At 32.7% G+C, this 144179-nt stretch overlaps 13 protein-coding genes across 17 annotated transcripts in view; 5 read left to right on the plus strand and 8 right to left on the minus strand.

The window, feature by feature from the left end:
* Positions 1-5184: 5184 nt before the first annotated feature.
* On the plus strand, positions 5185-10329 carry LOC130807741 (probable ATP synthase 24 kDa subunit, mitochondrial). Its single transcript, XM_057673064.1, has 7 exons — positions 5185-5351; positions 6284-6377; positions 6524-6668; positions 7744-7854; positions 8004-8150; positions 8700-8822; positions 9994-10329. Exons 1-7 carry the CDS (start codon positions 5313-5315, stop codon positions 10055-10057), a joined length of 723 nt encoding a protein of 240 aa, XP_057529047.1. The 5' UTR covers positions 5185-5312; the 3' UTR covers positions 10058-10329.
* Positions 10330-11381: 1052 nt separating this feature from the next.
* LOC130807742 (iron-sulfur assembly protein IscA, chloroplastic) lies at positions 11382-16154 on the minus strand. Of its 2 annotated transcripts, none has more exons than XM_057673065.1 (3): positions 15816-16154; positions 11911-12132; positions 11382-11778 (listed from the first exon to the last, which is right to left on the minus strand). In XM_057673065.1, the coding sequence occupies exons 1-3, from the start codon at positions 15967-15969 to the stop codon at positions 11636-11638; spliced, it is 519 nt and encodes a 172-aa protein (XP_057529048.1). In that variant the 5' UTR covers positions 15970-16154; the 3' UTR covers positions 11382-11635. The 2 variants fall into 2 exon arrangements, with proteins under 2 accessions (XP_057529048.1, XP_057529049.1); XM_057673066.1 differs by having other exon boundaries at positions 11911-12126; positions 15816-16112.
* Positions 16155-18986: 2832 nt separating this feature from the next.
* Positions 18987-21897, minus strand: LOC130808487 (LRR receptor-like serine/threonine-protein kinase GSO2). The gene is made up of 4 exons (XM_057673958.1): positions 19860-21897; positions 19693-19765; positions 19267-19343; positions 18987-19051 (listed from the first exon to the last, which is right to left on the minus strand). Exons 1-4 carry the CDS (start codon positions 21895-21897, stop codon positions 18987-18989), a joined length of 2253 nt encoding a protein of 750 aa, XP_057529941.1.
* A 2901-nt stretch (positions 21898-24798) lies between these two features.
* On the minus strand, positions 24799-27062 carry LOC130808630 (LRR receptor-like serine/threonine-protein kinase RGI5). Its single transcript, XM_057674084.1, has one exon. The coding sequence runs from the start codon at positions 27039-27041 to the stop codon at positions 25107-25109; it is 1935 nt and encodes a 644-aa protein (XP_057530067.1). The 5' UTR covers positions 27042-27062; the 3' UTR covers positions 24799-25106.
* A 1080-nt stretch (positions 27063-28142) lies between these two features.
* On the minus strand, positions 28143-64399 carry LOC130808831 (ABC transporter D family member 1-like). The gene is made up of 26 exons (XM_057674345.1): positions 64163-64399; positions 63446-63548; positions 62794-63073; positions 60625-60849; positions 56513-56710; positions 55937-56391; positions 54805-54940; positions 54643-54721; positions 46471-46709; positions 46034-46338; positions 45838-45949; positions 45566-45724; positions 43854-43953; positions 43673-43781; positions 39461-39551; positions 39097-39221; positions 38849-38998; positions 38692-38764; positions 34206-34386; positions 33803-33961; positions 31238-31396; positions 30931-31164; positions 30375-30535; positions 30222-30274; positions 30021-30099; positions 28143-29029 (listed from the first exon to the last, which is right to left on the minus strand). Exons 2-26 carry the CDS (start codon positions 63505-63507, stop codon positions 28943-28945), a joined length of 4011 nt encoding a protein of 1336 aa, XP_057530328.1. The 5' UTR covers positions 63508-63548; positions 64163-64399; the 3' UTR covers positions 28143-28942.
* Positions 64400-70269: 5870 nt separating this feature from the next.
* LOC130808802 (stress enhanced protein 2, chloroplastic) lies at positions 70270-74672 on the minus strand. Its single transcript, XM_057674309.1, has 2 exons — positions 73973-74672; positions 70270-70746 (listed from the first exon to the last, which is right to left on the minus strand). Exons 1-2 carry the CDS (start codon positions 74318-74320, stop codon positions 70471-70473), a joined length of 624 nt encoding a protein of 207 aa, XP_057530292.1. The 5' UTR covers positions 74321-74672; the 3' UTR covers positions 70270-70470.
* Positions 74673-76788: 2116 nt separating this feature from the next.
* LOC130808489 (protein MIZU-KUSSEI 1-like) lies at positions 76789-77151 on the minus strand. Its single transcript, XM_057673959.1, has one exon. It carries the CDS (start codon positions 77149-77151, stop codon positions 76789-76791), a length of 363 nt encoding a protein of 120 aa, XP_057529942.1.
* A 20942-nt stretch (positions 77152-98093) lies between these two features.
* LOC130808490 (B3 domain-containing protein REM16-like) lies at positions 98094-104405 on the plus strand. The gene is made up of 7 exons (XM_057673960.1): positions 98094-98198; positions 100345-100756; positions 100858-100986; positions 101367-101551; positions 101635-102007; positions 103007-103179; positions 104032-104405. The coding sequence occupies exons 1-7, from the start codon at positions 98094-98096 to the stop codon at positions 104284-104286; spliced, it is 1632 nt and encodes a 543-aa protein (XP_057529943.1). The 3' UTR covers positions 104287-104405.
* A 1780-nt stretch (positions 104406-106185) lies between these two features.
* Positions 106186-113680, minus strand: LOC130808219 (RNA demethylase ALKBH9B-like). Of its 2 annotated transcripts, none has more exons than XM_057673696.1 (6): positions 113562-113680; positions 110051-110575; positions 107751-107836; positions 107344-107654; positions 107167-107238; positions 106186-106771 (listed from the first exon to the last, which is right to left on the minus strand). In XM_057673696.1, the coding sequence occupies exons 2-6, from the start codon at positions 110523-110525 to the stop codon at positions 106510-106512; spliced, it is 1206 nt and encodes a 401-aa protein (XP_057529679.1). In that variant the 5' UTR covers positions 110526-110575; positions 113562-113680; the 3' UTR covers positions 106186-106509. The 2 variants fall into 2 exon arrangements, with proteins under 2 accessions (XP_057529679.1, XP_057529678.1); XM_057673695.1 differs by lacking the exon at positions 113562-113680 and adding an exon at positions 111121-111422.
* Positions 113681-121205: 7525 nt separating this feature from the next.
* On the plus strand, positions 121206-131993 carry LOC130808722 (transcription initiation factor TFIID subunit 14b-like). 3 transcript variants are annotated; one of them, XR_009040725.1, is made up of 8 exons: positions 121206-121406; positions 121542-121630; positions 121717-121938; positions 122078-122265; positions 122346-122464; positions 129651-129739; positions 130288-130340; positions 130450-131989. XR_009040725.1 is itself a non-coding variant. In XM_057674192.1 (7 exons), exons 1-6 carry the CDS (start codon positions 121293-121295, stop codon positions 129735-129737), a joined length of 819 nt encoding a protein of 272 aa, XP_057530175.1. In that variant the 5' UTR covers positions 121206-121292; the 3' UTR covers positions 129738-129739; positions 130288-131993. The 3 variants fall into 3 exon arrangements, 2 of the variants coding, with proteins under 2 accessions (XP_057530175.1, XP_057530174.1); XM_057674192.1 differs by having other exon boundaries at positions 130288-131993; XM_057674191.1 differs by lacking the exons at positions 130288-130340; positions 130450-131989 and having other exon boundaries at positions 129651-129994.
* A 1774-nt stretch (positions 131994-133767) lies between these two features.
* On the plus strand, positions 133768-134492 carry LOC130808221 (protein SMALL AUXIN UP-REGULATED RNA 9-like). Its single transcript, XM_057673698.1, has one exon. It carries the CDS (start codon positions 134068-134070, stop codon positions 134359-134361), a length of 294 nt encoding a protein of 97 aa, XP_057529681.1. The 5' UTR covers positions 133768-134067; the 3' UTR covers positions 134362-134492.
* Positions 134493-137572: 3080 nt separating this feature from the next.
* Positions 137573-141913, plus strand: LOC130808755 (peptidyl-prolyl cis-trans isomerase Pin1-like). The gene is made up of 2 exons (XM_057674237.1): positions 137573-138064; positions 141536-141913. The coding sequence occupies exons 1-2, from the start codon at positions 137830-137832 to the stop codon at positions 141658-141660; spliced, it is 360 nt and encodes a 119-aa protein (XP_057530220.1). The 5' UTR covers positions 137573-137829; the 3' UTR covers positions 141661-141913.
* A 1521-nt stretch (positions 141914-143434) lies between these two features.
* LOC130808884 (uncharacterized) overlaps positions 143435-144179 on the minus strand; it is a 3826-nt gene continuing 3081 nt past the window's right edge. The window contains exon 2 of the mRNA XM_057674424.1: positions 143435-143868. Coding sequence (XP_057530407.1) covers positions 143661-143868 — 208 coding nt within the window. The 3' untranslated portion in view covers positions 143435-143660. The remainder of the gene's footprint in view (positions 143869-144179) is intronic.

The raw sequence follows: 144179 nt of genomic DNA on the forward strand, positions 1-144179 counted from the left end.
ACGAAAGATCTGACAGCAAAAGATTCAAAGGAGATGATGGTTGGATAAACATTCACAACATAGATGATGTTAGAGAAAGAGCAGAGAGGTTCACAGCCTCAGAGAATTTTCAGCATATAGCTGCTGGTCTCAGAGGAGAAAGACATGAAAAAAGAAACCACAGCAACAACAACAACAACCACAATAACATAGAGTCCCACCCTGGCCGCCCTTAGAACGATCAAGACAGGAGGAATAGGGCAAAAGGACCTGATTCAGGAAGAAATCACAGAGATGAAGCCAGGAGACCTACACTCCGCACCTTTGCCCAGTTCACACCCCTAAATGCCCCTAGGGCACAAATTTTCCATCTCCACCAGAATTCCAAGTTGTGGGAACGACCCCTTCTATCCCGCAGGTCAGAAAATTACATGAATCAGTTCTGTGACTTCCATGGGAGTCCAGGACATTCCACAGAGTCCTGTAGGACCTTGAAAAACAACTTGGAAGATCTGATCCAAAGTGGTTACTTTTAAAATTATGTGAAATGAACGATGAACAGAAAAACAAGGCAGAAGCTGAGAATAAAAGGAACCCAGGTCCAAGCCAGGAGGAAAGTGAAGCCACGAGGCAAAAGAAAGCTCCTATAAGTCGTGATCTTTAAAAAATCTAGGGGCATAACTGATGGAGAGGCGCATTTGAGAGCTGTTACTCAACCCACAGCCAGAATTTTTGAAGTTCATGAAGAAGTTGAAATACCAGAATGCCCTGATATGACCTTTACTAGGGAAGATTGTAGGGGAATCTCTTTTCCTCATTCTGATCCCCTGGTCATGGTAGTAGAAATTACCGAACGGCCGATCTACAGAGTCCTGATAGACACAGGAGTAGAGGTGAACGTGATATACAAGAACTGTTGGGACATGATCGATGTTGGGAGCCAACATTTGGTAAGAGCAACAACTCCTATAGTCGGTTTCTAAGGAGAGTCAATGAGATCTAAAGGGAAGGTCACCCTACCTTTAACCATCCAGGACAAAAAATGAGTCACCATTACCTGCCCACAAGAGTTTTACATCATTGATGCCCCAACAAGGTATAATTGCATTCTAGGCAGAAAGTTCTTGGGAGATATAACAGGAATTCCTTCTTCTTTCCATCAAACACTCTTATTTATCAGAGAAAACAGGAAGGTAGGCAGAGCTAGAGGCTGTTAGCAAATGGCCAGAGCATGTAACATGATCAAAATCGTCAAGACTCACAAGTAAAGACCCAGACGGGAAGAAGAAGGAAAAGAAGAAAGAAGCAAAAGAATGTGTATAGAAGAAGCAGCGAGAGATTTAGGGACAGTTCTAACTCTCAGGGAAAGAGGAACAGCAAAAGTAGACCCTAAACCCTCTCATAATGAGGAAGCAGGAAATAAAATACCTCCCAGGACCCTCGAGCTTGAGGAGACAAAACTGGAAGAAATACCCCTCATTGAAGGGACATACAAAACAATCAAGATAGGAAAGACCTTATCACCAGCAACCAAAACTGAGTTAGCTCAGTTGATGAAAGAAAATGCCGACCTGTTCGCATGGCTACAGCATATATGCGTGGTATTGACCCTGCCACCATCATGCACAAACTAAAAGTGATTGAGGGTTCTAAGCCAGTAAAATAGAAGAAGAGAAACATGGCCCCTGAGAAGTAAAAAGCGGCTGAAGAAGAAGTCCATAAGCTCTTAGAAGCAAGGTTCATCGAGCCCTGCCAATACCTAGAATGGCTAACGTTGTGCTGGTGTCAAAGACTATAGGAGGGTGGAAGATGTGTATTGACTTCACCAACCTTAACAGGGCATGCCCTAAATATTTTTACCCTTTGCCCATAATCGACCAGCCGGTAGATTTCACAGCAAAACACGCATTGCTCTGTTGCATGGATGCCTTCTCGGGGTACCATCAGATATTCATGGACCCATCTGACAAAGAAAAAATAGCATTCATTTGCTCAGCTGGAGTCTATAATTATAAGATGATGTCATTTGGCTTGAAAAACGTCGGTGCAACGTACCAACGTCTCATGGACCAAATATTTGCCGGCCAAAGAGGGAGAAATTTGAAAGTTTATGTAGACGATTTAATCTTCAAGAGTAAGAAAGAAGAAGATCTCATTCCTGATCTCAAAGAAACTTTTGAGAACGTGAGAAAACATAACATGAGACTGAATCCTAAAACATGTGTGTTTGGAATCAGATCTAGGAAGTTCTTAGGATTCATGGTGTCTAAGAGGGGCATAGACGCAAACCCAGCCAAGGTGTAAGCCGTTCTGGATTTGGCAGAACCAAAGTCTAAGAAAGACGTTATGAGACTCACTGGAAGAATGACGGCTCTGTCTAGGTTCATAGCCAAATCAGCAGAGAAATCTTTGTCGTTTTTCAAAGTGCTCAGAGGGAACAGGAACTTCTTTTGGGAAGATGAGCAAAAAAAGGCCTTCTAGGAATTGAAAAATCATTTACACAGCCTGCCCACCTTAGCAAGGCCTATCACGGGGAAACATTGTACCTATATGCTGCAGCCAGTCAAACAACTACAAGTGTTGCAATAGTCAGAGAAGAAGGAAATGTGCAACAACCAATATATTTCATGAGCAGGATCCTCCTAGATGCTGAAACCCGATATTCCCCGATTGAGAAAACAGCTTATGCTGTTGTGGTGGCCGCTAGGACACTCAAATCTTATTTTGATGCCCACTAGGTGATAGTATTAACCGATTTACACATGGAAAAATCTTTAGACAAGATAGAAAGATCAAGGAGATTAGCTAAATGGGCTATTGAGTTGAACAGGTATAGGATAAAGTATCAAGCAAGGACTGCTATCAAAGGATAAGCTTTAGCAGACATATTTGTAGAGTGCACCCACATTCCTGAATTGAAGAAAAATGCTCCAGTTTGGTAGCTGCTCACAAATGGCTTTTCAAGGAATGTGGGGGTGGGAGCTGGAGTTGTTCTGATCTATCCGGAAGGAAAAATCATAGAGTATGCTCTAAAATTTCAATTTAGAGCTACAAATAACGAAGCTGAGTATGAAGTAGCAATTGCAGGCCTGCAACTCTGTAGAGCCTTAGAGGCAAAGCACGTCAGACTGAGAATGGATTCTCAATTAATCAGATCCCAGGAGAGTACGAGGCTAGAGAACCTCCAATGCAGAAATACCCGGCGAAAGTTAAAAGCCTGATTGCACTCTTTGAAAGCTTTGAGGTGGAGAGACTCCCCATGTCACAAAATGAGCAGGCTGATGCGCTTTCTGAATTAGGAAGCGCCAGCCAGCATGAGATGAAAAGATCAGTCCTGATGGAAATAAAACCCCAGAGTGCAATTCATGAAGATGCAACTTCAGTCTTTGGAATTAACAAAATGAACCTTCCCTCATGGATGGAAGAGATGTTGAAGTATAAGGCGAAGGGTGAACTGCCTGAAGATCCCAACAGGGCCAGAATGAACCCCTTACATTGCTCCTGGTGTTCAGCGACCCTCTTCTCAGCATGGTCAGCTCTGATAAGAGCATCTTTGAATATTGAAGTGGAAGCATGGACACATGCGGGGAATGTAGAGAAAGTCCCGCCCACAGGAGGAGGGGGCCCGACAACCTTCACCAAGTCCTGCACAACCTTCAGTTGATATGCAAGCTAATCCTCAAGCCCAACAATAGTTTTAGCTTTCACTTCAAGCTTTGACTTGAGATCAGCCATTTGGTGTCTTAGCTCATCTGCCTCCTTAGCTTTGGCTGACGGGGAGGAGGAAGACTCCTGAAGCTGCTTCTACAGGGCTGCAAGCTGAGACTCTGCTGCAGCTTGATCGTCCTTTAAGTGTTGCACCTCTGCCTTGACACCCTCCAGCTCTGCCTCATGCTTCTTCCTCAGCTAACTCTCCTCCAGCCTGAGTTAGGAGCAGGTCTCTTCAAATTGACCACACCTGCTCACCTGCTGCTCTTTTACTTTAAGAGCCTCTTCCAAGAGAGCAGCATCCCTGAGATGAGCAGCATGCACAACCCTTTAACTCAGCGCTAAGCTTAGCATAAGCTTCATCCTTAGCAGCACTTTTAGCATCCAGATTAGCAAGAGCTTCGTCTTTGGCAGCAGCCTGAACCTCGAGATCTTTGATCTTCTGCGTAAGCTCAGGAAGGGCTACTGCCTTAGAGAGCTTCGTAAGTGTTGATTATTCTCTCCACAGCCAAAACAATTATCATATAAATTATAAAATATTAAAAAAGTAGAAGTAATAATGAGCATTAGGGGTAATGTGGAACATGGTCGGATCTTAGCAGATCTAACTGGTCGTTGTTTTAAGCTTAGATTTCAATGATTGAGAAACGAAGGAGAAGAAGAGCTACTGAATTCTAAGCTAGTGCTTGAGAGCTAATCAACAAAAGACAACATGTCTTTATTCATTATTATTAACGACGAACAAAAAAAAGCTGGCTTTGTTTGTTCAACTCTCCTTTGTTTGTCACACCGGACAAAGACATGTTTACTTTTGCCGACATTATAAGACCAGCTTCTACCTTGTTCGTTGTTGGTTACATCGAATAAGCTCTCACCTTAGGATCATACAATAGACGCTAATTTTGATATTTACTTAATACAAAAACTTTTTAAATTAATTTTTTTCATTAAAAAATGATTATCAAAAATCCAAATGTTATCCGTTTAATCAAATCGATGAATCAGATCTAGACTTGTCAACATGATCTATTGGACGGGTTTTGGGTCAGGTCATTTTTTATTGAAAATCATTATCAGGTTAGGATGATTTCAAGTCTTATCAGTTTCAAATCAGATCATATCAGGTTTGGGTTAACCAAATAGCTCGCTAACTTTTAATTTTTTTTCCTTATCATAGATTTTTTTCAATATCTATATATAATAATTATAATTATTTTATAAAGAATCCTGATTAAAAATGATGATCTAGAATTAAATATGCTAATGGGGAACTTAATTGTTGACGTGGAATTGAAAACAAATCAAAAGATCAAATTTGAGTTTTATTAGAATTTGACCCAAGCTTTCCGATTTTTTCAAATCAGGCATTTTTCAGTCATCGGTCAAAATTTTTAAATTATAACCCACTAATTATCGTATTTCCGAATCAATTTCAGGTCCGATTAAAATTTCAGGTCTAATCAAATCTAACGAGCAAATAACTTAACTTTATTGGTATTTTGAACATTAATCGCTATTGACGATTTTCTTCTCCATCTCTCATCCGCGATTTGGTCGCAACATCAAACCATCTCAAACAAACCCTAACCTTTTGCAACTCCATACTTACTCACTGCTTCGCGATCATGGCGTTCGCTTCTCGTATCCTTTCCAAATCGAAGCAGGTATCTCCCTCATTTCTCTTCTGAATTCCAATACTCTAAATTTTAAAGACCTCATTTCGATTTGAATATATCTTATTGTTCTTCGATTTTCATTTGATCTTTTAGTCGTTGACTCAGAAGAAATTTTTTCGATTTAGATTTAAGAATATGTTTATACTCTTAATGTTCGAATTGGTGTCTTGAGGATGGTGCTCAATTTTTATTGTTACTGGATTTTATTATTGAATCAACTGGTAGATTGAGTTGTTTTTGTATTCTTGATCCAATGCATTTGGTTCTTTGTTGTGGCAACGTGTTTCATAAGTTTATTGTTCGGTTATTTAGCTCGCATTAAGAAATGTACATTTGTTGTGGGGTTTTCTTACGTATGGTGTAATTAGAAGTTTATTTTGGGAAACTTAGTATCCTTCTCTTTGAGAGGAAAATGCTTTCAAAGTGATGGAAAACTCATTTACATCCATTGGTAAATGGGGAAAATAATTTTAGTTGCTGTCTCCAAAACCAACCATACACTTTTGGTTTTGGTTTTATGCAGAATGGCATTATTATTGATAAGATTTATTATTGAATCTCTAACAGCTCCAGTGTTTCCCTATTTGGTTTTATTAACCAAATAGTAATCAGGACACATCCGCTGAAGTTAAACTGCCAAGTGCCAACAGCTTTTAATATTCTCTGTTCATGTGTCTAGATATTGATCTCAAATGTATATTTGTTATGAACTTTGATTTTGCATCATCCAGTCTAGTTAGCTTGGAGTTACTTGTCTGTTTAATAGCATTTTAAGGTTATGAGATACTTGTTTGCTTGCTTTCTTGCAATTTGTTTGTTTGCTTGCTTGCGTTTTGAGCTTGTTTATATTTATTGTTGTACTCTTCGTATTGTATAATTGGAATCCCTTTTTTGATTAGAAATGATTTTATTTTCTACAGCTGTATACTGCTCAGAGCATTTTACCAAAGGACCATGTGATTCCTGTTCGTTACTTTGCCCAAGAATCAGCTCCGAAGGGTCTCAAGGGAGATGGTCAGTCTTGTGTCTTCTGTTTTTCATGTACTCGTTCATATCCCTTTATGAGTTTGGTAGCTTATGAAATTTAAAGATTCTACTTTCTCTATAATGATGATATACTTGTCTTCTTCTCCATGACATTATGATGGTTGACTGAATAGAGATGCTTAAGGGCATTTTTTTGGAAGTTAAGAAGAAGTTTGAGACAGCTCTTGGCATACTACGCCAGGAGAAGATCACCATAAACCCAGATGATCCTGCTGCTGTTCAACAATATGCTAAGGTCATGAAGACTGTAAGAGAAAAGTATATCTATGTGACTTTGTCCTCTTTATGCTATTCCTTTTTAACATTTCATACTCTACTTAAATTAGGCCCTTTTCATTTCTGTAGTATAAATTCCTTCAAGCTAGGCCTTTTAAAAGTATTTTAACACGTAAATTATGGTAATGGCGTTGGCAATGGCCAATGCAAGGATTTGCATCTTTATACGTGGCATATGCTTTAAGATTTGAGCTGTAGGTGTGTTATTTTAAATACACCTTTTACTAAATTTTTATTTACGAGGTGTCCATTGATAATGACTGCATCTTATGAAACTTCCTATTTTCTATACATGAAAAAAATATGCGACGAGGAGTTTCGGTATGTACAGAAAGATCATTTGAACCGATATGATTTCGAAATTATGGTTTAAGATAGCGTAGGTGCAGAACGAGACTTTTGTAGTTAGAGGCGAATAGCCTATTCTCAACTTGTAGGTCCAAGCTATAGAAAGGGTAATGCCTTGGAGACTTTTGTGATCTTGTTTATGACAGGTGAAAATATATAGTGTATAGATACATTTTTAGAGCACGCCTCTGTAATTCTCAATTGTATGGTTGTGGATGGGTGACCTTTACACATCGTCGTGGGCTGAAGATAGTCCATGACCTCCCAGACAATCAGAAGGGATATCGAACTAAGTTCGCGTACCTGTACAGTTCTAGAGGATGGAATATTAAAACCTCTTTTGATATTAAACCCAACCTTTCGGGTTTCAACAACGGAGTCCTGCAGTGTTCATTCAATGACGCGGTGATAATAGAATACGCAAAAATGGACGTACAATTGGGGAGGAAACCCATGAACGTTCAGCTTAACTGGATACCCGATCCTTGTATTTCTTCTTTTTCAGTATTTTTGTTTCATTGGTAAGGAAAGAATTTCTGTTGATGTTTCTAAATTCTTTATCCTTTTCTTTCATTTCCTCCTACATGTCATGTTGTGTGTCTCTTTGCATAATATTGGAGTTTCATGATGTCATGATGATGTTGCTGTTTTCTGTTTACATAATGGCTAAAGCTTTCATTATTCACTTTTTAGCCATTTTATATCGCAGGGCTGATCTCTTCTCGGAGTCTCAAAGGATTCAATATACTATCCAAACCCGTACTACGGGTATTCTTGATGCTCGTACTTATCTTTTGACTTTGAAGGAGATTCGACTTAAGTATGAAACAATATTTAAGAAATCTTTTTTACTGGAATTACCCTCTTTTCTCTTCAAGTAGTCTTCTTAGTGGTGTGTGCATTCTTGTCCATGCCTAACAACAAACTTCTATATTTGGCACTAATTCCATCTGCCATAATGATGTGCAGGAGAGGCCTTACTGATGAACTTGGTGCTGAGGCCATGATGTTTGAAGCCTTGGATAAAATTGAAGCAGAAATCAAGAAACCTCTATTGAGGAATGATGAGAAAGGAGTGAGTCGTTTGATGGCAGAGTTTGATAAGATCAACAAGAAGTAAGTTGTATTTAAATTATTGTAAGATTTTGATAATTATTGTGACATTTTGATTTGCACTTGCTTTGACCACCTCTAGGTCGTGCCGTCATTATTTAGAAATGTGTTATCAACCCTTTTATCGTTGATGATCTCATCTACCACGGCTGATCTTTCTAATTACACCGAAGTTGAAATTTCATCCTTTACGATTATTCCATGATTTTTCCTCATGGAGGACCACTCATGCACTCTGAAGGATATGATTAATTGTACAAGAAGGGTTTTGAAAGTTGAAACGGAGAACTGTGTTCTTATGAATAACTTTGTGGACCATCTATCATTTAAAAAATGAAATATTTGGATGCATTGATTATATATTTTATTTTGTTCCAAAAAACCAAAATCTCTACTCTTTTGTGTGTATGATAATGGTTTTGAAAAGGATCTGGCAAAACCCTGCATGGTGTTTCTTTATACTTATTTGAGCGATGCATTCTTGGTTCATTTGTGGTCTTTCTTTTAGACATTTTGTCCCTTATATTTATCAAATTTGTATTTTTAAAATAGACTAGGGATAAACAAAAATGATTTGCCCAAATATGAGGAGCAGCTGGAACTTAAAATAGCAAAGGCACAGCTAGAAGAGTTGAAGAAAGAAGCTGTGGAGGCAATGGAAACTCAAGCAAAGAAGTACGTTTCTGTCATTCTTAATCTATGACCTTCTTTAGGAACTCTTTTTTGTTGCTATAATTTGATATATGTTTATTCATATTATTGCATCTTCTGCTTCTTTTTATTTGCTAGGAGAAAATATAAGTAAACCATTATCTGTACATGTATTTGTCCCTTGTGTAAACACAATCATAACTCCTGAGTGAAAAGAGCAAGCTTACTGCTCCCTCAAGTCCATGCTTTTTCCGTTTTATTTTCTGATTCTATTATAGTTATGCCTAACAAAAATGTTATCCTGACCTTAATTTGGAGTTCATTGCCTTAAATCCAGAATCTTTGAACACATCTCATTGATCCGAGATTATTACAATTTAAGTTAAATGTTTTTGAAATTTGAATATGAAAGTATCTACTAGTTTTAACTTCCCTGCTTCACCGGGCTGCAGTTGTGCAGCATTTTCTGTTGACAATTGGTGAAGTTCTGAACTTATATTATGTGCTGGCACATTCATGGCATTGTGTGTGATTCTTATGGAAGGATTTTTTGGATTAATTCTTTTGTTCGCAGTTGGCACAAGACTTTTTAAAAATTTTTATTCAAAATGCTGAATCATTGAGCTGATTGAATTTAGTTTTTCTATCTTTGATACCGTAAAGATATACTCCTGTGTGCCGTGCCCCATTTGGCTGCACGTAAACTAAGAAATTGGGTATATTGGGTTATAGTAGTGGGTTATTTAGAAATATGAGAGAATATAGAGTAGTAGTGGTGGCGTCATATCCAAAAATAGAAATGAGCTAATTTATTATAGCACAGACTACAATGAATAACAGCTCGTCTTGTATGAGACCGTCTCATTATGAGACAAGTCCATTTAATTAGCACATTTTTCTAATTGATCACTTTAAAATTGTAAGTAATCACTTTAACAAATGTACATGGGTCAATCAAATAGAGATAGTCTCACCTTAAGACCGACTCATTTAAGCATTCGTGAATGAAAAATTGGGCGAATTGAGTGGGACTGAGGAGTATACCTGTAATATAAATAGCATTTTTGCCGATTCAAATTGCCAATTGCCAGGCTGATTGGCAATTGCTATGGCTTTGTATATTGTGATGCTTCATTATTACATTTTTGCTGCATCAGTCCATTGTAGTTCACTAAGCTTTATCTTGCATATTCAGGGAGGAATTTAAGGATGAGCAAATGGCTGATGCCAAGTCATTGGACATTCGAAACTTCATCTGATGTAGTTGTTGAACACTTATGGATTTTTGACTATTTACTGGAAGAACACTCGTTGGAGAGAGCTGAAGGCTGTAGTTGTTGAACTCATGGACAGGATTTCATCTTCATTTCTCCTATTTTCTTTTGAAATAAACTGGATTTTGTTAGGCAAGGAAATGCAGCAGTTAATCGAAATATATCTCGACTGAATGCTATTTCATATGATTACATCTGTTGATCATGCTCGCTTTTGAGCATATGAAATGATAAAAAGTACTGATAATTATAACCCATATATGTCCTTTACGCCAAGTGCTGAGTTCTTTAGTATTATCACTTATCACTTAAGGTGGATGCAGAATTTTTCTACTAATTCAGTTGATAATGTACAAACGAAAACCATATGATGCTACGGTGGTTTAATAGCCAAGCCTAAGAGGCATATACTAGAGATGACTGTAGTCTGTAGATATTAATGGTCCAAGCACTCTGCACTCATTGCTGTTTACTCGCAACTCCACAATAAATTCCGGTATGGTTTTGGGTTTACATGCTTGCAATAGTGTTGATTGGATCAGTATTTTTGAGAACATTGTTGATGATTGAGGGTGAGATGACCTTGCTAATTTCCAAGTAGCCTAGCTGTTGAAGACTTACAATGTTGATCCATACTCTTTTGCTTATTTATCATGAAAAGTACTCCATTTAGGGGTAAACACCAACACCAACACCAACATTATCCTTACACCAATATTGTATTGGTTTAGGTCTTATTCTTCTTAAACCTTGATCTTTTTGATTTGAAGTTTTTTCGGTGTCTTGTGAAAAAAACCCGTTCTCAATATTTGCGCATCCATGCGGATTGTCCGAGACTACCATATGGATCGATAAATTTAGCTATCAGCTTTATTTCTCTAGTTCCACCCCTTGGTTTAAGGAAAAATCTACTTGGCTAAGCGAATCACTCTATTTCCTTGAGGGTCCTTGCTAATGTCATGATACTAAGTCTACAATCATGCACTGGATGACATTGATTAATCTTAGCTTCTCCAGTAGACCATACTAATCTCATTTTACAAGCAGGGCATCAATGACCGAGTTGAAATTGTGTGGCTTTCATTAATTGTCGATTCAATGGAGGATCATTTGACAAAGAAAACAAAAATCATTACTCCTTTGATCCTTTTGAATTTGATACAATGATTAGTATTAATTTATTTATTGCAAGAAAAAAAGCTAATAAAATGAAGTGAATGAATGTGGACAGGAGAGCTAATGTGATATGTGAAACTAAGATCAAAATAAAATTATATGGACAAACAAAAAAAAATATAGTAAAATCAAATGGACAGACAAAGTATTATCCTAAAATTCTTTTTGTTCAAAGTGAAAATATTTTAGCTTTATCTAAACTTATATTATTGTTTTAAGGTATATATTGAAACTACAAGTTTGCTTGTACAATTCCGTAAGGGACGTCCTAAAGCAAACGCCTAAGTCCCGAAAATTCCATGTCTGAACATATATATAACTAATGTTCCATGATCCAAAGAATCAGATCCCCACTATCACACCGCTTATAGTTTAGTCCGTACATTATCAAGCCTGTGCAGCAAACGATTTTCCACAGCTACACGTCTTTGATGCATTCGGGTTTTGGAAGGAAAAACCTCCACCAATAAGTGCATCACTGTAGTCAAGCTGCATTCCATATATAAATAGGAGGCTCTTCGGATCACAAACTACAAATGAAGGATAAGTGCACTATTTAGCACCAAATGCATAAACATTAAACGATTATGAGAAACGCTAAAACGTGAAAGAGCAGTATATGGATTGAAGGTCCAAGGCATTTTAGAGTCTAAACCACTCACCAATAGTAAATCCGTTGACCTCGATCACAGAGTCATCTTCCTTTGTGTTCTCTTTGCTTTCAAAATCCATTGTGTAAGACATGCCAGAGCATCCTCCTTGTTTAACGCCAACTCTTAAGCACAGATCCTCATTACGATCAGACCTGATTCTTTTCAAATGCTTCAATGCATTGTCAGTGAGGGATATTGCGGGTGCCAATCCCTCAGCAGCTGGTGCTGTTACTGAACGGAACATTAAAAAAATAAGAAATTTAAAGATGACCCTAAAAAAGGATCAAAATTCAATCACTGAATTCTATTTCCAATGAATATACCATTTACCATGTGAACTATTACGACAATTGTCGGTGAAAAGAACAGAAAACCAGAGTTTTGTTTACCCTTATTTCCTTAGGAAATTCTTTGAGGTACATTTTGTTCCAGGAAAATAAACTAAATCTAGTAAACTTGAGATTTAGACCACGTTAGATAAGACCCTTTGCACTAGCCATCAGCCCTCGTAACTATACACTGAAACATGCTTATACTAGTTATATCAAGTGCATCATTTCAATAATGATGGGGTGAAATCTACCATAGTACTATATTTAGGTACCGAGATCTACTAGATTTGTAGTATAAGTTTGTTTTCACCAATGATTTTCCAATAAAAATATCCAGTAATGCCCAGAGAACTAAGTACTACAATGCCACAAGGAATTAGATTCCAAAAATACAGCCATCAACAACATTCCAATACCCCAATGTCATTAAATGACTCCCACCTAGGGTGGGTATGGAGATTGGATGTATGCAACCTTACCCTTGTAGGCAATAACACTAATAAAAAATTATTTCCAATTGACCCTTGGTAGCAAACATATTGTAAAACTTCACATAAATAAGTGCACATAATTTAATGAGCCATTTTAATATAGTTCATTATAATTCAAAACCAAATAATTATAAATTTTTGGCTCTCTAAACAAGGGGCATTCTAAAAATACAACAATACATATCTTTAACTTTAACCTCCCTTTCTAGATGCTTTTCAGCAACAGGATCTCCATTTGCAATGGCTAATCACTATAACCTTCTACGAGTAGCTTCACGAATTCCCATCAAAGATATTCCTTGATTATGATAATCATAATGTCACCTAAGTAAAGAATTTTTCCGGTCAATCACGGTTAGTCCTCAAACTGCAAAAAAAGGAATTATCACTCAACGCCACAACTCAGTTCGTCGTATGTAGCTCAAGAGCTCAACATATCAACTTAATGAACAGTGAAGTTCAATGATACGAATATTGAGTCCTAGGATAACTCCACAACTATTTGCAGAGGAGAAAACAAAAATGAGATAGTGAACCAAGAAGAAATATACAGAGCTCAGAAGGGGGGGGGGGGGGGGGGGAGGGGGTGTCTAATCATGATCCTATCTCCATCAAAGATGCCCCATTCACTTTATCATGCCTCACTCCTATGGTAATACCTTCAAGCATGTAGAAACAACAATTCAATATACTCTCTTTTCTCAAGATTGAGGTCAACGGCGGTTACGGCAAACACAATTGAGTAGTTAAGACCAAAGAAAACAAATCATGACAGACCAGTGATTAGTAATGAAAGATTGTAACCAAAGAACATTCTCAGTAATGGAAAGATTGCAGCCAAAGAACTTTCTTCCCTCTTTACTATAAAGAGGGTTCTCCATAGACTTAACCACAAATCAAAAATTGAAGAACCCAAAATGCTCTAAACAATACTAATTAGATTTCTTGATATGTACCAAGACCTTGTATAATTCAATTATTCTTTACTTTATTATTTAGTAAAAAAGTTTATTTTTACAAAATAAGTTCACTTCGACAAAAAACTTTACACCATAAAAAAGTCAAGTTATATAAAACCAATAGTTAGAACAAGAAAGAAATAACATAAATAAGTTCAATTCAACAAAAAGGCCAAAGATCTATAGTTATTTGGTTTCGGAGTATAATGGACCACATTAAAATGACTCATTAAATCATGTGAACTTCTTATTTTTGTGATGTTGGAGATGATATTTTCCAGTAACTGTTATATGAAAACAATCGCTTTATTATCATTATTAAAGGTAACATTGTGCACATACGACTCCAAAACTACGCCTAGATGGGAGCCACTAGATAGCGATCCAATCACCCCAACTTCGATTTTGTTCAACTGTTCCAAAGATCGAAGATCCACATTCACATGAGCACCGAGGACGATGTTTTTGACGTTCATTAGATTTTATCTAAGTAGGATCGAAACTAGATGTTTAAAACTTTGTTTTGAGTTTGTTTAATTGCAAATAGAAAGTTGTAGTTTCATTGGGTGTTTTTCATAAGTCATTACTAAAAAAGTCACCTTTACTACTTAGGGTAAGATTGTTATAGTTGTAGTAATTGAAACTTTCTATACTTGGAAAGTACCTTGTCTTGGTGATGGAAAAGGATGGGGTGCAAAGAAAAAGACCTAATAAGACGAAAAACATCAACAAGAGTAAAAGAGTACAAGCTTAAGTTTGAGATCAAGTCTAAAGGCTCGAAGAGAGGAGAAAAACAGTTAGGCCTAAAGAGGATTTTGTCTAGCCCTCAATCCTGAGCCCAGAGGTAATATTTCGTTTTATCCTAGAAAATGATCATTCAATGTACTATAAATATTTATTCGATGAAATAAAGATAGTGAATTTTATGATCAAAACCTTGAGAGCATTTTTAATCTCGTATGACTCTTACTCTTTCCAGGATTGGAGAGTGAAAGTCGTTCATGCTTATCAAACCCTAAGCAAGTTTTATTGTGTTCTCGAGTACCTTGAGTTTAATTTCATACATAGTGTTTCTGTATCGAAACTGAACTTGCATTTATCGTTCTATTCTCAATTCACAAAATCATCATTTTTCAAAGTTACTTCATCTATACGCCATCTTTTGCATGCCACAAATCATCCAAGTCCCCACTTTACCACCATCCTCCATAACATTCAACCCAAATCATCCATGGATTCACAACTTGTTTTTGGATCCTAAACCCACTTTTTACAAAACTCCTTAATTCCTCCAACCTTCGTCCCTCATCTATAAATCACATAAAGGTTCAATCTTGGAACCATTCTTCCATGCCAAAAGCCTCCAAGAAACCCTTAGCCCAATCGCCCTCCATAGCCGATTGCCCAAATCCTCTTCTTTTCCTCTTCCCTTCATCAGTCATCATCCATACACCTTGCTTCATCCATCGCTAACCTTTAAGCCAAAAAAAGCTTCCACCTTTCCCACAAAACGCCTAACTTTAGATTTCTCTTACCTCTCATTCCGCTCCTAAAGTCCTACCCTACTTAGATTAGAATTCCCCTATATATACATACAGCTCCTGGTTTGTACACCGCTTTTATATCACCACTAATTGGCATAATGAAATGTTAAATTCGCCAAAAAAATAAATCTAATTTAGTTAATAGAAGATGGGGTGAACACATGACTTAAGTCTTCAAATTGTTCGGGAACCATAAACCCCCAAACTTAACATCTGTCCAGAATCCTTAACATTACTAATACAAACAAGATCGAATTAGAAGCTTAATCAATATCATGACATCCCAAATCAACCATTAATCATAGTGTGCAAACGATAAAACCTCAAAACTCATCAGTAAAGAAAAAATCCATAAGCAACAAATATGTACTGTTTCTAATCGAAACAAGCTCAAATCAAGTATACAACAAATAAACTTCAAGCAAAGAGAATTCATAAAACAACTAAAAGGTACCAAACATTAACCAATATTACAAACAAATTACTATTTTTTAAGTTGACCGACAAATTGTTTTCGACAAAACAAAATAGATGAAAAACGAACATTTAATCTGGATAAAATCAAAATCAAAAAAGGCAAAAAAATACCAGAAGCAGAAGATGATCGAATTGAGAGACGAGTAAGGCGTTTAAGATTTGATGGAAAAGAAATCGAGAAAGGTGAATAATTGAGATTGAGATTGAATTGGTTGGGAAAATATAAGGGGGTTGAAGAACATCGAAGATTGATCGAAGAAGCCATTTTTGTTTGTTGAGTTTTTCTGGGAGATTTTTGTTTACTGTTTATTTTGTTAACGAAACGAAACAATGAGGACTGAAATTGTAGAAATGTGAAGATACTCGCACCGTTTTACGACGGTCGCACAATCACACTAGACGACGAAGTGGTTTGTGGTTCTTAGTGTTTGCCTCTAAATTTTTTTTTGTGTTCTTTTTATTATTTGTTTTTCTTTTCACATTTCATTTTTCTCTCTATATTTTTTTAAAATTTTGGGTCGCATTTATTATATTGTTGAATATATTAATGTGAAAAATATAATCTCCATATATCAATGTGAAGAAGTTTAAAAGACATAATAGATTAGATATAGTTATTTTGAAAAGCTAGTCTAGATTGTTTAGAAGTTGGACAAATAGTACATATAAAGCTATCTTTTATAATCTTAGGTAATGACTAAGCTAGCTTTAGGTATCATGCATAGGTTCCAAGACACGAGCAACTCTTTTGTTGGAGAAAGCACTATCATCAACTTTGTCCTTGGTGTAATAAAGTCCATGTAAGAGTTTACCAAGGAGATAATATTTCTTGGTTGATTTCTCATGGAATAGGCAAATATTCTTAGAAAACACAATATTAGTATCATTTTCTAAACATAATCTATAAACATATGAGATTAAAAGAAAATTTAGGAACAAATGCATTCTATAAACTTCACTAACATCAGTCATGTCTTTTCTCATAAGGAGATTAGTACTCATTTGGTTATATTGAGGGTCAAGTTTCATAAGGAATATCATTAATCTTTAATCTTGCTGGATTTTAACAAAGTTAGTTGTAGGATGACAATTGCAAAAGGGTAAAGGTCCCAAATCATCAATTTCATCCCTTAAAGATTTTACCTTTGTAAAAAAATCTACTATGGTCGTTCCTGACTCTTGTGTGTTATTGAGAAGCTTTTCTAGAAGCCTGAACATATAAGATGAAGAAGGAGTTTCAAATCTTCCCTCAAGATCCTTCCAAATACATCTTGTTATTTTTAGGTACATAAAAGTCTTTACAATGTATCTTTCAAGAGAGGACATTATCCATCCTATAACCATATTATTTCATCCTTCCATGCCCTTTCAAATGTAGCACCATCTTCGGGTTAGGCAAGAAAACATCCACGAAACATTTCTTATTTTTATCATCTAAACCTATCACCTTTTCTAGTCGCTGTAGCAAGTCTTATTGAACACAACACAATCTAATTTTGTGCTGGTCGAATCAAACGGATACAAATAATATATACAAAATATCTATGTTGATGTGGCAACAATAAGAAGAAATAATATCCATCATTATTCTCAACAAGAATTAATTGGAAAGGTAATTTATATCAAGTTAGTTGAATCGATATGATATTTAACGGACCTCAATGATGACCGAAAAGATTGGTTATATAAATCGAAAGATAATCAGTAATTGTATAATTAAAACCAATATGACTCCAAGTTATAGTAATTTGCGTTTGGCAATATCAAAATAGTTATCTTATTTTGGCTTATAGAGAAAAATCATGCAAGTAAAGACACATCTACATGGAATTAGGGAATTTCGAAAAACCCTATCAACGTGAATAACCTACTAATTTGAAAATTCAAATAAATGTGTTATAGCATCGAGTATAATAAATCAGGTGATACATGATCAACACTTTGAACACACGTTAGGTTGAGGGAGATGAGGGTTTAACCAAGTGTTTAGGGTTTAGAGGGAATAAATGGCGTTGGTTAAGAGATTAATAGAGATTGTGTTTTTTAAAGGATAAAAGACTAGAGGTCTATGTGTTTAGGTCTTGAGTAGGTGCTATGAGTTTTTCTATTTGATGTACTTTTTCATAAGAAATATTAATGAGAATACAAAAAGTTCATTTATTTTAGATATTTATTGATAAATAAAATTAATGGAGGAAACAAAATATTAAAACAAATATAAGTCTATAAAATAAAGTTAGTGGAAAGATATAGAAATCATAAATATTTAAAAATGTTAAAATAAAATTAGTGAAATATATGAGAACCATAATCATTATTAAAAATATTAAAATAAAATTACTGAAAATATATAAGGACCATAAACATTAACAAATACTTCGAGTTAGGGTGACAAAGAAAAGTGGTCTACATAGAAATATTCCGTAGGAAAACAACAAATTGAATTGTTTAAAAAAAAATGACAGCATTATTAATAGGAATGAAGAGAGTATGTACTACTATAGGTGTCCAAACGGGTGTTCGATCAAATTCAGACAAATTAAAATTAGTTTTTTAAGTTGGTTAATATTCTCACTCAGTTCACTTTCGATTCAATTCAGTTCAAGTTATGTTCGGTTTAGATATTATTAACTTACTGATCAAGTCGTGTTGATATCGATTTAGGATCGTGTTGTTGTTGATTTATGGTCGGTTAAGTAGACATCGGTCATGAAACGAGTTCAGTTAAGATTTGAGCGGGTTGATGTTGGGTTGAATCGGGTATTTGACGGGTTAGATGTGTTTTGAGTCAGTTAATCTTCTGTAGCGGATCAATATAAGATAAAATTTAATTACGGGTTAACTTGGATTTGTATTTAATTAGTTAAGACTTAAGATTGAGAAAAATATTGATTTTTCCAAATTTAGAATATAAATGCAATGTTGAGCTTATTTAATGTTTTTAATTTTATCCAAATTTAATTGAAGTAAAAACTTGTTCCAATTCAAAAAAATTGCTAGCAATTAGTGTCTGTCCAATGTTGATTTTAGTATTATTGTTGAACTCGGATCGATAAATATGCAGGTTCAATTTCATCTCAGACGGTTGATAATCGAATTTAATGACCCATATATTGAATCTTAATCGGTTATTTATGGGTAATTGATTGGCTCGATTCATATTCAATTTGACTTGACTTCAGTTACATTTCAGTTGTTGGATTAATTAACATCAATTCGATTCGAGTATGAATATTTGAAAATAATTAATCGGTTCATTTTCATTTTAGATTAACTTACGATTCAGGATGGGTATGAGTTTCTAGGATATTTTCTTAGTTCAAACACGGGCCGAACACAGTTCAATTCTGACGGGCTAACAAGTCGGGGTTAGGTTTTAACACCTATATGTATTAGTATTACATCTAATTTACTATTTTTCCTTTTAATTTCGTTGCTTGATACACCAACTGCCGCCAAACGAAAATGGCTGATGCTATACAATTAGATCTTTTCTTATTGCTGTTCATTTATAGCGCTAGAAATGTACTCCAAATGAACCATAAACTCTTCAATAAATTACCATAGTCCATAGTAAGAAAGAAATATAAAAATGAAACTAATAAGGAACTCTTAGCATTTCCTGAAGGATTTTGTTCACTACAAATAACGAAACGGAACTGAAAACGAAAATGAAAAAAATATACTCCTTCATCTATTTTGAGTTTGCTGCCGAAACTAAAAGTGACATATTTTCAATTGTTATTTTCAATGGCAAGTTCAAAAGAACACATAAGTATTTGTAAATTAGCATACATGTTTTAACGGAAACAAATACAAGAAAAAATAGACGGATTAATTAGAGAAATCACACAAAGATTTAACATAGTTCATTTATAATATGGTAACTACATGTCTACATCCATCGGATGGACAGGGAGAATATATATTATTAATGAGAGGAAAAAAACAGTTACAAAATAACAAAGTAATAGGTTATAAATAATACCCAGAAATAATAGAATTTCCTGATTTGTCTAATTTCAAATCGAGATCTAGAAACAATATCTCATAACATCGCCCTGAACAACTGTAAAGCGAGAGTAAGAAAATTTAGCTCATATCATCCCACTACACATTACAATTTCTACACCTTACAAGGTGGGAGTGGAGTACCACAAAGCCCAGGATTATGCAAAAATGCTGAAGCTGATATATTAGCCTTATGAGCAGGAATTTCCCCACTTAGTTTATTCCTTGATACATCAAAAACAGCAAGATTCTCCAAATTCAACACTTTCTTTGGTATACTCCCACTCAAACTATTCCTTGACAACAAGATCGTATTCAACGATTTAGCATTCCCAAGTTCTTGGGGAATCCTTCCAGTAAGATCATTATCTACCATTTTCAATTCAGTCAATTGGGTCATATTCCCAATTGATTTGGGTATGGACCCTCCTAATGGATTATATGATAAGATTAACGACGACACGAAACTCATGGCAGGCTTATTGCCTATATTATCATCAATTGGACCATTAAAGTTATTGTTAGACACATCAATAAGGTAATATGACCCTCTAATATTATCAAAAACTATACTTAAAGGACCTGATAGATTGTTAGAGTGTAGATCAAGGGTACTTAAACTGCTCATCCTATACCTAAACCATAAGGGTAGTTTCCCAGTTAGGTGATTATTCGATAAATTAAGGTCACGTATTGAAGATTGTGAAGATATTTGTTTTGGTAACTCCCCTTTTATCCTTGTGTTGGCTAAGTTCAAAGATGTGACATTGTCTAATGTAAGAATCCAATTGGGCAGTTTTGCTAATCCAAGAGGATTATAGGACAAATCAAGTGTTTGTAACATGTTTAGATTAGCAAGTTGAGGCGGAAGTGAACCCATGAGCTTATTGTTAGACAAATCTAAAGTCGATAAATGATCAAGATTACCAAAACTCGAGGGGATTCTTCCTAGAAATCGATTATTTCTCGCAAATATTTCGATCAAATTTTTAAGATATCCCATTGTTGGTGGCAAATTCCCGGTAATCTTATTGTTCTCTAGGTTTATGAGTTGAAGTTGTGAAAGATGCCCAATAGATTTGGGTAGGACACCGGTTAATCTATTGTGACTCAAGTTAATATCTATCAAAGAAACTAACCCACCAATGCTAGAAGGAATAGGTCCACTTAGTCTATTGTGATCAAGGTACATGACCTTTAATTGGGAGAGTTGTCCTAGAGAATAAGGTATAGTTCCATTGAGTTTATTATTGTTAAGGTAAAGCTCTTGCAATTTAGTGAGTTTTCCTATGGTTTTTGGGATGTTTCTATTGAATTTATTATGGTCAAGATATAACATTTTCAATTGGGATAGGTTCCCAATTGAATCTGGTATACTTCCTCCAAAACTATTTTCTGATAAATCCAAGTTTGTAAGGTTCTTTAATTTGCCAATACAAGTTGGGACCCCACCCACGAAGAAATTTCCTTGAAGATTAAGCACCTTAAGTGAGATCATATCTGTTATTGAAGATGGGATTCTACCAGAAAACATATTCCATTGTAATTCCAATGTCTTACAAGACAATCTCAATGATTGAAGGAGAGAAATGGGTAAGTTACCAAACAAGGAATTATGGTCAAGGGCTAAATGTTTTAGCTTATGAAGGTTCCCAAATGAAATGGGTATTGACCCATTTAGGCTGTTATAGGTTAGATAAAGGTGGGTCAATTGGGACAATTGTCCTAGTTGAGTTGGGATTGAACCAGATAATTGGTTTAAACTAAGATAAAGTTGAGTCAAATGGGAGAGTTGTCCTAATTGAGATGGGATTGTACCACTTAACCCACCTAGGAATCTAAGGTCAAGGACCTTAAGATAGGTAAGGTTACCTAAAAAAGGGGAGAGTGTACCTGCTATAAAAGGTCCGTCTGAGTCGTCAAATCTTCCGGTTAATATAATGCTAATAACTCTACCAGTAGTAGGATTACACTGCACACCTTGCCAGGCCGTGCAGCAGTTGGTGTTAGGCACCCAACTGCGCGTAAGTTGGGCAGAGTCTTCGGTGATCCTGCCCTTGAAATCGAGCAGTGCCTCTTTATCAATGTCATGGCATGATTGTACTATAATTATCAGAGCGACTATGACTATTATGAAGAAAATGAGAGTAAAAGAAGGGAATTTATAGGGTAGTAGTAGCATGATGGAGATAATTTGGAGAAACAAGAAATGGATGTATGATTGATAATAAGGTGAGTTATATGTAATCTAATCTAATAATAATACTTCCTCCTTCTGAAAAATACTTGCTACTGACAATATTCGTGTTCAAGCTTATTTTATATATTGCGGCTGACGTGTAAAAAAAATGTCAAGTTGGATCTTGTTTAAACCGTGTAATCGCATACTTTCATAATATTAATTTTTTATAATTTATAGATTTACATAATTTAATATATCAATGATTAAAATAATATATTAAATTATCGTAAATAGTCAATAGTGGAGTATAATATTCATGGAGGAGTATAATATTAGAATGAATTGAACTTAATGAGTAAGATTTGGTAATATTTTGCATTAATTGTAGAGTGTAAACGATGAACGTTGACAATTTGAAGTTGGAATATTGAATTGATCAAGTGGATAGCTGTGTTTTTTTCATAATTTATTATTTTATTATAGGGTATGGCGAGGGGCGATAAGGGTCATGTGAAATTTAAATCAAGTGAATAAAATATGATTCTCTCAATAATTTATTTAATTTATTAGGTTGGTTACCCATGTAATGCAGAGTGAAAACTTTTTAGAATAATATCGATAATGTTTTAGTAAATAATCTTTAATATACTTCTATAAATTATAACCAATATAAGTTTTTGTGACAACTCATTTTGTATAAAACCGTCTCACAATAAATTATAATAGCCGAGTTGGTTTTTTCTGGACTTTTAAAAAGGCTGACTCGACTTTCGTTTTGAATTTTAAAAATTTTCAATAAATATTGAAATTCCAAAATATATCTAATTGTTTTTTTTAATTGCAATCCAAACAAAAGTATATATTAAATCAAAATAGCCTAATAGGAGTATATTCTAATTTAAGATAAGTTGAAGACTATTATTGGAAAAAGACGTTGAATTCATAGACCTTTGCTAGAATTTTTTTAATTTAATTTAATCGGATTGTTTGATTTTTTCAATAAAATTAATAATGCACTAGATTTTTTTTTATTGTAAATTTTAATTTATACTACATTGCAAAATCATGTGCTTTGCTTCACAATACGTAATCGAATAAGAATGAATTTTGTTTATATTAGAATAATTAGAGTCTTAATATAAGATTTATTAACATTTAGTTTTTAAAATTTTTAATCATAGACAATTATCGCTATTAAGTATCGAAAATGTGAAAAAAAAAAAACAAATAGCATATTTGAAATGAAACATAGGAAGCATGATTAGAAATGAAATTAAAAGATGGAGAGCACAACCACTGCTCAACAAAATAAATGTAAAATCAATTACTCCCTCATTTCTTTTTATTCTTTTTGTTTGGTTTTTGCAGATTTTCAATGTAAAATTTTAAATCTCAATATATCTAAATACACATAATAAAAAATTATAAAAAATACATAATAATAAAGTATATATTAAAAAAATCTAACGAAATCTCACATAAATATATTTTATCTTCAAAATATATGTTAAAAATATAATTTAAAAATCTTTCTTCCTCCAAATCGAAAGAATATTAGAGAATGCAGTGAATATAAAATAGAAAATAGTCCAAAATGAGTGTTGTAAGTTGTAACTGATCAATCCTTTCTAGAATACTTGATTGATTTTGTAACTGATCAATCCTTTCTAGAATATTCTGTAAATTGTAATGCAAGCAGAGAGCTAGAGAGAGAGTCTTTCATTTTTCCTCTAGGGTTGTAAGAAGGTGGAGCTAAACTTAAAAGTTAAATCAATCCCACTCACATCTAATTTTGATTCTGATACTACAATTGCAATGTGTTGGTGTTGATCTTCAGCATTGTTATCAATTGATAATCTTGGATTATCTTTTTGTATAGCCGACCCTAATCGATCCTAATTAACGCTGATCTGCCATTGTTTTCGATTATCTTGTTGTTGTTGTTGTTGTTGGTTTATTCCAACCATTTCCATGATTATTTTTTGAATTACAAACAGACGATGCAGTTCGTTCAACTGTACCATATTTTTTTTTATTAAAATAAAATAATTATTCATACACAATAAATTAAATTAAATGTGAGAAAATTATTTACCTGTTCTCTGAATGTTGCAGCGTGCCTTAGCATTGTCGTTCGCACCTTCGCTTCCATTTGGTTTAGGAATTAAAAGAAAATTCTTGTCAAGGAAATGTTTTTTGTTCTTGTTCTTGTAAAGGAAATTCCGATCAATTTATTATTACCTAAATGCATATTGTAAAGAATGTAGCCAATTGCGTAAGGAATAGATCCAAGAAGTCTATTATGTTCAAGGTATAAGTATTTCAAAACAAAAATAAGGTGATAATTAAATGAAACAAAGGGAGTATTATGTTGATTGTCTTTTAAGAGTTGTGGGGAAACACATTTCATGGCATAGTGTAAAAATACGATAACAGTCGCGATTGTGGTAACGAGAGTGATAGGTGATACGAATATTGTAACGCATAATATCGATCAAACCATAAGATATCCCTTGATACGACCTAAAATGCGTTCTTTTGACCTTTATAACACAGGGAATATCGATTTGCTTATTTTGAAAACCTTTAAAACGCTGCCGATGCGATGTGAAGCGTTTGTTTTTATTCTAAGCTTCACGGAGAGTCAGAATAGATGTTTGGGTTAAATTATAACTTAAAAGTTATGTTAAATATGTTGATAAGAATTATATCGAAAACGTGGGCTATAGCCAAAAATAGAATATGACATATGATATATATACTAAATAGATGTAACAAATATTTTAAGACATGGGCTTTAGTGGTTCCACTAGTTGATGCAAAAATGGTCTCTAGCTCGGATCATGAAGATTTTTCAAAATGAACAATAAAGTATCACTTATTGTTATTAAAATCACGATGTTATTTTATGATCTTACAATTCTATAATCTAAAAACTTCTTTTCACATATTACATAGATTAGAAAACCGATAAAGAGGATATACATAAAAAACCTAGTTGATAAAACACAAGCTTATAACGATAAAAAACAATACATCATTTTCTAGAAGTCTATTCTCCTTACTGTGTGATACGGTATCACCTTGAGACGTTCTCCGTACATGAATTGAATAGCTCAATTAATACAATTATTAGCATATGGACTCCTTATTTGAGGTCAACTTCCGAGAGACGGTCTCTCACAAGAATAGCTATACACAATTACACATTACAAACGCTTACAAGGACGAAGTGGAGCACCACACAAGCCAAGATTATGTGAAAATGCAGAAGCAGGAATAGGATTCTCATGGGGTGGAATTTCCCCACTTAACTCATTGTATGACACATTAAAATTTTGAAGATATATAGAACTCAACAACTTTCTTGGAATGCTTCCACTCAGCCTATTCCTGGATAGCAAAAGTGTACTGATTTGCTCTGCTTTTGCAAGTTCCTGGGGAATTCTTCCTGAAAGCTTACAACCCTCCATTTCTAAGACCCCAAGTTGGGTCAGGTTCCCAATCGACTGGGGAATGGATCCTCCTAATGGGTTGTTAGACAAGATCAATGAATAAATGTATTGCATACTGGGCTTATAGCCTATATTTTTGTCAATAGGACCCGCGAACTTATTATTAGACACGTCGAGGGTCGTATAGTAGTTAAAACCGTATAATCGATCAAAAAGTATTCCTAAGGAACCCGAAAAGTTGTTTGAGTGAAGATCAAGGTCGGAAAGTTGAGAAAGTTTTTGAATCTCTAGTGGGATTTTCGAGTTAAATCTATTATAAGATATATTAAGTACCCTTAAATTTGTCATGTTCCCTATAGAAGGAGGGACTTTTCCTGAAAGTTGATTCCTAGACAAATCCAAAGTTGAAAGACTGTAAAGATTACCAAAACTTGACGGAATATGCCCTACAAATTTGTTATTTGACAGAAACAAATCGTACAATGCACCAAGTTTTTCTATAGACGGTGGCAATTTTCCTGTAATCTTATTGTTTTCTAAGACAATTGATTGGATTCGAATGAGATCGCCTATCGAAAAGGGTAAAATTCCCGTCAATTTATTGTTACCTAAATGCATATATCTTAATGAAACAAGGTACCTAATTGTGGAAGGAATAGACCCAATAAGTCTATTATGGTCTAAGTATAAATTTTCCAATTGGGAAAGTTCACCTATGGATTTTGGTATGTTTCCATTGAAATCGTTATATGAGAGGTATAAATTCTTTAGTTGAAAGAGTTCACTTATAGAATCTGGTATTTTTCCAGTTAATTGGTTGTACTCTAAGTATAAATCTTGTAATTGGGAGAGTTTACCAATAGACTTGGGTATGGTTCCGGTTAGGTTGTTATAACTTAGAACTAATGCTTGTAAATGGGGCAACTCCCCAATGGACTCGGGAATGTTCCCTACGATAAGATTTCTCGATAAATCGATACGTTCAAGGCGTTTTGATTTACCGATCATAGATGGGATGTTACCCGAAAGAGAATTTTGGTTAAGATTGAGTTCTTCTAGTGATACCAAGTTTAGAATGGAAGATGGGATAGAGCCCATTAAGCTATTCATTTCTAAGTTTAGTACTTTGAGTAATTTTAAGGATCTAAAAATAGTGTAGGGTATATTTCCATAGAGGGTATTATAACCTAAAAAGAGATATTCAAGCTTATGGAGGTTACCAAGTGAATTGGGTATAGAACCATTTAAGGTATTGTGGGATAGTGATAGATAGGTTAAATTTGACAATTGGCCTAATTGAGGTGGAATAGGGCCACTAATCCCTCCAAGGTTACTAATCTCAAGGATTTTAAGAGATGAAAGGTTTCCTAGAAAAGGGGAGAGTGTACCTTCCATATAAATCGTAGGATCGTATGAATATTGATCCATGGAAGGGCCAGAAATAGAGACCTGTACGACTCGTTTAGTGGAAACATCGCATTCGACATGATCCCACGATGTACAACAATCGGTGTTTGGGACCCACGTATTTAGGAGTAGGTTTGAAGGGTCGTATGAAATTTGGCGCTTAAAATCGAGCAATGCATGTTTATCTATGGCATTACAGGATTTTGCTAGGACAGGAAAGGAGGTGTTTGTTAATACCCATATTGTGAAGATAACATAATGTTTGTTTAAGGCTTCTTTCATTGAAAAATACAAGAAAAGTAATCAATTGGTTTGTTTGATAAGGGATACAAGAGCTGGTAGTGTGTTATATAGGCCCAAATAAAATCAGTCTTATGATCTTATTGGAAGTATAATATTATTATTTTTAATAAAACGCTTTGTTAAATACGTTGACAAATAAAAATGGAGTTGACTAAAGACTTGAGGAGTTAACAATTACCATGTTAAATAGAGCGTGGCTGCTGCCTTATAATCTGGTACATTTGACTGCACTGCACAGTTTGATCTGATTCTGTGGGGTCGGGGCGAACAAGGAGTATCTTTAACTAGTGAAGATTGAACTAGTACACTACTTGAACAAGGTACTATTAGGGGCGAAGTCAAGATTTTGAAATAGAGGGGCTAAATAGTCGATATATTAGCAGATTAATAATTATATAATAGCTAGTTAAATTATGAAAATTTAAAGTCATATAGACTGAAATGAACTTGAATAATAGCAAAATTATATTCAACAAATGAAGTTGAAACTTTTCAATAATTATCTCTTTTGAAAAAAAAAAGTGTTTTTTACTCTATTATTCGCCTAAAAAGTCTCTAATAAAAATATATTAAAATTAAGATAACAAAAATATATAACACACACACACTAAAAAAGATGAATATAAAGTTATGATCTCTTAACCTTAGGTTACAAATGTGTTACTCCAACCATTGAGTTATAGTAATTTTTGTTATATTTTTGTATGTCATATATTAGTAAAGGTGTCAAAGCTAAAAATACAAAAAATTATATTTTCGACAAGGAAGGGTTGAGCCTCCCCCGACTCCATATAGCTTCGCTCCCAGGTACTAGTGAATGATATTGAAACTTTTTTTTTATACGGGAGTAAAAGAGAATCCTTAGCAATGATGAAAGAGAACGAATTAATCCTTCTTGCATAAGATGAGAGTAGAACCTATCTCATTAAAAAAAAAATAAATTAATAAAATTTCAAGTATTATGTTAACAAATGATTCTCAATATTAGACATTATTAGTTACCTCAAATAAAAATAATAACAACGTGATCTTATGGCTGTAGCAATGCACGCATAGAATCGCATAATATACTACAAGATCTTATATTGGGGGCTGTGTCCGGGGAGACGTAGATTCCAAACACTAAAGACGGTGATATTTTATGACTTAAACAAATGATATTGGTGCATAATTATGGCTGTCAAGTTTAAATACCTCAACTATTCAAGAGTATTGACTTTTTGCTTGTGCATTACACGGGTTCATACTACTTCAAATAAAAATTAACAAACTATTACATTTGTGCATTACACGGGAACATATACTAGTACATGATAAAATATCGAGGCTATGAAATCTCATAGATTTACGACAATGTCAAAAGTAGTGCAATACAGGAAACAAAACTCCTTGAACTCTATGCAGCATCTGTATGTTCCTAAACGATAATAACGCTGTGTAGACATAATTGGAATAATCTTTAAAAAGTTTTGACTACTGCCGAGCATCGAGCATAACAAGAAGATGCTCCTAGAAAATGCTTTAACAACACTATTACACTACACATGAGTGATCTGTTGGTTGCTTCGACTAAGAACGGGTAGGTAAACTGATTATATAGTTTCGTCATACAAGAAAGAAAAATCAACTTGGATTGTTTCATAGCCTGTACATGAATATAAGCCTATGTATTACATGTGTTTGCATTTCTTTATGTACACAGTCTTATTGATTCTGGTTCCCCACGAGCAGTTTCTACCCTTATGTTTCGAGGGCGAGGTTCACACTTCCGGGCCAAAATAATGCTCAGAGCACAGCTACTCCCTAAAATATGAAATATACCAATTATTTTTCTGTATTATTGATCTGCGTGCATCAACCTTTGTATCTCAACTGCTGCGTCATTGATTAATTTTGCGAAGCTCCCAGCTACCCTCTCCATCTATCAATCGTAATTCCAATGCGTGGAACCGAATCAAAGCAGGACGCTGTAATAATAAAATACAGTCAAATGTAGGTGATTGACAGTAAAACCATACATTCACTAAAGAAATGCACGATTGTGGTCAGACAAAATACAGATTCAAATGCAGCACTTCCAAATTCCAATAACAAGGACTCTCCCCAGACTTAATTGCAGTATGGACTCAAAAGCACTACCCCCTTACGTAAAGATATTATCCCTTAAATACAAAAACACCCAAACACCAACAGCACCCTTCCCAAAAAAAACCAAGAAAATTTAGACAACATCTTCTAAAAGAATATGCATAGTAACAATCATGGTACTGAATCTCCATCACATTCCATCATACAGGTTTTTGAGATAACCACAGCCAAATTAGTAAAGCACAACATCAGGAAACCATCTGCATTGACCACCAGAGTAGTTCTCAAAATTGTCACCATGATTGTGATCAAATCTCAAATTTAATCATGGCAATCCTTACCCATTAAAAAAAAAAGATAAACGTTACGGGTAGTGATAATTTAACTTATGAAACCAAGAAAATTAAGAAAACAAAAGATAAACGTAAATTTGGTCAACGAGTACGAGTAGTGATAAATTAAGAAAACAGAACGGAAATAACCGCATCTTCCAATACCCAGGACCAAGGCCCAGGCAATGGTTTTTTCTTTTAGAAGGGGGTGTGATGTAGGCAGCTTTACCCAGAGAAGCTGAGATAACAAAGAGGTTATTTATGATAACCTTTGGTCAAATTAATTCACAGCTACAGTTAAATACTTCATCAGTAAATTAAGTCTAGCAGCAATTAAAGGAAAAAAAAAAGGGGAACAGTGAGTGTACTGTATTCAGACAGAAAGGTTACAGCACAAGTATAAAACAAAAAATTAGTATCCTCCTTAGACGTTGAAATTCAAAGTAAAATGCTTTCTCAAGCAGCTAAAAATCCAGACCATGTGCAAGAAGAAAATTTTTGATTCATGCCAAACGAAGATAGGAGAAAAGCTGCTTGCCTGGGATGAAGTGATAGCTGTTATGCCTAGTTCATTAGCGACCATATACAGGTGCTCCTCCACATCAATGCTTGTGGCACTGTCAATCAGGAAGCCAATACTTTTTCAGCAACTTAGATATACAATGATACAGTCAACTTTGTGTGTGAAGATGAGGTCAGCAATTATGGGAACAAAAGGATCAAACTCATTATTACGTACTTGGTGCACTCATCAAGGACGGCAAATTTAGGCTTGTGAAAGAATAACCGTGCCTTCATCAGACAAAAAAAATGCCATATAAGCAAAATTGTGAAAAATTAATATTTCATGAAGTGCTAATAGTTCAAACTTGTTTTAAGATGTAGAATTCACCATCCCTATCCTCTGCTGTTCTCCTAGAGAGAGCACATCTTCCCAGTTTAGAGTAGCGCCCAATCCACCTTCCCTCTCTAAGAGATAAACCAGCTTAACATTTTCTAGTATGGTCTTCACTTGCATATCCAATAAATCTGAGGAAGTGCAAGTATGATGACCTGAAATCAACATAGGGTAGCTCCTTAAGCCATTTATAAAGAATGTTGCAAACACAAAGAATGTAAGATGCTAGAACCAAAGAAAGCAACTCTTTAAAATTTGAAGATTTACTAAAAGGCCACATTATTACAAGATTGGAAACATATATTGTTCAGCTCCAAATTTCATTTTTTTTTTCATTAGAATTGACAAATAATTATAATTTGAAGGCTGAAGTTATGCTGCACCAGCAGCACTTCCCAACCAAGATACTGAGCTCAAGGATCGAACCAAATTAACTTATTCAAGCATAGGAAGGGATAAAAAATGTTGCCCCAAAATTAAGTAGCAAAAGCAACAAAAAAAGGGATCAAGATCATCAAACATCTGTCTAGCAAACAAAAAAAGAGCATACCTCCATCTCTTCGTATTACACTTAACTGCGCTTCCTCAAGTGACAAAGGATATATAACCTGATCCCTCAGGGTTCCCAGACATGTATATGGTCGTTGTGGAACAACAAAAATACCACAATCGTATTCAGTTCTTTTTTCATAATGTTGCCTTGGTTTGATAAGTCTTCCACTAACAATAGGCCAAATACCCCGAAGGACTCTGAACACCGAACTTTTTCCACTTCCATTTGGACCTAAAAAAGGAAAATTATGAAATATTAACAAGAATTAGATAAGTGGTGAGAAAGTACAACTTGATCAACTAACCAGTAACAAGAAGACTTTTTCCTGGTACAATTTCACATGTCAATCGTCTTGCCAACAATTTCTGGGACGGAGTGATTATGTCAACATCAGAAAAGCAAATAGAGTCTTCGGAGAGAGTGTTATTTCCTTCAAAAGCCAAAGAATTTTGAGAAAAGTGATCTGCATGACCATAATTAACAAACTCATTAGTTGTCAAAACTCAAGAGAGTTTTTCTCACTGAATACACAACCATATGAAGGGTTTTTCCTCTCTTCTCTAGAAGAGTTTCAATCGAAAAATCAAATTCGTAGGAGGGTAACAAGTAGACATCATATGTATCAAGGAAACTACAATTTCAGGAAAGAATCAGCAACCATTATTCGTGTAAAAAGAAAAAGGCAGAAGCAAAGACATCTATTACGCATCTAATCCAACAGGAGTGTTCAATTATTCTCTCAAACATGTTTGGCTAACCAATCCTCAAAACACCGACAAGAAAATAACATGGGAAAGCAATCACCTATCAGAAATGCTCTGCATATCAAAACATACTTCTCCATTTCTCAATGTTTTTCATTGTCTCTTGGAATGCAAATTGGTACAGGACGTGGGACGGGAACGGATAATGATTCTTATAGGGCATCGGGGACAATAGGGTATGACTGAATATATATGTATATATAATAAATTAAATAAATTAAGTCTGTTAAAAATAACTCGAAAAAAATATGATCAAATAATAAGTGGGCTTGTACAAAATTCAAAAGTAACTATTGTTCTAATAAGTAAAGGCATAAATATTCTCTTAAAAATAAAAAATTTAACTGTTTGATAGAAATACAAAAGGTACTGCATCATATTATAACAAATTGTTAAGTTGAAAAGTCAAAAATGAAAGAGATAGGTAGGGTCTGCGAACACACAGAATATGAGAAGGTGGGATAGTTGAGTCATAGTCAGGATATCGATTAGATTTAGGTTTTGTTGATAAAGAAAGGAAGATGAGCAAGTGCACCCTACCTTCTCTTTCTAGTATTTTACTTCTTTTTCTTTCTCTATCTTCAATAAGTTTCCTTCTCAGATTCTTCTTCAATGTTCTACGCAATTACTTCTACTGTTCCTTCCTTTTCTTTATATTAACACTCAGACATGGGTCGCCAATGCCAACGAATGAAAGGCAACTTTGAGCTGGTTGTATCTGTTCCACGTTCCTAGGCGAATGATATGGGTCGCAGTTTGCCCATCCATTCCATGTTTCGGGTGACAATGATGTTGGCAAAGAATTTTTTTTTGCTTTTCGGATTATAACGAACTATAGATAAAATGACTCATCAAAATCATGTGCACTTCTTATTTATCTGAAGTTGCAAATGATGTTTGCGTAAGAATCAATCGGAAATGTTTGTGTTTATGTTTGTGTTTTTATAAAGGTAAGATTGTCTACTTTGATCCCCAAAACACTGCCTAGGCAAAAACCTAATAACGGTATTAGAGTAATATAATGTTGTTGTTTACTTTAGACACCAATTCATACCAGCTTAAAACATACTCTCTCCATTCCAAATTACTTGAAACATTTCTTTTTACACGTTATTTAAGGCATAATTTGATACTAAATATCTTTGTTTCCGCTCGATAAAATATTATGAAACTTATATAATTTAATAACTAGACTTTAAGAAAAATCAAACAAGATCCCACATAACTATTATTTCTTATGCATAAGTCAAACTACGTAAACAAAATTTTTGATGAATAGTATTACCATGCAAATGTTGCAATTAATTAGAAACGGAGAGAGTAAATGTTTGACCTTTCACATCAAGTTGTTTTGTACAATGTTTATCTATGGTATTAAGAGACTAGCAAATGCATATGTATCTACATTGCTTCGGTGTCCACAATCACAAAATATTATAATCTAATATCAATAGAGAATATTCGCACACAAAACAACACATAACTTTAGAGGATTATTTGTATAGACAAGTTCAACGTACATTTACAGCCCGTTTGGTTATTGGTACTAAACGGTGGTAATGAGAATAATTAGTAATGCAAATTTTCATGATATATATCATGTCATTCCCACGTTAATGGAACTTTGACAATAAAAAGTTTTTTTTTCACAATTTTCCATTACCACCTAATACCAAATTTTCAAATGTTGATGCATTTGAATGAATTGTGTGAAGAAAGTGAGATTGTTGAAGGAGAACAAGCATGACCATTAAACTTGTCAAGAGATATTCCTAAAAAAATTACTTTAACTTTCCATTACTATTCCCACCATTTGATACTGACTTTCAAACATGATCAAATAGTTGCATATAATTTTTCATTACCCCCAATACCACCAAGTGGCTCCATCCTAAGAGGGAATTCATTATTATTAATTTTTTTTTTTTGGGGGGGGGGGAGGTGAGCTTTGGATGTTCAAAACCTTACTCTTGTAACAACAAAGAGGATGTTTCCTACAAACCCTTGATTCGAAACATCACAAAATAAATTGTGTGGTCCTTTGAACAATTGGAACATTACAAAGTGTAGATAGTTAAAAAAAAAACAACTTGGTATATAGTTACCGGATTGAGCAGCATCTAAGAACTCTTCCAGTTCAAGAATCCGATTGATACCACCAGAAAGCTCAATGAATTTCTTATGCAGCTCAAGAATGTCACCAAAAGCTAAAAAGCTTTGTGAGACAACTGATGCCAAGAAGCGTAATGCATGAGCAAGATCACCTAAAGAAGAAATCAGAAAGTTAATCTCAAGTTCCTTAGAATTTGTCAAATCTTTGAGAAGTGAAAACAACAAATTCTTTCACAATAATATTTTACAGCACATCAGAGGTTATATTATCAAAGTAGGTGTGTTGTAACACAAAGTTTGACAATAATAAGACATAACAACAAACTTAAGAGGGATGTAGTAATAAACTTGAAATAATCCACAAAGCTAATATGCTATTAATTCCCATGCCATCACCTTGAGTGGAAGTCAAAGACCGGTCTCCCTTATGTTCCATGGCATATAATAAGCTCAGTCCCCATGTGACATTATGCGGGAGCTGCTTGGTGACAAAATCGTCGAGTATACCATATAGCCACTTCTTCTTTACAAGAAACAATGAGTGGTTTAGGAGTTTCTCAAATTTTGCTTCAACCATCTACAATCATCACCAGCATAATAAATAATTACTGAAAACTTTCAGCCACTAACAGCGCAAGAAACACAAATGTTACCCCAACTTTGCAAAGGCCTAATATCATAATATAAAAATGCAGAGGACACAAAACAAGGATATACACCATGAATCAGCCTAAAAAAAATATGTTCACTAATTGACATATTGCCAATAACACAGGTAGAGTGAACGTCGCGAAAGGCTCTTGTGGTCAATGTGAATGGTTTTGTGATTGTTTTAGCCTATATTTTGCACTATGCTTACTAGTCACTTGAATGAGGTGGTATAACATAAACGTAAAAAGATGATAGCGTGTACATAAGAGGGAAAAGGGAGTCATTCTACATAAGTTTTACTTGTACAAATAACAATTAAGGTGAAGCAAGGTGGGGAACAACAAATTTCTCCTCTTTATGAGGTCTATTTACAGATTTGTTGTCACATATACTTAAGTACCACTTCTTTTAAATTGATTCATTCAAGTCATAATAGGGAATTATCACATATTCAATTTGGTTCAATTATAAGTCAATTTCCAATTAACCTATTAAAAAAATTCCACCAATACCAGTCATTATTTTGTAGGATAGTTTGAGTTAGATCATGTTAAATTTGAATCATCTTATTTTGGGTATCGCTCAACTCTAATTAATTTGGACTGTGCAGTCAGAAGCATACCACTACAATACTACATCAGATCTCCCCAAGGAATTTTTTTATACCTTTGAGGATCCCAATAACTACACTCAATTGAGGAAGATGACAAAGACAAGGGCTAATGGTGTCAAAGAATCTATGCAAACTACTCAAAAGAGAGGCAAATCGAAAATTTTAAGCATATAGTACGACTATGTTATCCTCACTCCTGCCTCACAAGAGGATTTATTGAACTAAAATTCCAACATGTTAAATGAAAGTTGATATGCCATTTCACTCCGAATTCCCAATGCAACATCCATTCGTAATTGGTATTCAATATTATTACAATCAGATTTGAAAGACAGTAAGCATATTTAAACAGTTGAATTCATGTGTAAGGTTCTAAAACTTTACTTCATCATTTTATAGTTTCAAGTTTGCAACATATTTCTTTTTCCATTGGCAAAGTTTATCTAATCAAATGAATATATAAACCTTAAATGACCAACTCCATCACAAAATACCCTACAACCACATGAACATACTAGGCCATTTGCACACACTTCTATTTCATTATTTGGCATGCCCAAAAGAAATGTCACAAAACTGAAATGAAGTACATTTTAAGCTATGTGCTGAAGAAAACTTACAAAAGCTTTGAATTATTTTATCAGATGATAAAGTCAAGTTTTTCAAATTTTTGTTTCAAATAGTGATTAGTATTAGTATTATGAAATTAAGGCTTTGCCTTGTTGTGTTTTTTTTTTTTTCAAAAAATGATGATTAAAAAGTGTCATAGCACCAGCGCTATGCAATGTCCAGAGCACTGCAAGCCTCCTTATTATAGCAATTGTGACTCTGATGTTTTTTTTTTCTAAGAGAAGCGTAAACTCTTTTACAAACAACATACTAGTAATTCCATAAATCCAATATTCAATGTAAAAGCGGTAAATATCAAGAATAATGCTCCCTCAATTTGGCAATCCACATCAATTTTTTCCTCACTCTAGTTTTCCAGCTAAGCTGTCTATTCTCTCTCTACCCAAGTTGAATAAAACATCCATCCATGAGGCGCACTAATCACAAAAGATCCTTGATGAGGTTCAAGTGAGGCTTAGGACTTAGGAGAGACAAGCAGGACTTGATTGATCAACGATCCAATTTTTGGTTCAAATGCATTAGGGAATGGAGTAGCACTTATTCATAGGTGACTCATAGAGTCATCACTTGATCGTGTTATCATGTGGGAGGCAACCCGTCCGAGGTTTGGACAAGTTTTGACCCCCCAGAAGGAGTAAATGAGCCCCATTTTTAAGAGCACCATGTTTAACCCTAAAGAAAAGTATATAGTCACAAGAGGTATTTAGGGTATCCAAGGATAGGAATGTTCAAGCCTTAAGTTCCTTAGAAATATCCTATTACAGTATAGCGGCCCGTAAGCATCTTATTTTCAGCTAAATCCATCACAGCTTCTTCCTGACCTCATCAGAAGTTCCATACTCTGATTGGGGCATCATTCATTTCAATACCCATTATGTCCTTCCACCTTTTCCTTCCTACTCCACAAATCCACATGTGATGGCTCTGTTGTAGGTGTGATTTATATTTTAAGTTGCACATTTGGTCCAAGTGAAATTCTAATCCAAAAGCCCAGGCCTCTGGGGTGCTTGTGTAATAAGTTTCTTTGTTAGTCATTTGTTTAACTTGTAGTGCTCTAGCTTTATCTCCCAAACTACTACCATGCAGCAAATATATTTCTGAGCTAATAGAAAAGAATAAAGCTCCTTCTATCCTATATTTTAATAAAAATTGGGAGTGGCACAGTGATAGAGTGAGAGAGAGAAAGAAAGTAACAGAAAGTACCAATAAAGTGAGAAAAAGATGATGGATTGAGATATAGTCATATCAAAGGGAAAGAAAATGTAAAGTTCATTCTGTGACACCAACACCCTAAAATAAAAATTGAGAAGTTGACTTTGGAATCAAGGGAGAAAGAACTACTATATACTGTTGCTTTTCAATGACAAAACTCTGAGAGGTCGTCGCCCATTTTCGGTCCCAAGCCAAGATGAAGGTTTTGTCAGGTTAAACCATAGTCGCATTCCATGATCATGAACCAAAAAACAATTCTTGTGAGGGAGTCCCCTACTCTAGGACTGACTGTAATGGAGAGCATGCAAAGGTTGCTATGTCATTGGTTAATCCGCATTTCCCGAGTGTGTTTTCAAATGAGTTAGGCAGGTTATGTATACAAGGTCATCTCCCTGAAGCAGCAGACCACATTGCCCATGTGTGGTGATCAATGACCTAGGGAACATAGGTTAAGGATGTGCATTAAAAGTATGTTTGGAATCAACATTGGTAGCTTGACTGGTAGGTATTTGGAGTTCGACATAATGGAAATGAAAAAACATCAATATTTTATGACTCCAAGAGAAAATGTGGGTTTAAGAAAGGCCAAAAAGATAGTAGGGGAAAAGGCGAATACATAAGTAGTGGTTTTCAAGGCAGATAGAAAGCAAATACAGTTGGTGCTATATGGATGAACAAACAACTAAGGATGTCGTAGATGTGTGCACGAAAAAAATGTAGGATTATAAGAGTGAACGTTGTATGTGGTAAAGATATTTTGAAGTATTAAGTTCCTACAATGAGGAATCAATTGAATGGAAATTAATGGAAGGTTTGACTAGACACGTAGAGGTTAGTTGCACTGGTTAGAAAGCGCCTATAGAAGGTTTGACTACGTAACTAAAATGTATATTATGGATTTCACACTTAGAAGGCAAAAGTGAAAAAAGATATGAAGATTTCCGATTTACAAGTTGAGATTGTAAGAAATCAAATTAATGGAAAAGTAGAATTCAAGTCGATGACAACTAGGACTGGTGTTGGTCAATTCATGTAGTTGAACCAATCTTTTAGGATTATGGCTTTGACAATGTTGTTGTTGTTGCTAATGACAAAGTAATAATCCCAACATAGGAAATGTGCTGATCAACATGAACATAAGGGATCCTTGATAAGTATGATCCACATGTCCGACTTGGGTACGTGTCCAAGTGTCTGACTTGGCTACTTTGCAAAGCGAATTCAATATTTTGAATTGAAGCGTCCAAGTGTCATATACTCATATCTATGTCCGAGGATCAAGAGTTTGACATGATACTTAAGGTAAAGTGAAGACTCGAGAAGTAAAGAGAATGATTGTATTTTTTGACATATTTAATAATAATCTACAAGTAAATATATATTCTCCTCCAAATATTTCTAGCCAATTTTCTATAACAAAGATTAAAATGTGCATATTCACATCAAATATCCTATTTCTTTATATGGTAACCTTTTTCCCTTACTTATGCCCTCATGGGATCCAACTATTTGCACAATTGCCATCAAATAACATTTTTTTATCTCACTCACTCCTCCCATGTGGTCCCTCTCCTTTATCTTAAAATTGGTGCATTATCAAATGGGAAATTTGATTAGAATAGAAGGGAGAATAACTTTAGCCCTTTTGCATGTCTGAATCCATGTTAAAATCATAACTATACCATTCTAGTAATTCAACTCAAAAAAGAGCAGCCTCCATTTTACTTGGGAAAGGGAGCAAAAATATTAAAGGAAACTAAAAGTGGAGTTACCCACCGCCTTTTCCCGTGCACCGCCTCCAAAGAAAGCAACAGATTCGGCATGAGTGCGCAACCTCTCATGCATAAACCTGATTAAATAGAAAGGTGAGAGATATGTAATACAATACTAAATATGAGGTAGACAAACAATCAAGAACATAACAAGTAACAACCTGAAAGTTCCCTCAAGTGTTTGTTGTTGACTTGCAAGATCACCAAACTCAGGAGTGACACTCCTCAAAAATCCAAGTCCAAGCAACATATATGTATATAAGATGGCAACACCTCTTCGACCGGTTAATAGCTTCATTCTCCAAGTGAACCTTGAAGTAAAAATTTAATCAACTTTAACATAAATAAAGAGAGCAAAACAATATCTTGAATAAGATCATATCCCTTGGTAGTTTATCTCAGTACTTACCACAGGATGTCCACAGTCGGCTTCACCATTCCAGTAACCAGCCCTGATAAATCTGTAGTTAACTTTTCTAAATCGTGAGTTAGTCTCTGATCAGCATCTATGCTCTTGTTTGACATGTGAAAAACCTAAAAAGGGAAGGGGGCATATTGAATAAATGTTAGAAATGCAGAAACACATCAATGACCATTTTTGACAAATTGTCCACAAGTCTCACACTCTCGATCAAATATAATGTGCTTGTATTGCAGCACATTTTGACATTTTATCTTTGTCCAAGAAAGATAAACTCATAAGACAAACAAAACAGCTCAAGTTGGAAATGGTTTATATTACTCAAAACACAGTTGCTCTGAAATTCTAGTACCTTGTAGAAAGCATTTTTTCTCAAGTAATTTTTGAGTAAATGTTGAGTCAAACGAATTCTCCATCCAAGTGCTAACCTAGCAGTCAAGTGCCTGAAATATGACCAAATATCAAGATCAGAAACTACTCATTACTTACTTAGAAACACCAAGAATTATTAAACTTTTCTAATCCGTTTTACTTTTCCTTGACTTCATTTGTCCATTTCTTTATTTTATTATAATTTTTTTATCAAATTATTTATTTCAACAAAAAACATGGTACATCAAGATCATTTTTCTTCTCTTCAACTTTTCCTCGTGTCATTTTTTGAATCTTTTTCATCCTTTTGTTCGATTTTATGTTTTTACTTCTCCTTTCAAAAATTTTATAAGTCGATGTTCTTCTTTCACATTTTTTTAAGTTTTTAAATGAACGATTTTTACCGATAGAGGTAATTTGGAAGAAAGTAAAACTTTTGGCATCACTGTGCGCAAAAACGCATGGTCTTTTTAAACATTGTTTTCTTAATGATTTATGAAGAAGACAAATTCTAATTTGTATAGAGGATCCCTTATCCCATGATTGTACCTCTTGGCTTTTTCACTAATTTGTATATCGGATCAGGATGTTGAGCTTTTATAAAGGATAGTAGAAAGATGGGAGTAGTAGAAATGAAAATGCGTCAATGGATGAGAGGGCATACCTTGAGGGGTAGAATTGGAAACGCAGACAAAAGAAAGGGTTTAGGAGTTGCAAATATTGAGAAAAAGATGAAAGAACATCACTGAGATGGTTTGAGCATGTGCAAAGACGAGGTATTAGAGAACTGGTAAGAGAGATAGAAAATTAGAGCTTGGAAGACTTAAAAAGAGATCGAGGAAGACGGATCAGAGTGGAAAAGGATATGAAAGATCTAGACTTAAAAATTTAAGAAGGTAGAAATTTAGTATCAATGGAGAAGAAAAATTCATATGTATAACCAATGGAACTGATATATTTGTTCATATAGCCATCCCTAATCTTTTTGGATTAAGGCCTAGGCACTGTTGTGTTGTATCAAAATATTATAAACTCTTTTGAAATTAAAGGGTAAGCTTTATCAATTATAAGGGCTAATTTATATACTAAATATTTAAAGGTATATATTTTATAACAATTATTAATTTGAAATAATTAATTTATTGTAGACAGAGATATTGTAAAGTATTAGGATTATTGTGGTAGTCAAGATTTGTACGTTTCAAGAGGTAATTCTCAATGTCCATTGTTCTAGGATGCTGTTAGGATTATATTAATTAGATGTTTATGAGAAAAATGTGATGATTATTAATTTTGACATGTATTTATTTTTACTAATATTTCATTGTCTTTAATAATATTTTTACTATTAATAATATTAATATAGCTACAATATTACCAACATAATGATGATCATGTTATTGAGGAGCAAATGGTTATTATTAATGTATATTATGGTAACTGATAAATAATATGTGCAAACTTAATTGGATCGAACCAGTTGCCAAATCTTACAAATTACTCCCTTTGTTCCTTAATGAAGTTCCCATAAGGAATGTTTACGGAAATTAAAAATTAGAATCTTTTAGATAAAGGATATATATTAATTTATTGAATAATAAATTTGATGGAGGAAAAGTGGGGACTATAAACATTAAAAAATACTAGAAGAAAATTAGTGGGAAAAAATAGGGACCACAGCTAATAAAAAAATGTTTTTATAAAGGTAGTGGAAAGCTTGTGCGGACCATAACGAATATAAAATTGATAAAATGAAGTTAGTGGAAGATAAGTAAGGACTGTAAGTATTATTAAAATATTAAAATGAGGATGAACAAGTTTATTTTCAATCCCCCATGACTGCAAACTGGTCCTGAAGATATGTAAAGTGCAGGATAAACTTTGTGATTGGATCTTGCAGGACAAGTATATGATCAAAGACGCCTATCAAGGCAACTTTAAAGACCTTCCCAATGTTCCTTGGAGCAGATTTGTTTGGAATAGAGCTTCTACACCCAAAAGTAAGTTTATTCTTTGGTTAATTGTTTTACATAAGCTGAAAATCAAGAGTGAACTTTTTCACATGAAGCTTATTGATGATGATCAATGCCCTATGTGCCTCTCTGTTGTTGAAACCATAGATCATTTGTTCTTCTCACGCCCCTTTAGTGCTAGATGCCTTAAGGAGCTTTGTAAGTTGCTCCATTTGCACATCTACCACAAACAGAAAGCAACCTGCCTCCAGAGGAAGGTGATCATTGCTAACATCTGCAAACTATGTTCCTATATATGGAAAATCAGGAATGAAGCTGTTTGGCAACTCCGCATGAGCACTGTGGACAAAGCTTTGGATCATGTTCGAAATGAGATTAAGAGTAGATTTTCTTCTTTGTATTCTGTTAAATTTGAAACCAACTCTTGGTTTACAAATCTTGTCTCTTGATGTATTGTTCCTTCTTTTTCTCTACTAAGCCTTGCCTACTGTATGCACATGAAGAGTGAGCTGGTACAACCCTTCTTAGAAGGTGGGTACCTTCTTCTTACTGATGCAAAATTACAGTAGATTGAGATGCCTAACTATGATGTATCTGTCTTTGTTTGGTGCAATGGGATTTCAGTTTCTAAAAAAAAGTTTATTTTTGTCCAAAATTTGTGATATAAATAGAAAGATCCCTTATGAGAACAACAAATGGAACACCCAAAAATGGCACATGGGAACTTCATTAAAAAACGGAGAGAGTGAGAATTATGGGTTACAATTTTGCTAGCTTTGCGCATTCACTAATTCTATGGATTATGAGATTTAGGTCCTTGATTCGAGTCTGACACAATTGGGTGTTAGTGTATGGCATGGTGCAAAAATAAGATATGCTGTCGCGCTTGCAGTAACGGACATAGTAATACGGTAATGAGGGTGATGTTGTTACCATATCGCCAAATTTCGGCCTAAATTATGAAATATCGCTTGAAACCGCAAAAAATGCGATTTTTTACACCTTTACGATACAAGTAATGTCGGTTCAGTAAATTTCAAAACCTTTACAGTACGACTGATACGATATGTTTTTACACTATGGTGTATGGAGCTTCTATTTCTTTGGTGTTGTGAGCTTTGTATCTCAGCAAGGTTTCACAGCTTTAATGTTCATAGCATAGTGCAAAAATGTGAGTACTGACAAATATTGGCCTAAACTAATGAATATTGCTTGGAATGGCTAAAGCCGCGGTTTTTACGCCTTTATGATGTGGGTAATAGCAGTTCATTAAATTTGAAAAACTTTACTATACGAACTAACATATACGATGTGGCCTTGTTTTTGCACTATGATTCATAGTGTTTGCCTCCACGAGTATTTTGAACTACAGTTTCTAACTTCGTTTTTTTGCTAAACCAAACAAAAATTCAGATATAAAATCATCATTTGAGTTGATTCATTCACTATTGTCAAGATAACAATGAAAATTAACATAAGGTGCAGCCAAAATGATCATATAGAAAGTAATATCAAGGTTTGTGATCTCATGCACCAGTAGCACCTTTTTAGTGGGAACTTCCATTTATTACTTAGGGGCACATAGACTTTCAACTTATCCTAGTATTCTTCAGTTTTGTAAGAGTAAGAATCTAATTTTAGTGTCGTTGACTTCTTGTAATGGAAAACCCTACTTGTGATTCTATCGGTAGATTGTTTCTAATATTCGTTTATACTAATATATAAAAAAAATTCTGTTACAACTGCTACTACATGTACAACTAATTTATAATAACATCTAATACTGTTTTATTTTCTTGAGCATTGATTTTAATTTTAAAAAGATGACGCTTGTCTAAAACCGGACTGACCGAGAAAATCCAGGTCCAGTCTTAATAATTTCAGTAATCTGGTTATGATTTGGACCAGTGCACACCCCGATAACAACAAACATATCAATCATAAATAAGATAACCTTTTCATGATGTCATTTTATTAAGAAAGTGATGCCTCAACAATATAATTTAATGTTGATTGATTAGATCTGATACCATCACGAGTTATCTAAAATCAATCAATTAAGCAAAACCCTTCAGCACCGTAAAAATGTTTTTCAAATGAAACTCCCTAGAGATAACCACAGCCAAGAATGAAAAAGGATACAACATCAAAGGAAAGAAATTTCAATACGTAGATTGTGCCAAAGTGGTACCATGTTTTATGATACAAGGATATATTACCTTATAGAAGGAGCGATGAAAGAAGAAGCACCACTTTGAAGAACGCTAACCCCTATAAGACGGATAAAGGATGCCTTATCCTGCTCCAGCACAAACTTTACAGTTGTCCCTGGAGAAATTTTTGCGACTCAGTCACAGGTTTGGTAGAAAATTATTTCACTGGATAAAAAGCACCACTTACCATTCAAAGACGCAATACGATCTGAAACCCATGTTCGAGAGAAAATCAAGAATACAACAGCAAGTAATTGTGCTCCCTGCTTATCAAGCACAGTAGGTACCTAGAAAAGGATATCAGCACCTCAAATCAAACTAATGCTACACTAGAGTGCACATTAGGAAAAAAAAAGAAGATTAATCACACAACTACACTTTCACAGAAACGACCACATGATAGAAGATAGGAGATATACAGTAGCAGCTAGCAGGATCAAAAAAATATGAACAAACCTTCCAAGTTCCAAGCATATATAAAAAAAAAAGCATTAGCATTGATCAAAAAATCATGAACAAACCTTCCAAGTTCCAAGCATATATGAAAATAAGTATTAGAATTGTATTTTATATTCATCTTGTTGATGTATATATATATACATATATGTATATATACATATATGTATATATATTATATATATATATATATATATATATATATATATATATATATATATATATATATATATATATAATATATATACATATATATATACATATATACATATATATATATACATATATATATATACATATATATATATATATATGTATATATATATATATGTATATATATATATATATATAGTCAAGTTCCAGTGAGAACCAAGCTTATATAAGAACCATGAGAACCAATCTACATAATAAAAAACTGTTACTTTTTACTTTTGGGCTAAAAAATATTACTTTTTTAAAAAAAAAAAAGTTGGTAATTTTTAGCAAACAAGTGTTACTTACAGAAAAATTTTCGAAAAAAATAATACAAAGTAACACTTTTTTATGTAAAAAGTAACACATTTTTTTGAGTTTTGTTCAGAATTTTTTTTTCTGAAAGTAGCAATTTTTTGCCAAAAAGTATATCTTTTATTGAAAAAAAAGTAACATTTTTTTCCCAACACCTTTTAAATAGAAAAGTAATACCTTTTTGTCAGATAGATTGGTTCTCACGGTTCTCATATAAGAATGGTTCTCACTTGAACTTCTTCCTATATATATATATATATATATATATATATATATATATATATATATATATATATATATATATATATATATATATATATCTATATATATATATATATCTATATATATATATCTATATATATATATATATATCTATATATATATATATATATATATATATATATAGATATATATATATATATATATATATATATATATATATCTATATATATATATATATATATATATATATATATATATATATATATATATATATATATATATATATTTGGTATATTTTTCAGCTATAAAGTTTATTTATGTTCACAAATCAAGGCTTCAACTATTCCAAATCAAGCATATGTAAGTTCAGCAACAATTCTAGCAGGTTCATGAAATTAACACCATAGTACAAAAAAACGGTTTTGGTAATGCTCACAAAACAGATTTTGTGGTCAATGCAGCCAATATTTTTTCAAGTTAAACTCAAAGTAGGGCTAACTCAATGCATTCCCTCTTACAGCTTACAAGGATAGGCAACTATAATACCTTTTGCGATATCTGATCTAATTCATGGGAGCATATATGGCCAACATGAAAAATCAAACGACATGAAAAAGTTCCATATTGAATATTTCAATTCAACTAGAATCACAGGTACTATTTACGGAACAATTTCAAAAATAAAACCACTGTATAAAAGGATGAACAACTGACCAAAATCCTTAACATCTTTGCAACTCTCAAAGGCATTGTCCTTGGAGTTATTTGAAGTTGTGGAACACGGGGTAAAGTTACAGCTCGATCTGAAGTAGGTGATGCTCTCACTATCTCTGAGATGTATGATTCAGAGCTTGATCTAGAGAACGTAGAGCTCTGCAAGGGAAAACATAAAATTACAATCGAAAAGCTTCGCAAGAGAAATGAATATCTGATATACATCTTGGGGGGAAAGATATACAGCAGGAACAAAGGGTTTCGTCAAAAACCTTCTTAACAGTTGCAAATGCTTGTTGTACAGTCATTGCATCATTTTGGCGGTTAGACTCTAAAGGCTTAGCTACATTCTTTGCATTCTCATCATCAGCCAACTCATCATCACTGTGAAATAGAAAGTTCTTCGATTAAGCAAGTTTTTGTGTGTATCAATTATTAGAATACAAAACAACCATGCCAGAATTCAACCTTTTGTAGTGAAGACTCCATCCTCCTTCACCATCCAAGGACAACACTACGTCATGAAATGCAACTAAAGCGGGACGATGAGATATAGTGATGCAGGAAGTTCCCATAGCCCGGACTTTAGCACAAAAACGCTCTTCCATATCAGTTGTCACAGCACTGGTACACTCATCAAGAATTGCAAACTTGGGCTTATGATAGAACAATCTTGCCATTCCTAGTCGTTGTTGCTCACCCAGAGAAAGTTCCTCACCCCAATTGACCTCTGTCTCCGGAGGATAACGATCAAGCAGATACTCAAGATCAACCTAAAATAAGAAACAAAAAAAGCCACAAAACAAAGAGTTGTACAGGAGAAACATTTCAGTAAATAAACTAACAGAAAAAGAAGCTGTTCTACACATCATCTAAACAATGGCACAAACAAACAAGCATCCTACATTTTTTAACAGCTCTATCATTCCATCATGTGTCAAAGATTCGATCTCTTGATTAGCGGTTAGAGGATAAATCAACTGGTCTCGAAGAGTACCCACAGCTGTGTATGGTCGTTGAGGCACGTAGAAAATCTCTTTATTGAGGTCAGAACCAACTCCAGGCTTAGCTATCTGTCCAGCCACTAGGGGCCAAAGCCCACCTAAAACCCGGAAAAGTGAGCTTTTTCCACTACCATTGGGACCTTCAAAGAAAACAAAAACCATGAGATGTAAAAAAACAATAATAAATCAGCATAACATTCAATATTTTACAATGCTACAAAAACATTTTTAAGTTTCAATGATGATTATTATCTGATTTAATAATAATTGTCATTAAGAAGAGCTTGAAGGCACCCTTCTACAATTTGAGACCAAAAGCGGTTAAAGCAAACAACATGAAGGATTTCAGGCTTGTCAGTGCCCATCAACACATGTAAAAGGTTCTTGCTTCCATATTGAGCCAAGAAATAAACACGTTGATAGGGCCATTAAAGAATAGATCAGATTTGTAAACTCATTTCTAAAGGCTGACCAAATTGATTTTTCATGTAAAATATAACTTAAATCTTAGTTTAATGATCATGTTCAGATTATTTCTTTTGGGAGAAATTTAACAGAACATGAATTTAAATTGCAAACAAATGTTAAATTTGTTCGTCTATTTCTACACCTAGTTTTTCAGATTATTGTGTTAGTCAATGGGCAAACAACAGGTTTGTCAACCAACATGTTAGGTTTCAAGTCCTCATGATTACCCAAGGCGAACCTCTTAATAATCGTGATGAGATCTTCGAATAACTGAAAGCCAAAGTAGTTGTTTTTAAATATCATATGCATTAAAACAATACTTTCGAAGAATTAATCTTCTGGCTAAAGTAACATGAGGCTTGAGGGTCAATATTCAAACCTAACCGAGCATCGAAATCAGCTTTCTCCTTTCACTAAGACATGAGAGAAAGCTAAGACATGAGAGACCAACATCGATAGTAGACACAATTTACAGCTCATGGCATCCAAGACAGTATCGCTTTTAACATCGTTACCAGAAACGTGATTTGTTTCAACACATCTGATGGGAACTGGAAGGTACAATGCAACCTAAAGTGACTAGGGAACATGGAATGCAACCTAGAGTGACTCGGGAAGACTAAATATAAGAAACGTAACGTATAAAATGCGAAGTTAATATCAAAAGGAAATGAAATTGATTTTTGTGCTTCAAACTTTTATATATAACATGGAAAAAAAACACGGTCGCAGATTTGTTTGCGGAAGCAGTTGCGGTGTCGAGGAAAACAGCTATAATAGATTGATAGCGCGAATCGCGCCATGCAGTACGAATTTTTGAAAAAATATAAGGAGAGTATTAAACTTATTATCATTCATATAAGCCCATAGTTATAATGACACTATATCAGGTACTTTTAGTGGATAATTAATTTAACTTATTAGTTAATTATTTTGTTTAACAATTAAAATTATGAGTAATTATAGTTGATGGGTATTGATGAAAATTTAACAATATGTTAATAACTTTTTCCACAATTTAGGAAGATGTTAGAAGAGGTTTTGCAATAACCTCATCGCAACAAATAACGTTGTAACAGTATTGGACGTTACACGATACGTGACGACTAACACGGTATTTGACCGTGAAAACTCATTCACCGGGATTTAACGTCGCACCAACTCTCCAACAGGTTACATAACTGTTGTTATATAGCTTAACAGGCGAGATTTTTATTCCATGATATAAACTTACTTTTTCAGCTTTAAGGCTCTATATCTTGACTTCCTCCGTTTTCTCTCCTTGAATCTATGAATAAAGGTCCAAAAACCTTTTACAATATTAGTTGAAGGTCTAAGACGACACCTTAAGCAATTAAATACGCGCTTTAAAAGTGATCCGAGACGGGTGTTTCGGGGTCGTATGTTCCACGTTCCAAGTTTCGAAAGGCTTTGAGACCTTAGTTATAAAAAGCATGCTTAAGGCAAGCTTATGTGAGAGGTGGATTACACTGGTAGTAAAAAAACCCATTCAAGTCAATAGGAGTGGCAGCCAACTATAGATGCTAGAAAGCGCACCTTCCTAAGGCTCGGAGTTGTAATGAACTAAGAGGATGTAAGATTATTGGACACTGACATTAAAAGAAGACATGAGAGAAGATAAAGGACATGGATTACAGGACAAGCTGAATAGGATAGTTACAGATCGTTTTAAGCTTTTAGAAAGGTTTAGTCTCTTCCAATATAAAAAAGAAAAAATCATCTACATGCCTCAACTCCCCCTTACGTTTGTTTGCTAAAATTTTTCTTTTCCCACAAAACTAACTGCCTTTAACATAAAAATACTTTTTTAACTAATCTAGGGATTCCCAGGTATAAAAAACATGGTGAAAGAGCATCATTAAACTCAAACATGGTGCTCTGTAATGACACAAATTTACTATTTATAGCTAGGCATTTGGAATTCAAATCAGAAAATTTTCTAGTTTTCCGGTTTCAGTGTAAAGAGGGGGTCAATGGCTCTATGTGTCATAATTACCCATGCAGGAATCATTCTATGTATTTCTAAAACTCAATTTGCTACCATTTCAAAAGTGTTGATGCAAGAATCATATACATTTCCCCTAATCTCTATCTCCTCTCTCACTACTTCTGTCTCTACGCATCTCCCTTGCAAATCTTTTGTCTTCTCACCTCAATCTTTCTGACTTCTTTGTGCCTTCTCTAGTAAGTGCTTGATATTCCATTTTTATCAGAGAACAGATCCATGGGTGCCTCTCAGGCTACTCGTCTTAAACAATAGGCTGAAAAGCTCTTTGCTCTTTTTGCGTCAATTCCCATCCAAATACAAAATGTTACTCAAATTTTAAAGGAATGATTGCATGATGCTATGTTACTAATATCCCCAGGATCGATTGCTAATGATCAGGCTAGAACCATCGCAGATCAGTTGAGGGCTCAGGAACATCCACAAAATTCCAAGAAGATTTACACACCTCTATGATGCAATTAAGTTTAGTGGTAACTGGTAAGGTCTGCTAGTTTGTCAATTTAAGGGAAAAAAAAAAAAACAAAATGGCCGAAAAATAATGCCGTTCACCTAGGGTCCGTGTGGTGAAACAATTGAAAATAGGAAAAATGCTTTTGTAGAAGGCATTGGGTTTGAAATTCCAAGAGGGTTTCGAGCCTCTTTTGGAGAACGAAGGGGAAATGTGAGTAATCTAGACATCAAAAGTTGGAGGTTTAGGCACTTGGAGTTTCCCATTTATTGTGATGAAAATCCGAATGGGTGGATCATAACGGTGAATGCTATTTTGCTTTCTATAGGTTGATGGAGGGAGAGAAGATCGAGACAGCGATGGCAGGTCTTGATGGAGATGCGTTATGGTGGTTTCAACGGAAAGATTAGAGGAACCTGGTAGTGAGATGGTCTGGTTTTGCAAGTTTTTGCAAAACGCTTTTGACTGCTGAGTGAAGGCTTAGATGGGTTGATGATTAAGTGACCAACAATAGCAACCGCCAAAAGTGATAGCAATGAGTGTAAAAGCAATATCAAACTCTTAGCCCTTGTAATTTTGCTATTAAAGTTGTATTTATTTTGCTTATTTCAAAGTTTGTGTTGGAAACGTTTGTTGCTAGCCACTTGATATCAAGGTTGAATTAGCTTCATCGATCTTTTTAGCAGGTGAGAGATATATTTGTTGAATAGCTAATGGACAATGATGATATTGATCCCATCTTCGATGTCTATATGAATGAAGATGAAGTTTTAAGTGTTAGATTGAAAGAGTTACTCCATAAGTGAAGGTTTTTTTATACTATTTCGATCCATTGCATATCTTTCCGGTGATCCTTGATGTGTTACACAAAGTTGATGAAGAACGACAGCTACATGAGTTGCAAATATTTATAAATTTCCAACTTGTATATAAACATTCAACTTCAAGTGTAAAGCATCATGAGTACAAGTGATTCTAATTTCGATGTTGTTTGGGGTTTGCCTTGGAACAATAGGATGTTGAATTTTCTCCACAAAAGGAAGTCTATATAGTGATTCACGTGGATGCACCGGAATATAGTGAGTATGAAGTATTTGATTTCTCGTCTCTACAATATAAGGTGTGACCAAATATAAACTTAAAATGAATTGGTTTTATGACACCTCAACAGGCCAGTGGAGTCAGCTTTAAGATAGGAGTAATCATGCGTGGAGTATCTGTGCCCATACACACATAAGAGATGCTCAAGCACATGCAAGGGGAAGCACCATGTGCACGAATGACAATACAATGCCCATGCCTAAATCATTATTTAATTTATTTTATTATTTACTTAACCTAGGCCTTTTACTATTGATTTAATCTCTTTATTAGCTTACTGTAAGCCCTTTACTACTGATTTAACCTCTTTTATTCAATGCTTTTATTAATATATTGTTTAATTAAATATTTTTTTAGATAATTGTCATTAAACAACTATAATTGGATGTGTCATTTCATTCCCAAGAAGGACTTACAGGATCCTTGCCTCCCTTTGAGATGGACCAGTTAGCTATGACTATTATAAGTACGGGTTAGAATCAAGTTTCCTATCGTAAGAAAGAGAAGGTGAGTCTGAAAGGAGAAGCAAACGGAATAAAAACCAGGTACTATGATTAAAATGGAGAACGGATTTAAAATGACACCATGTGAGAAGTTGTTCTAAATTTTAAAGTGTTAGTGGTTTGTTCATAATATTTCAAGATTCGAAAATTCTTTTACTGCCAAAATTCCTGCTTTTTAAAAGCCTAATAAAATCCTGAATTTCAGACACACCGTAATTTTAGTAATTTTCTTTAGGCAAGAAAAGAATATTCAGTCTCCCTAAAATTATAAAGCCTATGTTTGAGCCCAGGGAACTCATCAATGAGAGAATGCCAACTGCAATATTCTCAATAGAATAAATTTCTGCAAATGCTAGCACTTTTTGTCTCATGCAGGAAACGTCTATTAATCATCTTTAATGAATCGAGTTCTGTCTCTTTGCAGAAAGGTGCTCTTTTGGCAAATTGGATAGCTCCCCCTCATCAACATTTGAGTTGCTTGATCTTGAATACAAAACCATCTACCGATTCACCATGGTTAATAATTTAAGACACATGACTCAAGAGCATCAACCTAAATTCGAATATGGCTTGAGACACAAAACTCCACTAACTTTATTAGGAAGAGTCTCAAAACTAAATGAAATCACTTGTTTCATATCCAATCATATAAATACCACTTGTCAACCAAAGACTTTAAGCAGATCTGTAGAATGTATGTCAATTATACTTTCCTAGGTCCTAAACTCTGTTCCTTGTACACTTTATTTTTTGATAAGGAAAAACTATTATTGATGAGGAAATACGTCATACATCAATTGGATGAGGAATCCCAAGAAGCAAATAAAGATAGCTACAATATCACATTCCAATTATTTCTACATATATCATCAAGAAAGCAATGTTTAAATAATTCATGTGCATTAACCCAAAGTGACGCCAAAAAGACCACCTTGGAAATTCTCATATTCCTTTCTAACCATATAGACCATAAATGGTGAAGGAACAAATTACCCACATATTTTAAGATGATCACCCGGTCCCAAACCACAATGGTTAATCAAAAGAAAATCTCCAATCCTTCTCATAGCAAAACATTCTTCAACCTTGATCTACAACAACCTTTGCCATAGTTCTCACGCTATCTTACAATTGAGAAATAAATGATCATTATCTTCTCCATTCTCACAACATAAATAACACCAATGGGGATTCAATGTCTTATACGGTCTCCTTAATTGAAAGGTTCTCCATCATGTTCAATTTCCTTTTCGTTACTAGCCACACAAAAGCCTTGATCTTTTTGAGGAATTAGCTTTACAAATTCATTTAGCAAAAGGAAAAGAAAGAGACCTATAGGGATGGAAAACCAAGTTTCCATAAAAAAGATGCGCAAGAGAAGGATTTTGATGAATCAAGGTTCCAAATCCTTGAAATCAGATTCAATTGATGGACTGAAATTTTGAAGAATATCTAATAGTTCAACCACTAACTGCAAATCCCTCTCTAATGGTTCATGCCTAAAAGATAAATCAAGGCAATTTGATTGTTATCCCACTCCAAAGAATAAAATTTCACAATTGGCAACTTTTGTTTTGATGAAAGATGATATAATCTAGGGAAAATTTATTTGAAAGATTGTGCTCCCAACCGAGAATCCCACAATTTAAAAACATTACCCCTCCCGATTTTCAAAGAAGTAAATAAAAAAGAAGACCAAAGAAATTGACTTCCAAAAGCTAAGATAAGTGGATGTTGGACCGCCATTTGCTTCTCCTGAGGTAGAAAAACCAATTTTGTTTAGTATAACCTTTGCCACAAAGAATTTGATTCCGACGAATGTCTCCACAACCACTTCCTTGATAACGCCATATTTTTTGCCTCAAATCCCCTACAACCACCTCCCTTGCTTAACAAAAAGCTTAATTTTATCCCAACAGATCAAATGGTCTCTTTTTGAACCTCCCATTCATTCCTAAACAAAATCCCTCATCCTCCTCTCCAAGCTTCAGAAAACACATCATGGGGACTTATAATAAAGACAAAAAAAATAGATAGGAATATTGCTCAAACATGATTTAGGAATCGAAATTCTCCCTCCAAAAGAGAACATCGTTTTTTCCACCCATCTAGTCTCGTCGACCACCGAAAAAAACCTTAGAATGAGAACTAATGCCTATTGGAAGGCCTAGGTGTGTAATACAAAATGATGCAACTGCAAATGGTAGCCAATCCATTAATTTCAAACTCCCCCATGTTAATCATTTTTAAGCTAGATTTTGATTGTTTACCCTCAATCTAGCAGATGACTAAAGTGTTTCTGAATTTCCGTGCCTCGTCTGATATAAATAGAATAGTGTCATCAGCATATTGCAAATGACTAACCAATGTTCCTTCCTTGCCAATTCTTATCCCATCAATCAAACCTTTGTCTTATTACCTCTTGAAGATTCGAACCAGTCTCCAGTACAACCATTGACCACCACTGCAAACCATGAAGAATCTAGGAAACTTGCAACCAATTTGCGCCTCTTATACCAAAAAAATTTCCTCCAACACTCTGTAAAAAAAAGGGCCTATTGACTTTGTCATAGGCCTTTTCAAACTCCAATTTGAACAAGACACCTTTAAACCCTCTCCTACTATCCTCTACCATTTCTGAGGCTACCAACATGGCATCATGATTTTGTCACCCTTCCACGAAAGCAATTTGTTTAATAGAAATCGTCTCCGAGATGACATTGCTTAATCTTTTCCCAATACCTTTTCAAGAATCTTGTACATACTATTGGTAAGGCCAACCTATCATAACTTATGGTCCATAACAGCATGTAGTGACCAGTTTATCCTCAATTTCTATTTCCCCAATGAAATTTCTTTGTACATTGAACCCCTCTTTTCTCATTGGACATAACTAATGGCTCAAAGCAGCACGTAGTGACCATTAGATAACTACAACGAACTTCATACTTACTTTTTTTTCTTGTTGTGTCAACATCATATGCAAAATATCATCCACATAACCATATAGGCATATCGTGACTATATTATAAAGGTTTTTGAGCTTCCTGCAACCGAAATATCAGTCGAGACAACCGCTAAACATCCGCATCGACCGCAAAAGTTTCACCACTAGTACGCAACCGTTAGAAACCACATTTTTGCACTATGGTTGACATGGGTACAGAAAAGCTGTTAAGATGGAGAAACAAAGGTTATCTAAGATTCCAAGCGAAGTCTTGGACAAAAAAACATAAATGTATGAGCGCAAGTACAAGACGAGATAATTCAATACGAGCATAAGACAAGAGGTTCTGCACAATGACTTGGCCAGATAAGGAGGATCCGAAAAAACCAAGGAGTATCACAATGCACAACACATTGCATGACCACAAGTAGATCACAATTTCAAGTGCAGGGAACTACACATGAACGAACTAAAAAGGACAAGATGCCAAAAATCACAATTGTAACTGGGAATCCATCAACGAAAAAGAGAACTAAGATTCTAGAGGCATCACAATTCACAACATTGAAATTCTTACCTGTAATCAAAAGATTAGATCCTGGTTCAACTTTGAGCGTTAGGTCTTTCACTAGCACATTGTTAGATGGGGTAACAACCTGTAATGACACAATACTGTTGTACATCTAGGAAAAGAAACACAACATAAATTATATCAAGATAGCAAAAAATAAAAATACACCTTAACGCCAGAAAATTCAATGTATTTGGCCTCAATAAAACAGTTTTTACTTCCATTCCTCTGTGAAGAAGAGCCATCTCGAAAACCAAGCTCTCGAGATACAGCAATCAACTCATGAATACGATCAGCATAACCACTGCAATTCAGCGGATACACATATTATAAGACAAGAAAGGAAAACCTCAAAGGGAAATAAACCATAAGGTTCAATTTGAAATCCTGAAACAATCAAAATCATGGACCAAGATCCTGCACATGCATTTTAGAAAGAAACATATTCTTTTAACAAGACACACTCGTTCTACATCTACTTCAACATCATTCCATTAACCTAACGGCCCCAAGTGGCTACCATGCAAGGTTAGGAAGTCTAAGGCCACACCTAACAGTGCTAACGGCTAAACATTGCCCGCACCTCTACAAAGGTTTTTGAGCTTACCGTGACTGAAATATAGGTAAAGATAGCTGTGAAATCATCCGCATTAACTGCTAAATATGTATTACGAGTGACCATGGAAAAAACTATATTATTGTACTATGTATCATGTAATGCACGTGTGACAAGGAAAGTTTTACTCAAACAAGATATATCAGAAGCTGTAAAAAAATAGCACCCCTTCCCTTAACAGACACGAAACAAGGGAGAGCTCTAGTTATGTATTTTGAAAAGGTTGTTCAGCTTGGACAATTTACCAGAAAATAAGGCATAAGGACAAGTTGTAAAATTGAATCTGTACAAGTCAGAGACATTACTTGCACAACTAATGGAGCAAGACAGATGAATCATTAGTAAGAGTACATTCATCTATTTTTTTTTTTTCTTACATTACATATGATCATAAACAACATTTAAAGAGAACCTTTCAGCAAGATTGCACAGAAAAAGGAATAGAAAGTGGTTAAGAAGGCTACATTTCATACGTAAAACAGGTCGATTCCAATAGAATGATCCAGGTGCCAAGACAAACGTAAAAACTAATAAAATGAACATAATAACAAACCAAAGAAAAGTCAGAAAACACTAAAGAAAAAAAAAATGAAGAAATTACCCAACAAGATACAACACAATCCATTCTCAATAAGCATGAAACACATAAGAACAGTCTCAATAATATACCAAATCCAGAATTACCTGAGACGATTCAGTCGTCTTGAGCTGATAGACAGCGTACCCAAAGACTGAAAAAGTGAAACAATAACACTTGTATGATATCTAATATTGCTTAACATCTCAGCACGTCCTAGTGTTGAGTTATCAGGCCTTAAGTTTCCCGAAAAAAAAGGTTCGATTATCAAAACCACAGCTATAGTGGCACCAAGATACTTCAGCAAAAAGTCTTGGATCATCCCAAACCACCAATGATCATGAAGGACAACTCCCAAATGCTTTACTAATGTCTTAAACTTTTGTTTAAGATGAAACTCTTCTCTAGCTTCTCCCCCATAAAAAGCTATGCTTTCTGAATGTGTCCTCAATCGAGAGTGAAGTTGTCTATATTCCCCTTCTAGTTGTTGTTCTTTAGACATTAACTTTCCAAATGCAGGAGAAAAATTTCTAATCATTGTTCCAGCCCCTAACACGTAAGCCTGCAACACATGCAAGGTATATCATCAAAAACTAGTAGCTTCCCTCTCCAGGCTTCAGAGCTAAGTATAACGCCAAAAAAATGTGCTTCAAAAAAATATTAAAGGACTGAAAGGAAGATACCAATATCCATAAAATATATTTTGGACTGGCATACGAACAGAGGCGCCAAGTATACAGTATCCCATCAGTAACTGCAGTAAGATCCTCCTGTACAAGGTCACTTAATTCGGAACAGAACTTTGGAACATCACTAGCAATCCTTTGTTCTGGATTAGTTACCCGGCCATCGACATGGGATATTTTGTAGTATGCCATATTCTGTATAAACAAAAATCCTTGAGAGCAGTTCCGCACACAATTTATGCATTAAAACGTTAAAAGTATAAACAAGCACTAGTTCATTTTCTAAATTTAAGAAAATTAGGACCAATAGTAGAGTCGCAGAAGAATCTCATAGGAATAGCAATTTAAGCAATGTATCCAAAACACAAAGCATAACAATTAAAATAACAAGTCTGCGTTCAACCATGTTGATGCATACCTAAATAATAAACCTTCAAAACCATTCAAAAAATCCAAAGGCTTCTGATAATAAGAAAGAAAACCAATACAAACATATAAGTGTAGCTAAAAATAGAGAATGAGGTGAAGAGACATGAAACAATAACAATTGTTCTTAGTTAAGTTTATTTGTCATAATTAGCTAAAAAGAGACTTAGCTGCTTTATTTTAGGCAAAAAAGCCAACATTTCCCAAATTTCCAAGGAATTGAATGGATTAAATACCCAAAAAATTCTGTGAGGTACACAAAAAAACCACCTAATAGTTCATCATTAAATTTTAAACAGTATAATTATTTTGTTATATCTAACTTTCTATTTAGATGTAATCAAAGATTACAAAAGTCCAACTAGTAGTGTCAATAATAAAGCTACAATTTATCATGGCTATGACATTGAAACTAGCTTTGGAGAAAAAAAGAGACGAAGAAGATATTGGTGTTTTGTGATCTTATGTGGATTGTGGGGAACTTAAGCTCAAGTGCATACTTGGGATGAGTCTACTAAACGTCCTGTTTCTTGTGCACCTTTCTATTTCTTCCTCCCCAAAACAAACCAAATTTCAAGCTCAACATGATTCCAATGTCTTTCCTACATTAATAGAATTTTCACATACTAACCTAAATATGGATGAGCACTCTACCAGCAAGGGAAGAATGGAAAACAGCCTTTCAGCATATGAATCCTATTATTTCTTCACCCCCTTACTGGAAAAGGGAAGAATAGAAAACAACCTTCCAGCATATGCATCCCATTATTTCTTGACCCCTTACAAGACATGGGACATGCGGAAAACTTGCACATGAGCACACCCTGCCTTGGGCACAAAACGTCCAATGCCTTGGCACGACTTGGCACAAGGCATGAAATTCTATAACTCGTACGTGTTGTGGGCTTGATTTTGAAATTGGCCACCCTGGCACAAGGTCAGTAAGCATGCTTCACAAGGACAGGGCACCAAGCCCAAATGCTTTCAACTAAGCCAAATAAATAGTAATAATGTGAAACAGCCGGAATCCGAACGCTGTCTGCGGTGACCCAAGGGCCTCACTTTGACCTAAGAAGGCACGGCAACACTGACGGCCCACAACAGCAAGATCACAGCTCATACCCATGTTTACCACTTATCCACTTGAGAATTGAGACAATGCAGACTAAAAGCCTTGTGAAGACTTTTGGCCTGCAGCATCCATAATCGCACATAACGTCAAAGCAGTGGGGCACGGGTAAGATTGTAAAGAGGCCAAATTATTTCATAGCCACCAAATTACCTACCAAATTTTTACATAAACAAATGGATTTATATTTTGAATTTGATGTTGTGAATTTCATTTATTTATAGTTGATCTGTATTGTTTGGATAGGGTTTGGGTGTAATTTTTTTGACACTTTGCCAACATACAACATTAACCTTAGACACTAGGAATGGTTATGGGTGAACTCGTCTAGTAAGACCTAGGCCCGAAACCTAAATTTTTTGTTGGACCCAGTATACAAAAAAAGTTAAATTATGCAAAGTCAAGGCCTAATGTGGCAAATAAAATGGGAAGAACAGAATATTATTTTGAATGTTTTTTATCAAAGGGCCTCCACGGTGTTTAAATCTGGAAATTATGAAAAGATGATCTTTCATAACGCATGTTGTCTTCCTTCAAAAAAGTTTAGGTACTCTACAAAGAAATTGAATACAAATTGGGGGAAAGCTTTTCAGTGCGATCCTTTCTTCAAGAATTGATTCTCTCTTGAACAAATCACATACTAGGAATCAAGCACTTTATTATAATTTTACGTCCTCCATTATATGGACAAAGTTAGGGATGGACTATTTTATTATAGGGTTGGATTGCTACTCAAGCTCACCCATGGAGCAAAAATGCGTTCACGGTCGCGATCGCGGATCACGGGAACGGAAAAAATTCGGTTATTGCGGAACGGGTCGCGATTATTATGCTAAATGATAAATATTTTTATTTGCTTTTGAACTGATTTTCTAAATAAGTAAATTTAAAATGTTATATTTCATATCACTTTCTAATTGATTAATTAAATAAATTTCATTAATTACAAATTTACAACCATTAAATAAATTTAATGTTTTTTGAAAGGATTAGATAAATTTATTAACACCATATTTAAATAATAATTAAAAAATACAATTAATACATACAACAAAAACAACTTTAATAACAATTAACACAAAGAATATGACATTGGTTCCTTTACACACCCCACCTTTTCAGTAAATAACTCTTTATCTTCTTTACACACTTGATTATCGCCCCCCAAGGCAGCCCCACTAATCTGTCTTTTAATTTCCAATGTCTTCATCTCTCTATTCTCTATTCTGATTTTCAACCCTTATTTCTTTTATTTTTTACTCTGAAGTTCTATTCCATGATTCCATCATTCATCTCTATCTCACTTATTTCTAAACTCCAGAATCTAAACTGAAAAAAGTAGTAAGCAGTGCTTGCGGGATTCAAGCTCTGAGGTTGGCCTACAATGGTGATTGGCGTGGGATTCAAGCTTGGAGGTTGGCCTTCAATGGCGAACTAAGAGTAGCAGATTCACTTGTTTTTCGTGAAGAAAAATGAATATCGCTCGCTTTTTCCGCGAAATCCCGTTCCAACTCGGCTGAATCGGAAGAAACCCGAGTCAACTCGACGTTTTTTGCAACCCATTAAAAATTGCGTTATTACGGAACGATGTCTTTGAAAACCGTTCCAACTCGACCGAGTCGTGTTAGAACGGCCGTTATTTGATTCCATGAGCTCACCTATGAAGTAAGGATGGTTTTCCAAATTCAAGTGAAAGATAAATGTCTCACAAGGAATCAAAATTTATACTACAGAAACCCACCCAGTGTCCTCCTGATACTAATCACTAGTACTAGCCACAAGAACTTGACTATATAAATAAGTAATCCTTCATACAAGAATTAAAACACGAAAGAACCAGTAGCAAGCAATAAAATGATGCCTACATGCCTCTATCTACAAGTATAGATCATTATTAGGAAAAACAAACATTAGTTCACTACAATTATCAACCACATAAGTTACTTGTGTTTTACCATTCATGTATATGAAAACCCATTTACTTTTGAGATTTCTCAAGGACCACAATGAAAAAGGATGCACATCGAGATTATAAAAAGTGAGAGTCTGAAAATGATCAACATTCTCAAAACGTTGAAACGATGTAATTTTATAAGAACAAATGTAAAATCAAAAGCGCAATCTCACTTTAAGTAGAAAGAAAAAAGACAGAATGCTAAATGAAGTAATAAAGTCGTGACTTTAGAACCTTGAATGCAATATTAATCTTAGAACAAAGATAACTACAAAGTGCAAATAACATTACAATAAGAATAAGGAAAAATTGCATGCAACAAGTCGAACTTTAATATATTTGAACTTCAAGTATTGGGTTCGCTAGGATGAACTTTGGAATTAGGTTACATCCAACAGGCTTTTTACCAACCTGAACATGACGTGGTTGTACACGTAGCCCCATTTTCTAGATGTATTGTCAATCTAAGTTCAAAGTTCATCCCTAAGAATACAATATTGTTCAACTAGATAATCTGTTTTTGGCAAAAGTTCAACTAAATGCATGCAATTTGTCCTAAGAATAATAATTCACAAGAAATAGCACATAAAGGGTGTATACCTCAAAATAATGCGTATGGATAAGCTTTGTCAATATTTTTCTGAACTGCAAGCTTAGCTTCCCAGTTATGTATTTTGATGTTGAATGCAAGGTTGATAGAAGAAAACATAAAAGAAAATTTTCAATTATCAATCTCAAAAAAGATGGTACACGACGAAGAAAAGCCGCTCGAAACAAAAAACCTTGCACTTTTGCTAGTCTATTGCTTACGACAGTCCTCAACATCTGAAAAAAGGAAATCAAACAGTTGACGAATCATTTGATAACAAGAAGCATAAATCAAACCAAATTGTAAATGATGAACCAACAAAGCACAAAAAGATTGACAAAGCCAAGAAATAAAACCAATAGCAAACATTTGATACATATATTTTAAGCAAAGTTTTCCAATCATTCTTCAATCCTCAAAGCATGTGAACATAGAATAACTTATGGAAATTATAAGCTCCATCTAGCTATTCTAAAATCATATAAAGATGTTGATATAAGAGAATTTCATGAGTACACTTATTTTATACTACGCAAAAGTTTGAAATTGAAAAAAAAAAAAAAAAAAAAAAAAAAAAAAAAAAAAAAAAACATGAAGATGTTGATATAAGAGAATTTCATGAAGTAGCTAGTACCATATAAGGTGCCCAACTTTTTAACTTTCAATGCTGAGTATTAATGTTGTTATTTTATTTTGGGATTATAGTTGAAGTTGATTGTACCACAACAACACATCTTTCAGAAAAGGTTCCTTCCACAATTATGTCTCATCAAATATAACAAGCTTCCAAAAAATTTGTGATTTGGATTTGACAATTTGAAAATAATAACTTAATTTTCAAATATTAAAATAAATCGCATAAAGGAAATATAATAATTTCCAAAATATATAGTTTGTTGTACTTAGATCACATTTTCAAATGAACAAAATAGTGAGATATGATTCTTATGTTCCATAAATATAATGTGCATTTGTATTCAAACCACATTTTTAAATGAACGAAATAGTGAAGTATAATTCCCATGCCCTTGACACCCAAAAGATAAGTTAACTAACAATTAGAGCAATGGATCCATGGGCAACCATAAACATAGCCAAAATACTAAGTGTAGAAGTCAAAGCACAAAAAATGATCTTTCAAGTCAACTTTCTTACATCAAATAACCATGCTTAACAGACTTCTTCATATATTAGGCAAAGCTTAGTTAATTTTAATGCATGGTTGGCGACTTTTCAAACCATAGTACCTCGTCAATTTTCTCCAATTTGGATACCAAACAAACAAACTACATTGGAACAAAATGAAAGACAACAGCCAAATAAATACACGATTTTGTACAATTATAGCTTCCCTTTCACTAAAATTAAATTGACCCCAGTGCTATCAAGTAGCTTCACCCAAGTGGGGTTTAGAGAAGTCGAATGTACGTCTTACCTTGTTAATGAAAACAAAGAGGTATTTTCCAATTGACCCTTGGCAACAAACATCATTAGCAACTTTTAAGAAGTGCATATTGTTTAGTGAGCATTTTAATATAGTCCATTGTAATCTAAAACCAAAGAACTATAAACCTTTGGCCCTTATCTAAATATGGGACATTATATCTTCATGTCATTACACCAATTTCAAATTTGAACTAAGGCATAATTGATTCACCTCTTAGTAATGCGTATTACAATCATGTCCAAATATGAAGTTACAATGAACATTCCACCTCTTCATGATCTTTTGTTACTACTTCCTGACAACCAATATAATAAATTGGGGCTGATCAAGAAAGTACCAGTTGTATAATAACATATGATATCCCCTCCCCATCAATTAAGCATTTTATGGGAACACAATAGGTGATTCGTTGAGAATCAGGTCTTGCCTTGGTTGGAGAGCAAGTACCACTATCCCAAGTAAGGTCCTAGGTTTGATTCCCACATAGCCCTCCCCTTCTCTTAGCCTACCCACTAAAAAATTTAAAAAAGTCATATATCATAAATTAAAAATTAAAAATAGGTGATTCATTAGGCAAAATGTAACGAAAAAAATAACTTCACAAAATTTGCAACTTAGAGGGGCTCACCCATCCAAAAAATAAAGCTTCTGTCATTTGAAAATGTTGCCTTGGTGCATAAGCTCCTCAACTATACAAGAATATCAAATTCTAAAAATCAATAAAGAAACTTACCACAACAGACACTAAAGCTAATAGGTCACGGGTACCCCTCCTACCGATTTGTGATAGAAGAATGGCCGCTAAGACTTGAAGAGATCTCAATGGAGTTTTCTTTTGTCTCTTTCCATTATATACAGTAGGATTCGGATTGTCATTTTCAGAAACCTCGGTTGAACTACAAGACCCGTTGAAATTCCCAAAAGAACCACGCTGCTTATGGCTAAATCTTGATTGCATATATGCAGCAGCCCCACCTGCTACTAAGATGCCAGAAGCCAGTAGCAAAGATTTCCTGTAGGAGAGATACAGATTTAAAAATGAAGCAATATGGATTCGAACATGCACAGGGAAGTAATGATACAAATATATGGCTAGGGCAAGATTTAAGAATTCAATTGAAGAATTTCAAGAAGCAGAAAATGAAATAAACAAGCTAGTCCAGGTGCATTTTGAATCTCAATATCCATAACATGCTCCAAACTTATGGAGTGAATTTTCAAAGCTAACGAAATCATTTTTTCCATCCAAAAAACTTGAATAATGAACTAAATGACAGCTCAATAACCTTCTAGGATTATGTTAAAGCATCAGCGCATGTGAGAAAGCATTACCAATATTATAGACAAATAAATAATTAGGAAGACAGAACATTAGTTCTTGGTACCTTCTTGAAGGAAGAAAACTACGACCATGCTCCGTTAATTGCAAAAGCTGAAGAGAAGGCATCACTTCTCAATTAAAAGTACTCAATGCAGCTTCATACACTCCTGAAAGGTACATATGGAAGACATGTTATGGTACAAGGAGAAAGCATATAAAGTCAAGAGTGTAAGACAGGTTCGATTATACTTCCTTCTTTCTTTTCTAATTTCCCAAAGACATGTCAAAGAAAAAAGTAGTACAACTCAGTTGAATCAGTGCTACCTAATTCATTCCATGAAATAGTAATTTGTCCAAAATAGTCAAAAATTAGCCTCAAATTGCTAATATTGGCTTGTTTTGGTTGGCAATTCACAGAGGTTAGCTGATTAGGTAACACAAAATTGAACAATGATATCCATAAGTACATCGAAATCACAAATTTAACTTTGTAAACACGATACACTAAATCATTATAACTGTGGAAGAATTAATCACCATAAGATGATACACTAAATCACAATGAACATTCTTACTTTGTAAAACGACACTAATCACAATCCGGTAAGCGGAAAATTTCAGCATATAATTCGAGTAAATTCAACAACCAGTAAAGCAAAATTAAAATTAAAATCCACAAAATTGAACCGAATTCATTCTGTATAAGACCAAAATGAATGAAATAACTGAAAATCAAACCAAAAAATTATCAATATCAGTAAAAATTCGAGAAAGAACTAACCTCGGATACACCGAAAGAAGGAATAGCTTAGAGGATTGGAGAAATGGAGCGAAGATACTTCGGCAGAGAAGGAATCAGGAATTAGGGGATTTTCAACCCAGTTTACAGGAGAGAGAAGTTAAGTTAAGGAAGAAAGAGGTATTGAAGAGTTTAGATGATTTGTAATACTTCACACTTTGTGATCTTAAATGGTGTTTAAGAAGACGAATATACACACAACTAACTACTAATCCAAATCCGTCAAAATATTTTAGTTCATGCAAATATATTTGGTAGAGGCAAGTCAATTTTAACACAAAGCGCGCATGAATTTTCATTCATCATTTCCAACCTTTATAAAATCACAAATTTTTAATTGAGACTTTTTTATTTACAATTTTAAAGTAAAATTATAATAAAATTACTTTGATTTTAAGCTACAACACACTTTAGCACAAATGTTAGAAAAGAGTAAATTATTCAAATTGTGTGGAAGACAAAAAACAAAAAAGAAATACGTGAATGATGATTCTAAAAAGTGATAGAGATATTTTCACACAAGAAATTATGCTAAAAGAGACGGAACTGTGTCATGGATCGACCAGTATAATAAAGTTATGACACACTCTTTATGAAAGTTCTAGAATTTTTACCAAGGCCGCTTGATTAATTGGGCTCAAGGAAGCTAATCGAGTCAACATTTACCAAACTTCTAAACAATTTCATTAAGGTCAATCGACTGTCCACCCAACCTCAACCTAATCGAGTCGGTATCACCTCAACTGCCTTTTTTGCCCATCTTCTCACCCATTGTTGCCCGAGCTCCTAGACTTGCTCGGTAGGATTGGGTTTGTCCGAGTTGTGGACAAAAGGGAAAATTTGAAAAAAATAAGATTATTTAACAATTGTATTCCAAAAACAAGCTTCGTGAAAACTTTATTCCCAAAATAAGCGTCCGTACATCCAAACCTAGGCTTGGTGTAATATCGCTCTTACTAACAGCGAAATAAAAATAAAATTAATAAAGCTTAAGTTCGCTGTTACTAACAGCGACTTAATGTGACTTAAGTTTCCAGTCCTCCTTCTTCTTCGTCATTTCAATTTAGTTCTTCATTCCAATCTAATCTCCCTCTTCTTTCCACCAGTAAAATCAACTTCAATCCTTCAATAAATTTCATCAAATTCCAAGTTTGTACTACTAATTACGCTTGTCATCTTCCTACGTTCACTTAAGGTACTATTTTTTTGTGCTTTTTTCCGTTTTCGAAAATTAGGGTTCACAACATGTTCATGAACTTTCACATAAATGCAGGTTCTTAAACTTGAAATTTAGTACTTGTTGTTGATCTACAGCCTATTAAGGTACGTTTTTATTATAAATTTTTTAGTTCTTGTTGAATTTAAAATGTATGTCATTTATGGTAGTCATTTACACTTATACTCTATGAATATGTCAAATGTACTTGTTATTTGCCATGATCTTCATATTGAGGTTGTTTGTTCATGAATTTAATGTAGAAAATGTTTTAGTTTAATGTAGAGAATGTTTGAATGCAAAACCTAAATTTAATCAACTTTGTTATGTAGTATATATTTATGAACTTGATGGTGATGTTGATTTTGTACATATTGTTGTAGAAATGGCTTCATTTCGTGTGATTGTTGTATGCTTTTGGAATGGTTTAATTCGATCAAGTAGTAACAATGTTAAGTATGTTGGGGGAAGACGTAAATTGTTTGCATGCAACTCAAACATGGATTTGAATGAATTTAAACATTTTATATGCTCTAAGATTGGCATTGACACTACAAGAAGTACTGTTAATGTAAGTTTTAAGTACAATATGAGTGGAAATTTGTTAGCTTTTCCGATTAAGGATAAGGAGGCTATAGATGGAATGTGGGAGTATTCAAAGTCTACATCTATTCCTTCTTTAGAGTTATATGTAGAAGAGGTACCCCTAGGGAATCAAGATGTCAATGTTGTGAAAACAAATGCATTCCTGAATGTAACTTCTTCTACTCCTTCTCATACGCCCTTTCCTACCCAAGAAACCCAAAATCCCTTTATGCCATCTTCCTCTTATCCTTTTAATGAACCCAATCAACTTCAAATTCAAGTCTCAAATGATGATACTTTTAACTTAGAAGATACAAATGAGCCTTGGGGTGATGTTAATAGTGAGAGTAATGAATTCGTAGAAGCTCCTTCTGAGGACGATGTGGGTGTTAACGAGGAGGCTCTAGCTAATGACATGAGCTTAGGCAACATTCCAACAATCATTTCTCCTACACCTTATGCACTAGTTCCCCCTGTAGATGAACACGTTGAGGACAACTCTTAGAGGTCTTGGGATTGTGATACAACCTACACCAATGAAGGAGAGTTTCAAAAGGGTATGATGTTTGATAACAAGGATGCGTTGTTGAATGCTATTAGATTGTATCATATTCGTAGGAATGTTGAGTACCGAACTGAGACTTCAAATCAAACCGTGCTCACCTTGAAGTGTAAGAGAGGGTGTGCTTGGAGACTTAGGGTTAGGAAGAGCTCCTATTCACCTTCATGGGAGATTGTTACATATAAAGGGAAGCATGGGGGTCGTGTATTAAGTACTGAAAATGTGTCAGCTGGACACATTCATTTAACATCTTCCGTGATTAACAATTTTATTAGAAATTGTTGCTGAAGACCCATCAATTAAGGTCTCTGTGGTGCGACAAATGGTGAAAGACCAATTTGGTGTCGAAGTGACCTATAAGCGAGCATGGTGTGCTAAACAGCAAGCCCTTCTCTCCATCTATGGTACATGGGAAGATTCTTATCCTCTTCTTCCACGCTTCTTGAAAGCATTGCAAGTTTCTAACCCCGGGACTGTAGTTAAGTGGTTCTTTAAGGAAGATAATGATGTTGGTGTGTACGTCCGTCCTAGTATTAGAACTTTCCAACATGTGTTCTGGGCTTTTAAACCTAGTATTGAGGGGTTCAAGTATTGCAAACCCCTTATCGCCATTGACGAAACACACTTGCATGGTAAGTATCGCCATACATTATTAACTGCGATTGCTCAAGATGGCAACAAGGGAATCTTCCCGCTTGCCTTTGCTTTGGTCGAGAAAGAATGCATAGCCACGTGATCTTGGTTTATGGCGTGTGTTCGTAAGCATGTGATGCATAGTCCAGATTTATGTGTTATTTCCGATAAACATGCAGGCATTCTAGCAACCATGGAGCAGTCGGAATGGCAACCTCCAAATGCCCATCATAGGTTTTGCTTGCGGCATTTGTTAAGTAACTTCAACCGTCAAATGGGTAATTTGAAGTTGAAGAAGAGGTATGGAAGGACTGTAGAGCAAAGACAACCACATAAAGTCATCGAGGGATTGAAGGCCATTGGTGTTGCTAATCGATAAGCATATGTACCTCTGATTTGCTTCGTCATAGTCGAAGTGCATCTCCCTGAGCGCGTACTGCGCTAATTTGAGATGGTACAGGGCATCCCGCCGCCATGTGACACAGAGGCGGAGCTCCATAACAGCCCACACAAGGGTCGGGAACCCAAGAACTGGCTCGAGATCAACTGGCGCCATGTCGCTCGTTGGGAGCACAGGCTAGAGCTGTTGGCCCAAGGTGCGCCGATCGAGGCTATAGGTGCACCTACTTAGGCGGATTACATACCGTGGTTCCTCTCCATCACTCGTCAATGGATGACACCACGAGGTATCATCGCGGCAGCCCAGTACGCTCCCCCAGCACCGACGATGACACACTTTGTAAGTATTCTTCAACGTTGATTATTATCCATGAACTTACATGTTATACATTTCATTAATACTTAATTCTTAATGCAGGTACAGGGCATTGCATCTATCATCAGCTCCACCCAAGAGGAGCCTGTACGGGAGATTGCCCAAGGCATACTCCTAGGGACGCAGTTTCAGCACTTCATTCCAGAAGTCGTTGTGCCCGACACCACTATGTACGAGTACGGGTCATCTCCTCATCATGCCGACGTTCATCTTGAGGAGGTTGACTTAACGTGCCCCGACTATGGTGCCGGGTCCTCACAGGGTGCTACATCATCACAGTATCAATCACCTCCCCTACCTGAGCGTCATGCGACGACATCTTACTATCGTAGGAGGCGTCGTAAACCGTCACATTTAAACAGGGTACAGGAGGAGGATTAGCATTAGAATACTGTTTGTATATATTGAACAATAGTGACATTTTGTATATATTGAACATTAGTGACATTTTGTATATATTAAACATTTCGGCGATGATTCATTCCGCCAAGAATGCAGTATGAATTTAATCAAAAACAAACAGACAATCATATTCAAATATGGAAAATGCTCTCGAAAATTAAACACAATTTCATTAATGTTAAACGAATCCATATCAAATTACATAGTTCATTCGTTAAGTTAAACCACCGTCGCTAACTAAGATTACTTCTTAAACTTTCTCATACTCCTTTCAGTCTCTTCTTTCCTATGTGCCATATCATCTATTTGTCTCTTGAGATTAAATACCTCATCTTTAAGCTCTTGTTTTTCTTTTTCAAGCCGTATTATTAAGTCTCTCTGTCATTTGATACCCTCCGGATCAATCCATCTTAAGTATGTGCATCCTAATCCTTCAACCAAGTAGAAAGGACAAGCAACAAAATCACGCCCAGGATCGAAGTCGCTCCAACTGCATTAATCTCAACTTCATAACCACAATCGCAAAGCTCTTCAATATAACGTAAGTAAACATTCAAAAATAGTATTAACATTTATAAATTGAGAATAACACTAATATAATACCTTATATTACCTTTAAAAATTGATTCACTAGAACAAGAATGATGTAAATTGGATACAGTGAAGTAGGGAAATGATGGAGTTATTTATAGAACATAATTACAACGGCTATTTTCAACTACATAACGGCTATTTTTCAAATTAACAACGCCTAGTTTAATTCGTACAAGAAAGTCAATAAAAGTCAAATTTGAGTCAAGTTTTAAGTCGCTGTTAGTAACAACGACATTAAGGTTTGACCAGTCAAGCCTAAAGTCGCTGTTAGTAACAGCGAACTTAAGCTTTAATAATTTTTTTTTTAATTTCGCTGTTAGTAAGAACGATATTACACCAAGCCTAGGTTTGGATGTACGGACGCTTATTTTGGGAATAAAGTTTTCACAAAGCTTGTTTTTAGAATAAAGTTGTTAAATAATCTTATTTTTTTCAAATTTTCGACAAAAGGCCTCTTTCCTCTTTATCTTACACACACTTTGGCTTTTCCTCATTTGGATCGAGCAACTCTTAATTTAATTTTTCTTTCATTTGGCTTGCCTAACCATTTGGGCTTAAGTCTTTCCAAAGGTCACTTTGTGCATGCATTAGTCTCTTAAACTCTTAGATTATAGTATCTTGTATAATATCGTTAAGATGGGTAAAAACGATATTAAAGTCAATTGGTAATTAGGAAAGTCAAAGGTGATTAGGGGTGGTTAACAAAAGTCAAAAATAACTAGTAATGGTCAATGGTCATTAAGGTTGGCTAAAGGTCATGTGGGTTGGTCAACGGTCACTTGGCTTAAATGGGGTACATTTTAATACTTTTAAGTTTGTAATTCACAAAAAATAAACATTAAAATTGTAATTTACAAAAGATCTAACTTAAAGGTTCTAATTCGCAATTAATTCTTAATAGAAAGATAAATTCTTTCATCGGTGTTTAGGGGTCATGATTTTTGGCCTATGAACCTAGGCTTGCATGTAGTATAGTCTATTAATACTATTATGAAATAGAGATACTTCAAGTTTTGTAGACCAATTCGAAACTCTGTATTTTAAATTCAATTTCAAAGTTTTAGATTTTCAAAATTTCAAAGTAATTTTTGTGTCAAAGTCAAAATAAAAGTAAAATAATAATGGGTATAAATCAAATATCTTGATTTTATAAACACTTAAAAAACCTAAACTAGTACTAAAAGACAAGAGTATAAACAAGCAAAGCTATATGCAAAATACACAACGAGATATTATTATACATATACATATATATTTCTATTTCAGCCAACTTAATGTTGGCTCTAGAGATTCTTCATGCCACAAAGTATTACATACTTAGGTCATGAACTCAATTACCCATCCGTTACTTTAAGTTTTAGTTTAGTCCATACAATGCCAGAGGAACAGAAAAAATATACTATACATACTAAAGTATCTAATCTTAAATGTAGTATATAAATTTATATACATCAAAAACTAAAAATTTGGTGTAAAATAGATCGAAGGTTTAATTTCTAAGTAATCTAACATTGTTCATGCAATTATAGAATTTTATCGTCTGACCGATCATCCTCGTCGTTGTCGTAAACCAAGCCATCGATAATGTTATCGATGAGCGCATCGAAGAAAGCGTTGCAACTGATGGTGAAAATGCGACCAACCTTTTTTCTTGCGCTTGAAGAATAAGCAAAAGCTGCTGCACATGTTACTGCAGCAAAACATGCCCCTACACCTTCTGTAATGCCTTGCATGTCCATCTTTTTAAATACGGAGTTGCCCGTTGCTAATTCCGCGCCAATTGTAGCAGCAAACACAATCTAGGAAACATCAGATATATATGTTAAGAAAAATTTAAAAGAAAGTAACTATGGTTGAGTGATAAATATCAAAGGAGATTCTGAACATGTTTAATATGTTCAACCCTGCAAGGCTTTGGAAAATTAGAGGCCTTAATATTAAATTATATAGTATATATCAAGTGTTTAAAGATACAAAATTATTAGAAAAATATTCTAATTTTTTAAATTGCACAGGACCTTCATAGAATTTTTTAATTTCTCATATTAATAAAAGATTACAAAGTGATTTAAATAAAATTGCGAATAAATAAATTTTCTAAAGTTAAGCGGCCATTAACTTATTGTCAAATGTGGAAGTGAAATAATCCACTAATTACTACTACTAATAACTTACTAAATAAAATTAACTTTTAAAAATTTAAATAAGTTAATATGATTCTACTAACTCCATATTTCTAACAACTAATTTACCAACTAAGAAACAATTTATAAATTGACGATTCAGACTAATTTTAACATATTAATAATAAATTTAAATTGAAACTAATTATTAATTTCTAATTTTAATTTAAAGCACTAATTCTAACAATATGTTTATTTGCAACATTCGTTACCATCTAATACTCCTATTTACATGAATTTCTATGTCATAGTTTATAATTTGCTTGATTTCAGTCAAATGGAAACTAAATTTACAACTTTATATTCATGTATAGTAGTTTTTGGTTAACCACTCATAGCTAATTGCTTATTTAAAGGAGTGATTTAAATAATTAATTTTATATTTTTAATCAGCTAATTTGAATATACGCGAAAATAACTTGTTGTCAAATAACTAATTTATAACAACAAGATTCATATTAAAATACAATTGTGAATAAATAGAATTAAAAGTGACAAAAAATTAATAATGTGTAAATATAAATTAAAAAAATACAACAAAAATATTATCTAAAATAAAAATTTTATAAAGTTAAATTGATAAATCGAAACGGTGTGAATTTAATATCCAGCTATTTCGTGTACTTGTAACTAAATCTAGAAGAGTATATGCAAATTTTGTCCATTAGCAATCATATATTTAGGGTGTTGCTAAACTACGCCACCCCTTTTCATTTTATCACCACCCCTCTTCCACGAAATAACGTATTTATCCCTAGAGTTTAAAAAATTACAAAATTGTCACTCCTTACAAATTTCTTATTTATAATAATAATAATAATAATAATAATAATTAACTTTTTTATATTCTTAAAAAAGAATATAAATAAAATTAATAATAATAACAGTAATAATAATAATAATAATAATAATAATAATAATAATAATAATAATAATAAAATTAAAATTAATAATTATTATTAAAAAAACAAAAAAAATTGAATCGCCCAGAATTAGGCGATTGAACCATGGTTCAATCGCCCAATTTTGGGCGGCTTACTTTTTTTTTTTGGAGAAAAAAAATAAAAAATAATAATAATAATAATAATTTATAAATTAATGTGGCCTATTAGTTCAGTTGGTTAGAGTGTTGTGCTAATAACGCAAAGGTCATAGGTTCGAGACCTGCACAAGTCATTATTTAATAATTATTAATTTTTTATTATATATATGAAAAAAATTAATAATTATTAAATAATGACTTGTGCAGGCTCAAACCTATGACCTTTGCGTTATTAGCACAACACTCTAACCAACTGAACTAATAGGCCACATTAATTTATAAATTATTATTATTATTATTATTATTATTATTATTATTATTATTATTATTATTATTATTATTATTATTTTCCAAAAAGAAAAAAAAAAAAAGTGAGTCGCCCAAAATTGGGCGTTTGAACCATGGTTCAATCGCCAGTTTTTGGGCGATTGAACCACGGTTCAATCGCCTAATTCTGGGCGATTCAATTTTTTTTATAATAATAATTATTAATTTTAATTTTATTATTGTTGTTGTTATTATTATTATTATTATTATTATTATTATTATTATTATTATTATTGTTATTATTATTAATTTTATTTATATTCTTTTTTAAGAATATAAAAAAGTTAATTATAATGATAATAATAATAATAATAGTAATAATAATAAAATAATAATTATAAATAAGAAATTTATAATGAGTGGCAATTTTGTAATTTTTTAAATTTCAATGGCAAATACGTAATTTTGAGGGAAAGAGGGTGGGGATAAAATGAAAAGAATGGCTATATTTAAGGATCAGGTATATTTATTGAACTTTTCTAATTCATTATCAACGATAACTATCAATCTGGAAGCCGCCCTCATTTTTATGATGACATAAGAACATCTCAATCTCTCCTTATATTCCCTCTGTCCTCTATTTCATAACGACAATTCATAAACATTAATAAAAATTATATTTTAAGATATTGAATATATATTTTTTTAGACGAAAAGAGGATATTTTTTTCATTTCATTCAAAATAATTAATTGGATGAAAAATAAATAATTTTTTAATTATATTAGACAACAACCAAAATCAATAGACTTGCAGCAAGCATATGTACGCTGCTTTGTTACACTTTTTAGAAACAAAAGAAAATATACAAGATATAAAATTATTAAAAAGATTTTTACAACAATTAATAATTACTCCAAACTAAAAAATATCGATTTTAGAATTTTCTATAGCTTAAACAACCATTTGCACCTCCAACTCAAAACATATATTCTTTTTAAATAATAATATTATTAAAATAAAATAACTTTAATAACTTGAGTATTTAATCTTATCACTAGCTTGACCTTTAATTGAATGTTCATCCTTAATTAATATGTAAGGTATAATCCTTTTGATCTGTAAAGTAAAACTCTAAGGATTATACAGATGGTATTAAAATGCTTATTATTTTCGAATCAGAAAAAAAAAATTACTACTATTTAATTTCAATTGCGAATCTTTTGAGTTTCATAGGTGAGTTTTCCATTCACCTTTTAATATACCATATGATTTTGCGAAAAATAAAACTCATCAAGTGTTGTATGCAAGTTAAAGCTCATTATCCATCGGTTTTAGGCTCGAGCTATGGGTGTCCCACAAGTGTATTCATACAAATAAGCCTATAAAATAATCATGTGACGAATTATTATGGCCTAAAAATTTACGTAGTAATTTAGTGGGGACTTATTAGCAAGTAGTAAAAACGAAAGAAGATGATGTTAAGAGAAAAATATTTATAAAAAAAAAAAAAAAAAAAGAGCATAAAAAATACCATAGCAAGACGACCAGTGATGATCTCAAAATCCTGACTTTTCTTACTACTCTCAACATACTCGAATAAATTCGCCAAAAACGGAGACAATAATTCTTCTTCATCAACACAACCAATTCCATCACCAACTCCTCCTGATCCATCTTTTGATTTCGGGATGATCGTCGTCCTAATAACCCCACTCCCACGATCAGACGCGTATGATCTCAAAGTGCACAGCCGAGGCTGCAGCACGATCTTCACCTGATCCGTGCTGCTGCTCGGCAACTCAGGCCCCAGCCTCGGTGCTTGCCGTGGCTGTTGGACCTCGCACTGCACTGCACGCGCAGTAACCATGGAACCAATCATCAAGATGGAGGAGGCTAGCTATTATTATTGTTTGGATAAAGAGATTTGTTTGGTTTAGGATTTAATAGGAAGGGATAAATTTGGAGAAATGGAAGGAGTACACGTAAGGGTAAGAAGTTTGAGGGATTAAGATTGGCTACGTGCTTACTTTTATTGGGGTGTTTGGTTGCTTTCAAGGTTTGTCGAATAATTGTGGTGGGAAGAAGAAAGGTAAGGAGGAAATGGTTACATAATGATGTGTGTACTAAAAATCTTTAGTATTATATGTTCTTGTAGTAGTATAGTGCTACATTTGAGGAGATGTGTTAGGTGGCTAAAAAACTATTTTAATGTTTGGTTGCGGATAGGTGGTGGTTGGAAGCTACTTATTATATATATTATTTTTTTTATGTTCTTTTATATTACGTCTAGTGTAAAATGAGTAAAATTTAATGGCAAAGCAAAATTAGGTTAGTAAATGAGACAAAAAAAATAAATGGTTAAAATAGAAAGAAAATATAAGTTTGTGGATGAGATTAAAAAAGAGAGTAAGACCATTTCCAAAAAAGAAACGTGCACAAAATCAAAGGGACAAATTAAAATGAAAAGTGTTCCGAGAGATATAGACACTGAGGGAGTAATACGTAGAGTTTAGTTATTGGTAAGATATAGGCGTAATGAAAATCAGTCTTAGTAAATATTTCGTGAAATGCATTAAATCACCGTTAAATATAGATGTGTATTTCTTTATTATCATCCACTACATCTAATATTACTTTTGTGCGAATAGATACGTGAAGAAGAAAAGTGATTCGAATATGGCGAGTTTCATCATAAACCTTATTAAATAGTTTTTACACTTAAATTATATTAAATTTCACAATTTTAGTATATATTAGTAATTAAATTGAATGATAATTGTTTTATATGGTTTAGTATTATTGTTTTATTCTTCTTCCCATAATATACTTTAACACGTCTCTCACACGAGAGCTCTTTGTGCCCTCCTCATACCTAGCATTGAATATTCAACTTTAACAGAAGGGTGGTTGAGATTCAAACACATGACTAGGGATGCAGGCGAGGCGGGTCTAATAGGAGACCCACCCCATCCCCGCCCCGATGGGGCGGGGATGGGTCCCGGTTTGATGGGTCATGGGGCGGGTACGGGTGTAAAATTCATACCCACCGCGGGGATGGGGATGGGGATGGGTTTTAGGTGATACCCGCCCCATCTCCGCCCCGCCCGGCCTCAAGAAATGTACAAATTTTGAGAATTGGAATACCCTAAATTATTTTTCAAATTTCTGAAAACCTTGAATTATTTTCAAATTTTTTTAAAAACTTTAAAAACCCCGGTTTATATTTCTTTTAAAAAAAAGTTTCAAAACCCTAAATACTTTGGGCCTTTGAAACCATCAACAGGAATGTCCAATGCTGGCCGTCAACTCAACCCATCATTTGCTTCTTCTGAATCTTCAGTCTTCACTTCACTGCAGCACTCCCATCTTCTTCTTCTTGAAACACTCTCATCTTCTTCAATCTTGCTGTCGTCATCTTGAAAAGCTCCAGAGCACTCCCGTCATTGGGTAAGTTTCTTTCAGTTTTTGATTGTCATCGACTCATCGTCTCTGTCTTTTCTCCATTTTTTGATTTTCTTGTTTATTTTATCAAGCCAACTTCATTGAGATGGATTATTTAGATCTTTTCAGTTTTTATGTTTGATGTGATCTAATGTTTGATTGATTATTGAGATGGATTATCAAGCCAACTTCTGAATGTTTTAAACATTTTCTTGGTGAGATTGAGATATTTCTTAAGTGTGAAACGGAGGGAGGTGATGTGGTGGTGGTGGGAACTGGGAAGGTTGGAAGGAAGGGTGCATTCTGATTGTCTATGCCTTTTCTTTCTTTTTTTAATTTTTTAATTGTTTTTTTCAGTTTTTTTTTTCTTAAATTAAAAGTTAAAAAGCAATAATTCAAAGAATCGGTTACATGTCATTTAGATTTTAGAGCTTTAAAAGAAAACTTAGATTAATGTTCAAATTATTTAAAAGTAATTGTTTCTACAAAAATGGGTATTAAGCGGGGATTTGACGGGTGGTGGGGCGGGTAAAATGGGTATTAGACGGGGATGAATACCCAAATGGGGATGGGGATGGGGATGATATTAGGTACAAACCCATCGGGGCGGGGACGGGGAAAAAAATTATACCCGCCGCGGGGATGGGGATGGGGATGGGGATTGATTTACCAGATGGGGATGGGGATGGTAACGCCAATACCCGCCCCGCCCCGCCCCGCCCCGTTTGCATCCCTACACATGACTTCTTGTCACACTGACGTCTAATACTATGGTTAAGTTTATAATTGATGTTTCATAATATATTATATACTATAATAGTATCATATTACTATCCTACTTAGATCAAGAATGCAGATGATAAGATCATAACACGAATGCATATATATATTAATAATGCATACACTTTACAACCTTACAAAAAATATAGTTAGATCAAGAACATTATTCCCTTCAGGACACAACATATATAACGTCTTACAATCCTTAGATCCAACATGATGATCAAAATTGGCTCGTATATAATCCAACTCATCATCAGGATCATCCCCACCATAATAATTAGTATGTGGCAACACACCAACACCCATTGTAATCACCTTTAACAGTTCCATTATACTTAAATCCATCTCATTAGCCTCCCTCTTTAATGCATACCCGCACTTCTTCCCATTAAAAAACATATCCCAAACATTCACTTCTAACAACCCCTTTTTCTCCTTTTCATCCCTTTTTCTCGCATTCAAGCGCAATTCTTCATAGACATACATGCATCAACCATATGGGTTTGTTGATCCCGACAAGCCTCAACATGTTTGTCTTCCCCGGAAGTCTCTTTATGGTCTTAAACAGGCTTCTAGGGCCTGGTATCAGCGATTTGCGACTTACATTCTTTCTTTGGGTTTTGTTAACAGCAAAAGTGATACATCATTATTTATCTTCAGGAGAGGTACTGAAACTGCTTTTCTGTTATTATAAGTTGATGATATTATACTCGCATGTTCATCTCATACTCTTCGGCAGCGTATTATTTCACTTCTTAGTTCAGAATTTGCTATGAAGGATCTTGGTCCTTTATCTGATTTTTTGGGTATTTCTATATGGTGATCTAAGGATCGAATGTTTCTTTCTCAATGTAAGTATGCTCAGGATATTTTGCATCGGGCACATATGTCTTCTTGTAAACCTACTTGTATTCCGGTTGATACTAAATCTAAACTTAGTGCTACTTCGGGGAAACCACTTGCCACTATAATACTAAGTTTTAACAATGCTAGGCCTTAAAGTTTGGTTGGTTTCACATAATTAGTACGAGTAATATAGATTCTTACAATGCACAAGTATGAGAAATTGGGTAACATAGCTTTACGATATGTATGTTAACTGGATATTTGAGTATATACTTGAGACGTAGTTTAATTTCGAGGACGAAGTTCATTTCAAGATGGGTAGAATGTAATATTTGAGAAATTAATAATTAAGACGAGTAAATTTAAGAAGAATTATTAATACGAGAATGATCTTAAATACACATGACATAAAACACTCTCAATAAATTCTCTCCTCTTTTCCTTTTCTTTTAAATCTGTTTTCTTTTTTAAAAAAAAAAAAACAACAAATACAAATACCCAAACCTTTTCTCCCTCTCTCACGTCGACAACCCAGAAAACCCAGCCAAGAACACCTTCCCTTCCACGACATTCCTCTTCGAACCTTCAAACCCGTATTCTAAATTTCTATGAAGAAAACGTCAATGGCTGCGAGGGCATGACTCGTTCTTAGCTTCTTCCCTCTGATCTTTGAAGGACCTGCATGTGAAACCAGTGAGTCCTTCTTCCCTTCGTGATTTTCAAGGTAAATTATCAATACTTCTACATTCTTGATTGTTTTGTGTGAATTATGGCTAATTGATCTTTCTTGCTCATTTCCCTCTGAATTCGAACCACAATGAGTGTAGAATCATCTGAAAATTTCCCTTCCTTGACCTGGATTCTGCCGAATTAGGGGAAGTTCAAGTGAGTTTGGTCAAGTTGTGTAGACATTAAATTCAAGCCAAAAACAAGCATTGAATCTGTTCTTTCTTGTTTCTTGTTGTTGCTAACAGAATGTAATCCTTCTTGATCTCTTTCTTTTGCTTTTCCTTAATAATCATGCTCTTATTCATATAGCGGTTAGTTTCATTGGCATTCTTTCACTTGCTTATTCCTTAACCATGTATTAAGCCCTAAATATTGATGAATCTTGGAATTCATATAAATTAAATAGATGAGTTCTTAATTGAGAAATTTATGGGAAACCTCAAGTATAATTATATGTGTGTGTTTACTTTAAATTAAATGAATCTAGTGATGATTGATATGTGATTATAAGAGATTGTGTTTGAGGAGTTTTGGGGAAGAATTCTAAAATTAAATGTAATTTGGGTTTTATGATGTATAAATGGTAGATTGTGGAATATTGAAACAATTTGTTGGAATTATTAATTAGTACGTAATTTACAAAGATTAGAATATCGATGAGATGTTGGATGTAGAAAGATTATGGAAATTTGATGTTCTTGAATATTAGGAGATTCTTGTGAAATTACTAATGGTGGATAAATCTTGTTGTTGTTATTAATCGAATAGTTGGGTAAATAATGTAAGTGTTGGATATAACCCTTGATTATATATGATTGGTTGTTCTTGAGAGTATCTAAGATTTATGTGGAAATTATTAGTTGAATGGATAAACTAGCTGTGTTCTTCTTTTTGGATAGTTTGTTAACCTCGTTTAGTTTCTTGGTTTGAGTTTGGAAGAACATAGAAGTGTTTGAATTAGAAATACAAAGGAAATTGTGGAGACGAATGATCTTTACAAGAATATAAGATAGTCTAAAGTAAGGTTATGTATTTTGATGATATTGGGGGTTGGAGTTAGAACTTGCGCAATCTTTGAAATTAGAAATATTAGAATGGAAGCTCGAACTAAGCTGTTGTCGTAGGAGGAGATGTAATGAGTTATATGAACCTAGTTTGTAGTATCGTATGCTTTGTTGTGATGTTATATTTGTTATGCTTCAGGAGGTGACGTCATCGATAAACCCTTCTAATGATCGCGAAGAACCAGACTCAGCTTCTTAAAGCGTTCTTGGTGAGTAGTGGCAGTCCCTTAAAGGGGTCTGGCCAGACTACTTTTCTTGAAAATAATTTTATTGGAACTCTTTCGAAATTACAAATTTGTTGAGACAAATGTTGTTGTGAATGCTTATGTTGATATTATGATATGGTCAATGCATCGGGCTTGCGAGCTAGTCATTGACGGAGTTGAGGAACATTGTTCCCTGCTCCCTGTTTTTGAAGCGAATTGTCATTCAGATATTGACTAGTTTCACCCGAGAGCGACATAGTCTTAGAGCTATGGGGCACCTCTCAAACTAGACTCCCTATACGCACATAGATCTAGAAAACTGATGTTGCTTTTAAACCTCTGTTTTGAATTATTGTGTTTTGTTGTTTTGAATTGTTACTTCTCATTCAGTTTAATCTAACCCTTTGTTGTTTTCAATTTTTTTTTAGTTTGTTTACAGATCGGAACCGGTCGGGAACGATGGGTTAGCGGAGTTGATTAGAGTTTCCAAGGATGTTATATTGAGCTGAGCACATTAGAATTTTGTAGTTTTGTAATGGGCTTTGGTAATTGTATATTAGTCTAGACTGTATTGGTTATGTTGGACTTTTATAGAGACTTTTATGATTACTTTATGAATTATATAGATGTTTGGATTGAGAATTAGCTGATTTAGTTATGATTTAGAACTAAAGACTCATTTGCGCAAGTTTTGGGATTCAGATTTGAGGTTCTTAGGAAGTAAACCCCATGATGACCCTATTCACTCAGTCAACGGTAAGCCGGGTTGTTATAGCCACTCCCTCTTTTTATCGGAAATTTGTGGGTACTCTCCAATATCTGACTTTCACCCGGCCTGATATTTCTTATGCGGTTCAACAACTCAGTGTATTTATGCATGATCTTAGGGAACCTCATTTCAATTCAATGAAATGTGTTCTTCGTTATTTACTAGGGACACTTTGTTTTGGTATGCATCTTTATTCCACATCTGCTTCTGGTCTGATTGCATATTCTGATGCAGATTGGGGTGGTTGTCCAGGATACACGTCGCTCTACTTCCGGGTATTGTGTGTTTCTTGGGGACAATTTGATCTCTTAGTCCTCTAAACGACAGTCTACTCTCTCCCGCTCGAGTGTCGAGGTCAAGTATTGGGGGGCGGCTAATGTGGTGGCCGAGACTGCTTGGTTACGAAATTTGTCGTTGGAGTTGCATTGTCCTTTACCTAAGGCTACTATTGTCTACTATGATAATGTCAGTGCGGTGTACATGTCTCATAATCCGGTTAATCGTCAGCAAACAAAACATGTGGAGTTAGATATTCATTTTGCTCGTGAAAAGGTTACCCTTGGTCATATTCGTGTGCTTCATGTCCCATCTTCATATCAGTATGTCGATATTTTCACCAAGGGGCTTTCTACACTGCTATTTGTTGACTTCTGATCCAGCTTGAACATCCGTCCTCCTCCCGCTCAAACTGAGGGCGCGTGTTAGGCAATATTAATAAATATTGTGTATTATAGATTGATGGGTGGATAGACACGTGGGTTTGTATTAAAAATCATATAAATATTGCAATATTAAATCAATGCTCCTAGAAGAGGAGTATTCCATTCATTTACAAATATAATCATATCGGTAAATATTTATAGTTTCTTTACTTTACAGGTTACTAAATAAAAATAATGCTTGAAGTAGCGATTTCGGGATCCGTCAGGTGTATTTGCTGAATGAGGAGGACTCTAAGGTCCAAGTGAAAGATGAACTTATCTGCCTTGGATTTGTTGGTAGTCTTGTGAAACATGGCACTCAAACAGTAAAAAAATCCAAAACTAAAAAGCAAAAAGAAAAAAGTACAAAAATTAATGGAATATGTCATTTGGACGTTTATTGTTACAATTTAGGCAATAATTGTACATTTAATGAACAAAACTTTAAAATTGCTATAACTTGTTGGCCAAAATTAAATGTGACTACAATCATCATCATACTCAGTGTATCTCTTTTATAGAAAAATTATGATTAGAGATTTGGGGAGAAAGAGTAGACGATAACTCATACCTATAAAAGAGAATGCGATTAAAAAGTTCCTCAGTTAAAAATTGATTTTCAAATAGCGAATAGCGTACGAATTTGCAACTACCCGAAAATAAAGGTTACTATATGAAAGATCTAAAAAAACTGAAAGATCTTTCTAAAAATTGGGTTTTGTCTAAGTAATTAGTTTCTCCGTTATTTAAAATTGTTCTAATTTGTTATTTAAGTTGTTTCATTTATTATTCTTATAAATAATCATTCTATTTGTATCATAAATTTTATTTATTATTAAACTTATTCATCCTTAATATTTTAATAATGATATTCTTGCAATTGAATTCTATGTTTGTTCCTTTTATCTTCAATTTAGTCTCTTTCATCTAGTAGACAAACCAACTATATCACTTACGGTCTCCTTATATTTTCGTTAAGCTTCATATTAATATTTTTATATTACTTATGGTCTCATTTTTACAAATTTTTTATTAGTAGTTGTAATCTTTATATTTCGTTTACTATTTTTATTTTTATATTTTTAATACTTATGATCACCACTCTTCCTTCATTAAATCTATTATTCAAGAATAATGCGATTAAAAAGTTCCTCAGTTAAAAATTGATTTTCAAATAGCGAATAGCGTACGAATTTGCAACTACCCGAAAATAAAGGTTACTATATGAAAGATCTAAAAAAACTGAAAGATCTTTCTAAAAATTGGGTTTTGTCTAAGTAATTAGTTTCTCCGTTATTTAAAATTGTTCTAATTTGTTATTTAAGTTGTTTCATTTATTATTCTTATAAATAATCTTTCTATTTGTATCATAAATTTTATTTATTATTAAACTTATTCATCCTTAATATTTTAATAATGATATTCTTGCAATTGAATTCTATGTTTGTTCCTTTTATCTTCAATTTAGTCTCTTTCATCTAGTAGACAAATCAACTATATCACTTATGGTCTCCTTATATTTTCGTTAAGCTTCATATTAATATTTTTATATTACTTATGGTCTCATTTTTACATATTTTTTATTAGTAGTTGTAATCTTTATATTTCGTTTACTATTTTTATTTTTATATTTTTAATACTTATGATCACCACTCTTCCTTCATTAAATCTATTATTCAAGAATAATGCGATTAAAAAGTTCCTCAGTTAAAAATTGATTTTCAAATAGCGAATAGCGTACGAATTTGCAACTACCCGAAAATAAAGGTTACTATATGAAAGATCTAAAAAAACTGAAAGATCTTTCTAAAAATTGGGTTTTGTCTAAGTAATTAGTTTCTCCGTTATTTAAAATTGTTCTAATTTGTTATTGAAGTTGTTTCATTTATTATTCTTATAAATAATCTTTCTATTTATATCATAAATTTTATTTATTATTAAACTTATTCATCCTTAATATTTTAATAATGATATTCTTGCAATTGAATTCTATGTTTGTTCCTTTTATCTTCAATTTAGTCTCTTTCATCTAGTAGACAAACCAACTATATCACTTATGGTCTCCTTATATTTTCGTTAAGCTTCATATTAATATTTTTATATTACTTATGGTCTCATTTTTACATATTTTTTATTAGTAGTTGTAATCTTTATATTTCGTTTACTATTTTTATTTTTATATTTTGAATACTTATGATCACCACTCTTCCTTCATTAAATCTATTATTCAAGAATAATGCGATTAAAAAGTTCCTCAGTTAAAAATTGATTTTCAAATAGCGAATAGCGTACGAATTTGCAACTACCCGAAAATAAAGGTTACTATATGAAAGATCTAAAAAAACTGAAAGATCTTTCTAAAAATTGGGTTTTGTCTAAGTAATTAGTTTCTCCGTTATTTAAAATTGTTCTAATTTGTTATTGAAGTTGTTTCATTTATTATTCTTATAAATAATCTTTCTATTTATATCATAAATTTTATTTATTATTAAACTTATTCATCCTTAATATTTTAATAATGATATTCTTGCAATTGAATTCTATGTTTGTTCCTTTTATCTTCAATTTAGTCTCTTTCATCTAGTAGACAAACCAACTATATCACTTATGGTCTCCTTATATTTTCGTTAAGCTTCATATTAATATTTTTATATTACTTATGGTCTCATTTTTACATATTTTTTATTAGTAGTTGTAATCTTTATATTTCGTTTACTATTTTTATTTTTATATTTTTAATACTTATGATCACCACTCTTCCTTCATTAAATCTATTATTCAAGAATAATGCGATCAAAAAGTTCCTCAGTTAAAAATTGATTTTCAAATAGCGAATAGCGTACGAATTTGCAACTACCCGAAAATAAAGGTTACTATATGAAAGATCTAAAAAAACTGAAAGATCTTTCTAAAAATTGGGTTTTGTCTAAGTAATTAGTTTCTCCGTTATTTAAAATTGTTCTAATTTGTTATTTAAGTTGTTTCATTTATTATTCGTATAAATAATCTTTCTATTTGTATCATAAATTTTATTTATTATTAAACTTATTCATCCTTAATATTTTAATAATGATATTCTTGCAATTGAATTCTATGTTTGTTCCTTTTATCTTCAATTTAGTCTCTTTCATCTAGTAGACAAACCAACTATATCACTTATGGTCTCCTTATATTTTCGTTAAGCTTCATATTAATATTTTTATATTACTTATGGTCTCATTTTTACATATTTTTTATTAGTAGTTGTAATCTTTATATTTCGTTTACTATTTTTATTTTTATATTTTGAATACTTATGATCACCACTCTTCCTTCATTAAATCTATTATTCAAGAATAATGCGATTAAAAAGTTCCTCAGTTAAAAATTGATTTTCAAATAGCGAATAGCGTACGAATTTGCAACTACCCGAAAATAAAGGTTACTATATGAAAGATCTAAAAAAACTGAAAGATCTTTCTAAAAATTGGGTTTTGTCTAAGTAATTAGTTTCTCCGTTATTTAAAATTGTTCTAATTTGTTATTTAAGTTGTTTCATTTATTATTCTTATAAATAATCTTTCTATTTATATCATAAATTTTATTTATTATTAAACTTATTCATCCTTAATATTTTAATAATGATATTCTTGCAATTGAATTTTATGTTTGTTCCTTTTATCTTCAATTTAGTCTCTTTCATCTAGTAGACAAACCAACTATATCACTTATGGTCTCCTTATATTTTCGTTAAGCTTCATATTAATATTTTTATATTACTTATGGTCTCATTTTTACATATTTTTTATTAGTAGTTGTAATCTTTATATTTCGTTAACTATTTTTATTTTTATATTTTTAATACTTATGATCACCACTCTTCCTTCATTAAATCTATTATTCAAGAATAATGCGATTAAAAAGTTCCTCAGTTAAAAATTGATTTTCAAATAGCGAATAGCGTACGAATTTGCAACTACCCGAAAATAAAGGTTACTATATGAAAGATCTAAAAAAACTGAAAGATCTTTCTAAAAATTGGGTTTTGTCTAAGTAATTAGTTTCTCCGTTATTTAAAATTGTTCTAATTTGTTATTTAAGTTGTTTCATTTATTATTCGTATAAATAATCTTTCTATTTATATCATAAATTTTATTTATTATTAAACTTATTCATCCTTAATATTTTAATAATGATATTCTTGCAATTGAATTCTATGTTTGTTCCTTTTATCTTCAATTTAGTCTCTTTCATCTAGTAGACAAACCAACTATATCACTTATGGTCTCCTTATATTTTCGTTAAGCTTCATATTAATATTTTTATATTACTTATGGTCTCATTTTTACATATTTTTTATTAGTAGTTGTAATCTTTATATTTCGTTTACTATTTTTATTTTTATATTTTTAATACTTATGATCACCACTCTTCCTTCATTAAATCTATTATTCAAGAATAATGCGATCAAAAAGTTCCTCAGTTAAAAATTGATTTTCAAATAGCGAATAGCGTACGAATTTGCAACTACCCGAAAATAAAGGTTACTATATGAAAGATCTAAAAAAACTGAAAGATCTTTCTAAAAATTGGGTTTTGTCTAAGTAATTAGTTTCTCCGTTATTTAAAATTGTTCTAATTTGTTATTGAAGTTGTTTCATTTATTATTCGTATAAATAATCTTTCTATTTGTATCATAAATTTTATTTATTATTAAACTTATTCATCCTTAATATTTTAATAATGATATTCTTGCAATTGAATTCTATGTTTGTTCCTTTTATCTTCAATTTAGTCTCTTTCATCTAGTAGACAAACCAACTATATCACTTACGGTCTCCTTATATTTTCGTTAAGCTTCATATTAATATTTTTATATTACTTATGGTCTCATTTTTACATATTTTTTATTAGTAGTTGTAATCTTTATATTTCGTTTACTATTTTTATTTTTATATTTTTAATACTTATGATCACCACTCTTCCTTCATTAAATCTATTATTCAAGAATAATGCGATTAAAAAGTTCCTCAGTTAAAAATTGATTTTCAAATAGCGAATAGCGTACGAATTTGCAACTACCCGAAAATAAAGGTTACTATATGAAAGATCTAAAAAAACTGAAAGATCTTTCTAAAAATTGGGTTTTGTCTAAGTAATTAGTTTCTCCGTTATTTAAAATTGTTCTAATTTGTTATTGAAGTTGTTTCATTTATTATTCTTATAAATAATCTTTCTATTTATATCATAAATTTTATTTATTATTAAACTTATTCATCCTTAATATTTTAATAATGATATTCTTGCAATTGAATTCTATGTTTGTTCCTTTTATCTTCAATTTAGTCTCTTTCATCTAGTAGACAAACCAACTATATCACTTATGGTCTCCTTATATTTTCGTTAAGCTTCATATTAATATTTTTATATTACTTATGGTCTCATTTTTACATATTTTTTATTATTAGTTGTAATCTTTATATTTCGTTTACTATTTTTATTTTTATATTTTTAATACTTATGATCACCACTCTTCCTTCATTAAATCTATTATTCAAGAATAATGCGATCAAAAAGTTCCTCAGTTAAAAATTGATTTTCAAATAGCGAATAGCGTACGAATTTGCAACTACCCGAAAATAAAGGTTACTATATGAAAGATCTAAAAAAACTGAAAGATCTTTCTAAAAATTGGGTTTTGTCTAAGTAATTAGTTTCTCCGTTATTTAAAATTGTTCTAATTTGTTATTTAAGTTGTTTCATTTATTATTCGTATAAATAATCTTTCTATTTGTATCATAAATTTTATTTATTATTAAACTTATTCATCCTTAATATTTTAATAATGATATTCTTGCAATTGAATTCTATGTTTGTTCCTTTTATCTTCAATTTAGTCTCTTTCATCTAGTAGACAAACCAACTATATCACTTATGGTCTCCTTATATTTTCGTTAAGCTTCATATTAATATGTTTATATTACTTATGGTCTCATTTTTACATATTTTTTATTAGTAGTTGTAATCTTTATATTTCGTTTACTATTTTTATTTTTATATTTTTAATACTTATGATCACCACTCTTCCTTCATTAAATCTATTATTCAAGAATAATGCGATTAAAAAGTTCCTCAGTTAAAAATTGATTTTCAAATAGCGAATAGCGTACGAATTTGCAACTACCCGAAAATAAAGGTTACTATATGAAAGATCTAAAAAAACTGAAAGATCTTTCTAAAAATTGGGTTTTGTCTAAGTAATTAGTTTCTCCGTTATTTAAAATTGTTCTAATTTGTTATTTAAGTTGTTTCATTTATTATTCTTATAAATAATCTTTCTATTTGTATCATAAATTTTATTTATTATTAAACTTATTCATCCTTAATATTTTAATAATGATATTCTTGCAATTGAATTTTATGTTTGTTCCTTTTATCTTCAATTTAGTCTCTTTCATCTAGTAGACAAACCAACTATATCACTTATGGTCTCCTTATATTTTCGTTAAGCTTCATATTAATATTTTTATATTACTTATGGTCTCATTTTTACATATTTTTTATTAGTAGTTGTAATCTTTATATTTCGTTAACTATTTTTATTTTTATATTTTTAATACTTATGATCACCACTGTTCCTTCATTAAATCTATTATTCAAGAATAATGCGATTAAAAAGTTCCTCAGTTAAAAATTGATTTTCAAATAGCGAATAGCGTACGAATTTGCAACTACCCGAAAATAAAGGTTACTATATGAAAGATCTAAAAAAACTGAAAGATCTTTCTAAAAATTGGGTTTTGTCTAAGTAATTAGTTTCTCCGTTATTTAAAATTGTTCTAATTTGTTATTTAAGTTGTTTCATTTATTATTCGTATAAATAATCTTTCTATTTATATCATAAATTTTATTTATTATTAAACTTATTCATCCTTAATATTTTAATAATGATATTCTTGCAATTGAATTCTATGTTTGTTCCTTATATCTTCAATTTAGTCTCTTTCATCTAGTAGACAAACCAACTATATCACTTATGGTCTCCTTATATTTTCGTTAAGCTTCATATTAATATTTTTATATTACTTATGGTCTCATTTTTACATATTTTTTATTAGTAGTTGTAATCTTTATATTTCGTTTACTATTTTTATTTTTATATTTTTAATACTTATGATCACCACTCTTCCTTCATTAAATCTATTATTCAAGAATAATGCGATTAAAAAGTTCCTCAGTTAAAAATTGATTTTCAAATAGCGAATAGCGTACGAATTTGCAACTACCCGAAAATAAAGGTTACTATATGAAAGATCTAAAAAAACTGAAAGATCTTTCTAAAAATTGGGTTTTGTCTAAGTAATTAGTTTCTCCGTTATTTAAAATTGTTCTAATTTGTTATTGAAGTTGTTTCATTTATTATTCTTATAAATAATCTTTCTATTTATATCATAAATTTTATTTATTATTAAACTTATTCATCCTTAATATTTTAATAATGATATTCTTGCAATTGAATTCTATGTTTGTTCCTTTTATCTTCAATTTAGTCTCTTTCATATAGTAGACAAACCAACTATATCACTTACGGTCTCCTTATATTTTCGTTAAGCTTCATATTAATATTTTTATATTACTTATGGTCTCATTTTTACATATTTTTTATTAGTAGTTGTAATCTTTATATTTCGTTTACTATTTTTATTTTTATATTTTTAATACTTATGATCACCACTCTTCCTTCATTAAATCTATTATTCAAGAATAATGCGATTAAAAAGTTCCTCAGTTAAAAATTGATTTTCAAATAGCGAATAGCGTACGAATTTGCAACTACCCGAAAATAAAGGTTACTATATGAAAGATCTAAAAAAACTGAAAGATCTTTCTAAAAATTGGGTTTTGTCTAAGTAATTAGTTTCTCCGTTATTTAAAATTGTTCTAATTTGTTATTGAAGTTGTTTCATTTATTATTCTTATAAATAATCTTTCTATTTATATCATAAATTTTATTTATTATTAAACTTATTCATCCTTAATATTTTAATAATGATATTCTTGCAATTGAATTCTATGTTTGTTCCTTTTATCTTCAATTTAGTCTCTTTCATCTAGTAGACAAACCAACTATATCACTTATGGTCTCCTTATATTTTCGTTAAGCTTCATATTAATATTTTTATATTACTTATGGTCTCATTTTTACATATTTTTTATTAGTAGTTGTAATCTTTATATTTCGTTTACTATTTTTATTTTTATATTTTTAATACTTATGATCACCACTCTTCCTTCATTAAATCTATTATTCAAGAATAATGCGATCAAAAAGTTCCTCAGTTAAAAATTGATTTTCAAATAGCGAATAGCGTACGAATTTGCAACTACCCGAAAATAAAGGTTACTATATGAAAGATCTAAAAAAACTGAAAGATCTTTCTAAAAATTGGGTTTTGTCTAAGTAATTAGTTTCTCCGTTATTTAAAATTGTTCTAATTTGTTATTTAAGTTGTTTCATTTATTATTCGTATAAATAATCTTTCTATTTGTATCATAAATTTTATTTATTATTAAACTTATTCATCCTTAATATTTTAATAATGATATTCTTGCAATTGAATTCTATGTTTGTTCCTTTTATCTTCAATTTAGTCTCTTTCATCTAGTAGACAAACCAACTATATCACTTATGGTCTCCTTATATTTTCGTTAAGCTTCATATTAATATTTTTATATTACTTATGGTCTCATTTTTACATATTTTTTATTAGTAGTTGTAATCTTTATATTTCGTTTACTATTTTTATTTTTATATTTTTAATACTTATGATCACCACTCTTCCTTCATTAAATCTATTATTCAAGAATAATGCGATTAAAAAGTTCCTCAGTTAAAAATTGATTTTCAAATAGCGAATAGCGTACGAATTTGCAACTACCCGAAAATAAAGGTTACTATATGAAAGATCTAAAAAAACTGAAAGATCTTTCTAAAAATTGGGTTTTGTCTAAGTAATTAGTTTCTCCGTTATTTAAAATTGTTCTAATTTGTTATTTAAGTTGTTTCATTTATTATTCTTATAAATAATCTTTCTATTTGTATCATAAATTTTATTTATTATTAAACTTATTCATCCTTAATATTTTAATAATGATATTCTTGCAATTGAATTTTATGTTTGTTCCTTTTATCTTCAATTTAGTCTCTTTCATCTAGTAGACAAACCAACTATATCACTTATGGTCTCCTTATATTTTCGTTAAGCTTCATATTAATATTTTTATATTACTTATGGTCTCATTTTTACATATTTTTTATTAGTAGTTGTAATCTTTATATTTCGTTAACTATTTTTATTTTTATATTTTTAATACTTATGATCACCACTGTTCCTTCATTAAATCTATTATTCAAGAATAATGCGATTAAAAAGTTCCTCAGTTAAAAATTGATTTTCAAATAGCGAATAGCGTACGAATTTGCAACTACCCGAAAATAAAGGTTACTATATGAAAGATCTAAAAAAACTGAAAGATCTTTCTAAAAATTGGGTTTTGTCTAAGTAATTAGTTTCTCCGTTATTTAAAATTGTTCTAATTTGTTATTTAAGTTGTTTCATTTATTATTCGTATAAATAATCTTTCTATTTATATCATAAATTTTATTTATTATTAAACTTATTCATCCTTAATATTTTAATAATGATATTCTTGCAATTGAATTCTATGTTTGTTCCTTATATCTTCAATTTAGTCTCTTTCATCTAGTAGACAAACCAACTATATCACTTATGGTCTCCTTATATTTTCGTTAAGCTTCATATTAATATTTTTATATTACTTATGGTCTCATTTTTACATATTTTTTATTAGTAGTTGTAATCTTTATATTTCGTTTACTATTTTTATTTTTATATTTTTAATACTTATGATCACCACTCTTCCTTCATTAAATCTATTATTCAAGAATAATGCGATTAAAAAGTTCCTCAGTTAAAAATTGATTTTCAAATAGCGAATAGCGTACGAATTTGCAACTACCCGAAAATAAAGGTTACTATATGAAAGATCTAAAAAAACTGAAAGATCTTTCTAAAAATTGGGTTTTGTCTAAGTAATTAGTTTCTCCGTTATTTAAAATTGTTCTAATTTGTTATTGAAGTTGTTTCATTTATTATTCTTATAAATAATCTTTCTATTTATATCATAAATTTTATTTATTATTAAACTTATTCATCCTTAATATTTTAATAATGATATTCTTGCAATTGAATTCTATGTTTGTTCCTTTTATCTTCAATTTAGTCTCTTTCATATAGTAGACAAACCAACTATATCACTTACGGTCTCCTTATATTTTCGTTAAGCTTCATATTAATATTTTTATATTACTTATGGTCTCATTTTTACATATTTTTTATTAGTAGTTGTAATCTTTATATTTCGTTTACTATTTTTATTTTTATATTTTTAATACTTATGATCACCACTCTTCCTTCATTAAATCTATTATTCAAGAATAATGCGATTAAAAAGTTCCTCAGTTAAAAATTGATTTTCAAATAGCGAATAGCGTACGAATTTGCAACTACCCGAAAATAAAGGTTACTATATGAAAGATCTAAAAAAACTGAAAGATCTTTCTAAAAATTGGGTTTTGTCTAAGTAATTAGTTTCTCCGTTATTTAAAATCGTTCTAATTTGTTATTTAAGTTGTTTCATTTATTATTCGTATAAATAATCTTTCTATTTATATCATAAATTTTATTTATTATTAAACTTATTCATCCTTAATATTTTAATAATGATATTCTTGCAATTGAATTCTATGTTTGTTCCTTTTATCTTCAATTTAGTCTCTTTCATATAGTAGACAAACCAACTATATCACTTACGGTCTCCTTATATTTTCGTTAAGCTTCATATTAATATTTTTATATTACTTATGGTCTCATTTTTACATATTTTTTATTAGTAGTTGTAATCTTTATATTTCGTTTACTATTTTTATTTTTATATTTTTAATACTTATGATCACCACTCTTCCTTCATTAAATCTATTATTCAAGAATAATGCGATTAAAAAGTTCCTCAGTTAAAAATTGATTTTCAAATAGCGAATAGCGTACGAATTTGCAACTACCCGAAAATAAAGGTTACTATATGAAAGATCTAAAAAAACTGAAAGATCTTTCTAAAAATTGGGTTTTGTCTAAGTAATTAGTTTCTCCGTTATTTAAAATTGTTCTAATTTGTTATTTAAGTTGTTTCATTTATTATTCTTATAAATAATCTTTCTATTTGTATCATAAATTTTATTTATTATTAAACTTATTCATCCTTAATATTTTAATAATGATATTCTTGCAATTGAATTTTATGTTTGTTCCTTTTATCTTCAATTTAGTCTCTTTCATCTAGTAGACAAACCAACTATATCACTTATGGTCTCCTTATATTTTCGTTAAGCTTCATATTAATATTTTTATATTACTTATGGTCTCATTTTTACATATTTTTTATTAGTAGTTGTAATCTTTATATTTCGTTAACTATTTTTATTTTTATATTTTTAATACTTATGATCACCACTCTTCCTTCATTAAATCTATTATTCAAGAATAATGCGATTAAAAAGTTCCTCAGTTAAAAATTGATTTTCAAATAGCGAATAGCGTACGAATTTGCAACTACCCGAAAATAAAGGTTACTATATGAAAGATCTAAAAAAACTGAAAGATCTTTCTAAAAATTGGGTTTTGTCTAAGTAATTAGTTTCTCCGTTATTTAAAATTGTTCTAATTTGTTATTTAAGTTGTTTCATTTATTATTCGTATAAATAATCTTTCTATTTATATCATAAATTTTATTTATTATTAAACTTATTCATCCTTAATATTTTAATAATGATATTCTTGCAATTGAATTCTATGTTTGTTCCTTTTATCTTCAATTTAGTCTCTTTCATCTAGTAGACAAACCAACTATATCACTTATGGTCTCCTTATATTTTCGTTAAGCTTCATATTAATATTTTTATATTACTTATGGTCTCATTTTTACATATTTTTTATTAGTAGTTGTAATCTTTATATTTCGTTTACTATTTTTATTTTTATATTTTTAATACTTATGATCACCACTCTTCCTTCATTAAATCTATTATTCAAGAATAATGCGATTAAAAAGTTCCTCAGTTAAAAATTGATTTTCAAATAGCGAATAGCGTACGAATTTGCAACTACCCGAAAATAAAGGTTACTATATGAAAGATCTAAAAAAACTGAAAGATCTTTCTAAAAATTGGGTTTTGTCTAAGTAATTAGTTTCTCCGTTATTTAAAATCGTTCTAATTTGTTATTTAAGTTGTTTCATTTATTATTCGTATAAATAATCTTTCTATTTATATCATAAATTTTATTTATTATTAAACTTATTCATCCTTAATATTTTAATAATGATATTCTTGCAATTGAATTCTATGTTTGTTCCTTTTATCTTCAATTTAGTCTCTTTCATATAGTAGACAAACCAACTATATCACTTACGGTCTCCTTATATTTTCGTTAAGCTTCATATTAATATTTTTATATTACTTATGGTCTCATTTTTACATATTTTTTATTAGTAGTTGTAATCTTTATATTTCGTTTACTATTTTTATTTTTATATTTTTAATACTTATGATCACCACTCTTCCTTCATTAAATCTATTATTCAAGAATAATGCGATTAAAAAGTTCCTCAGTTAAAAATTGATTTTCAAATAGCGAATAGCGTACGAATTTGCAACTACCCGAAAATAAAGGTTACTATATGAAAGATCTAAAAAAACTGAAAGATCTTTCTAAAAATTGGGTTTTGTCTAAGTAATTAGTTTCTCCGTTATTTAAAATTGTTCTAATTTGTTATTTAAGTTGTTTGATTTATTATTCTTATAAATAATCTTTCTATTTGTATCATAAATTTTATTTATTATTAAACTTATTCATCCTTAATATTTTAATAATGATATTCTTGCAATTGAATTCTATGTTTGTTCCTTTTATCTTCAATTTAGTCTCTTTCATATAGTAGACAAACCAACTATATCACTTATGGTCTCCTTATATTTTCGTTAAGCTTCATATTAATATTTTTATATTACTTATGGTCTCATTTTTACATATTTTTTATTAGTAGTTGTAATCTTTATATTTTGTTTACTATTTTTATTTTTATATTTTTAATACTTATGATCACCACTCTTCCTTCATTAAATCTATTATTCAAGAATAATGCGATTAAAAAGTTCCTCAGTTAAAAATTGATTTTCAAATAGCGAATAGCGTACGAATTTGCAACTACCCGAAAATAAAGGTTACTATATGAAAGATCTAAAAAAACTGAAAGATCTTTCTAAAAATTGGGTTTTGTCTAAGTAATTAGTTTCTCCGTTATTTAAAATTGTTCTAATTTGTTATTTAAGTTGTTTCATTTATTATTCTTATAAATAATCTTTCTATTTATATCATAAATTTTATTTATTATTAAACTTATTCATCCTTAATATTTTAATAATGATATTCTTGCAATTGAATTCTATGTTTGTTCCTTTTATCTTCAATTTAGTCTCTTTCATCTAGTAGACAAACCAACTATATCACTTATGGTCTCCTTATATTTTCGTTAAGCTTCATATTAATATTTTTATATTACTTATGGTCTCATTTTTACATATTTTTTATTAGTAGTTGTAATCTTTATATTTCGTTTACTATTTTTATTTTTATATTTTTAATACTTATGATCACCACTCTTCCTTCATTAAATCTATTATTCAAGAATAATGCGATTAAAAAGTTCCTCAGTTAAAAATTGATTTTCAAATAGCGAATAGCGTACGAATTTGCAACTACCCGAAAATAAAGGTTACTATATGAAAGATCTAAAAAAACTGAAAGATCTTTCTAAACATTGGGTTTTGTCTAAGTAATTAGTTTCTCCGTTATTTAAAATTGTTCTAATTTGTTATTTAAGTTGTTTCATTTATTATTCTTATAAATAATCTTTCTATTTATATCATAAATTTTATTTATTATTAAACTTATTCATCCTTAATATTTTAATAATGATATTCTTGCAATTGAATTCTATGTTTGTTCCTTTTATCTTCAATTTAGTCTGTTTCATCTAGTAGACAAACCAACTATATCACTTACGGTCTCCTTATATTTTCGTTAAGCTTCATATTAATATTTTTATATTACTTATGGTCTCATTTTTACATATTTTTTATTAGTAGTTGTAATCTTTATATTTCGTTTACTATTTTTATTTTTATATTTTTAATACTTATGATCACCACTCTTCCTTCATTAAATCTATTATTCAAGAATAATGTGATTAAAAAGTTCCTCAGTTAAAAATTGATTTTCAAATAGCGAATAGCGTACGAATTTGCAACTACCCGAAAATAAAGGTTACTATATGAAAGATCTAAAAAAACTGAAAGATCTTTCTAAAAATTGGGTTTTGTCTAAGTAATTAGTTTCTCCGTTATTTAAAATTGTTCTAATTTGTTATTTAAGTTGTTTCATTTATTATTCTTATAAATAATCATTCTATTTGTATCATAAATTTTATTTATTATTAAACTTATTCATCCTTAATATTTTAATAATGATATTCTTGCAATTGAATTCTATGTTTGTTCCTTTTATCTTCAATTTAGTCTCTTTCATCTAGTAGACAAACCAACTATATCACTTACGGTCTCCTTATATTTTCGTTAAGCTTCATATTAATATTTTTATATTACTTATGGTCTCATTTTTACATATTTTTTATTAGTAGTTGTAATCTTTATATTTCGTTTACTATTTTTATTTTTATATTTTTAATACTTATGATCACCACTCTTCCTTCATTAAATCTATTATTCAAGAATAATGCGATTAAAAAGTTCCTCAGTTAAAAATTGATTTTCAAATAGCGAATAGCGTACGAATTTGCAACTACCCGAAAATAAAGGTTACTATATGAAAGATCTAAAAAAACTGAAAGATCTTTCTAAAAATTGGGTTTTGTCTAAGTAATTAGTTTCTCCGTTATTTAAAATTGTTCTAATTTGTTATTTAAGTTGTTTCATTTATTATTCTTATAAATAATCTTTCTATTTGTATCATAAATTTTATTTATTATTAAACTTATTCATCCTTAATATTTTAATAATGATATTCTTGCAATTGAATTCTATGTTTGTTCCTTTTATCTTCAATTTAGTCTCTTTCATCTAGTAGACAAATCAACTATATCACTTATGGTCTCCTTATATTTTCGTTAAGCTTCATATTAATATTTTTATATTACTTATGGTCTCATTTTTACATATTTTTCATTAGTAGTTGTAATCTTTATATTTCGTTTACTATTTTTATTTTTATATTTTTAATACTTATGATCACCACTCTTCCTTCATTAAATCTATTATTCAAGAATAATGCGATTAAAAAGTTCCTCAGTTAAAAATTGATTTTCAAATAGCGAATAGCGTACGAATTTGCAACTACCCGAAAATAAAGGTTACTATATGAAAGATCTAAAAAAACTGAAAGATCTTTCTAAAAATTGGGTTTTGTCTAAGTAATTAGTTTCTCCGTTATTTAAAATTGTTCTAATTTGTTATTTAAGTTGTTTCATTTATTATTCTTATAAATAATCTTTCTATTTATATCATAAATTTTATTTATTATTAAACTTATTCATCCTTAATATTTTAATAATGATATTCTTGCAATTGAATTCTATGTTTGTTCCTTTTATCTTCAATTTAGTCTCTTTCATCTAGTAGACAAACCAACTATATCACTTACGGTCTCCTTATATTTTCGTTAAGCTTCATATTAATATTTTTATATTACTTATGGTCTCATTTTTACATATTTTTTATTAGTAGTTGTAATCTTTATATTTCGTTTACTATTTTTATTTTTATATTTTTAATACTTATGATCACCACTCTTCCTTCATTAAATCTATTATTCAAGAATAATGCGATTAAAAAGTTCCTCAGTTAAAAATTGATTTTCAAATAGCGAATAGCGTACGAATTTGCAACTACCCGAAAATAAAGGTTACTATATGAAAGATCTAAAAAAACTGAAAGATCTTTCTAAAAATTGGGTTTTGTCTAAGTAATTAGTTTCTCCGTTATTTAAAATTGTTCTAATTTGTTATTTAAGTTGTTTCATTTATTATTCTTATAAATAATCATTCTATTTGTATCATAAATTTTATTTATTATTAAACTTATTCATCCTTAATATTTTAATAATGATATTCTTGCAATTGAATTCTATGTTTGTTCCTTTTATCTTCAATTTAGTCTCTTTCATCTAGTAGACAAACCAACTATATCACTTACGGTCTCCTTATATTTTCGTTAAGCTTCATATTAATATTTTTATATTACTTATGGTCTCATTTTTACATATTTTTTATTAGTAGTTGTAATCTTTATATTTCGTTTACTATTTTTATTTTTATATTTTTAATACTTATGATCACCACTCTTCCTTCATTAAATCTATTATTCAAGAATAATTTGTGAATTACAGTCTTAAAGTTTAATACTTTTGCAAATTACAATTTTAATGTTATTTTTTGCGAACTACATCTACTAAAGTATCAAAATGTTCAAGCCAAAATACAGATTTCCAATCATTTTGGTGGCCGGAATTTTACTTGAAATGGTCAGAGTTATGTGGTTTTAACCTGAATTTTTAAACTTTAAAACATTAATAACTGTAATTCGCAAAAAATAAACATTAAAATTGTAGTTTACAAAAGTAATAAAATTTAAAACTACAATTCACAAATTATTCATAAAATAATAGTGTCATCATCTAAAAAACTCATACTTTTCTTAATTCATTTGCCATAACCTTAATTATGAAAAAACTTTTATGGAAACAAATTTAATGAAGTCCTACTCTTTTCTGGGCATCACCTAAACTTACTAAAAAAAACTTGCATGATCAACCATTTGAGTTTGAAGCAGCATTTTTCATCGTCTCAATCCTTAATTCGCAAAATTAGGGTTCTATAAATATTGGTTCCTCTGTTAAACAAAAGTTGCAACAGGACCAGAATTATGGAGTCCAAAAAGTATGAAGCTTGGGAAGAACAAATGTATTGGGAAAATTTTAATTTTTGTCATTTTGCTGTGGTTTTGAGCAAGGATTTCCGTAATAGCCTTGTAAGTCTTTGATTTTACGTACAAAATGTTTGTTTTTGACAAACAATTCCTGTTCTTTTCTTGGTAGATAGAAATTTAATATATTTTTTTAGTACCCTTTTGTCCTGTTCTTTAGAGGGTTTTACGGAATTATCATGCATAATTTTAGTGTGGATGAATACTTTGTTTTGTTTTTTTACAGGAATGCATTACATTTTTTTAATGCTTTAAGATGGCTTCTGCTTAAGCAAGGCTAATAGGTCTCTATCATTGTAAACTTCAGGGGAAAACATAAAATACATATGAGAAAGTGGATTGGTTAGCTAATTTGCTCAAAATGTCTTTAAAATAATCGGAAATCAATCATACTTCACTTTTTTTTTTTTTTTTTTTTTTTTTGCAATTTGTGAGACTATTAATAAATCAGCTTATTATGAGGGTTAACGTTGTTGAAAGTTTTCGTTTCATCTTTATTACAGACCCAAACAAAAAAATGGTATCTTGATATGTTGAAAAATTAACTCACAGTCACATGTGATCTCATATCGAATAATTAGAGAGAAGTTAATACACAAGTTTGATGGGCTATTCCACACATTTTACGCGGTGGGTTTGTGGGCCCGAGCCTAGGGGTGTCTCGTGGGTGTGACCACACGAGTGGGCCCATAAGGTGATTATTAATTATCACTGCCTAACATGGTATCAGAGCCGAAGGTATTTCTTGGATAATGCTATACATAATAATCCTTTAATCCTAATTTTGATGGAGCAATAAATAGGTTGTAATGTGACCAATAATGAATTCATCACAATGAATTCATCCCAATCTCCTCAATAACCAATTTCCTTTACATTAGTCTGTACTAAATACTGTGTACAAGTACAACTATAACAATAGTAAGTAAAAACAATGTGAAATGTGGGATGTTTATGATTCATTAATGTTATGGTGTATCATTGATCTGTAAAACTTTCAAGTTTCAAACACACATCATCTGTGAGATGAGAGTATGTATTCTTCCATATTTTTGGCTACTCAAAAGAAGAATTGGGTGTTTGAGCTTTGTTTCAAGCTCATGCTATACCTCTAAATCTTGAATTTGGCATCAAAACATTGGAGCAGAGCCATCTTGAGAAAATTTAGGGCCCTGTGCGAATCTTTTATTTTGCGTCTTATTTATAATGAATATATTTATTTTATTAATAAACTAAACATATTTCTTTTTTAATTAACTTTTTCATATAAGGGAGAAAGAGGGGCTCTGTGCGGTTGATCACCTCGCACACCCTCAAAGACTTCTTTGCATTAAAGTGATCAGGTTCTTGAAAGCTTGGCATTTCTTTTTTCTTGTTGTCCTTGTTTTGTTCATACGCCTCCTGGATAGTAGGATCTAGTTATATTTGTCATATCTTTGAGCTTTGATTATAGCATATTTCATCTTTGCTGTCTGCTGCTAAAATGCTGCTAAAATGCCTCCTGGTTTTTAGCCTATTTGGTGTTTTTGCCTGCATGAATTTCTGAAAGTAGTTCAATAAAATGTTTTTTTTAATAGTTTCTAGTCCACACTCTTAGTTTACTCACCTTATGTGTTATGTGTTGGATCCTATGACACAATACGATACTGGCCGCTCTGAAATACCACGAGAAATGTTGTTTTTGGGTATTTGGTTTATGGCTTTTGGCTTTTGACTTGTGGGTTGGTCAAACAGCTAAAAAGGTATTTGGTAAATGGCATTTAAGCCGGCTAAAAAGCTGGCTTTTAAACCAAAATAAAAAAGCTACTCCAATTAGCTTTTTTTTTTTTTTTGGTTTTTGGCTTATTGACCATTTTTTCTCTAATAAACAGCCAACAGCCAATACCTAAACTCACCAAACATCTCCATAAACAGCTGATTTTTTCAGCTAGCTTAAAATACAACAAAACATTCAACATTTCCAACTGGTCAAACAAGCCTACAGTTAATAGTCAACGACCAATTGCCAAACACCCCTTTGGCTGTATGACTGCACGTCTTTTCCTCTGATTCCTTCTCGTTTTTTACAGTAACATAACTTCAATTTGTTGGTCAGCTCACTAGCCAACTCATTTCACTTAGTGTTGGTTTGGCCAAATTCAATCGTCCATGTTAATTTTCCTAATGAGGGACTTCTTATTTGCTGTATCAGATACTTCCCAAGAAATTTACTGACCATATGAGGACTCATTTACCAGACAAAGCAGTCCTCAAAGTTAATGGAATTACCTGGAATGTCAAACTCAAGAAAGATAAGGATGATGTTATGTTACAAGGAGATGAATGGAAAGAGTTTACCAAAGCCTTCTCTTTGAATAAGTTGGATATGCTACTTTTTAAGTACAATAGACATGAATGCTTTGAGGTTTTGCTCTTTGATCAAGCAAATTTGTGCGAGAAAGAAGCTTCTTATTTTGTGAGAAAAGGCCAACAGCCAAATACAGATAACTGTGACAATTCCAAGGGAAAGGCCAAGGATAATTTGGTTACGGAAATCACTGATAGGAACCAAGAAGGATTCCGTGGCTCTGCTTACAATCTAAGTGGCAGGCGCAATAATAAAGGTGCAAATGCTACTTCTCGAATAGAACTGCTAATAGACATAGTAAAAGTATTAGTGAAAGAATTTTACAAATGTTATCTATTCATGTTTTGATGTGTGTAGATTGTTATTATGAAGAGGAGCATGACGAGGCTTATGACTCCCAAGAGAATGACACTACTCCAAAAAAAGCGGATTGTACAAGATTTATGGAAGTACCATTTAACTATAGCAAAAGGAAGTACAAAACTGGTAACGTCTAATATCTGCTTATGATAAATTTGTTATTGGGCTTGTACACAACAAAAACCGCATAAAATTAGAGTTGGCTGCACATAAATCTGATGAGGTTCCATCCTAAAACCAATCGGTTTTGGGAGGAGTAGTCCATCAAGTATATACGTTAGTCAACATCTCTCTAATTCTTTGATGTGGGATTACTTATGGGTATTTTCCAACACTTTTGTTGCGTATTTTAATAATATGTGCGCATTTGATTATTGTATTTTACCATTGAAAGATTCACTAGAGAGGAGACTTAATAAATTATAGCTACTTCCATTCTTATTAGCACCACCTTCTCCTTGTTGGTGTTAGAAGTTCACAATGGTACTTCTTGTGGCAATTCTCAGCTCAAAAGACCACCCATAAGAGAAAAAAGACAGTTGCTATGCCTTGTTACAAATCAAATAGAAGGCTAGTAACTGAAGCAGAGAAAGAAAAGGCTATGGAGAAGGCAAAGGAAGCATTGGCGTTGTGTTGTAATTCCTTTATTGCTGTCATGAGACCGTCTAGTGTCTATAAGCATTTTTATATGGTAACGCTATTACTCTCGATGCCAATACACCATATCATTATCGTTATAAGCTTCATTTTCATTTTCTTTTTTGATGCTTTTAGAGGATTCCAAAAAATTGGAAACATGAATCTTTTTACAAGAAGGGTCAAGTGATTCTTAAGGTGAAAGACAAAACATGGGTGTGCACACTTGTGTTTGACAAATATCGAGGCTTCCAACGTGGATGGAAAAGATTTGCTCTTGAAAACTTCTTAGAAGAATTCGATGTATGCTTGTTTGTACCCACCACTTCTATAAATGGGAGAGCTGCACTGGATGTTAGCATTTTTCGAGTGGTTCCAGAACCCGTTCACCTTAGTCGAGTAACTCCTTGTCTTGCAGAAGACTCAGATTATCCTCAGAGAAAGAGGTGCAGAAAGTACTCTGGCCCCTTTTCTAAGGGCTTTTACTCTGGCAGGGGTGCTAATAAAACAGGTATGTCTGTCCTTTTTCACTTATACCCATCTTCCCTTACTATTTTCTGAAGTTCTTCATGAGGTTGAACGCGACGAGATTTCTGATGATAAGAATATTCTATTAGAAGAAGACTACACCCCGGAGACAGGTGCCACTATTAGAGACGTGCCACCAAAATTTTCGTGCAAAAACGAAACTGGTATGCCTTACAAGATATGTGGATGTGCATGGTGTTTGATACCTTTTCTGTTGCTTGTTTTTAGCTCTTGCTGTAAATGTAGTTCTGATGCCTTTTGCATTCCTTGCACACTTGAACCGGAGATTTACTGTAGAATAACTTTCGGTCTTGTGATCAGGGTCACATGATTCGCTAATTTTATCGCGAACGCAAATCAAGAAAAGTGAATTATGGTCGGTTTGGGCTATACTTGAGAAGACTTGAACAGATAACAAATTTAAAAGCAAATTAGCAAGCGAATCATGTTACACTGCTTGTGATTATAGAGATGTACGACAACAATAATGTCAAAGCCTGAATAAAAGAATGGGTGAGCTACATGAACTAAAAAACTGTCTAATGAGATTGTTTCGACCATCCATCTTTTCCGTTCATTCCCATGTGGCGCTATTATCCATGATTTCCTTCAATCTGCTCTTCATCATTAGTCGATGAAATGGAGAAAAGAGAATTTTGGTATTAGCTATGTTACTTGGACTCGGGTACTGATGTTGGATACTGATACATGTCCAAGTGTCGGATACATCTAAATATACTATTCTACGCCTAAAATGAAGCATCTAAGTGTTATACCAATGTCCGAGGATCAAAAATAGGACACGGGTACGTAAAGAAAAATAAAGAGTCTGAGTAACAAAGGGTATTAGTATTACTCTCCAATTTCTGCTACGCTCCAATCTTTTGGGACTGATGCTCTGACGTTGTTGTTGCCTTAAGAAATGTCATAATGCAAATCTACCAACTTAAGAAATGTTATAATGTTATAACAAAACTTTCAGGAAGAAGCACCAGACCGAGAGAAATTCGTGCATATGGAAAATCAAGTACAAGACAAATAACCGAAGCACAAAAAGTACAGGTTCTAAATAAGGCGAAAGAAACGCAGGATAAACACGAAAATTCTTTCACTGCAATAATGAGACCGTGTTGTGTTGATAAACGCTTTTTCATGGTATAAATTCTCTTCTTTACTATAATTTACAAGCTAAGTTGTTAAAATCGGGATTCTACATGGAATTGTTTAGATCTGTAGAATTGAATCGGTAGAATCGAATTGTGGGATCGTAAGATTCTACAATAAACTTAAAATTACTATTTAGTCATAATATTTCATCTCAAATTTTTAAGTTTATTGGTTAAAGTTTAATTCACTTCATTTTTTAGAATGAAATAGAAAAAAATTTAATAATTAGTTTAAATCTTCGTACCAATGAAGAAATTTATTTTTTGGAAATTATGATGATGGATTGTTAAATCGTAAGAAAAATTTATAAAAGATGGTACATAAGAAAAATTAAGAATAAATTTGTAGAATCGAATCGTTAAATCGTAGGATCGTAAAATCGTGTTACGATTCTTACTCTACAAATTCTATTTTAATTAGAATTGTAAGATTCTACCAGCTAACGATTCTCCTACGATTCGAATCGCTCTGTCAAGGAACCAACTCAACCAAAAGCTTAAACATTTAGTTAAGTTGGTTCCTTGGCATGGTATCAGAGCCAACGTGACAAGAGGTTATGGGTTTGAATCTCAACCACCCTTAATTTAAAGTGGAATATTTAGCGCATATGCGCATGCACACTTCTAGCCAAATGGGCTCTCGTGTGAGGTGGCGTATTAGATTATATAACATATCTTGGGCGGCACAAGAATATGTTATTTACTCTAATACGCTTTTATTTTTTATCGTAACATAGTAGAATTGTAGATTAGAATCTTAATTCTAATAACAATGTTTACAAGTACTCTTCATCAGTGTCAATCATTTTAACCTATATTAGCACTTCCTTGTGATGTTCAGACTATTCCAAAGGATTGGAAACCCAGAAGCCTAATGAAAAAGGGCCAAGAAGTAGTCCTTAAAGTAAAAGAGAAAACATGGGTGTGCATATTTTGTTTAAGTCCTTCAAATGTAGGACTTCAAACTGGTTGGAAACGCTTTGCGCTTGACAACGAGTTAGAAGAATTCGATGCCTGCGTGTTTGTGCCTGCCGAGTGGAAGAATGGGAGGTTAGTTTTCGATGTCAGCATATTCCGAGTTCATCCTAAAGTCTAGTAAGTCTATGCTCTTGATTAATGGAAGAATCTATTTCCATTGGGCTCCCCTCGCTTGAAAAGGAGACCTTTTATGAGGTTATTATGGTTATACATTTATTTTGATTTAAATTTGAGGAGTTAACACATTTAAGGTTATTCTAGATCTCAAAGTGTGTTTATGTATGTAATTACTTCCTCACTTGGTTATTTATTTGGTATTGAGATTGTCGTTTTATCTTATTATATGTCATTGTCGGTTGGAGATTGAGGATAAGTAGTCAATCACTGATGCACTAAAAACAGTTTATTTGGTAAATTATATTTAAGGGATTTAAAAATTTGACTTTTAAATCAAAAGTAAAAAGCTATTACGCGTAGGCGTAGCGTTTTTATTGGTTTTTGATCTACTTTTTTTCAAACAAAGAACCAATTGCCTATAACTAAAATTTTTCAAATATCTTTAACAATTGGTGTAAAATCATAAATAAAAGGCTTATTGACCTATATTTTTAGATGGTCAACCAGTTTATAATTCCAACCAACAATCATTTGCCAAAATAACCCTATATCGATTATTTCAAGTAAAAAAATTCTTGAAATACTAGGTAAGAAAATAAAGAAAAAAAGTTAATTTAATTGGGATCATAATGACGATATCACTAGGGTTTCATGTAGCAATGTTTAAAATCAAATACCGGATACAATTTAATATAAATAGTAAAAACGTAATCCAGTTTTAATCTAGATAAATTAAATATTGATTTTCTGTAAGTTGGCATCAACAAAAAATATTTGTTTGTGAGTCTTTATCTAAAATTAAAAATGATCAAGTAAAAAGAATTTTGATGAGGTAAGACTATGTTATTATAGTTTTTTCCTTCCTTAAATAACATCAATTCAGATTGGAATGAAATTAAAAATGCGTTTGAAATTAGTTTGATAATAAAGTGTAAACTTAGTATAGTATGACTCTAAATGATAAAATAGATGTGAATAAAAATTTATAAAAAGTTTAATGTGAAAAGAGTCTTAAAATTGAAGTTAGAGTTTGAGAATATTCATGAAAATTTAAAATACTTAACCAAAAAAAAAATTAATTAAATAGACTAAGTTTTAAACTTATTTTCAAAAGTAAGCGTAAAATTTCCAAACATGAGGTTTGGGGTTGTTCGCAGTTACTAACTGCGAACAGGTCAAAAACGATAAAATAGTTGTTCGCACTTACTAACTGCGAATAGCTATTTGACCTATTTTGACATGTTCGCAGTTACTAATTGCGAACAGGTCAAAAACGACAAAATAGTTGTTCGCACTTACTAACTGCGAATAGCTATTTGACCTATTTTGACCTGTTCGCAGTTACTAACTGCGAACAGGTCAAAAACGACAAAATAGTTGTTCGCACTTACTAACTGCGAATAGCTATTTGACCTATTTTGACCTGTTCGCAGTTATGCTGCACAAAAACAGGACAAAATAACTATTTCCAGTTACTAACTTTTAAAATAAGTTTAAAACATAATTTATTTTTTTTTTTTTTTGTTAAGCATTTCAAATTTTCAATATTCACAACCTAATACCATTTGTCCTTCACCAACTTAAGTCAATTTCAAGAGTTCCAACTAAGCAAAACTAAAGATCCAGCTTTGGGAGTATACGGGTTTTAAAATATTACAAAATTAAAACAGGAAAGAAAATTCAAAAATAAATCAGATATTCAAATAATAAGTTTCAAAAATCACCAATCTATATCTAAATTATCTAGTTTCCTAAACTAAAAACCGAATAATTCAAACAGGATTTTTATGCCCATAGCTTAGCTTCAAAAGCACTATGGGTTGTGCCGTTGCTGCCTCTTGGTCAGTATTCCGTTATAGTGTTATCCAGGCGTTGGGCAGCTGGTGTTCTTCATGCTATCTAAACTTTTAATTGCAAATTTCGTACTGCATTAATTTCCCTGTTAAAAACACTTTCAATACCAACAAAACATAGAAAATCACAATTAATTTCCCTGTTAAAAACTCTACAAATTGTTCATCTACCACAACGGACAGATATGAACAACCACCAATACCCTCATCAATACTCGTGTTACTAAAATGAAACGAATAGCCAACACTAGGCACTCGTGTTTCTATAATGAAACGAATAGCCAACACTAGGCACGTATAGGATATACACTCGGAAAACAAAATTAAAATTAAGGCATTATACGATGAGAATGCCGAGATTGTTTTAATCGTCAACTCCCTGCCAAATTTACCCTAGTTCTTGGAGCCCTCGTGGAAGGTCGATACCGGCCTGAATACCGAGGCTCTTCATCTTTCTTCCTTTCTGACCTGAACCCACCTCTTGTCCCTTGCCTGCCCATATTTCTTGGTGATGGGGACTTCTTTCCACCTTCCTCATCATAACACAAGGGTTCAAGCCCTACAAATTCTGGTTCGGGAGCATAATACACCGGCCGCTTTGATTCATCCATTCTTCGGAAAGTAATAGATATCCTAGAAAGGACAGAATGAAGATAAGAATAGCAGCTTATAGAGTGGATGGCAATATTTATTACATTTAAAAATAGGAAAAATTACCGTGAATAATACAACTTTTGTTAATTTCCATAAAATAATATAAATTTTTGATTAACCATGAACAACGCCAACTTAAGGGTTTTTTTTTTCCTAGAATAATGTCATTTAATCTCCTATAATTTAATTTTTAACATGTTAGAGATCTTTTAGAGAAACACGCCCCTAAATTGGTATTATCCATGGTAAATCAAAAGTTGGTATTATTGTGAAGAAATAAGTAAAAAGTTTAATTTTTCCTTAAAAATAAGCAGAAATAACCATCATTTCATCAGAAATATGCAGGCAAGATGGACAAAACAGAGACGATTTACCTCTTAGATGGAACTGCAGGGACACAATGTTTAGCAACATCAGCTCCATTTCCATTTAACACCAAAACCGATCTATAGACAGAAACAACTTATATTACCAATTAACCCACACACAGGTAAATAAAAAAAAATCACAAAAAATATATAAAAAAAATGAAGCAAATTCATTGCACTTACCCTACAGGCAAGGGGATTGCCATAGAGCCGGTAAATTCTCCAGGGCCCACGATTTTCAAGTCTGTTCCAAATACTATATTGCACACACTGAGGAAAGATATAGTGCAGAATGGCCGAACAAAATCATGATTATCAATATGTGGAGGTATGCAGTCTCCTGCGTCATAGATGTTGACAATGCAGCTATCAGGAACACATGTTGGCGGAAGAACGTGCCATCTGATCAGCCTCTTGACTATCACCTTGAAAAGAGGAGGTAGAGGATCTACTTCTTCACGCTTAAGAATACCTGGTGGGTTACCATTTTTATCCTGCCACCGGAAGTAAAAAAACTTAACATCTGAATGCTGTCGAGCACATTTAGAAAGGAACTGAATAATATTGTATAAGTGAGCAGAAAAACTTACAGTAGCATAATTATAACAGCAACCAAATTGAATAGTCACACGTCCTTTACCCTTCATCCACTTCCTGGGTGCTGTGTAAGTGCGCTCTGAAGCAACAGCAAACAAAAGGGATAATTAGGAGTAGTTTTAACAGAGAACGCCGATGTAGTCTTCCTTATACAACAAAATTCCATTACCCAATGCCATTAAGTGGTCCCACCTAGGGTGGGGTTTGGGGATCAGATGCACACAATCGTACCCTTGTAAGATAATGTTTTCGATTGACCAATAGTAGCAAATACATGTGCAACTTCACATAAATAAGAAGTGTGTGATATAATGAGTCATCTTACACTAGTCCATATAATATGAAACCAAAACCAAAGAGCATAGGAGAAAAATAACCATTTTGCATCACAGCTTAAATTTAAACACAAGTACAAAGCAAAGGAGAAAAAGCAAAACATCACATCTCGGAACTGACTCTTTCAGATGTCAAAAGTTTGACTCCAATTAGCTTAACTAGTCATTCACCTCTAGAACAACCTCCACAGATTTTATGATAGGCATAAAACATACAGTCAAGCAGAATATGATCTTAGTGAACCACAGGAAACAGCCAAACCCGATCCTAAGGATTACGGCTTTACATTGTTGATTTGTTGTATTGACTTGCACATTCAAGCAGTATGCAACAGAAGATATACAGCCATCAGGCTCTAATGCAAAAGCACAGAATTTAGACTTATCATGATTACACTCATTAGAGGCCACATTGTTTATTAAACCATATCAACTATCAACTACAAATCCCACATCAAATTTATTCCGTTCCTATTCAAAGAAGGCAAGGTTATTTGTTATCTATTTACTCCATTCACTCCTCCCTGAAGATAAAGAAGGGTATGGGAGAACAATAATACCAAAAGGGGAGATGATGGAAATGGAGAAAAAGGAATTAGTGTGGATAGCTCCTTCATATTTTGTACAAAAAAATAAAATAAAATAAAAGAACTTCCAACATTGGAAACATTTTGAAGGAGAACACTCCAACCTTCCGTACCCTCCCCTCGTCTTCCTTTCCTTCCTAAAATGTTATCCAAACATAAAGTTAAGTTCTATGATCAAATTTCGCGACATCCATGGTCAAATATGATAAAAGACGGAAGCAGCGTGCAACAAAGGCAACAATTTAAGTTTATGTTATCTCCAAAGTAAGTGCTTACGGCTTTAGGCTGATTCTCTTTCGAGACAAAGCCAAAATGCAAATCCCAAAGTTTTCATTTGCAACAATTATTAACCAAACCACAATTTCATATCCTTTACAGGCATTACACACTGTAATTAGCGCACAGAAAAGTGACAGTAATTATTCCTACACACTCTTCCAATAATACATTGCAACTTTACTGCCACATGGACACCAAATATCTTTGAATATTGGCTTTATCCGCTATAACTTTACTGCCACACAAAGAAAAGGTTCCAATGCATGAATTTTGATTATTGGCAAGAAAATAAGCTTTCCTTCAATAAATATAGAAAACCTCACTAATCTTCAGAAAAACTTCTTCAACTCAAGAATGATTTCTAAACTCTAAAAACGTAGAAGGAACTTCAAAAATACGTTTTTAGTTAAAGAGCATCACCCACCCCATAAAACAAATTAAAAAAACACACTCCACTTGAATCTACAAAATGAAACATACATCCCATACAATGAATAATCTCGGCACTTACACTATTTGGATTGAAGGAAATGGAGAGAAAGAAAGGGGAAGAATTTAAAGAAATGAGAGATTCCTTATTTGGATGACAAAATGAGAGGGAAGGGATTTAGAGGGAGTGATTTAAAGGGATTAGATAGATGTTATCTTTTAAGCTATCAATCTTTCCAAAATTGGAAAGATTTGAAGAGGAAACCCCATCTCCCTTCCTTGCTTTTCCCTTCCCTCCTAAACAAACAAGAATTACTTTCATTCCATTTCTCTTCCCTTCCTTTCCTTTCTTTTCTCTACAAAGTTGTTATCCAAACACAGTGTAAAAAACTTGAGTGAAAAAAGGAGTGAAATGTCAATTGAAGTTCTTAATCACGAGTCACAACCGAGAACTAGTATAAGATCTCATAATTGATCCTTTGGTAAAACTGAAAGAACAAGCTTAATTGTCAGTAAAGCAATAGAGGCAAAGTCAATTAGCACTATCAACTATCAAGTCATTACCCTCAGCTAAATAAAACCCTATAATTAACAAAATAAGAATCACAAGCAAATACAGATAACTTGAACACCTGTAAAATTTGAGCTGCAAGCACTTCTTACCTTTCAGCTCCCCTTTCTTTCCCTTTTCTTCGAGTTCGTACACACAATCAACAATCCTTTTCTGTTCCACAGCGCTGAATACACCTGTATGCAGCTCAAGCCCTTGAAGAATATTCTTGAACTTTCCATCAATCCTCTCAAGGCATATAAAATCCTTCTTCCTTCTAACATTCATAAACCTTAAATACTCTCTTTGATCCCGAGATAACTCTGTTTTCTTTCTGGCCGCCTCACCGAGTGCATCTCCATCTCCTTCAAGTTCATCCTCTTGAGTCATGTCGGCCCACGACATACGAACTTTGGGAGTTTCAACTACAATAGATGCAGAATTACTGCACACTTCACTAGGGGAAGCATCAAGGACTGATTCTGAGCACACATTGGTACCATATGAATTTGTTTCTGCCTCATCTTTCCAACTCCCTAACGAATGAGTATCACACTTATCAAAATCACTATCTTCTTTATCCGGCATCAAAACTGCCGAATGATCTCCCGAATTGGAAGGTCCCTTGTTATCATGTTCTGAAAACCACAGATAATGCTCAAAAAATAAAAAAAAAATCCGTAACACAAACCAATTTAATTAAATGATAAATAATTCCAAACAAACCCCAATTTATCAAAATTTTCTCATATAAATCAGATTACTCAAAACATTAACCATCAACCAAGCAAACAACAGCAAAACCCAAAGTTCTAAAATTTTCACAAAATTCAAAGAAAATAAACAACATACAATATCATACAATATCATACAATATTTTTCTCAATAAAATCAAGATTACCCAAAACCACACTCCCTAAATTTTAGATAATTTACTAAACCTGAAAAACCAAAAAAATTAGCCATAAAACAATCTGATTATATCTAAATTTACAAACAAACGAGAAACTTAAAAAGATAATCACTTTCAAAAAAAATAAAAGGACCCAAGTGACTAATATCATGTAAAAACAAACAATTAATTCAGAAATAGAAACAAAAAAAGCTGTAAATTTTCAAACATTATTAGCTATAGATCGAAGAAAGACTCAAATTCGAAAAAAAAGATGGAAGAAAGACTCACGAGGAGTGAGGGAGCGGATACGACGAGAAAGATTATGAGTACAGTTCTGACAAAGGTCTCGTGACAGAAAGGGTAACCAATTTGATAGAAACTCCGACGCAATTTCGAGTTCCGATTCATCGTATCGGAGAAGAAACGGATCGTTTAAACGTGGAGGATCCGTCATCTTAACAGCCGAGTCAACTCCACGATTATGTATGGTAGTGAAAACAGCGAAGACCGGGAGTAGGAGAGAGAGAGGGGGATGGGAATGATAAATGAACCGACTTTATTTTTGAGTTTCTTATTTGGAGACGTTGGATTTATGTGGGACATTATATTTTATTTTAATTTAAAAAAATGTTTGAATTTAGAGAAATATAAGTGGGTATTTTACTCAAAAAAAAAAGGTAGGTATTATATATATATAAAAAAAGGAAATATTTTAAAATTTCATCAAACTCTATCTTGTAATAACATTCTCATTTAATTCGTAAATAAAAGTAAAATTTAATATTTTCAGAATGAGGGTTTTACTTTTAAAAATCTCACGTTCAAGATATTATTTATAAAAATTTCAACTTTGAAATATTATTTAAAAATATTAACTTTTAAAAAGATTTAAACTCAAATACAAGATATACATGATTCAATAAAATGATATCACGTATGTGTTTTTTCTCTTATAACTACCATCGGTAGGTTAAGTATTTTTAATATAAGAAAAATTACTTCTAAAAAGGGTAATCTTTAGTTGCTTTGCAGATATAGAACTAACTTTTAGTTTATTCTACAAATGGCCAACCTTTACCTTCCATTTGCAAACAAAGGGTTTTCAGGTAAGTACTACCTATAATTACCGGTTTCCATTTTGAAGCTTACAAAATGGTATAGATGTCCAATAACATCTTTCACGACCTAATTCCTCTGTACATTATCTTTCTCTCTTTGTCTTTCGTACTCTCTTTTACCCTCTCTCCCTGCAAATATATATATATATATATATATATATATATATATATATATATATATATATATATATTGTGTTCTCGGTGGCGATATGATAATTACATCACTTTGTTAATGCATCACCGAGTAGCTACTGCAATCGTGATTGTTACCACAATGATCGTAGGCTAACGCATAATGGTTACTAAAACACTTACACATACAACTAGGGAGGAGAGAAGATCATGCTAATGCCTAAGAACTAATGAAGCAGGGTGAGATCTGTTATCATGAAGATGTAAAAGTGACCATAATTAAGAAAGGTGTCCATGATTGAAGGAAAAACGGAAAGGGCAACAGCCGTGAGAAACGAGGTTATAAATGCAAATTGAAGCACCACACAAAAATATTATTCCATTACCCCAATGCCATTAAGTGGTTTCCACTAGGCTGGGTGGGTTTGGGGATCGGAGGTACGCAACTCTACCTTTATTAGTGATACCACTAACAAATAATATGTGTTGATGTGCGTGAAAGAAGGTTCTCAAGGACAAGAAACACAAATGCATCTTGGTTAAAAGAGAACTTCAAATGTCTATAAGAAGGCTAGTCATTGTTGTTATCTAGTTTAGGTGAGTTTGATTCATTGTTACCTGACGCAATATGGTTCTGTGCCGATCAAGATAACAAATCTTCATGGTGAAAAAACCTAAATACATCTTCTAAAATAAATTAGGGAAGTGGAATGGATGTCTGGCAGCTTCCATCTTTACGGTAAAACAGGTACGTTTTCCCCTCTTTTTCTCTTCTTTTTCATCTTATTTCCTCTTTTACTTTTTGTTAACTTCTAAATTTCTCTTCTTCTCCCATATCTCATCTTTTTTGCAATCAAAATAATAGATCTTTGTGAAACACAAACGTTTTTCGAATCGAAGTAATTGACAATTTGTTACGCGGTCCAAGGCGACCCTGTACACTACCTTTTTGTGTCATGGGTCAGTCGTTCCCAATTGAAAAGGGGTCTACCGTCCTGCGATCTGGGTAGTGATTGTTTAATTCCTTTTACTACCACAAGATTCTTCAAAGAAATAGGTCTCTACTATGATCATAAATTCACAAATTTGAGGAAAAATCCTTTAACAGCGAGCATGAATCATGCGGAACCTAGATTCATAATCCAAGTCCATTAAGAAAAGACTCCATATGTATTCTATTAGAGCTTTGAGGTTAGGTTTAAAGCCTTGCTTATTCACCCAATTTTTGCACTATGCTAATATGCTTTGCAATTTGCATCTCAGCTTCTAAAATAGAAAGCAAATCAACCAAATGCTTTGCTTTTATTTGAAACATAAATTGTAGCTAGCTCTCAACACATGAAGCGAAAAATTATATCTTTAACCAAGCACAAATTAGAAAAAGCGCACCACGACAATTCCAAAAGTAAACACACTTAAAAACCAAAAATAAAAATCACAGTTTAAAGTAGGAGTTAGAGCCAAGAATATTGTAATTACCTGTTGACGAGCTGCAGCAAGTTTGAGCAGTTCATCTGCCTCTGAGAAATTCATGAACCAATGACCCAGAGGATGATCTTTAGTGACTCCTCTCCGATCACTATTTTCATCAATCGAAGCTGAAGCAAAAAATACAGCTAATTGAACATAATAGTTTTATCATTTAACAATACCAAAACCAAAGAAAAACCACCCATACCAGATGGCGGAAGCTCCAAACCAGCAGGAAGCCGAGGCACAACTACAGCAGGGTGGTTCTGTACACGAGCGAGAAAAGACTCGGATGGGTCAGGAAAGACAACCTCATCATATGATTCCACAACAACTGGCTTTTTAGTAGATTGTGGACCGCTCTGTTCTAAAGGGTACAGCTTCAAATGGTGATATCTGTAGAGAAAATCAATTTACAGTTACACTTGGATTCAAACCCAATAAAACCATGTAAGCGTATACACGTTGTTCATATCCACCCGATATGCATATATGATTGCTCCAATAAAACCCAAGACATTATCATTATACTCACATGTCCAACTTCCTATCGCAAACATCATTGTGGAAGTAAAGTGAAATGGCAATGTCAAATTCACCCCAACCACATTCCGATAATTCAAACGGCGGAGAATCAATAACTCTTATAGGATTGTGTAGTTGAAACACAACACGCTTAACTACAACACTCAGATCCTCGTTTGTTGCCCCACGAACATAAACAGTCCATCTATGCGATTGAGACCTTCAAAAAACAAAACTTTTTTCAGGCATTTCATCAAACAGTCGGGGGGCAAAATTATAATTGAACAACAATAAAAGTGAACTCACTCAGTTGCCTTCCGACCAAGCCAAAATGCAATGGTTCCATAAACAATGGGCACAGAAATTTCAACATCTTTGAATTTTCGACTCAAAACCTTGCCATAACCCATTGTTTTAATAAAGGGTAAGATGATAAGTTGATGGGAAGAGAATAATATAGACAAAGAGGAACACCTATGATTTGTAAATTATCTAAAAATAAGAAGAAAATAGTAAAATTAGGAAGAAACCTTTTTGTCTCTATCATCTTGAGAATTGTCGGGTTTAGTGAGAGGTGAACCGGCACCGTCGGATTGATCGAGGGCATCTTTTGTGGCGGGAGGAGATGTTTGTGTTTGGTTCATTTTGGTAACAAAAAACGACGGCGAGGCTTCCTATTTCATCCTCGTGTTACTAAAGTTCGTCACCCTTTTTATTTTATCGCAACCCCCTTGAAATTACATATTTGTCTCTGAAATTTAAAAAATTATAAAATTACTACTGGACTTAAAACTTAATTAATAAATATAAATCACACTTAATAGCACTATTAACACTTTAATCCGAAAGATTTGTCTATATATCGAATTCTCAGTCGCGTATGAAGTACGAATTCAAACACGATACTATCTCTCTAAATACTCTTAAACAAGTTGTTACCTGTAATCGGCTAACTATGGCTAACGAAAGCGACTACGAATCGGATGCAGTACGTAAATTTTCCGATTTGAATCGTTGGAAATTTATTTTAAAAAAAAATTTTAATCGCACAAAACTGGGCCGATGCGATAACAATAACAATTGGTTTTCAATTTACACGTGCTTCTTATAAAAAGAAAGAAGGACGTTCTAGAGTTAGAGTCTATTTAAGATGTCACCGCTATAGTAATATTAGGGTGATGTACATAATCTAGATAATACTACCCAACCTGGTTCTAAAAGTAGAAGTTGCGGGTGTAAATTTTTAATTGTAGGAAGTAGTCGTAAACCAGGAGAAAGACCTTGGACGGTAAGGGTGTGTCCTGGTGAAAAAGGAAAACATAACCACCCGTTCTTAGTGTACAGAGATGGTCATATAAGGGCGAATAGGATCAATGTAGATATTCGGGAGCACATACGATAGCTAGTGCAACCGGAATGCAACCAGCCTTTATTATGAATTCTATTAGAGATAATTTTCCTGGTTTTTATGCTAGTATGAATCAGATATATAATATTAGGCAAGAAGAGATGGAGGGTAGGACTCCCCTTTAACATTGTCTTCATATGGGCACAGAACTTAATTACATGGTCTGGACAGACTTGGTTAGCGAAGGGCAATTGAGCAGACTGTTAATTGCAAATCCTACCTCTATCCAAATGATACGTACGTGGCCGTATGTTGTGCTGATAGATACAACGTACAAAACGAACAAACAAAAGCGGCCACTATGTAAAGTGATCGGAATGACGCCAACCAATCACAACTTCTTGGTTGCGTTTTGTTTGATGCGAGATGAGGCGGCCTCTGTCGTATTTGTGGGTGTTGCAGGGATTGAGAGATATTTTCGGCAATCACAACCAATCACCAGACATATTGACACACATTTCGCTACGAGGATTATGCTCTGGAATAATCTACGCGACCCACGACCACGACCACGACCAACTAATAACACCGCTGGATGCTGTAAATTTAGATACTCCATAGTCTTACGTGTTGTATAAATCCTTATTTACTTGTATTATAGAAATGATTCAATTTGTATATAGTCCATAGTTATACTACTGTATATAATGGTTGTTATAGAACATATAGAAGACATTCATTGTGTATAGCAACGATTTAATCATAAATTAAATGTGACATACATAGCGTCGACGAAAATAAATACAATCATTAATGTAAAACAGTTTAAGTACAGACTATGAAGGGCCATGCCCTTTAAAAATTTGCCATTCGGCAAATAAATCTTTACAATCATTAAGGTATATTTCTTACGCATGTCGTTGACGGGGGTTCATATCCACGAGTGAAGGAGGTAGCCTAGCCACTGGAGCGAATCGACTGGGCCATTCATTGAGGAACTGAAAAAAGAAAAGGAAAAACGGAGTTAACAAGATATAAAACAACACCAAACAAACACAAACACATAGCATAAAACAAGTATATTTTCAAAACTCACGTATTCCGCTCTGCTCTAAGAAGGATCAGGATCTGCAATCGGGCCTTCGTCGGGGGTTATGTACGGGTGCGAGCACACTCTGAACCAGTCAACGTAATTAGGTTCCGCCTCTGATGGAACAAATACCCGTCGAAGGCCCTGCTCAACAACGCGGGCACTAAAGGGGAACCTACTCCATGCCTCCAAATAAACAGGAGAAGAAGCAAAGGTCACGGAGTAGGTGTCGTGTGTCGGTCGGAGAGCCTTGCCTGGTCTCATAAGAGCGGTGGGAATAGCCTGCACGAACCCGATCTGTCGCAAAGTCCGCTCCGGTAAATACACCTCGACGATATCAAAGCACGTGATACCACCGATGATGGTGATGGATGGGTGCTCATTCAGCAACGCACTAGGAGCAGAACTGTACGGAGTTCATTCCACCTGCATGCAGGCCAAATTAACAAATAAGAATAATGTACAATTAAAAACACATGCATAACAAAATTAACTTTAAGTACAATACCTGAGTCTCCGTCATTGAGTCAAGAACCCTGCGGCAATCCCTCAGCCTGTCCACCTCACGACATGGTTTCTTCGTTGACCACATCTCCGCCCTAGTCATGTTTGGCATATCTTCTCGGCGAAGATGAGGGCAGAAAGCGGGAAAGTACTCGTAGATCCATGTTTGGAGCAATGTCAGGCATCCCGCAATTGTCTTGCAACCAGCCCTAGATGCCATTCCGAGCTGCCTATAAAAGTAGGCCAAGGTCACCGCACCCCAGGCCACCTCCTGCTGATCGGCGTTCACGGCTAGTATCGGGTGAAGTCGCATGCCAATTCTGGTCTTATCCGCCAGCAAGGTAGAGCCGACGATAGACATGTAGTACGCTGTCGTCTGGGTATCCATGGCCTGCGACCTATGACACAGCCACATCAGTTCAGCAACGTTCACGCAGCAGCAGGTTAAGGCACCCCTACGCCGAAGCTCAGACACAGGCTCCCTGAACAGATTGGTGTTACCGATGTGCCACTCCGCTTCAGAAGGCCCAGCTGGCAGAGAACCTTCAATAGAAATGCCTAGTATGCGTTGCACGTCGTGCAACATAATCGCCATTTCCCTCCATGGCATATGGAAGGTGTTCGTATCCGGCTGCCACCTCTGCACGAACGCCGATATTAAAGCACAATCGATGTGCTGGTGCATAATGTCCGGTAGTCGGCCGAGGGAAGGGGCAAGTAGAACATCGTTTAGCGCATCGGACATATCCCTTAGTCGGATGATGGACTCCACCGGCCTCTTCCTAATACGGCAATCCAGAATCGGAGGCGTACACTCGGAGCCGTCGAAAATAAGTTTAGCTATGTGCCCGCCATAGCTAAGGATCAGTCGCGTATCTGTCGGCCCCCCCCAGCTGGGGCGATGTGACTAACCAGTCCGTGTTAGCGGACTGTGAGGGCCTGCTTTCTCGTGGCGGCTCATTATCGACGAAACTACGTCCTGCGCGCTCAGATGCGGCAGAAGAACTAGGGCCGGCACGTGCGAATCTCCCGTCGGGCCCCCGAAAAACAGTCCAGTCCAATGGGTGAGAATCAGGAGCTTCGTATTGAACATTATCAGCATCATTATCATCATCACTAGAAACCCCCCAACTACTCTGGATGCTGCTAGACTGGTCATCAAGAGGTGTTCAAACTAGGTCTAGCGCACTCGACCTTTGGGCAATATTGTGTCTGGCAGCCTTTTCCTGCCTAGCCTTCCTAGCAGAACCCGTTACCCCCATTCTCATGCGGGTCCCCTCTGAGTAAGGTAGGCCTAGAACTACTACCTCTCAACAATTGTCTAAAAAATCTCTTTCCTTTTCCTTGATTACCAGCCATTTACTACAATTTTGACAATTTCATTAAATATTAATAATAAATGAACATAATCAAACATTACGTTACATTAACCACATGAACAAAAAAGAACGGAGGGAGTATTAATTTTCTGAATTGACAATAATCATAAAAATAATAACAAAAAATGGAAAAAAAAAGGAAAAAAAAATCAAACAACACCAATAATAAAAATAATTTTCAAGACAACATACAAAGTTTATTAATAATAATAATATTAATTATAATAAACATATTAAAAATAATAAATTAATAATTAAAAGAAAAATAATAATTTAATAATAAAAATAATAACAATCACAAAAATAATAAAAAAATTAATAATAATAACAATAATAATAATAATAATAATAATAATAATAATAATAATAATAATAATAATAATAATAATAATAATAATAACAATAAAAAAAAATTTTAAAAATAATAATAATTATAAAAAAGAAACGAAAAAAAAATTACCTCGATTAAAATTTTTTTTTTCGTTTGTTTTTGAATAATTATTATAATTTTTAATTATATTGTTATTATTATTATTATTATTATTATTATTATTATTAATATTAATTTTATTATTATTGATATTATTGTTGTGATTGTTATTATTTTTATTATTAAATATATATTTATGTTTTGATTTTTAATTTATTAATGTAAATATGTTTGTTATAATAATAATTATTATTTTTATTTTTAATAACTTTTTTATATTACTTTTATTATTATTGTTATTATTGTTGGTTTTTTTTTCGAATGTAAATTATTTAAATTTTTTTTTAAAAAAAAGAAAATGAATCGCCCAGATCTGGGCGATTCATTTAATTTATTATTATTTTTTTTCGTTTCTTTTTTATAATAATTATTATTATTTTTAATTTTATTATTATTATTATTATTATTATTATTATTATTATTATTATTATTATTATTATTATTATTATTATTATTATTATTATTATTACTACTACTGTTATTATTATTAATTTTTTTATTATTTTTGTGATTGTTATTATTTTTATTATTAAATTATTAATTTTCTTTTAATTATTAATTTATTATTTAAATATGTTTATTATAATTAATGTTATTATTATTAATAAACTTTTTATGTTGTCTTGAAAATTATTTTTATTATTGGTGTTGTTTGGTTTTTTTTCCTTTTTTTTTCCATTTTTTTGTTATTATTTTTATGATTATTGTCAATTTTGAAAATTAATATATTGTTTTTTTTTTCATGTGGTTAATGTAACGTAATGTTTGATTATGTTCATTTATTATTAATATTTAATGAAATTGTCAAAAATTGTAGTAAATGGCTGGTAATCAAGGAAAAGGATAGGGTTTTTTTAGACAATTGTTGAGAGGTAATAGTTCTAGGCCTACCTTAATCAGAGGGGACCCGAAGAGAGGGGGGGTAACGGGTTCTGCTAGGAGGGTTAGGCAGGAAGAGGCTGCCAGACACAATATTGCCCAAAGGTCGAGTGCGTTCGAGTGCGTTAGACCTAGTCCGCACCCCTCTTGATGACCAGTCTAGCAGCATCCAGAGTAGTTGGGGTGTTTCTAGTGATGATGATAATGATGCTGATGATGTTCAATACGAAGCTCCTAATTCTCGCCCATTGGACTGGACTATTGTTCGGGGGCCCGACGGGAGATTCGCACGTGGCGGCCCTAGTTCTTCTGCCGCATCCGAGCGCGCAAGACGTAGTTTCGTCGATAATGAGCCGCCACGAGAAAGAAGGCCCTCACAGTCCGCTAACACGGACTGGTTAGTCACATCGCCCCAGCACGGGGGGCCGACAGATACGTGACTAATCCCTAGCTATGGCGGGCACATAACTAAACTTATTTTCGATGGCTCCGAGCGTACGCCTCGGATTCTGGATTGCCATATTAGGAAGAGGCCGGTGGAGTCCATCATCCGACTGAGGGATATGTTCGATGCACTAAACGATGTTCTACCTGCCACTTCCCTCGGCCGACTACCGGACATTATGCACCATTCACCCAACATATATTTATAACTTTATAAATTTAAATAATTTATAAAAATAAATTATGCAACACTTTTTTGGCGATTGAACCGGGGTCCAATCGCCCAGATCTGGGCGATTCATTTTCATTTATTTTTTTAAATTTAAATAATTTACGTTCGAAAAAAAACCCAACAATAATAACAATAATAATAAAAATAATATAAAAAAGTTATTAAAAATAAAAATAGTAATAATAATTATAACAAACATATTAACATTAATAAATTAAAAATCAAAACATAAATATATATTTAATAATAAAAATAATAACAATCACACCAATAATAACAATAATAATAAAATTATTAATAATAACAGTAATAAAAAATAATAATAATAATAATAATAATAATAATAATATTATAATTAAAAATTATAATAATTATTCAAAAACAAACGAAAAAAAAATAATTTAAATTGGCGATTGAATCGGGGTCCAATCGCCCAGATCTGAGCGGTTCAATTAAATTTTTTTTTTTCGTTTGTAAATTTAAATTAATTACATTCGAAAAAAACTACCTCGATTAATTTTTTGCGAATTGAATTTAGTTTTTTCTTCAACAATTTGCTTTTGTAAGTTGGTTTTTAAGTGTGGTAAGAAAAATTTTAGTGAGATTGTGGTATATGTAGGAAATTTTAAATTCAATGGCAATATCGTAATTTTTTGAAAATTCAGGGATAAATACGTAATTTACTCAGGGGTGGCGATAAAATAAAAAAAGTAGCGAAATTTAAGAATTAGTTTTTTTTTTACCCAAATTTTTCCAAAATGAAAGCTTGACTAGGGCGGTGGAGCATATACATTGATAGGTGTAATAAGGATCAAATAGAAAGCCTCGCCGTCGTTTTTTGTTACCAAAATGAACCAAACACAAACATCTCCTCCCGCCACAAAAGATGCCCTCGATCAATCCGACGGTGCCGGTTCACCTCTCAGTAAACCCGACAATTCTCAAGATGATAGAGACAAAAAGGTTTCTTCCTAATTTTACTATTTTCTTCTTATTTTTAGATAATTTACAAATCATAGGTGTTCCTCTTTGTCTATATTATTCTCTTCCCATCAACTTATCATCTTACCCTTTATTAAAACAATGGGTTATGGCAAGGTTTTGAGTCGAAAATTCAAAGATGTTGAAATTTCTGTGCCCATTGTTTATGGAACCATTGCATTTTGGCTTGGTCGGAAGGCAACTGAGTGAGTTCACTTTTATTGTTGTTCAATTATAATTTGTTCCCCCGACTGTTTGATGAAATGCCTGAAAGAAGTTTTGTTTTTTGAAGGTCTCAATCGCATAGATGGACTGTTTATGTTCGTGGGGCAACAAACGAGGATCTGAGTGTTGTAGTTAAGCGTGTTGTGTTTCAACTACACCCAAGTTTCAATAATCCTATAAGAGTTATTGATTCTCCGCCGTTTGAATTATCGGAATGTGGTTGGGGTGAATTTGAGATTGCCATTTCACTTTACTTCCACAATGATGTTTGCGATAGGAAGTTGGACATGTGAGTATAATGATAATGTCTTGGGTTTTATTGGAGCAATCATATATGCATATCGGGTGGATATGAACAACGTGTATACGCTTACATGGTTTTATTGGGTTTGAATCCAAGTGTAACTGTAAATTGATTTTCTCTACAGATATCACCATTTGAAGCTGTACCCTTTAGAACAGAGCGGTCCACAATCTACTAAAAAGCCAGTTGTTGTGGAATCATATGATGAGGTTGTCTTTCCTGACCCATCCGAGTCTTTTCTCGCTCGTGTACAGAACCACCCTGCTGTAGTTGTGCCTCGGCTTCCTGCTGGTTTGGAGCTTCCGCCATCTGGTATGGGTGGTTTTTCTTTGGTTTTGGTATTGTTAAATGATAAAACTATTATGTTCAATTAGCTGTATTTTTTGCTTCAGCTTCGATTGATGAAAATAGTGATCGGAGAGGAGTCACTAAAGATCATCCTCTGGGTCATTGGTTCATGAATTTCTCAGAGGCAGATGAACTGCTCAAACTTGCTGCAGCTCGTCAACAGGTAATTACAATATTCTTGGCTCTAACTCCTACTTTAAACTGTGATTTTTATTTTTGGTTTTTAAGTGTGTTTACTTTTGGAATTGTCGTGGTGCGCTTTTTCTAATTTGTGCTTGGTTAAAGATATAATTTTTCGCTTCATATGTGTTGAGAGCTAGCTACAATTTATGTTTCAAATAAAAGCAAAGCATTTGGTTGATTTGCTTTCTATTTTAGAAGCTGAGATGCAAATTGCAAAGCATATTAGCATAGTGCAAAAATTGGGTGAATAAGCAAGGCTTTAAACCTAACCTCAAAGCTCTAATAGAATACATATGGAGTCTTTTCTTAATGGACTTGGATTATGAATCTAGGTTCCGCATGATTCATGCTCGCTGTTAAAGGATTTTTCCTCAAATTTGTGAATTTATGATCATAGTAGAGACCTATTTCTTTGAAGAATCTTGTGGTAGTAAAAGGAATTAAACAATCACTACCCAGATCGCAGGACGGTAGACCCCTTTTCAATTGGGAACGACTGACCCATGACACAAAAAGGTAGTGTACAGGGTCGCCTTGGACCGCGTAACAAATTGTCAATTACTTCGATTCGAAAAACGTTTGTGTTTCACAAAGATCTATTATTTTGATTGCAAAAAAGATGAGATATGGGAGAAGAAGAGAAATTTAGAAGTTAACAAAAAGTAAAAGAGGAAATAAGAGGAAAAAGAAGAGAAAAAGAGGGGAAAACGTACCTGTTTTACCGTAAAGATGGAAGCTGCCAGACATCCATTCCACTTCCCTAATTTATTTTAGAAGATGTATTTAGGTTTTTTCACCATGAAGATTTGTTATCTTGATCGGCACAGAACCATATTGCGTCAGGTAACAATGAATCAAACTCACCTAAACTAGATAACAACAATGACTAGCCTTCTTATAGACATTTGAAGTTCTCTTTTAACCAAGATGCATTTGTGTTTCTTGTCCTTGAGAACCTTCTTTCACGCACATCAACACATATTATTTGTTAGTGGTATCACTAATAAAGGTAGAGTTGCGTACCTCCGATCCCCAAACCCACCCAGCCTAGTGGAAACCACTTAATGGCATTGGGGTAATGGAATAATATTTTTGTGTGGTGCTTCAATTTGCATTTGTAACCTCGTTTCTCACGGCTGTTGCCCTTTCCGTTTTTCCTTCAATCATGGACACCTTTCTTAATTATGGTCACTTTTACATCTTCATGATAACAGATCTCACCCTGCTTCATTAGTTCTTAGGCATTAGCATGATCTTCTCTCCTCCCTAGTTGTATGTGTAAGTGTTTTAGTAACCATTATGCGTTAGCCTACGATCATTGTGGTAACAATCACGATTGCAGTAGCTACTCGGTGATGCATTAACAAAGTGATGTAATTATCATATCGCCACCGAGAACACAATATATATATATATATATATATATATATATATATATATATATATATATATATATATATATATATATATATATTTGCAGGGAGAGAGGGTAAAAGAGAGTACGAAAGACAAAGAGAGAAAGATAATGTACAGAGGAATTAGGTCGTGAAAGATGTTATTGGACATCTATACCATTTTGTAAGCTTCAAAATGGAAACCGGTAATTATAGGTAGTACTTACCTGAAAACCCTTTGTTTGCAAATGGAAGGTAAAGGTTGGCCATTTGTAGAATAAACTAAAAGTTAGTTCTTTATCTGCAAAGCAACTAAAGATTACCCTTTTTAGAAGTAATTTTTCTTATATTAAAAATACTTAACCTACCGATGGTAGTTATAAGAGAAAAAACACATACGTGATATCATTTTATTGAATCATGTATATCTTGTATTTGAGTTTAAATCTTTTTAAAAGTTAATATTTTTAAATAATATTTCAAAGTTGAAATTTTTATGAATAATATCTTGAACGTGAGATTTTTAAAAGTAAAACACATACATGATTTTTTCCTTCAATCATGGACACCTTTCTTAATTATGGTCACTTTTACATCTTCATGATAACAGATCTCACCCTGCTTCATTAGTTCTTAGGCATTAGCATGGTCTTCTCTCCTCCCTAGTTGTAAGTGTAGGTGTTATAGTAACCATTATGCGTTAGCCTACGATCATTGTGGTAACAGTCACGATTGCTGTAGCTACACGGTGATGCAGTAACAAAAGTGATGTAGTTATCATATCGCCACTGAGAATACAATATTTTTCTTAAAATAGCCTAAAATGTGGTTGTTTTAAACCTTTACTACGCGGGAAATGCAGTTTCTTTTTGTTGACAACCTTTACAATGCAATCGATGCGGTACAAGTTTGTTTTTGCATTATGCCTACAATCCATGCCATCGTGGTCCTAAGAGAACATAACAAGATGTCATGGGTACACTATCACTCTCCTCCCTATCTTTATAGGGTCTAATATTTGCATAATTTCAGCCTAATCTTTACATCATTACATTATCAAGCCAACTTATCATCTTAGGATTTTGTTTTGTTGGTACTTATTATTTGTCCACCATCTTCATAAAAACTATGTTGTGATAACTACTATTATTCAACATCATTGTACACAAACACCCTTTTACATCTCTTAGTATGGAAGATAACTTTTCTTTGCTTATGTGCACCTTCTAACACCTGTGATTTGTGAATATGATGCAAACTACTGTTTTACGCTTCGCTATCTATTTGAAAAAAGTGTGCACGCATATGACATCTTTTATCTCTTGATTCATCAAACAAGGGTCTATATCAACGTGACACGAAACGAGATGCGATTCGAAACGGGAAATGAAATCGGAAACGAGAAACTTTAGTTTAGAGTTTCGAAAATGTTAGTAAATTTTTATGATTGAAAAAATTCTTAAAAAGAATATAAGATAAGTTAAGAAAAAAGAAAAAGAAAAGGTAAAAAAATAACATTATATGAAAAGGAAATAAAAAGATAAAAGAATATAAAATAAGTTTAATTTAGAAAATAAGAAAATGAGATGCGATTCGAAACGAGAAACAAAATTGGAAACGAGAAACTTTAATTTAGAGTTTTGAAAATGTTAGGAAATTTTTACGATTGAAAAAATTGTTAAAAGAATATAAGATAAGTTAAGAAAAAAGAAAAAGAAAATGAGAAGAGGAAAAAAAATAACATTATACGAAAAGGAAAATAAAAAGATAAAAGATAAAAAAAAAACATGTCAGTTAGTACAAAACATGACATTTTTTTTTGTTTTTAGGAATAAGAAAAGAACATTGTGTTAGAGATAGTGGAGCTCACTTATTGCAATGTAATGGAGAGCTTTAAAAAAATATAGTCAAAGTCAGAAAAAATATAGAACTTTTACGAGAAAAGACAAACCCTAGAGCTCATAGTAAGTTTTGTTCTCCATTTCTCTTTGTTTTTTTGTCCCTCTCTCTTCTTCTCTCTATTTTCTTCACTTTCCTCTTCTCTTCTCTTTTTCGCGTTTGAATTTCAGAGAATTAAAGCCTTGACCATAGCACAATAGAAACATTGTCGTCGGCGATCTAGTATGATTCCGGTATGAATGATTTGGGCCGGAGTTTGAGGCAACAATCTGCGTTTTACGCTTCTAGAGTCTATATTTTAGTAAGATTTTACCCTCTCACTGCAAGTGTTTGAGTTATCGTAGAATAGCTTAGAAAATATAGGTTGAATCCCAAAAACTTTGTAATTTATTAAATTAATTGTCGTTTTCTAATCAATCAAGTAACTACATATTTTTGAGAGATCTAGGGTTGTAGATTATTGAAATGCAAGTAAAATGAGATTAAATCAATATGATGACACCAAGTGGATAGAAAAAATTATTTATAGAACATTCAAGATTCAACAATCATCAATAAACATCCACTTTCTCTCTCGAGACAATGGGATCTTATAGCCTACAATCCTCTGCTTTCATAGCTTTCCAATACAATCCAAGACATTAAGAGAAAATCAAATCTATTATGGATTACACCACTTTCATGGGGAGCACTAATCCATAATTTGATGGTTGGTAACAAGGTGTAAAACTCGTTATTCCCTTGTCATTGCCTTGATCTATTCATCTCAAAGGTTGAATTAGCCTCAAAGCCTAACTCTTGTTGTTCCTTTGATACCAAACATGGAACTCTCAAGACGATGAAAAAAACATGACCATCTGCTATAATCAAAAAAACATGATCAAGCCATCAACTAATCATAACAATGGGAGAACCCCACTCTAAAAGACAAATTTTAATGTACAAACAAACAAACATGGATTCAAATTAGAAATCACGCATAATAAAGGATTCAAATAAAAATAAGAAAATTCAATAACAAACTAATAAAGCAAAATGAAGAGAGAAGATCACGAATTACTTAAAAAGTAGATAATGATGATAGCAAATAAGAGAGGGTACATGTTGGGATTTTGTGACTCGAATCGATTCTAAGATCGAGTTTTAAGATGAAATCAAGAGATTGGTCGAAGTGCACGGAGTAGCTACTGGATTGGAAGACGCCCAGGTCGTGGGCCGTATGTTTGGTCGCGCGTCGCGAGTCTCTGAAGGAAAAACTACTGTTTTGAAAAACAGGTAGGTCGCGGGCCGCGGGTTGTGTAGTTTTTTGCGGGTTTTCAGTTTTTGCACGTTCTTTTGACGGTTACTTAGTTTTTGGGCCGGTTTCTTTGTGATTGTTAACCTAATATCTTTTTATTAAATGACAGACTATATAAACCCCTCTTGTAATTAGAATTAGGGGATGATGCATGAAATACAAAGTGAGGAAAACTAAGAAAGAAAAAGTTTGGAGAGCCATTGTTGTGGCTTCTCGTTCATCTTGTAATCTCCCGGCTTATAGTGAAAAGTTTATTCTCGATGCCGATGGATGTAGCTATCACGTTGATAGTGAAACACGTTCATTTCTCGGTGTGATTTTCTTTATTGTTTGTTTGAAGCTTTATTGCTTTCCATTATTGTTTTCGATCTTTGCTTCCGTTGTCGCACAACAGTACATGTCTTGTGTTGCCTTAATATACCCCAATGGTATCTCTTTAACCTCGAGTCTATTCCATACGACGGCATGTGCTATGCTATCATAAGTCTTGTGTTGCCTTAATATACCCCAATGGATTGTCTTGGTATGAACCCAAATTGGTTCTCTCATGTAAGCTTCCTCTCTATCACTATCTCTCAAAGTTTCATCGTGTGCAGAAAATTTTGATCCTTGTGTAATTACCTCATACTTCAGCATCATCTTTGTTTTTATGTAGTGGAATAATTGTGCTTCCCCTTCATTTTGAAAAGCTTTTCTAACAATAAATTACATGTTTCGCCTAAGCAACTCCACACCTCAATAGGAACTTTATTGCCCCGATTTGCTTAGCTCTTTCCATTTTCAACTATTCCATTGTTATCTCTTTGGAAAGTCCATATTCATAAGGACCTCGTAGGTTTCGTACGTTGATAGTTCCTCTTCAATCTTCATACTTCCTTTGGGCCCCTAGTTCATTGAACAATTGAGAAAAATATGATAAAGTTCTAGAATTAAACATTTATTAGTTGTTCTGGGCAATTCATCCCCTGCCTTCTCCATATTTTCGCCAATGATTGAATAAAGGCAGTGACTCGTGACATTGTCTTTCAGCCTTTGCTGTGTGAGTGTCCTCCTTGCGCACCACCTCTCCAATGGGCTCCTATATTCACACACACACACCCATATGCATGCAACTCCACTCGACTTAAGGTTCTTCTTCCTTTTCTAAGCTAGCCATGAAATCCAACCTTGAAGGCAAGTCTTTGTCCACTTTGTCTAGCAGAAAACATATCGAGTTTGTGTTTTCTACTTGGATCATGGACATGGGTTCCTTACGGTTAAAGCATAACCAACCCTGGTATTTAGTGCTTAAATATATCAATCTTGAAAGTAGCTTTTTAGAAATAATAGTAGAGATTCTAAATGTTCATTAAAACACTAGATCATCTTCTATAAAAGTCTAGTACAAATTAAAATTCGGCCAAATGAAATGTTATATACTAGATAAGCGTGTTATATAGTATCGAACTCTAAGATCCTAAATTAATTGAAACTCTAACAGACTCAGACGAATTACAAAACTGATATTTGATTACCAGCGCATGCTGTCTATTTTCATTCAATACAAAAACACGTTTAAATAGAAATGCCTTCACTTGTGCATTGCTCCTATATTCAGCACCAAGTAGGTGCAACTTCTGTTTGCGATTCCTTCCAGCCCTGATCTATATCCATGCTAACTATCAATTCAACTTTGAAACTTTCACTTCCGCAACCTGGTGTAAGAGATAACATATTGAATTCTTTTTCAATGGAGTCAAATCCTGAACATATGGTCCACTACTCCACTTCCCCCCATTGCATCCACCGTTTCAAGTTTCATTTGTGTTTAAAATGTGAACGAAAGAAATGTATATTTTTGTAATATGTGTGTAGACAAGGGAAGTATCATCTAGATAAGGATTTGTAGCATGTAAAGTGAGAAGTGATCCCAATCTTAAAATTAATAGAAAGAAACGTATGATGCTCATTGGTTCTTTGATTGTGCACTTGTAATTTTGTTGTTCACTATATTACCTGGACTCTAGAACTCATATCCGTCACATTTACGTGTTCAAATGTCCGACTTGAATCGAAGAATTATGGAAAAATACAATGTCTTTTGTCCAAAATAAAGTGTTCAGATGTCGTACTGCTTCAGAGTGTTGAGGATCCTACACTAGGGGTAAAATGAAAAATCCAAGGTGACAAAGGCTGTACATGTCCATTGGAATCTTTGTGTTGCTCATTTTCTTAAACTTGTTACTCTATCATAAACTTTCCTTTTAGTATTGGAGCTTATTACACTAAATATAATCAAGAGGAATCATTATGATAGTGCTGTCCAAGTCTAAGATGAAGAGCTGTCTATGATCCAACTTTTTCTTTATTTTTTAAACCAAAGGCTATATATATGCACATTACATTACTGAAATGTGAGTCTTATAGATTAACGCATATGCTGTAGTTGTAAGTTTTTTTCCCAATTTTTTGGTGTGTGTATTGTTAATTTGTTACAGCCACAACTGCTGTTGTACTTGTTATTATTGCTGTTACTGTTACATGTATCACTCTTTTTACTTGTTTATTAAACTTATTTCATTTATTTCATTTGACAGGTGCAAGCTCATATAGTCAAGCTAAGAAGGCAAATGAGTATGGTTGATGGCTCGTCTGGGACCGTGGATCCTGCTTCTGACTTTTGAATGTAAATTCTGACTTCGCATACACCTTGATAACTGCTTTGTTTAGATTCAAAGGGTTGTTTGTGTATGTGGTGAAATATAACAATTGAAACTTCATAGCTTAGATTGATCTAATTTTTTACTTAAATCTAAGGTGTTTTGTAAATGACTCAGAACACTTCTGTATGTTTCTGTATTCTAGAAGTTATCACTTATTATAGACTGATAACTGGCCTTTTAAAACAGATTCTCTTCTTCAGTTGTTGACATCTTGCTCATATACTTTCCTTATGTGATCAGAATCACGCATGTTGATTTGTTATTTGCTTTTCTGCTCTTTCTTTGTCTTCATTTTCAACTCTCTTCTTGACTATGCGGTTATGACTTGTGATGAGCAATGTTAGTTTGTTAAATGACTACTTAATTTTCGGTGTTAAGGAAGCAGCACAATTATGTTGGTATTTTCTTATATTCTCTGCTGTGCGGTGGGTGGCAACTCACTGGTAGGCTCTTAAGTTCTTTTACCGCATGTGCGCACACGCACACAAATGCTAAACCCCCAATATTGCAGGTGTCATCAGCAACCCCAAACTGGCTCACCGGGACCCATGTCCGAGATTAGAGGTATAATTGACCTTCATGTTCACATGGGCTGATTATCATTCTTGTTTGTTGTTTGGTCATGTTCTTGTCTATGTTCGACTACCTTATCCTTATCTTGTAATTTGAGCAGGGGGTCCGCCCAATCCCAAAAGCAGACTGTACAAGAGAAATGATTCTTTAGGTGGTTGTTTATTATGATTAATTGACCTTATTCTTGGTCTATTTTTTGTTGGGTAGTTTACAAACAAAACTAGCATGTTTTTGCCTTGGTAGGGTGGGTATTGGTGAAGAAAACATACTTTTTGTTTATTTCTAGCTAACAGCTGTCTTCTAAGTTCTATCAATGTGTGGCCACTCCATGCTGAAATAACTGCATGTTTGTACCATGTGGTCTGTATAACAATGTGTGGGATCTGTCCTATCTGCACTTCAAGTACCTTTCTAATGATGAAATGCAGTATTTATGAGGGCTCATACGTAAGATAGTCCCGAAAGTGTGCATGAAAATTGAAAACTCTTATAAGGCGACATTGTTAGTAGTTTTATCTGCACGAATAAGTTTTTTTTTGGTTTTAAAAGGAAATATGGACTAAAAGCGATGGTGTTTTTGGGGATGAAATTTAGGAGAAAAACTTTCAACTCTAATCTTGGTCTGAAATGATGAGGCAAGGCCACAATTTGCGAAGGTTGATGAGAAGTGCATCTACAAATTAAGGTGAGTGTTATAGAGAAGTGCATTGATAGGAAGACAAAAAAGTTTGGTGGTGAGAAGTGCATCCAAAACCAAGTTTAATAGTGTTTCTCTTCTCAAACCTCTTAATTTCTACGCATGCAATGGCTTGAATTTGAAAATTTATTAGTTAAAAAATAATAACTAAATCATTAAGCTAACGTTCGTCATGTAAATTTTTAAGGTGTCACTATATATATTATGTGAGTAAATAAAGCTTCGGGAGGCGACAACTCTCTAGCGTTCTAGCCCTACCCCACCTCACCCCACCCCACCCCATTGATAGAAAACTTGTGTTGTATTATTAGCTATACAGATTATTCTCTTTGACAAGGATTGCAATATTCAATCTGGAGGCCAATTTCCTGAAGACAATATGGTGGTTGAGATGTTTCAATTTCTACAAAGCTTCACCTTTATTTTGTTTGTTTATTTATTCTACATTTTGTTTTTTATGTATGAGGATGCGAGGATTAGTTCTCCTGTTTGGTGGGCCACAGCCATGAGAAATATGTCATGGGGATGATGGTTGAATTGTGTGTAGTAGAGAAAGTTGTCTTCTTAGGTCTTGGACAAGAGACTTGGGTAGGTATTCTTCATTGTTTGATAGATCTTCCTCAATTTGGGAACATGGGGGGTCAATCTCAAGGTGTACTGCAACTAGACAAACAACATTGTGGATGTGCATATGTTTCTATTCAAAATACTTCAAATTTTTATTTACCATCCAGCATTGAAATTTTTTAATTTTTTAAAATAGATGAACTAATGAGTTTGCGTCATTTTCTTGTTTAAAATTTTTTGACTCTAGAGTTGCAATATATCGTGTCTCATCTACTAGAATATCACAACAATACTCATCAATAAGAATCTAATTTAAAAAAAATAAAGCAATTTTAAGCGGACAGATGTATTGAGTAGATTACTAAAGTTCTACTAGGCAATAATGTATCTACCTTGACTAAGGACATGTTCTCTTCGTCTGATCTGATTGGATCTGATCTGGATTTACTAAGGTCTGATCTGATCTGATCTGATCTGGTCTGATCTGGTCTGATTCATTCTGATCTGATCTGAATCTTTCTGATCTGATCTGGTCTGGTCTGATCTGATCTGGTCTAGTCTGGTCTGATCTGGACTTTCTGATCTGATCTGAATAGTTATAATGATTATTATTTATTATTATTATTATTATTATTATTATTATTATTATTTATTATTATTATTATTATTATTATTATTATTATTATTATTATTATGTCTTATTATTAATATTACATACTACATAGTTATAATGATTAATAATAATAATAATAATAATAATAATAATAATAATAATAATAATAATAATAATATTATTATTATTATTATTATTATTATTATTATTATTATTATAATATAATAATAATAATAATAATAATAATAATAATAATAATAATAATAATATAATATTAATAATAATAATAATAATAATAATAATAATAATAATAATAATGGTATGGTTTGATCTGATCTGGTCTGATCTGGTCTGGTCTGATCTGGTCTGATCTGGTCTGGTCTGATCTGAAACTTTCTGATCTGATCTGAATAGTTCTGATCTGATCTGAATAGTTCTGATCTGATCTGGTCTGATCTGTTCTGATCTGATTCCAATAAGAATAAGTAATAAGTCAAAAAAATAAGTTGAAGAGAACACCTTCTAACTCCATACCTTGTGTCTTAGTTATCCCTCTCTCTTGTCCCTTTTGGCATTGTACCTTTGTGCATGTGAGTGGACCTTGGACAACTTATGCTTATGTAATTGAAAGTTAAGGGTTGAAAACTTGGAAGATTCGGGAGGAACTAATAGTTATTAAGTCATGAATTTGGTTAGGCCACTAACGGTCTATTTTGTTGTCAATATTAAATAGTGTGAATGCTGTTGAAAAGTTAGTAATTTTTATTGAAATTTTTTTTAATGAGTTTAATGGTTATACATTCATTCTTATTCTACTTTAACAATCTCATTTTATTCACAAAATTCATTTCAACGTATTACCATTTGGGGATATGGTATTACGTGGAATTGAAAATTATGTACAAAAGCCTTTTTTATGATTAAAGTTTCGCGAATGCTAGCATTATTTAAGTTTTTCAAACGAGATTTTTGAAAAATGCGTTGTACACTCAGTAGTACAGATGAAGTGGTTTTTAGGTGTATTGTTTAAATTGGCTAGTGATTTTGTATTCTCAAGTATATTGTGTTATGAGCCTTTTAGTTATAAAAAATAGTGCAATAACAAACACAAAGATTTAACAAGATTCGTCAATTTGAAGTATATCTCCTAGGTGGCCTATCAAATTTATAGTTCGTGATCTCAATAACTCCATAAAAGAATTATAATAGAGGCATAGAGCTAAAGATAGAAATAACTTGGACAGTGAATAATGATAAGAGTTTTTTGTAAATTGTAAGCATTCTAGGTTTTCAATAAAAATTTGAGTTTCTTTACATTTTGTGAATTTTTTTGTAGTTATTTTGGTTGTACCCTTTACATATATCTAATAGGTATGTTTATTTAATAAATAATAGATAAATTTATTTTCAGTAAATCGAACAAAATTTTGATTTTATTATTGACAATTTACAACAAACTAACCAACTATAAATCATTGTGGATACATAGAATAGATAAAAATAAATAAATAAAAAAAATAATAAATAAATAAATAAATAAATAGGAAACATGGAAGTGGAGGAATTAGATAGGCTTGCCCAATTGACTCACAAAATCACAATCCTCTCCTTATATATACCTCTTGTTTGAGCCATCCCAATACTAAGTAATAAGCAACACCAATTTGAGTTGTTCATTAAAATTGTTGTCTTAAAGAAAAGCACATCAAGAACTACACGTACTCATCATCATCTATTATCGTACGACCAGTGTATCATCTATTATCGTATGATCAGTGTATCCCGCCTACAGAAAACAACTACACATACTCAAATCATTTATATACAAGTACATAGTTGATATGGGTCTAAAGAGTTTAAATAGACAAACCCAACTCAAACAAATCATGAAGAGATGTTCTAGCTTTGGAAAGAACAACCATGAAGTTTGTGAAGATGTCCCTAAAGGCCATTTCGTAGTTTACGTGGGACCCAATCGAAGCAGGTATATTGTCCCTATTTCATGGTTGGCTAATTTTGAGTTTCAATCTCTTCTTCAACAGGCTGAAGAAGAGTATGGTTTCAAACATAATATGGGCATCACTATTCCTTGTGATGAACTTGTTTTCCTTTCGGTTGTATCGTCGTTAGCCTGATTCATATAAATAATATCAGTGCCTTAATCACAAAAGATTTATGGTGTCTGTCATCTAGGTTATCTTACACTACATCTTGGTAGTAGTGATTGTAAAAAAAATTTACCTTTAATGTAAAGGATTAATATATACTTCCTACTTCTATATTGAAATCATGTAATTATGCAAGAGTTCAAAATTATATGTTTAGATAACAATTTTGGAAAGAAACAAAAGAACGGGAAGGAGAAGCAGGACTGAAAAACAGAAAAAAAAAAAAAAAAAAAGGTAACTCTTATTTGTTTAGGAGAAGAGTGATTATAATTTTTCCTTTAAATTTTTTGAACTTTAGAGAATTAAAAATATAATAAAAAATTATTCATCTAATCTCTCCAAATCTGTTCCGTTTCATTTTTTTTTATCTAAACTAGAAATAGGGATAGTTGGAGGCACCATATCTATGTTTTAGACTACTGATGTCCTCTTTGATTACCTTTTGGTGTTTTTGCCCTCTTGCTTCTCTCGCTTTCTCATTACTAGTTTTTATTTTATTTATAGGCAGCTTATTTATCTTTCCCGTGTAACTACGTCTCATTATCTTTCTATGAGCGGGATATACTAAGTAGGATGATGATGATGATGGATCCTTCCTATGGTAATGATTGCACAATCACCTTTCATAGTCAATGTGATCATGTAGATGGTTTTGAAGTAAACCGAGTAACTCTTGTATAAACTTTGATATTGTGTATCTCTTTGATTATACCTTAAATTTTTGATTTTAGTCTTTAAACAGAATGGTGCATTATATTTATATATATTAATCTGTTAGTATCTATGTCAAAATCTCATGCTAATGTCCAAGCCTACATAGTAATGCTTGTTTATCTTAGTTTATCATTTTCTAGGCCTCATTCAACTTTTATAAGTGGATGCAAAGTGAACTATAAAGTGAGACATATCTTTGGAAATGATTATGGTCATTAGTCTAGTGTCCTACATAAAATTAGAGTTTGAGAGAAGAGATAGTGGACAGATCATATCTGTACCCCTTGAAGAAAAGGACAGAAAAAATGCGCACAATCAATTTAAATCCCCAGGTAGAGAAAGCCCTGCAATCTTTGAAAACAACCGCGTACTAAAAATTGCAACATATAGGCTTTTTTTTATAAAAGAAATTCGAGTTCAAAAGCTAGTGAATTAAACTAAAGCAAATTCACATAAACTAATATTTAAACCCCTTAATTTTGAGGGTCATGTGCGATCGGATATTTTACATGTGCTCATAAGCTCTCTTGTTCAGAGACAAGGTTCTATTATAATAATCTTTAGAATAATATATATGTGATGATTACTATTCTCTTTGCAAAGAGAATGGGTACAGATTGTCCGTCGCCTTTTCTCACCAAATCCTATTTTCGAGTAGGATATTAGTTGGCGATGATAATGATTGTTTATTATAGAACAAATAGAACCCACCAAATGAACAACTAACTTTCTTTTTTTTGACAGACAAACTGACAATCAACTAATTTATCATTATTAAGCAAAAAATTGTGGAGAATCAAATCTTGTCTTAGAGTAACTATACTATTTTATCATAGTAAAGCTCCTGTTTAATTCTCACCTAATCTTTCTTTTTCCTCGGCATACCCAAAAAAATTGTAATTCATAAACACAAAAACCAACAATTTTGATTATCAATACTGATTTAGAAATTGATTGTATTGATGATTTGATTGACCTAATGAATTAGGCAAGACATGTATGGTTTTAAAAATTAAATAGAATAAAATCTCCTAATTACTTAACTTGTGGATGGGAATATATTAGTAGACTGTTTACATGACCTTATGAAAACTAGACAGAGAGTTTGGCATACTTGTATGAATGTCCTACAGTCTAAAGACAACATTTATTTTATTTTATTTTATTTTATTTTATTTTTTAATATTGTTAATAAAAAAAATATTTTAAAATAGTTAATTAGCTATTTAGATCACGCGTAGAGATACTCAATAAAAAAACTACCCTTAATGTTCCACCCACTGAGAACAACTTGCAAAGTTCTGATATGAAAAGAAGAAAAGTTGAATTCAACAAAAATAATTTTTTCTATTTTTATTTCAAGCATATTACAAGTTACAACAATTTATATTACTTTCTTTTAGTGTATAAATTTTAAATCAAACTTATTACATCTATCTTTTAGTACTTTCTTTAGTACTTAATGATTCTTTAAAAAAAACTAAAAATTGAAACTTAGGAAAATATTCAAGAAAATAGAATTTTAAACTAAAATTTATATGTTGTAATGATTTATTTACAACAAAAGCCAATTATATTAGACCGAAATGCAGTAAATTAATTTTTTTTTAGTAAAAAATTGGTGATTTAATCTTGGAATAATTTTATGAGATCAAAATAAATTTGCAAATTATTTGACATAGATGGCTTAAAATCATCATTCTAAATTTTTAGCCTATTTTACACTACAAAAATTAAAATAATCATTCTAAAAATACATATTTTCTTCTTCTAAATCACATTCACTCCATATATCACAATTGGTATGTCAAGCAAGTGTTTAAAGTATGTCAAGTAGGATTTTAAAGTATGTCAAATAGCAGTTTATGGTATGTCAAGTACATATTTATGGTATGTGAAGTAAGGGTTTAGAATATGTGAAGTAGTGGTTTATGGTATGTGAAGTAGAGGTTTTAAGTTATGTTAATTAGGGGTTTATGATAAAGTAAGTATTCATAGTATGTCAAGTAGAGGTTTATGATAAAGCAGGTATTTATGGTATGTCAAGTAGAAGTTAATAGTATGTCAAGTAGGAGTTTAGAGTTTATCAAGTAAGAGTTTATTGTATGTCAAGTAGAGATTTACGGTATGTCAAGTAGAGGTTTAGAATAGATCAATGAAAATCAAAATAAAAAAAATAAGAAATTGGCCAATGAAAAAAAAATTACAACTGAATCAGCAGAAAGTAACGTAATTCAATTTAAATAAGAATGCCTCTCATGATCGTTCTAGATTTAACAATAGAAAAAATCCTTAAAATAAACGCTAGTTAAATCATAACTCAAATTTTTTTTGTAAATTTAATTGTTAAAATTAAATTGAAAGAGAATATAATAAAAAGTCATAAAAAAAATCACCACATCTATCTTAAGAGAATAAATATATATTGAGTCAATTCAATCAAAATATTATCACTTGAGAATTTGTGAAATGGCCGACTCGAATTATGAGTTTGTCATTCACTCACATCTATCTTGTTATCTCCGATTCTCTTTAGAGCCTAGTCTCTCTCTGACAGTCGACACGCCTTAGCATACCTTTTTCACTGTGTAGAACTTAAAAGTGAAAATTGAGTCCTCGGAAAGAAAGAGAAAGAAGGAGACTTCGATCGACCGAGATCGAGGAGGAGAGATAAAGAGAGAGAAAGAGAAGCACCATCACCATCAGAAGAAGACTAAGAAGATGGCAACGAAGAACCAAGTTAGGGCATCTCACATACTCATTAAGCATCAAGGTTCTCGCAGAAAGGCTTCTTGGAAAGATCCTGAAGGTCGCATTATCATGAATACCACCAAAGAATCTGCTATTTCTCAGCTCAAATCTATTCGCGATGATATTCTTTCTGGCAAACAAACCTTCGATGATGTCGCTTCTCGCATTTCCGATTGTAGCTCTGCTAAGCGCCGCGGCGATCTAGGTCTGTTTTTTATTCTATGCTCGATTTCGTTTCATAGTTACTACTCTATAGATGTATTATTATTGTGTGGAAACTCCATAAAATTTTCGAATCTGTTGTGCTTTCGTCTCTTCTCTGATCATTGTTTCATTTTCATTTGATTTGCCAATTCTTTGTACTGAATCCTTTTTCGCTTGAAATCGATATACACTTATCAACTATTGCGGTTCATGATATATGTTCGGATCTGAAGTTAATTCTTTGTTATAAAGTGATGAAGCTGGGAAAGTGTAGAATTCTGTTATTTGTGAATGTGTCCTATCTTTGCGAAGTGATTTAACTGTTTTTCTTTTTGCTGATATTTACATTAAGGAATGATTTTTGCACATTTAACGCTGTTCTCTGTATATGTGTTGACTCTCCAACTTTTCTTATCCTGGTCTATGGTTAATGACTTGACAATTGTTCAAGATACATTAAAAATATCCAACATGTAGTTAGCAGAAAGGAAGTTAACTCATAAAAATATAATTGGTAGAAAAGGACCACTAATACTAGTATTGAGGAGTGGCAAAAGGAGTATTAATATTAATACTGCTATATATGGGATAGTGGGAACCCTGTACGAGGTCTCTAACAGCTAATTTTCTATTTGGTTAAAGCAATAATCTGTTGTGGAACTTTTGACGAGGTCTCTAGGAGCTAATTTTTCATTAGCATATTACTAAAAATGTGAGAAAATTGATTATTTTAGTGTTTAGAAAAAAATTTCAGTGGTAAATTTGTAATGAATTAGTGTTATATTTACTACCAAGAGACCCAACAACCTCTCCCTCTGCATCCCGAAGGAGTTTTGAGATAAAGTCTTCCTTGGGTGAAGTGTGATGAATAAGAAGTAGCATTTTCCTTTTATGGGATAGAGGATGCTGGTTAGGAAGTACTGGTTTGATAAAGAACATATGGTATTAATCACTTGATGAAGACTTTTTTTGTTAATTAGGTATCATGACCAAAGTCGTTAAAAATGGGATTCTACTTAGAATCGTTTACAGAGGTAGAATTTGATTAGTAGAATCGAATCGTAGAATCGTACCATTCTACAAATAAACTTAAATATATTTAAATACTCCTTCCTATTCACCCTACTTGTTCCATTTATTTTTGGGCACTATTCACTTATTACTCTTAATTTGTATTTTACTCTTAATCTATAAGTTAAAACATAGTCATGTGAGATCTTGTTTGATTTGTCTCAATATAACGATTATTAATATCAATTTTTTATAATTTTTAATTAAGAATTTGAGATATTAAGGATTAAAATGTTGTCTCTGCAAGTGTGAAAAACTAAATGAGACTAGCATGAATAGGAGGGAATATCTAGTATCTTAACATTATTATTCATTTCAAAAGTCTAAATTTATGAATTAAAGTTTCTTGGACTTTATTTTTAAGAATGTAAAAAAAACTTTTTAATAATTAGTTTAAATCTTTATACCAATTAAGTAATATATTTTTGTAAAAGTTTTCATGATGTAACATTTGAAATTTATTTATATATGTGAAACAGATTAGTGAAAGATTATACATAAGAAAATTAATAATAATTGATATTAAATTAGTAGAATCGGATCGTTAAATCATAGGATTGTAGAATCGTGTTATGATTCTACATCTAAGAATTTTATTCCAACTAGAATCGTAAGATTCTACAACTTTAAGATTCTACCTACAATTCAAATCGTTCACTTATTTTTGGATCGTAAAATTGTAGAATCGTGGATCAGAATCGCGATTTTAACAACAATGATCATGACTCTTAAGAATGCCTGAATTAGGCTTTTTCTTCATGGAGATTTTATTTTACATGCTAGTATTTGACGATTGAAAGGAACATTAAGGCACAAGTGCACAATAGAGCCGCGACTACGAACTTTTGTGGGCGTGATTAAACCTATGTATAAGTTGCTGGATTGTCTGGCTTAAAAGAAATGAAGTTGAGCAACTTTGTTGGTCTTATTTGATAATATCTTACTTGAACTTCTTAACGTGGGTTCTGAAAGATTAATATACTTGTACAAATATACTCTAGAAGAGAGTTTGAATAGAGTATATGTTTTTCGAGTTTGACTTTTTGGGATCCGAATGAAATAATTTTTACTACTGTCAAGATCCTGAGATTTGAATGAAGATTTGAATTGTTTTTAAAGAATAAATATGAAATTAGTGTGAAGACAAATGAGACAAAACGCAATGATGTAAGGAGTTCAGTTAGAGCCCAAGTCTCTACCCTTAGATTTTCATAACCCTTCAAATTATATACTTACTTTGCGTTCTAGATTTTATGGTATAGAAGGAGGTCACACTCATTCAAAGGTTTTGAAAGTAAAGGCACAAGCTATTCAATTCTGCTATATTCACTTTAAGAAACCAAGTTTGATCCTTTATAATCATAAACTTCTTATCAATCACCGTTCACAAAAACTCAAGAGTTTATTTTATTTTTGTGAGAAATTGTATGTTGGTTATTCACTAAATTATGAAGTGAAAATAACTTGAGAGAGTAAGGTTTGCGGTTTGCCTTATTTCTGTCATACTCAGGAGTTGCTAGAGTTGGTGGCATAGGTGCTACGGTATTCTGTAGAGGATAAGTGTGACATTCTACTGTGTAATTTGGAACTCAAAGAAAGTAAATAAAAAGAATAGAGGCTTTAGGAAATCTAAAGGATTTTGAGAATCCAAGGGTGGAGAGATAGGCTTTAGCCAAACACCTTACGTCGTTGTGTTTCATTTCATTTAGTTGCACTTTTAATTTCGTAATCAAAGAAATATAAATATTTTGCTCCATCGAAACAATAAAAATACTTATATATTCAATTTTTTTTATTACATGATAGGCTAAGGGAAGGTGAGGGTAAGGTGAGAATCGAATTTAGAATCTTATCTATGAAGAGCGGTATTTGCTTCAATTGAGACAAAACTGATTCTCAACGTATATACTCTATTCAACGTCCCATTCTAGTGTATATTTATATAATTATCTAATTGTTTTTTCAATTGGTATCATTGTTGGCCCCTTGATGACAAAAGTCGGTGAAGTTATCAAAATATGTAACTAATTATTATATTAAACAGACAATATCATACTAATACGGTTCATTTACGGTTGTTGGGCCCAACATGTTCAATTGAATCTTGAACTTTGTAAGTCCATTAACACAGTGTTGGTGTCGTTAATAATTAAAGTTCATTAACAATTTGTCCCAACTCCCACTTATGATCTTTTTAGGATGGGAAGAAATGGAGTGAAAGGAATGGGAGATATATTCTTTTTATTCGGACACTAAATGAGGAGGGGCAAAGATTTGGAGGGATAAGCATCAAATGCTTACCATTATTTCTATAGTTTGATTTACTCCCATTACTAAGTGGTACATTATTTTTAGAGTGTATATTGGTGCAGACCTCTTAATCTGTTGGTTATTACTGCAGGTCCCTTTGGTCCAGGTCAAATGCAAAAACCTTTTGAAGATGCAACGTTTGCACTAGAGATTGGTGAAATAAGTGACATTGTTGAGACAGACAGTGGAGTTCACATCATCAAGAGAACAGGCTGAAACCTGTAATCTATTTATGGCACCTGTTGCTTCTGATTGTTTTCTGTTGTAATATGCCTTCCATTTTCTAGAAGGCAAGTGCTAGGATGTACTGTGCTTTTTACAAGTGCAAAACTTGCCGATCTCCAGTTTTTGTGTTGAGATAAATTCTGAATGGGACTTGTTTCTGAACAATGTTGATTCAATGATATGCGTATTTGCTTGTTTCTTGTGCTAAAATAAGAAATGAGTGCCTCAATATTTTGTGCTGTTAGGCTCAGCCTGTTCATTTATAGGATTAACGCATTTTTTTTTTTCCATTTTTCCCCAAGTCCGTTCCGTTATCTCTATTTATTGTTACAAGATTGTTTCAAAAGTAGGAGCGAGATGAAAGGAATGTTGAGAGGAGGTCAAATAGGAGATGTTTTCGAAGTTTTGCGCCAATTTACAGTTTGCACTTCATTAACAATTTTCAGTTTTCCCATCTTTTCCTATCTTTCATTGACGTGCCCTTGCATTTTCATGCAGCTAATCATCTCATCTGAACGAAATTACAACTCATGAATCCATCTAGGATCGATTTTTAGTGACCATCTATATCTGATAAATCTATCAATTGATTTAGAGAAACCACCTTGGAAAATTTGAAATGATTAATACAAATTAACAACAAAACAAACGAAATAAGATAAGTTTCAACTTATTTTCAAAAGTAAGCGTGCAATTCTCAAACTTGTGGTTTGGGGCTATTCGCAGTAAAAAAAACAAATTAGTTGTTCCCAGTTAATTAGTTGTTCCCAATTAGTAACTGCCTAACTGGGAACAATTTTGACTTTTTTTTTGACCTGTTCGCAGTTACTAACAGCATGCTCCACAAATACGCACAGATAAAAAAAAAGTTGATCAAAAAATAAGTGAAGTAGTTGTTCATCAAAAAAAAATTAAAGTTGTTCGCAGTTAGTAAATGAGAACAGCTAGTTTGTTTTTTTTTTTTACCTGTTCGCAATTAGTAACTGCGAACAGCCCCAAATCACAGATTTTGAAATTGCACGCTTACTTTTGAAAATAAATTAAAACTTATCTTATTTCGTTCATTTTGTTGATGATTAATCTTATTCATTTTAAATTTTCACCACCTTGAAGAGTTTAGACAAACCACTGTTGAGCTTTGGAAGCTTTGCGTTTCCGTTGTTGTATTTATTTACTAGGAGATGAAAGTCTCCTAGAATAACCTTATGGAGTAATTTTTTTTGGTAATGAAGATTTTATTGCCGTAGTACCTAAGCCAATACAAAACATTTTGGGGAGGACCATATTTTCAAGCTCAAAAGGTCAACTTTATCCACCATGTTTATAAGTATATTTAATTTGAGTTGTGTTTACTCTAGCTCTAAAACTCACCACATTACTATCTCTTTTTAAATCATGTGTTAACAACCATCAAATCGTATGAAAGTGCAAAATTTAAAATTGACTCTTGTCACAAACCAAGTGCTTACCTAGGCTTGGGGCCGACAATGCGGGAAGAGTACTAACAGGTAGAGTTAACAAAACTTGTAGTCCGATAACTTGCACTTAAGGTTACTAATTAAAAGCACATTTAGGTTTCTACCAATGCACTCTCGCAACATCTATATTAGAAATAAGTCGCATAAGGCGGATCACTGATTGATCTCCGGTTAAGGTGGGCCTATGGGTACAGTCATATAGGGTCAACCGTTCAACGACATTTTGTTAACCCAATATCAATAACTACATAGACGAATTATACATAATCTTTTTTAAAATAGAGAAGGGAAGAAATCACTCAATTGAAATATTAAGCTTGGTTATCAAACTTGGTCCCTTGATCACCTTACACAAGTCCATAAAATTAACGGCTACACCTGCCAATTGTGTTGATGATAATAGAGTTTTAACTTTAACAAGTCGTAAGTAGTCTCGACTCCCGAGTATAAAAGGATACATATATCAACAAATTTAAGGCGTGATATCCTCTAAGAATGTTATTCACATCCATTTTATTTATCCAAATGATAGTGCTTGGTCACAGTTTGAAGTACTTCCCAAGTGATTTTCATGCCTTTAGGGAAGATAACCAAATCACTGCCTCCAATTTCAAAAGACCCATCACGCCCATCAACAGAAACCTTCACTTTACCCTCCAAAAGGTACATTGTCTCCTCTGCTTCAAAAGTCCACGGAATTTTGCTGGGTTGACCAGTCCACCTATGTTTAAACAAAACAATTTTCAGATGAAACTGAGCTTGATAAAACATCTAGGACAATACCAATTGATGCAATGTGAATTTCACATTAGTATAAATATATATAAATATGTAACGCTATCATTCTAGTGATGAGAAATAAAAATATAATAGGAATTAAACCCTAAACCAGTGGAACATAATTCACTAGTTAGTTCACTTTTTGAATTTCGCAATTCGCTCAAAATGGTTCAAAAATAGCATGAAACCAACCATAATTCGCTTTTATCGATTCGCGATTCACGAGGCGATTAGCAAATCATGTGACCCTGC

Source organism: Amaranthus tricolor, chromosome 3 (assembly GCF_026212465.1).
Source record: "Amaranthus tricolor cultivar Red isolate AtriRed21 chromosome 3, ASM2621246v1, whole genome shotgun sequence".
Classification (NCBI taxonomy): domain Eukaryota; kingdom Viridiplantae; phylum Streptophyta; class Magnoliopsida; order Caryophyllales; family Amaranthaceae; genus Amaranthus; species Amaranthus tricolor.

Bases quoted from the DNA above. Each gene is read 5' to 3' on its own strand.
- LOC130807741 (XM_057673064.1), top strand. From the start codon at position 5,313: ATGGCGTTCGCTTCTCGTATCCTTTCCAAATCGAAGCAG. The intron at 5,352-6,283 runs GTATCTCCCTCA...TATTTTCTACAG, and splicing joins TCCTTTCCAAATCGAAGCAG to CTGTATACTGCTCAGAGCAT. The intron at 7,855-8,003 runs GTATGAAACAAT...AATGATGTGCAG, and splicing joins TTGAAGGAGATTCGACTTAA to GAGAGGCCTTACTGATGAAC.
- LOC130807742 (XM_057673065.1), bottom strand. From the start codon at position 15,969: ATGGCTTCTTCGATCAATCTTCGATGTTCTTCAACCCCCTTATATTTT. The intron at 12,133-15,815 runs GTATTTTTTTGC...TGTTCCGTTCAG, and splicing joins TCGATCATCTTCTGCTTCTG to TAACAGCACCAGCTGCTGAG. The intron at 11,779-11,910 runs GTGAGTGGTTTA...CTTCATTTGTAG, and splicing joins GGTCAACGGATTTACTATTG to TTTGTGATCCGAAGAGCCTC.
- LOC130808487 (XM_057673958.1), bottom strand. From the start codon at position 21,897: ATGCTACTACTACCCTATAAATTCCCTTCTTTTACTCTCATTTTCTTC. The intron at 19,766-19,859 runs GTACTCCACTCC...ACAGTTGTTCAG, and splicing joins GCATAATCCTGGGCTTTGTG to GGCGATGTTATGAGATATTG. The intron at 19,344-19,692 runs GTATTATTTATA...CGTTATTTGTAG, and splicing joins GGAAATTCTATTATTTCTGG to TGAACAAAATCCTTCAGGAA.
- LOC130808630 (XM_057674084.1), bottom strand. From the start codon at position 27,041: ATGAAAGAAGCCTTAAACAAACATTATGTTATCTTCACAATATGGGTA.
- LOC130808831 (XM_057674345.1), bottom strand. From the start codon at position 63,507: ATGCCTTCTCTTCAGCTTTTGCAATTAACGGAGCATGGTCGTAGTTTT. The intron at 45,725-45,837 runs GTTTTTGACGAA...TTTCCCTTGCAG, and splicing joins CATTTGCAACTGTTAAGAAG to AGCTCTACGTTCTCTAGATC. The intron at 30,100-30,221 runs GTACGTAATAAT...CCTGATTGACAG, and splicing joins GTCCTTGATGAGTGCACCAA to TGCCACAAGCATTGATGTGG.
- LOC130808802 (XM_057674309.1), bottom strand. From the start codon at position 74,320: ATGATTGGTTCCATGGTTACTGCGCGTGCAGTGCAGTGCGAGGTCCAA. The intron at 70,747-73,972 runs GTATTTTTTATG...GATGTTTCCTAG, and splicing joins TCACTGGTCGTCTTGCTATG to ATTGTGTTTGCTGCTACAAT.
- LOC130808489 (XM_057673959.1), bottom strand. From the start codon at position 77,151: ATGTATGTCTATGAAGAATTGCGCTTGAATGCGAGAAAAAGGGATGAA.
- LOC130808490 (XM_057673960.1), top strand. From the start codon at position 98,094: ATGGAGTCCAAAAAGTATGAAGCTTGGGAAGAACAAATGTATTGGGAA. The intron at 98,199-100,344 runs GTAAGTCTTTGA...TTGCTGTATCAG, and splicing joins AGGATTTCCGTAATAGCCTT to ATACTTCCCAAGAAATTTAC. The intron at 100,987-101,366 runs GTAACGTCTAAT...GGCAATTCTCAG, and splicing joins CAAAAGGAAGTACAAAACTG to CTCAAAAGACCACCCATAAG.
- LOC130808219 (XM_057673695.1), bottom strand. From the start codon at position 111,286: ATGACGGATCCTCCACGTTTAAACGATCCGTTTCTTCTCCGATACGAT. The intron at 107,239-107,343 runs GTAAGTGCAATG...TTCTGTCTATAG, and splicing joins GCAATCCCCTTGCCTGTAGG to ATCGGTTTTGGTGTTAAATG. The intron at 106,772-107,166 runs GTAAATCGTCTC...TGTCCTTTCTAG, and splicing joins CCTGCAGTTCCATCTAAGAG to GATATCTATTACTTTCCGAA.
- LOC130808722 (XM_057674192.1), top strand. From the start codon at position 121,293: ATGAACCAAACACAAACATCTCCTCCCGCCACAAAAGATGCCCTCGAT. The intron at 121,631-121,716 runs GTGAGTTCACTT...TGTTTTTTGAAG, and splicing joins CTTGGTCGGAAGGCAACTGA to GTCTCAATCGCATAGATGGA. The intron at 122,266-122,345 runs GTATGGGTGGTT...TTTTTGCTTCAG, and splicing joins TTTGGAGCTTCCGCCATCTG to CTTCGATTGATGAAAATAGT.
- LOC130808221 (XM_057673698.1), top strand. From the start codon at position 134,068: ATGGGTCTAAAGAGTTTAAATAGACAAACCCAACTCAAACAAATCATG.
- LOC130808755 (XM_057674237.1), top strand. From the start codon at position 137,830: ATGGCAACGAAGAACCAAGTTAGGGCATCTCACATACTCATTAAGCAT. The intron at 138,065-141,535 runs GTCTGTTTTTTA...TTATTACTGCAG, and splicing joins TAAGCGCCGCGGCGATCTAG to GTCCCTTTGGTCCAGGTCAA.